The sequence below is a fragment of the Balaenoptera physalus genome (assembly GCF_965194825.1).
Source record: "Balaenoptera physalus genome assembly, chromosome: 1".
Taxonomy (NCBI): Eukaryota; Metazoa; Chordata; class Mammalia; order Artiodactyla; family Balaenopteridae; genus Balaenoptera; species Balaenoptera physalus.
In genome coordinates this window covers 78440228-78576147 of record NC_138882.1, presented here as the reverse complement: position 1 = coordinate 78576147, position 135920 = coordinate 78440228, and the positions used below count along the sequence as shown (strand labels likewise).

The 135920-nt window shown below is 47.1% G+C and overlaps 12 protein-coding genes across 38 annotated transcripts in view; 7 read left to right on the top strand and 5 right to left on the bottom strand.

The window, feature by feature from the left end:
* UFC1 (ubiquitin-fold modifier conjugating enzyme 1) overlaps positions 1–18318 on the top strand; it is a 19004-nt gene extending 686 nt beyond the window's left edge. Inside the window, exons 1-7 of one of the 5 annotated variants that reach the window (XM_082413903.1) lie at positions 14508–14676; positions 14834–14956; positions 16585–16652; positions 16890–16953; positions 17252–17328; positions 17581–17671; positions 17874–18318. In XM_082413903.1, coding sequence (XP_082270029.1) covers positions 14834–14956; positions 16585–16652; positions 16890–16953; positions 17252–17328; positions 17581–17671; positions 17874–17954 — 504 coding nt within the window. In that variant the 5' untranslated portion in view covers positions 14508–14676 and the 3' untranslated portion in view covers positions 17955–18318. Of the gene's footprint in view, positions 1–14373; positions 14677–14827; positions 14957–16584; positions 16653–16889; positions 16954–17251; positions 17329–17580; positions 17672–17873 lie in introns of those variants that run through there. The other 4 variants (XM_082413902.1, XM_082413906.1, XM_082413904.1 and 1 more) reach the window with 4 other exon arrangements.
* Positions 18319–18418: 100 nt separating this feature from the next.
* On the top strand, positions 18419–25831 carry USP21 (ubiquitin specific peptidase 21). 8 transcript variants are annotated; one of them, XM_082470021.1, is made up of 13 exons: positions 18419–19134; positions 19958–20317; positions 21368–21427; positions 21586–21706; positions 21930–22041; positions 22221–22376; positions 22883–22947; positions 23204–23307; positions 23490–23576; positions 23863–23941; positions 24172–24279; positions 24386–24500; positions 24741–25831. In XM_082470021.1, exons 2-13 carry the CDS (start codon positions 19979–19981, stop codon positions 24829–24831), a joined length of 1437 nt encoding a protein of 478 aa, XP_082326147.1. In that variant the 5' UTR covers positions 18419–19134; positions 19958–19978; the 3' UTR covers positions 24832–25831. The 8 variants fall into 8 exon arrangements, 6 of the variants coding, with proteins under 6 accessions (XP_082326147.1, XP_082326142.1, XP_082326144.1 ...); XM_082470016.1 differs by having other exon boundaries at positions 19958–20578; XM_082470018.1 differs by having other exon boundaries at positions 18419–19627; positions 19958–20578.
* Positions 25832–25909: 78 nt separating this feature from the next.
* Positions 25910–29731, top strand: PPOX (protoporphyrinogen oxidase). 6 transcript variants are annotated; one of them, XM_082472405.1, is made up of 13 exons: positions 25910–26179; positions 26352–26446; positions 26599–26733; positions 26867–26982; positions 27165–27297; positions 27601–27745; positions 27855–28045; positions 28474–28534; positions 28718–28836; positions 28914–29024; positions 29124–29273; positions 29387–29429; positions 29513–29731. In XM_082472405.1, the coding sequence occupies exons 2-13, from the start codon at positions 26360–26362 to the stop codon at positions 29653–29655; spliced, it is 1434 nt and encodes a 477-aa protein (XP_082328531.1). In that variant the 5' UTR covers positions 25910–26179; positions 26352–26359; the 3' UTR covers positions 29656–29731. The 6 variants fall into 6 exon arrangements, with proteins under 6 accessions (XP_082328531.1, XP_082328532.1, XP_082328533.1 ...); XM_082472406.1 differs by having other exon boundaries at positions 29105–29273; XM_082472407.1 differs by lacking the exon at positions 27165–27297 and having other exon boundaries at positions 27588–27745.
* A 93-nt stretch (positions 29732–29824) lies between these two features.
* On the bottom strand, positions 29825–36308 carry B4GALT3 (beta-1,4-galactosyltransferase 3). Of its 2 annotated transcripts, XM_082475265.1 has the most exons (8): positions 36189–36308; positions 35218–35363; positions 34192–34466; positions 33427–33662; positions 32287–32477; positions 32056–32178; positions 30730–30834; positions 29825–30595 (listed from the first exon to the last, which is right to left on the bottom strand). In XM_082475265.1, exons 3-8 carry the CDS (start codon positions 34451–34453, stop codon positions 30322–30324), a joined length of 1191 nt encoding a protein of 396 aa, XP_082331391.1. In that variant the 5' UTR covers positions 34454–34466; positions 35218–35363; positions 36189–36308; the 3' UTR covers positions 29825–30321. The 2 variants fall into 2 exon arrangements, with proteins under 2 accessions (XP_082331391.1, XP_082331392.1); XM_082475266.1 differs by lacking the exons at positions 35218–35363; positions 36189–36308 and having other exon boundaries at positions 34192–34489.
* A 7253-nt stretch (positions 36309–43561) lies between these two features.
* Positions 43562–54192, bottom strand: ADAMTS4 (ADAM metallopeptidase with thrombospondin type 1 motif 4). The gene is made up of 9 exons (XM_082467029.1): positions 50683–54192; positions 49252–49575; positions 48868–49000; positions 48137–48307; positions 47123–47409; positions 46829–47015; positions 46400–46575; positions 45259–45434; positions 43562–44762 (listed from the first exon to the last, which is right to left on the bottom strand). Exons 1-9 carry the CDS (start codon positions 51304–51306, stop codon positions 44336–44338), a joined length of 2505 nt encoding a protein of 834 aa, XP_082323155.1. The 5' UTR covers positions 51307–54192; the 3' UTR covers positions 43562–44335.
* Positions 54193–55405: 1213 nt separating this feature from the next.
* NDUFS2 (NADH:ubiquinone oxidoreductase core subunit S2) lies at positions 55406–64250 on the top strand. Of its 3 annotated transcripts, none has more exons than XM_082472846.1 (14): positions 55406–55542; positions 56347–56453; positions 58838–59028; positions 60552–60672; positions 60854–60966; positions 61222–61296; positions 61465–61542; positions 61685–61770; positions 61975–62094; positions 62804–62933; positions 63213–63308; positions 63488–63571; positions 63715–63772; positions 63973–64250. In XM_082472846.1, exons 1-14 carry the CDS (start codon positions 55451–55453, stop codon positions 64008–64010), a joined length of 1389 nt encoding a protein of 462 aa, XP_082328972.1. In that variant the 5' UTR covers positions 55406–55450; the 3' UTR covers positions 64011–64250. The 3 variants fall into 3 exon arrangements, with proteins under 3 accessions (XP_082328972.1, XP_082328971.1, XP_082328973.1); XM_082472845.1 differs by having other exon boundaries at positions 55413–55542; positions 56326–56453; XM_082472847.1 differs by lacking the exon at positions 63715–63772 and having other exon boundaries at positions 55413–55542; positions 56326–56453.
* A 117-nt stretch (positions 64251–64367) lies between these two features.
* Positions 64368–68379, top strand: FCER1G (Fc epsilon receptor Ig). 2 transcript variants are annotated; one of them, XM_082415296.1, is made up of 5 exons: positions 64368–65244; positions 67111–67202; positions 67363–67398; positions 67840–67860; positions 68015–68379. In XM_082415296.1, exons 1-5 carry the CDS (start codon positions 65196–65198, stop codon positions 68075–68077), a joined length of 261 nt encoding a protein of 86 aa, XP_082271422.1. In that variant the 5' UTR covers positions 64368–65195; the 3' UTR covers positions 68078–68379. The 2 variants fall into 2 exon arrangements, with proteins under 2 accessions (XP_082271422.1, XP_082271423.1); XM_082415297.1 differs by lacking the exon at positions 67363–67398.
* Positions 68380–70639: 2260 nt separating this feature from the next.
* APOA2 (apolipoprotein A2) lies at positions 70640–72003 on the bottom strand. Its single transcript, XM_082415207.1, has 4 exons — positions 71920–72003; positions 71689–71764; positions 71250–71382; positions 70640–70874 (listed from the first exon to the last, which is right to left on the bottom strand). Exons 2-4 carry the CDS (start codon positions 71738–71740, stop codon positions 70748–70750), a joined length of 312 nt encoding a protein of 103 aa, XP_082271333.1. The 5' UTR covers positions 71741–71764; positions 71920–72003; the 3' UTR covers positions 70640–70747.
* A 1720-nt stretch (positions 72004–73723) lies between these two features.
* On the top strand, positions 73724–78424 carry TOMM40L (translocase of outer mitochondrial membrane 40 like). 7 transcript variants are annotated; one of them, XM_082410333.1, is made up of 10 exons: positions 73726–73941; positions 74162–74412; positions 74704–74771; positions 75073–75165; positions 75445–75546; positions 75694–75799; positions 75989–76111; positions 76225–76301; positions 76494–76596; positions 76736–78424. In XM_082410333.1, the coding sequence occupies exons 2-10, from the start codon at positions 74298–74300 to the stop codon at positions 76873–76875; spliced, it is 927 nt and encodes a 308-aa protein (XP_082266459.1). In that variant the 5' UTR covers positions 73726–73941; positions 74162–74297; the 3' UTR covers positions 76876–78424. The 7 variants fall into 7 exon arrangements, with proteins under 7 accessions (XP_082266462.1, XP_082266458.1, XP_082266459.1 ...); XM_082410331.1 differs by having other exon boundaries at positions 73727–73931; XM_082410332.1 differs by lacking the exon at positions 76494–76596 and having other exon boundaries at positions 73725–73941.
* NR1I3 (nuclear receptor subfamily 1 group I member 3) lies at positions 77601–84275 on the bottom strand (the record flags this gene model as incomplete). The annotated part of the gene is given in 14 exon segments (XM_082448740.1): positions 77601–77645; positions 77647–77731; positions 78592–78891; positions 78894–78931; positions 78933–79009; positions 79105–79196; positions 79198–79255; positions 79440–79583; positions 79586–79616; positions 79840–79895; positions 79898–79924; positions 79927–79969; positions 79973–80004; positions 81497–84275. Coding segments are annotated over 14 exon segments (1341 nt in total). The 5' UTR covers positions 81810–84275.
* A 15860-nt stretch (positions 84276–100135) lies between these two features.
* On the top strand, positions 100136–123500 carry PCP4L1 (Purkinje cell protein 4 like 1). The gene is made up of 3 exons (XM_082415654.1): positions 100136–100383; positions 121722–121776; positions 122382–123500. Exons 1-3 carry the CDS (start codon positions 100375–100377, stop codon positions 122522–122524), a joined length of 207 nt encoding a protein of 68 aa, XP_082271780.1. The 5' UTR covers positions 100136–100374; the 3' UTR covers positions 122525–123500.
* Positions 123501–133529: 10029 nt separating this feature from the next.
* The window catches only part of MPZ (myelin protein zero), a 5115-nt gene continuing 2724 nt past the window's right edge, over positions 133530–135920 (bottom strand). Inside the window, 5 exon segments of the mRNA XM_082475457.1 lie at positions 133530–134692; positions 134696–134794; positions 134896–134956; positions 135114–135249; positions 135492–135705. Of these exon segments, the coding sequence (XP_082331583.1) occupies positions 134501–134692; positions 134696–134794; positions 134896–134956; positions 135114–135249; positions 135492–135705 (702 nt within the window). The 3' untranslated portion in view covers positions 133530–134500.

Sequence of the window (135920 nt, the reverse complement as noted above, 5' to 3'; positions counted from 1 at the left end):
CTAAGATGGCTTAGAAAGAGGAATTTGAGATGACATGAGGGAAGAGAGAGGAAAAGAGGACATTGAGAAGGAAAGGAAAGAAGAAACCAGGAGAGAAGTATCAAGGAAACTGGTCAGTGTCAAACATAACAGATCAGGTAAGATGTGGGCTAAAATGTGTCCATTGGATTTTGCAACAAGTCGTTTAGTAATTTTGGAGAAAGCTGTTTCAGAGATACAGTGGGGGTAGAAACAACATTGAGGTAAATTGAGTGACTGGAAAGGCACAGTGTGTAAAGACAATTTCTTCACGGTGTTGACGGTAGAAAGAGGCTAGCAGTAGGGTATAGCATAAGGGAGAATTACAAAGAAAGGGAAGGAGTTTTAGATATCTGTGGGACAGCCAGATGGAGATGTCCAAATGGCAGTTGAAGGTACAAATCTAACACATGGGAGAAAATTATATTAAATGGAAAAAAACCAAGTGCAGAAGAATACTTACATATTTGCACAAGTGTTAAAAAATTAACTATGAAGAGTGGGCCTGGGAGGGATGAAACTTATGCTTTTTTATTTTAGATTCATCTTTACTGTTTGTTTTACTGTGTACATAACATATATTACTTTTATAGAAAGCTGCTTTTTAAAAACTCCAATGATGTATAGGCCAGAATTTCGGGATCATGAACATGTCAGTGGTAGTTGAAGCCATAGATTTGGATAAGCTCCCCAGAGAACAGCAGGGGCTAAGAAGAGTGCCTTGGTGAATTCTAACATTTAAGGCCCAAGTAGGAGAGCCCTTGGAGAATCTTTGAAAAGGAACAAGCAGTGAGGAAGAAAAACACTGGATCCTAATTGTCACAGAATCAGAAGGAAGAGAGTGTTTCAAGAGGATGGAAGTTATTAAAAGTGTCAGATGGTCCCAGAAAGGCAGCTAACAAGAAAGGTTAAAAGCTAGCTCCAGACTCAGGTTTCCTGGGAACTTGGCATAAAGGTCAAATCCAGATCTTGAACCATCACCAAATATCACGTGGAATTCAACCCCCATGCTGTTCCATCCTTATATGTCATGGTTGCCAGTCCCAGTCTTTCAGTGGGTCTTGAAGTCAACACCAGCCAGTTCTGGCAGCACTAGTATTTCCACAGTCAAGAATGCTTCCTCTCCCATTCTTTACTATGGCCCTTAAGCTGCCAGCAAGAAAAACTTGTGTTGCCAGAAATGGTAAAGTTAAGGAATTGAAAGTAGGAGTAGGGACTTCCCTGGTCGTCCAGTGGTAAAGAATCTGCCTTCCAATGCAGGGGACAGGGGCTCGATCCCTGGTCGGGGAACTAAGATTCCCACATGCTGCGGGGCAGCTAAGCTTGCACGCCTCAACTAGAGAGCCCGCATGCTGCAAACTACAGAGCCCATGCGCTCTGGAGCCTGCGCGCCACAACTACAAAGAGAGAAAATGTGCATGCCACAACTAGAGAAGCCCGCGCGCACTGCAACGAAAGATCCCATATGCCGCAACGAAGACCTGACACAGCCAAAAAATAAAAACTAATAAAATTAATTAATTAATTTTTAAAAAAAAAGAAAGTAGGAGTATAAGTTGGAGTTGAGAAGGTCAAAAACTAGCTAGTGATCACGTGGATTTTCCTGAAACCACCCAGATAGGAAGAGTTGGTACAGAGAGGTTATTTAATAGGCACTGGAGTTCTCAGTAAGCATGAAGGATAAAGGGTACTAGAGCCAAATGGCATAAGCTTTAAAGAAGGAAGAGTTTTTACAAGAGGATGAGAGCACAATCATCTGAAAGTAGCAGTGGATTGCAAAGAGAAGGATGATACCCTGCCACCCTTTCCTACAGGAGTGGAAGAATGAACAACCTCTACTTTACACAGTTGAAGGGAAGAGATATCCATTAGAAAAAGCCAAAAATGTCTACCCCCACTTCACCACCACCCCATACTGGAACTCTGTTCTTTTGTAAACAGCCTCCCCTATATTCTCATTTTCTTCACAGATTACTCCCTAACTTTTTCTAGTGGACGAGTCATCAGGACAGAGGTAGCTAGCTGTGATATATGGAAGGGGGATTTACCCCACCCACATAAGCCCACAAAAGAGGCGGACACAGGCACTACTTCTTAAAATAGAATCATGTTCTCTCCCTACCCATATCCGGAAGTGGTTTGATACCTAGCAATCTTGACATCATGGTAGTAATTCCTTTCCATGAGCCCATCTCCTAAACTTAACCCAGCCCCATTTAGAGGATTAGAGAGGAGAGTCCATGCTGAGGACTGCCTTCTCTAATAGTATGGTGTCCTATCTGCTCATTGCAGCCTCTGGAGAAAAGATAGATTGCCTTCTTCTTCACTCAGAATGGAAAGCTAAAGGAAGGACTGGGATTTTTCTTCATTAGGCCTTCAAAGTAATTCCTCTTCCTCTATAGGACTCGAAGGACCTAATCCTTTTCCCTGGGGCCAAACGTTAACTAAATTTTACAAATTCCAGACATTGGAACAGTTGCCGGGCCAGCTGTTCCTAAGTTAGTGCATTCATGACTGCATTTGTAGGAAAGTTTTCTGTTTGGGGGTCCCCGGAAATTCACTCTTAAAACATGAAGCCTTTGGGAATTCCCTGGCAGTCCAGTGGTTAGGACTCCGTGCTTCCACTGCAGGGGGCACAGGTTTGATCCGTGGTCAGGGAACTAAGATCCCACATGCCACGCTGCGTGGCCAAAACAAAAGACAGACAAACAAAAAACATGAAGCCTTGAGATATAATAGGTGCTGAAGAGATCATAATGCCAATAAAGAGAGCTGAGCAGATTTCCTGAGGTGAAATGGGGTAAATACTAACTAAACCAAGGAGACGGGCACTCTCACGCCCAGCACTGAGAAAAAATATTTCAAACACTACGATTTTTTGTTAGTTGTAGCTAAGCAGCCGTTCCCCTGTGGCTTAAACTGTACATCATCTCTGCAGTTAAAGCAAAAACTTCACTTCTTGTCTGGTGTTCTTTTTCCACCCTCTCCTTACTTCAACTAAAAACTCGAGAAAACTCTCTCAGAAGATTGAGAACCCTATGTAGGATTCTCCTGTTCCTCCGCCTTTCACGTCCCTTCCTTTATATCAGTTCCTGTCTCTTCCTTGGAGCCCCAGCTGAGATAACATCCCTCCAGCTTTCAAAGACGGGCCCCTCCAACTGGACCCTCAATCCCATTCTTTTCTGCTTCTCAATACACTCTATTCCCACAGTTATCTCTTCCTTCACTAGAATCATTAAACTGACATCCTTCAGCTACCTTTCACATGCTCCCGTTTCCAGTATGTCCTGCACTTAATTCTCAATTCATTCTAATTTTCAGTGGTTAGAAACACCTTTTTTTTTTTCTTCTGTATTTAGAAAAATCTCTTTGTAACTTCCATTTATTGGTCCTATTTTTTTTCCCCCCTCTGGATCAACGCATCAGAGCTAAATGTCAGCCCTTCAGATAGCTACTATGTCCCTACTAAATATTTTTTTCCCAGTCAATGGTACTACCAATTCAAATTATAGTAGATCTCTTATCTTTTTTAATCTGAATACTCTATTGAGGCTGCTTGTCCCAGTCTATGCTGTTCCCCAGCTCTGCCAGAATTAAAATCTTTTTTTTTTTTTTTTTTTTTTAAACTTTGGGTTTATTTATTTTATTATTTATGGCTGTGTTGGGTCTTTGTTTCTGTGCGAGGGCTTTCTCCAGTTGCGGCAAGCGGGGGCCACTTTTCATCGCGGTGCGCGGGCCTCTCACTATCGCGGCCTCTTCTTGTTGCGGAGCACAAGCTCCAGACGCACAGGCTCAGTAGTTGTGGCTCACGGGCCCAGCTGCTCCGCGGCATGTGGGATCTTCCCAGACCAGGGCTCGAACCCGTGTGCCCTGCATTGGCAGGCAGATTCTCAACCACTGCGCCACCAGGGAAGCCCCAGAATTAAAATCTTTTTAAACCAGACATCCCTTAAAGAATTCTATACCCTGTTAGCAACCTATTGTCACAAGTATCCTCTTGACTCTTCCAGGCCCACTCTGATCCCTATGTCCCTGCCTGGGCTTTCCTCTTGAACTTTATCCTACAATGACTTGCTGACCTGACAGTTCTCTCTAGGTGTTGGTTTCCCATTAACTCCAAGCTGCTCTAGCTACTCATTTTCACCCAAGCATCGTACTTGCTCCTAATTTCAGTTGTACTTCAAACCTTGCTGTAAGCCCTTAGCTAGAATTCCAGTGTCTGCTGGCTCCTTAATAGAAGAGTAGGGACCACAATCAGTCACTGAATCCTAATGATCTGCTGTCCAAAATTCTCCTTAACCTTTTCCCTTCATTTGCCAGCTCTGACCCTCACTAATATGACTTTGGGCAAGTTCCTTCTCTGAGCTTGTTTTCTGATCTGTAAAAAGGGCAAATATAAAATAACATCCATGTCATAGGTCCCTGTTTTAATGATTATATTAAATAATATATGTGCAGTGTCAACACAGGGCCTAGCTCATTGTAAGCAGCGGATAAATGTTACCTAATATTTATATATAACAATTTTCACCAGGTTTCAGAAATTCAGGAGAGGTTCTTTGTTAATGCTCTCTGCTGCCCCCATGGGGATGATTTTTCCAAGTCATTGGTTATCCCACAGGCAGGCCATGACAAAAAACAGCCTTGTCTTACCAACCCCACCAGCTAATTAGAGAATTAATTCTCTTTGGTTGGTTGTTCAGTCAAATAAAAATGATTCTATATTCTAGCAAATTCACTGTCTTTTTCAAAGAACATATCAGGAAACTGTTACGTTTTCCTGAAGTCAAGATATACTGTCTCTATGATGTTCTAGTCTGTTAATCTAGTAACACTGACAAGGAAAGTCATTCAGTCATTTACTTAATAAATATACGTTAGGCATTTACTAATATCAAGTACTGTGATAGGCATATAGGATAGGATACACAGTGGTGAACAAAACAGACATGGTCCATGTCTTCATGGAGTTTACAGTTTACATGGGTAGACTGACACTAAGGAAAGAAAATAGCAAATATATCATTTTAAATTGAGATAGGTGCTATGAAGGAAAAGAACAGAATGCTGTGACAGAAAAATGAATGATCAGGGAAAGCTCTCTTTGAGGCGGTGACATGGAAGCTGAGACCCAAAGGACCCAAAGGAACCAGCCTTCTTGCAGAAAAGGGAGGAATATCGCAGGCTGAGAGGATACCTGCTAAAGGCCCAAAGACAAGGAAGAGCCAACACCTTGGGAGACTGAATCACATCGCCATGACCACTGTAGGCATCTGGGGGTCGCTGCTTCCTTTTCTATTCATAAAATACTCTTTAATAACTTCTACAGTTTTACTAAGAATCAATAATCTTAGTTTTTTAGTTTCCAGAATTCACCATCTAGAATTTCCCTCTTTGAAGATGTGGACATTTGCTATATTGTGTGTTCCTCAGATGACCTAGACAGAAAACAATTTCACTTACAAATATTTCTGATTTCTAGAATACCATGTGTCCAGGCCCTGAACTCATTTAAAATGCTAAGAATCCTGTTACCATTTTGACTAATCATTAATGAAGTTATAACTAACAAAAAGACTTTTCCTAACTCATTTTACCTCATTTCTTAATGTTTTCTTCCAAGTTTTAGCTATTTATAAACATTTTATATAGCTAAAATAATAATGTAATTATCATTATTGCAGATGATAGCTTATTTACATAGATATAATCATGAGAATCAACTTTAAAATTATTACATATAATAGAATTTAGTAAAGTGGTGGTTGGGAGGGGAAGTGACATGCAGAAATAAATATCCCTTATATATAAACAATAAGTTAAAGGTATAATCAAAAAAAGACCAAATAGGGCTTCCCTGATGGCGCAGTGGTTGGGAATCCGCCCGCCAATGCAGGGGACACGGGTTCAAGCCTTGGTCCGGGAGGATCCCACGTGCCGCGGAGCAGCTGGGCCCGTGCGCCACAACTGCTGAGCCTGTGCTCTGGAGCCCACGAGCCACAACTGCTGAGCCCACGCGCCACAACTACTGAAGCCTGTGCGCCTGGAGCGTGTGCTCCGCAGCAGGGGAGGCCACCGCAATGAGAAGCCTGTGCACCGCAACGAAGAGTAGCCCCCACTCGCCGCAACTGGAGAAAGCCCACGTGCAGCAAGGAAGACCCGACGCAGCCAATACATACATACATACATATATACATAAATAAATAAAATTTTAAAAATATATATTAAAAAAAAAAAGACCCAATAGTGACAAGTCAGATAAAATGCCTAGGAATAATTAACAAGAATGGGCAAGATCTGTATGAATGAAAAAAAAAATTTTTCCCCATGCCACATGGCTTGCAGGATCTTAGTTCCCTGACCAGGGATTGAACCTGTGCCCTTGGCAGTGAAAGCACAGAGCTCTAACCACTAGACCGCCAGGGAATTCCCAGTATGAATGAAATTTTAAAATGCTACCCATGGGCTTCCCTGGTGGTGCAGTGGTTAAGAATCCGCCTGCCAATGCAGGGGACATGGGTTCGAGCCCTGGGCCAGGAAGATCCCACATGCCATGGAGCAACTAAGCCCGTGCGCCACAACTACTGAGACTGTGTTCTAGAGCCCGCGAGCCACAACTACTGAAGCCCACGTGCCTAGAGCCCCCATGCTCTGCAACAAAAGAAGCCACCACAATGAGAAGCCTGCGCACCGCAACGAAGAGTAGCCCACGCTCTCAGCCACTAGAGAAAGCCCAGGCGCAGCAACGAAGACCCAATGCAGCAAAACTAAATAAATAAATGTATAAATAAATAAAATAAAACGCTACCCACATAAAAGAGAACTTGATCAAATGGAAAATAATATCATGTTCCTGGATAGACCCAAATATGTGAGGAAATTTTGTATTGATAAAGGTGTCACCTTAGATCAGTGGAAAGATTATACATACCCTTTAAAATTACTTCCACATGCATTAATAGCCGATCGTAATTAACATAAAATACTAGAAACTATCTAAAACGTAACGGTACAGGGACTTCCCTGGTGGTGCAGTGGTTAAGAATCCGCCTGCCCATGCAGGGGACATGGGTTCAAGCCCTGGTCCGGGAAGATCCCAAATGCCATGGAGCAACAAAGCCCGTGCGCCACAACTACTGAGCCCACGTGCCACAACTACTGAAGCCCGCGCACCTAGAGCACGTGCTCCACAACAAGAGAAGCCACCACAATGAGAAGCCTGCACACCACAACGAAGAGTAGCCCCTGCTCGCCACAACTAGAGAAAGCCCACACGCAGCAACGGAGACCCAATGCAGCCAAAAATTAATTAATTAATTAATTTTAAAAATTTTATTAAAAAAATAAAACATAATGGTTCAAAAACGTTGAAAGTAAAAGAATTGGAAAAGATATACTGTGCAAATATAAACCAAAAGGAAATTATATAATAACAGATACAGTAGACTTGAAAGCAAAAGCGTTACTAGAAATAAACAAGGGCACTTCATATGAACAAGTCCAATTTACCAGGAAGTTTTAAATTTGTATGCACTTAACTTCAAATTATATAGAGCAACAGAGCTACAAGGAAAAAAATACACAAATTCACTATCATAATAGGAGATTTAACATATGGCTGTCATCCATTGATAGAGGATACCTCTTTCAGAACCAGTAGACACCCCCCCAAAAAAAATTAGTAAGTATATAAAAAACTTAAATAACGTGAGCAGCAAATTTGATTCAACAAGCAGATACATAGTCACTGTACTCCAAAACTTTAAATTACAAATTATTTTCAAGCACACTTGGAACATTTTTAAAACTGACCATATTGTGCTATAAGGCAAATTTTAACAAATTTCAAAGTATTAAAATTATACAAAGTGTGTTTCTTGACTTGTAGTTAAGCTACAGATCAGTAACAAAAAAGTAACTAGAAGTTATGAAATACACTACTTCTAAGTAACCACCCAAAAAATCACAACTGGTGTTAGAAAATAATTTGAACTGAATGATAATAAAAATATTACATACCAAAACTTAGATGTGACTAAAGCTGTGCTTACAGGAAAATGTATAGTCTTAAGTGCACATATTAGGAAAAAAGAAAAGCTGAAAGTTCATAAACTTTGCATCCATTTCAAGAACCTATATAACACAAAGCAACTATACTCCAGTAAAAATTAATTTAAAAAAAAGAACCTATATAACAGTAAATTAAACCCAAAGAAAGTAGAAGAAAGAAAATGTTCACATAGAGATGTCTGGAAGGATGTATACTTAAAATGAGAGCAGTTTTTGTCTCTTGGGGTAGGATTTTGAATTAATTTTATTTTTCCATATTGCTTAAATAAGCTGGAACAAACAAAGCCATTTTCATTTTAAGAGAAAAAGTACTAGAGGAAAACATGGGATAATTTTTTTAAAAATAATATAGACTGTTGTGGTGACTCAACACCAGAAGTTATAAGCAAAAAAGACTGGTAGACTTGACCTCATGTATGAAAAATTTCCACATGGTTAAAAATACTATGAACAAAAGCAAAGACAGATGACAAACTGGGAAAAATATTTACAACTCATCACAAATGGCTAATCTCTTTAATACATATATTTTTAAAACTCATACAAATCAGTAAGAAAAAATGAATGACAATTACAAAGGAGCAAAGGATATAAGAATTTACAGAAAAGGAAATACAAACGGATCCTAAACCTATGAAAAGATATTCAGCCTTACTCATAATAAGAGAAATGGACATTAAAATTGTCTTGAGATTCCATTTCAATCATGAAATTGGCAAAAACAACTCTGTTGTTAACACTGATTTTTTTGGGGGGGGGGGCGCGGTGGGGAAATTTGTCATTTCATATATTGCTAATAGTAATACAAATTGGTTTAATCTTTCTAGAGGCAAATTGGCAATATTTAACAAAATTTAAAATACAAATCTTTTGAGGCAACAGTTCCATATCTAAGTATTTATTACATATGTACAAAATGATGAGTAGGCAAGGCTATTAACTGCAACACTGTTCGTAATAGCAAAAGACAACCTAAATAAACATCCTGAGGGTCTTGTTGAATAAATTATGGTAGATCCATACAATGGGATGCATCTACAAAAGAAGAAAGAGGGGGAGGGGGGAAGAATGAGGTAGTTTTGTATGTATTAATATAGAACAGCCTCCAAGATATATTATTCAGTGAAAAAAGCAATGTGCAGAAATGTAAATAGTATGCTATGATTTTTTTTTAATAATATATATATATATTTTTTAAAGACATTCACGTTCTTTTATTTATTTATTTATTTATTTATGACTGTGTTGAGTCTTCGTTTCTGTGCGAGGGCTTTCTCTAGTTGCGGCAAGTGGGGACCACTCTTCATCGCGGTGCGCGGGCCTCTCACCATCGCGGCCTCTCTTGTTGCGGAGCACAGGCTCCAGACGCGCAGGCTCAGTAATTGTGGCTCACGGGCCCAGTTGCTCCGTGGCATGTGGGATCTTCCCAGACCAGGGCTCGAACCCGTGTTCCCTGCATTGGCAGGCAGATTCTCAACCACTGCGCCACCAGGGAAGCCCTATGCTATGATTTTTATAAAATGTTTTAAAAGAATGTGTATGTGTGTACATATTGGTAAGTGCATAGAGTATATCTGGAAGGATATACAAAAAACTAGCTGGAGGGGAGAGGCCCCTGGGGAAGGGAACTAAATAGCCAAGGAAAGGGATAAGAGGGAGACAACGTTTCACTCTATATCCTTTTGTATCTTTTTAATTTTGAGCAGGTGTATGTATTACCTATTCAAAAGTAAATATTTTAAAACCACGTCTAGGGCTTCCCTTGTGGCGCAGTGGTTAAGAATCCACCTGCCAATGCAGGGGACATGGGTTCAAGCCCTGGTCCGGGAAGATCCCACATGCCTCGGAGCCACTAAGCCCGTGCACCACAACTACTAAGCCTGCACTCTAGAGCCCGTGAGCCACAACTACTGAAGCCCATGCGCCTAGAGCCTGTGCTCCGCAACAAGAGAAGCCACTGCAGTGAGAAGCTCACTGCAACGAAGAGTAGCCCTCACTCGCCACAACTAGAGAAAGCCTACGCGCATCAATGAAGACCCAATGCAGCCAAAAATAAAAATAAAATAAAATAAATTTATTTTTTTTAAAAAAACACATCTATGTACAATTTTGTGTTCTGATTTTACACTTATTTTATAAATATTTCTCTATAGCATATTCCATATAGTTAATATAACATTAACAGTTTCTAGGAGCTTTCTTCCCTCTTCTGTTATAAATAATGATCTAGATATTTTGTGTCATTAATATAATACTATTTTCCCTCATGCCTTCCTGCCTTACACATGTTCTTCTTTCTGCTTAGAATGCCATATTTACCCTGCTCTCTCCTTGCCCACACATTCAGCGTGCTCATCCTAAGAGTTCAGTTCAAATACTAACAGCCTTACCTGATTCTCTCAGGAATACTTACTCAGACAGTACTTTGTATACCTCCAGAATAGAGATTTTTGATTTTATGGTAATTGACTGCTTATTAGTTTTTCCTCCCCAAAGAATACATCTTTTCATCTTTGTTAACCAAATCCTCTGACACTCCCAGCCCTTGCCGAGATCTCACTAGCTAGTAGATTGCAGTTAAAGTCCATAGTTGTAAAATCTCTAGGGATGATACCAACACCTCAGAAGGTCCTGTGCACACATCAGCCCATTCCAGGGAGGGGGTTTGTTATCTCATTTATGTTCCTGCAGCTCTACTGTTTGTTCCTGCAGTCTCTCTTTGTGTTTTCAGAAACACTGGTTCATTACTGATAGCCGTCTTCCCTTTTAGGGCCATGAATAGCCCCTGCCACCACCTCTGTCCCCTCAGATCACTGGTGCTAATTTCACATTGGTCTGGAAATGGTAGAAAGCTGGTTAAGGATGTGATTTCTAGAGCCAGATTGTGCTTGGGCTTGAATTCCAATTCTAACATTTAGCGGCTGTGTGATATAGGGCTTTCTTTCATTGAACCTGACTGTTCCTCAGTTTCCTCAAATGTAAATGAGGCTAATGAAAGTAACTATCTTAAGGTTGTTGCCAGAATTAAAGGATCTAATTTTTAAAAACGTTTAGGACAGTGCCTAGCATACGGTAAGCATTGTATAAATGTTCGTTTTTATCATTCTCTTTACCAAGTTCTCTAAGTGTGAAACTAATTCCCCACAGCATAACAGAGATCAGGTTACAGTTTACAAGAATTCTTTGCTGAAGTCTCCAGAATAATTAAAGGCAATAACAAAGGAGAAAATTTTACAAAAGTGGCCACCCATCTACACTGATCCTCTATAGCAGCAGTCCCCAACCTTTTTGGCACCAGGGACTAGTTTCATGGAAGACGATTTTTCTACGGACCGGTTGGGGTTGGGGGGGGGGGTTCAGGCGGTAATGCGAGCGATGGGGAGCGGCAGATGAAGCTTTGCTCACTCTCTGCTCACCTCCTGCTGTGCGGCCCGGTTCCTAACAGTCTGCGGACCGGCACCGGTCCACGGCCCCAGGGAGTTGGGCACCCCTGCTCTATAGAGTGGTTCCCTCCCTGTAGTAGAACTAGAATTTCCCTCACCATTCTGAGTAATGTTCCAGAATATCAGAGTCCAGACTATCCCCTTAAAGACCAGAAGGAGGAAAAATTTTAATTCCTTTCCTAATCCAAGGTTTATTTCCCTAATACAATATTTATTTTTCCTTTTGTCCCAGGAGCTACCTTTCTCCATGATGACTGACAATGGGATTTTCAACTACTTTCAGAGGCTTCCTCATGTACTCAACAGTACTATCCCATCAAAACCGTGGTCTGATATTAGTGTATTTCCCAGAATTGAGTTTTCCAATCAATTCTGTCAGGTTCCTTTTTATAGCTGTTTTAGGACAATTTCCATGAGGGCAAGGACTCTGCCTGCCTTGTGCACTACTGTATTTCCAATGCCTGAATGTAGTAAGAACTCCATAAACACATGAACTGTGTATGAATGAGCACTTCCTTTGAAAAAAGATGAAGCTCAGGCCTACACACTCTTCTTTCAGTCTTCTCAACCTTAGCTTCTGACCTCTTGTGAGAATTACTTAAAGCAAGAATCAGCTAAATTGATCATTTAAAAAGAAACTTCTCTAAAATAAATACACTCTCCAGAGATGCAACTATGCTTACAATAGAGACAGCCTTCATGCAGTATGAACTCTGCTTTACAAAGTGGTCTAATAAGGTGAGTTTCAAAAAAAAAAAAGGTAAGATGCAGATTTAAGGCGACAGCTTGTCTGATGCTCACCTAACTCATCAAGATATTCCTTTATTTTAAAAATATTGATTGAGCACTTACTTTGTGCCAGGCATTACAGTATTATTGTATGAACAAGACTGACACACAGTCTCTACTGTGAGCTTACAGTCTTTCAAGACAATTAAACAATAAAGTGTGATGTGTTGTTACCATAGGGGAAGTATTCTAAGGCTAGAGGTCTTCTGCCTGCACTTGAACAAGAGCAGCTCTGCACTGATCATTTTTATACTTTGAGATTCCAAGTGAGATTTTATGTTGTTGTTGGTAACCTGGCTCCAGTATTACAAAAAGTTTGAAAATTACTGCCATATATATATACACATATATATATAAGTTTATTTATTTGTGACTGCATTGGGTCTTTGTTGCTGTGTGTGGGCTTTCTCTAGCTGAGGCGAGCGGAGGCTACTCTTCGTTGCAGTGCTTGGGCATCTCATTGCAGTGGCTTCTCTTGTTGCGGAGCACGGGCTCTAGGCACGTAGGCTTCAGTAGTTGTGGCACGCGGGCTCAGTAGTTGTGGCTCACAGGCTCTAGAGCGCAGGCTCAGTAGTTGTGGTGCATGGGCTCAGTAGCTGTGGCTCACGGGCTTAGTTGCTCCGCGGCATGTGGGTTCTTCCCGGACCAGGGCTTGAACCCGTGTCCCCTGCATTGGCAGGCAGATTCTTAACCACTGAGCCACGAGGGAAGCCCTGCCCTATATTTAATGTGAATTTCATCCTGAAAATCTATTATGTGAATGAATGAAGAGACACTGCATATATAGCTAAAATCACCCTATAAGCATTACTATCCTCCTTTCATAGGTGAGAAAATGCAGTTCACAGAGTAACTCTCCAAAGTCTTTCCCCCTCCCCCCAGTTTTATTGAGGAATAGTTGACAAATCTAATTGTATAAAGTGATGGTTTGATATACATCTACATATAAATCATATACATGTGATAGTTTTATATATATATATAGGAATGATTACCAAGATCAATATCCACATCCATCACTTCACATAGTTTACACATGTGTGGTTAAGAATGCTTAAGATCTACTCTCAGCAACTTTCAAACATACGATACCATTTTATTAATTATAGTCACCATGCTGTACATTAAATCCTCAGAATTTATTCTTTTTATAACTGAGAGTTCATATCCTTTGACCTACGTTTCCCCATTTCTCTCTCCCCCGTCTCTAAAGTCTTATGACAATTAAATTGCAAGCCTCATTCCAAATCTCTGCACTCTACCACACCACAGAGCCTACACCCTAAACGGAATAAATCTTTATTTCTCTAGGAGAAAGAACTTCAGTGAGGTATTACAAGCTTGCCTTACCCTTATCCAATATCCAATATTTCAAAGAAAGAAATATATAGCATGCAAATAAAAGACAAAAACCACATCATCATCTCAGTGAATAAAGAAAAAGCATTTGGGAAAAAAAATCCATATCCATTCATGATAAAAACCTTCAACACTAGGAAGAGAAGGGAACTTCCTTAACTTGATAAAGGGCATCCACGAAAAGCCTACAGGTAACATCATACTTAAGGAAGAGACAATGCTTTCCCCCCTAAAATCAGAACAAGACAAGGTTGTCTGCTCTCAACACTGTACTGGAGGTTTCAGCCATTAGAAATTAAAGTTGTAGATAGACTATAGAATTTGATGATTAATGGGATTTGATCCAAAATTACTGCCATGGGTTGGAACGATTAACACTGCAAACAAGATATGTAAGTTAAGGCCAAAAATAACGTGCTTAGGTTTAAAAACCAACTGGAAGATACAAATTTTGCAAAAGGATTACTGGGTACCTACTGTGTGCCTTGCACTAGAGATAAGAGACATGATTCCTTCCTAGATGAGTTCATTCCAGACCCAAAAATGCCTAGGCTACACTAAAGCAAGTCTTCCCGTGACCTCTAAACTCCTTTGGCATTTATTAAGAATTTTCTAATTCAATTGTGTTAACTGTTCAGGGTTGAGACTGTATATACTTTGATTCTCCACGGTTCCCAATAATTCTCAGGAGTTTACTACCCTCCTAATGGATCACTGCATTGGCCCCCCGCTATCTCAGCTGAACTACAAGGAAGTTAAGTTTATTCGAAGCCGAAACATGTGAATCGCGCGTTTTAGGATGACAGCGCCGGGAACAGCGCCTAGAACTGCCTGAAATTCTAACAACTCTTCAAGTGTCCGGAAGCGTTTTCTGAGATTACGTCTCTGAGCATGAGCGGAAGTCACCCTTTGAGCAATCTGCGGTTTAATTATATTCAGGACAGAGCCATCCGTTTCCATTCTTTTCTTCTCGTTGCACCCATAAGCAAGTGATCAGGTGACAAATTTCTCTTCGTTACTATAAAATAAAGATCGTATTCAAAGAAGTTTCAAGGCAGCCCAACTCCCCATCGTCCAGTAGTAAAGATGGAGGCGCCCTGAATGTAAACTACAGGTAATACCACTTCCGTGTTTCTCTTGCGCCCTAGTCCAAGATGGCGGATGAGGCCACCCGGCGTGTCGTGTCTGAGATCCCGGTGCTGAAGACCAATGCCGGACCTCGAGATCGGGAGTTGTGGGTGCAGAGACTCAAGGAGGAATATCAGTCTCTTATCCGGGTCAGTTGTGCTTCTACTGCCAACCGCGTCGCAAAGGGGTTGCGGGTAATCGGGTGTCCTTAGGAATAGGCTCCGTGTGGAAGCCGCTTCCGGTTTTAAAGTTTACGAATTCATAGATATTGGACGACTGCGGGGCTGGGGGACTTAGGGAGGCGCGGTGGGGAGGAGGTGCCTCCTTAGAGACTCAGGTTAGGAGCCACGGTGGGGCCAGACTTTATGACTGAAAGCAGCAGTTATTTGGGGGATATGCCGCCCCGGAGGATGACATGTCCTTCTGGCCCCAGGCGATTGCTCTCCTGGATGTAGGCGAGGTGGTCAAAAGGAATTCCTGGAACCCTAAGTCCCGGTCCGCGTCTCTCCGCTCCCTCTTTCACTTGTCCTGAGGGAGGAGTACACGTTAGAGCTAAAAATTCAAGTAGATATTAGTTGCAGAGAGACAAGGAGCTGAGCTCAGGGTTAGGAACGAGCCATCTTCTGAGCTAATCTCCCTTCTGTGGAAGGAGAAGAAAATTTGACTTTCTTGCGGTGGTCTCTGTTTCAAAGGCTAGCAGCTTTCCTGATGCATGTATTCATTCACTAAAAAAACATTTATTGTATACCAAGTACCTGGGAAGGGCATCCAAAGCCGAATAAAGTTGAGCCTACGGAGGTGGACAGAAACATATCATGATAATACATTATGTGGAGAAACAGGGAGAAGGAGTCTGAGAAATTGCTAAGATGTTTTGAAGCAGGAGGTGAGATACCGAAATCCAGCTTGGGTCTGGTCAGGGAAGGCTTCCTAGAAGAGGCAATGCTTGAGCTGAGGCTTAAAGGGTGAACATAAGTTAGCCTGATTAAACATGAAGGTAAGAGAATAACATTCAAGGCAAAAGGAACAGCATGAGCAGTCATAGAAGCTAGAAACACCATGACATATATGAAGAAACACAAGTAGATCACAGTTGTTAGAGCATCAAAGTGTGGCAGTGAGTGGTAGATAAGGCTTGACAAATAGATTTGAGCACTTGAATTTTATCTTGGAGGCATTGGGATACCTTTAAAGGATGTTAAGTGGAGGGGTAACACGATGAGATTTGGGTTTAGATCAATCACTGGCAGTAGAGAGGAAAATAGAATTGACAGGGGTAAGATTGAAGTTAGGAGGCTGTCATTAATCCAGGCAAAAGAAAGATGATGATCTAAACTTGGGAGTTATGGTGAAGATAGAGAGGAGAGGTAGATTTAAAGAATATTCAGAAGGTAAAATCAGCAGGACATTGTAAAAGATTGGTTTGTAGAGTAAAGGCGAAGGAGGGTCAAGGATGATTCCCAGGTTTTTGGCTTGGGTGACTGAATGCTAATGCTGCCAACTGAGATTGGTGAAGTGGAGAAACAAGTCTGAAGGACTAGAGGGAAACTTGGACTGCCAAGTTTGAGATACCTGTGGAATGAAGGTAGAAATTTCAATACACAGTTGGATAATGGAGTTGAAGCTTTGAGAAAAGCTCTAGATTAAAGATAAAGATTTAAAAGTCATCAGCATATGGGTGCTTAAGAGAGGAAGTAATCACACACTTTTCTTTTGAGGGAAGCGGGACTGCCCTTGACCTCAACACCCCCCTCAAAACCTCATTCTCTACTTTTAGTACGTGGAGAACAACAAGAATGCAGACAATGATTGGTTCCGACTGGAGTCCAACAAGGAAGGGACTCGGTAGGCAGACCCTCTTGGGAGGTGTGAGGGTGGGGATGTCACATAGCTTGTGCATTTTGGTGTCCCAGAGCCCACTGCCAGGCCTTTCCTGCCCCTTTCTGGTCTCCACTCCCACAACTCCAGAGTTCCCCAATTCCCAACCCACGAGTCTCCCAGGCTGGTCACCTAAGCCAAGAAGATGTCATCTGAGTATGAGAAGAATGGGGAAATTGCACTGAGGTTTGGTCTATGTTACAGGTGGTTTGGAAAATGCTGGTACATCCATGACCTCCTCAAATATGAGTTTGACATCGAGTTTGACGTGAGTATGATGGAGTGGGAATTATGGAGGTTAGTAGAACAGGAGGGATTAGGTGATTGTTAACAAGCTAACCTTTCTTGGAGGGACCAAAGATAACTCTTTAAATGGGAGGGAAAAGCTGAGGTTTGAAACAAGCATAGGTTATAGTTACTCATCTCCATGTCCAGAATCCTGGTGTGTGACTGCTGCTTGATGAGTTTATAGAACATTTCAGTTCAACCAAGAAATGTGTATATCTGATTAGACTAGTTCCTTTCTACTCTGATTCTGTTTTATTAAAGCTTTATAATTCTTCCAGATTCCTATCACATATCCCACTACTGCTCCAGAAATCGCAGTCCCTGAACTGGATGGAAAAACAGCAAAGATGTACAGGTAGGACTGAATAGCAGATGGGAAAAGGTCAAAGAAGGCCTTGGAGAAGAACTCTCTGAGGCAGGAGTTTTCCCAGAGTCTGCAGGCCTACAGAGACTCCAGGTCTCCCTCTGCCAAGCCTGGGCAAAGCACTTAGCTGACCTTGTTCTCAGTTCTGATCACCAGTAGTCTTCCTGTGCTCTCAAGAGCCTGCTGTGCTTTATGGTATACCTTGAATGTCAACACCTTCTGATCATCTTGTCCCTCTCATAGGGGTGGCAAAGTATGCCTGACTGATCACTTTAAGCCTTTGTGGGCCAGGAATGTGCCTAAGTTTGGACTAGCTCATCTCATGGCTCTGGGGGTAAGTTTGGAGTATTTGGTATATAAGGGGAGAAGGGGTTAGGTCCTGAGCGGTATAAGAAAAGTAACTGAGAGTAAACAAGGAATAACAGTGTTTTCCTTTGGGCGTGTTCTCCTAGAATATCTCTAGGAAGGAGCTTCTGATGGAATAAGAGGCATTGATTGGGTGGTAGTAATCTCACAGGGTCTCCCTTGTATTGCAGCTGGGTCCATGGCTGGCAGTGGAAATCCCCGATCTGATTCAGAAGGGAGTGATTCAGCATAAAGAGAAATGCAGCCAATGAAGGATCAATCCACTGAGGCAGGACAGAGGGATCTTCGATAGGCTACGTTCCTGTTTTCCTGTGCATCATTCTTTTTACTCATCTAACCACTTCCCTCCACACCCCTTCACCCATAATTGTTACTAAGTATCAATAGTTGCAGCGGACACTGCTGAAAAAAACAACGGTATTGCTACTGAATTTCTAAGTTGGGCTACACAGGAAGGAGAAAGACTAGGGCCTTGAAAAACCAAAAGGCAATTTATATCCCTTGTCCATGTGGAGCAGTGTGAGGTCCTGGAGGGATATGGGGTGACTGAAAGTGGGTACATAGTCTTTTTGGTTTCTGGAGATAACTCATCAATAAAAGCTGCTTCCTCCTGTGGCTTGTGGTTCTCATTGGTGGCTGTTAATAGAGGGTGAGCAGGCTTAGGGTCAGCAGGCTAAGATCCAAGGCACATGTACAACTATACTAGTTCGGGTGGGAAGGGGAAATGGAGGATGCTCTGGTCTGGAGCTGGGGAATGAAAGGAAATCCTGACTGCTCTCCCTGCTGCTGAGATCTGCTTTTGTCCTTTAGCAGGGAGCCTACTGCTTTGGCCTGCAAGATGCTTGACGACTGGTTTTGCAGGGCCAGTATGCCCTGCCCTCCAGGGATCTTCCCAACCCTATGTGGATACTTCACTGGTCTGTGGGCTGGACCCAGGCCCTGCATTCGCACCCCTGCTCCCTGGGAAGGATCCGTGCTGCAAGCCGGGGGGCTATACTACGATTGTCAGATCTATATCCTTTAGAGCCACGGGGTGGGGCGATGGGACTCTACTTTAGGGACTTGCTTTGGAGCGATGGTTTAAAGACAATTCTTGCCAAAGCTGGGAACTGGCGGTCCTAAAGTTGGCTGTGTTTCCATGGTGTCGGCGGCGGAGCCGAGGGGGCGGGTTCACGCAAGCGCCGAGGAAGACGGTGGGTGGAGTCTGAGTGTGGGTGCGCAGGCGCCCTGAAAGACAGTGAAGCCGGCGGCCGGTGGCCGGGCGGGACCAACAAAGATGGCGGCGGCCCCTGCGGTGGGAGAGATCTGGGCACTAGCTGCGGCTAAAGCTGCAGCCGGGCCCGCAGGGGCGCTGCACGAGGGTAGTAGGGGGTGGCCCTGAGCTGGGGCCTGGCCCCGGCTGGCCTCCCCCGCCGCCTCACCCGGGGACAGGTACGGTCCGGGGCGTTATGGCGTGGGGGTGCCGAGGGAAGACTGTTCCAGACCCGAGAGATCGCCCACCCCAAAGGCAGAGACGCTGGGGGCCCGGCAGGCCTGCGAGAACTGGGCTGGAGGGACCAGCATCCATGGATCGTGTAGAATATGCCGCTGGACCCCGTAGCCAATCAGCAGCCTCGGCCTTTCTGCCCTCGAGGGGGGCGGACCCGGTTGAAACCTCCTGTGGTGGGAGATGTGCAGAGATTAGGGGTCAGGGAGTTAGTTCGTCCTCCCTCCCCGCCACAGCCCCTGAGCCCCGACACCACTTTGGAGCTCAGAGGTGGGGGAGGGAGTGATTCGCAAGTAACCTTTTTAGTGTGCTTCATTTGCAGCCAGGAGGGGCAGGGGTTTGAGAATGGAATGCTGTCCTTGGGGCTGTTATACTTGCATCCACACAGCTATTTGACCAGAGGTCCCAAGTGACCCAGAGCACATCCCACTTGACTAGGCAGGTATGGGGGAACCTTCATGAGCACCTAGATTATAAAGACAGCCAAGATAGGAACTATCTATCATTGGCTCTCCAGTAAAGCAGTATTCTGTAGGAAGGGCGTGAGGAATGTAGAAAGAGTTAAAGCCCTGCCTGCTATCATTCATTCATTCATTTACTCAATGGCTACTAAGTGTTTACTTTGTACCAAACACTATACTAGGCACTGGGGATACAATGATTGATATGATAGACATGGTTCCTGCCCTCCATGCATGTAGCTAGTATGGCAGCCTAGGTTCCCACCTCCCTCCATATCCAAACGCTGATCGTCTCTTCTCCTCCCAGGTCCAGCCTGTGGTGTCCACAATGCCCCAGGCTTCTGAGCACCGCCTGGGACGGACCCGAGAGCCACCTCTTAATGTCCAGCACCGAGTGGGATCCAAGCTACCATTTGCTCCCAGGGCCCGGAGCAAGGAGCGCCGAAACCCAGCCCCTGGGCCGAACCCTATGTTACGACCTCTGCCTCCTAGGCCAGCTCCCCCTGAGGAACGGCTCAAGAAACTGGAGCTGGGACGGGGACGGACCTCAGGCCCTCGTCCCAGAGGCCCGCTTCGGGCAGATCATGGAGTTCCCCTGCCTGGCTCACCACCCCCAACTGTGGCTCTGCCTCTCCCATCAAGGACCAACCTAGCCCGTTCCAAGTCTGTGAGCAGTGGGGACTTGCGTCCAATGGGGATTGCCTTGGGAGGGCACCGCGGCACTGGAGAGCTAGGGGCTGCACTGAGCCGCTTGGCTCTCCGGCCTGAGCCACCCACTTTGAGACGTAGCACCTCTCTCCGCCGCCTTGGGGGCTTTCCTGGGCCACCCACCTTGCTCAGCATACGGACAGAGCCCCCTACTTCCCATGGCTCCTTCCACGTGATATCTGCCCGGCCCTCTGAACCTTTCTACTCCAATGACAAGATGGTGAGGACTTGCCAGCACACGCCTTCCATGCCCATGTTCCTCCATGACTCCAGCTTTCTTGCCATCATATGGCTTTCCTTTCCCCTTTTTGCCAAGTTCCTCTTTCACCCCTTCATTTCAGTGGTTTGGACTTACCTCTCCCTTATTTAAGTATCCTTAAGCCTCATAGACCCTTTCCAGGGTTGTCTGTGACTGCCCAGAATGGTGTGCCATTTCAGTCCCCAAGGAATAAACCATTTGGAATTCTTTGGGTCCCCAGGCCCTTACCTTCCCTTGCTGTACCTTCTCTCCTAGGATGCTGCCTAGGCCTAATTAATCTCTGGAGCTGAAGAGGGGCGGGCTCAGAACATCTGAGCTCATGTGGTTGCCCATTTCCCGAGCTAAGTGAGCTAGGCTGATTGCAGTTGGAGCCGTCAGGAGAGGGTGCAGGAAGGGGCCACGGGTGCAGGAGGGGGCCTTGGGGGTAGCAAGGTGGGGGTGGGGAGCAGCTGGGCAACCATGCCAGTGCTTGGGGAATTGCCCCAGGAGCTGCATCGCCGGCTAGCTGGGCAGAGGAGTAAGTGGGGAACAGGTGGGACAGCCATGGCTGAGTCCGTGGTACACTCAGCTGTGATAGGCTTACTGCTCATGGCCATTGAGGTAGGGAGACCCTAATACCCAGTGACGGAAAAAGTGTAGAGTTTGGGGGTGAAGGATGGGGTGGGGAAGGCAGTGGGCAGCATGCTGTCGAAAGGTTAAAGTGCCAGGTGGGATATATGGGAACGTGCTGACTGTACTGTGACCTTCCAGGCTCATCACACACTGCTTCTGGGCTCTGGTCATGTTGGCCTCCGAAACCTGGGGAACACGGTGAGAGCCATTCTCCTGTCTTTCCTAACAGGAATGTGAACTGGTGTTGGGGGCAGGCATGGGGAGGGAAACTTGGGGAAGGACAGCACTGCGGTTCTCCTAAGGCTTCCTAGGCACTGGTCTGGGGAGGTAATGGCACTGTCTTTACTGCTCCCCAGTGCTTCCTGAATGCTGTGCTACAGTGTTTGAGCAGCACTCGGCCTCTTCGGGACTTCTGTCTGCGAAGGGACTTCCGGCAAGAGGTGCCCGGAGGGGGCCGAGCCCAAGAGCTCACTGAAGGTGGGGCAACAACTCCTGCTCCCTTCTTTCAAGTCCTCTTTTCCCCAGACCCTTGTAGGTCCATCTGCCAGTGCCAGTGGCCCCAACCCTGAGAGCTGGCAGTTGTATCTGTTTTTCCCAGTGCCTGATTTCCTAGAGGTTGTTTTCCACCCTCTAAGCCTCCTCTTGCTTCCCTCTTCTACTCATTAACCGTTGTTTCCCTTCCCCACTCCCACCCTAATAGCCTTTGCAGATGTGATTGGTGCCCTGTGGCACCCTGACTCCTGCGAAGCTGTGAATCCTACTCGATTCCGAGCTGTCTTCCAGAAATACGTTCCTTCCTTCTCTGGATACAGGTGGGAGAGCTGGAGGGTATGGGATTTCTCTCTGGCCTTGTCTGGGGGTAGGGCCAAGCAGCATCATTCTGAGCCTTGAGACACTCTTCATCCAGGAAGTGGGGACAGATGTCTGGGCAGGGGTTAGTGACTGTGGACTAGGCAGGGGTCAGTTGCCCATGTTCTTTGTCTGACTGCAGCCAGCAGGATGCCCAAGAGTTTCTGAAGCTCCTCATGGAGCGGCTACACCTCGAAATCAACCGACGAGGCCGCCGGGCTCCGCCAGTCCTGGCCAATAGTCCAGCTCCCTCCCAACCCTGCCGTGGAGGGGCTCTGCTAGAAGAACCTGAGTTAAGGTAAGGTTGCCCCCCTCCTTCTTCTCCGCAGTAGTTTATCAGCAGCATTCATCCTTCACAGAAGTGAGCTAGTCAAGATTGAGGATGTAGGGTCCAAGGAAGTGCTTAGCTCAGAAAATGGTTTGAGAAGCAGTGCAGAAGTAGGAAGAAGGCAGGAGGAGGAGGGAGGCTGAGGGGCACAGATGGAGGCAGAAGATAGTGCTATGGCCGTCACTGTATTGACAGAGGAGGGGATAATTAATTTACAAGGTACCTAAGGGGTCTGAAGCCAGGTGGAGGAAGATGGCATGTTCTTCCCTTGTCAACATTGCTTTCTTTTCCTCTCACCTTGGATTTCCCCGGAAAGTCCTCTGAAGCGTTACTCCTTCGTCTCTTTCTTGAAATTTAGAGAAGGAGCCGGGGTATGGGTGGGGTACAGGGCTCTGTGGATCATTTCAGTGGTGTCGGGGGTGCCCAGTGTTCCTGCTGTCTCATGGGTGTTCCCCACTTCCCTTGATCTGTCCTAGCGACGACGACCGAGCCAACCTAATGTGGAAGCGGTACCTGGAGCGAGAGGACAGCAAGATTGTGGGTATGGAACGAGACAAAGTGATGGGGAAAGTTAGTGTGCAGGGGGTGCGGGCTTGGCAGAAAAAAATCCATCCTCTCCAGGGGTGTGGGAGTAAGGCTAGATGACGAAAATGTGGAGAAGTTGTGAGGGGTTTGTGAGGCGTGTCGGTGGTGGGAAAGGAAGGGTCAGGCAAACGGGTGGGAAGAGATGGGAATCCAAGAAAGCATCTCAGGCATCCCACAATGACTGTTTCTCCTGCCCCTTTGCTTCTATCTAGACCTGTTTGTGGGCCAGTTGAAAAGTTGTCTCAAGTGCCAGGCCTGTGGGTATCGCTCCACGACCTTCGAGGTTTTTTGTGACCTGTCCCTGCCCATCCCCAAGGTGGGATTCCAGAAGATTCCAGGGGTGGATGGGACATGGGTTCTGTGACCCAACCCTACCCACCCCCAGTGTGGGAGGGAACCCTGTGGGTCTCTGGAGCAGAAATGAAGCTTGGATTAATTGAGAAGAGTTGGAAAAGGAAATTCAGAACATGCTGACCCTTCACTCCCCTTTCCCCCCAGAAAGGATTTGCCGGGGGCAAGGTGTCTCTGCGGGATTGTTTCAGCCTTTTCACCAAGGAAGAAGAGCTAGAATCGGAGAATGCCCCAGTATGTGTGGGTTCACAAGGGATATAGTATGGGTGGGAGACCTGGGGGGGCTCCATATGGGTAAAAGGGGTTGCATGATGCCTTAGTATGAAGAATAACACTTATATGTCTGGGTTTGTGTAGGAGTTTCAGATATGTCCTGGGATTCCCAGGGCAAAGGGCAGTGGCCCAGAGGATACAGAAGTAATAGGGAGCATAGTAAATTTGTCTGTGAGTCAGGGTGTCAGAAAAGCCAACTGAGGTGAGGAGCACGTTAACCTTATAATATTATTTGACATTTACTCAGGTGTGTGACCAATGTCGGCAGAAAACACGAAGTACCAAAAAGTTGACAGTACAAAGATTCCCCCGAATCCTCGTGCTCCGTATCCTAATGTTCAAATTCTTATTTCTCCCATTCATTCTTTTTCCTCATTCCTCATGTTTGCAGAGGCTGGACATTTGGGAATTCAGTTTTCCTTAGGAAAAGCCTGCCACTCCACCTTTCCCTACCAAGCTCCCCATGTGTGTTCAGGGAGGGGAGTGGACAACATTCAATTCCTCAGCCCCCCTCAGAGGCACTCTGCCTCCCAAATTCTCCTTAACCAGAGCTTAGATCTTAATCGATTTTCCGCCTCCCGAGGCTCCATCAAGAAAAGTTCAGTAGGTGTAGACTTCCCGCTGCAGCGACTGAGCCTAGGGGACTTTGCCAGTGACAAAGCCGGTGAGTCTTGTAGGGAAGGTCCTGAGGAGCTCCCATGAAGGGGAGGGAGAGAGTGGGAGTGGGGCACAGCTCTGACTATAGATTTTGGTCATCTCTAACCCCGAAGGAAGCCCCGTATATCAGCTGTATGCCCTTTGCAACCACTCGGGCAGTGTCCACTATGGCCACTACACAGCCCTGTGCCGGTGCCAGACTGGTTGGCATGTCTACAATGACTCTCGGTGAGAATAGCCTCCTGTTCAACTCCTGCCCCATTCCCGCTGCAGCCCTGATACCCTTCCCTAATACGAAGCCCCAGGAGAGCACAGTGCCTGGTAAAAGGTGGGCGGTGGGTGGGTGTGTGTGTGGGTATGGGGGCGTCTTTCCTGATCACTACCGGGATGCTGTGAGGTTGATCGTGTGGGGAGGGGGGGAATATGCAGGAATGATCACACCTCCTTCCCCATGTCCCTTCTTCCTAGTGTCTCCCCTGTCAGTGAAAACCAGGTGGCATCCAGTGAGGGCTACGTGCTGTTCTACCAACTGATGCAGGAGCCACCCCGGTGCCTGTGACATCCCCTTTAAGCCCTGGCACCTGTGAAACCCTTTCAACACCCTCAAGCCCCCAGGCTCCCCATTTACCTCAGAGACGTCTATTTTTGTGTCTTTTTAATCGGGGAGGGGGGAGGGGGTGGTTTTACCTCCCATTATTTTTTTTATTAAAAAATATCCTTCCACCTGGAGGCTCCCGTCTCCCAGCCCCATGTACAGAGCTCCCCAGGCCCCTGCCCGTGTACAGCCCCCAGACCCTCTACAGTCTTTTTTTTTGTAAATAAATTTATTAAGAAAAAATGATGTCCTTATTTGTATTTGTGCTTAAGGGGGGGGGGGTGGAGATACAGAACTAGGCCGAATTGGAGTCTTCCTGGGACTCAGTTCCCTCTCTGAACAGATGGGGGCGCGCTCAAAGCCGTGGGGGTGGGAGTGGGGATAGAGGTGCCGGACCAGGACACATTGATGCCAAGGTTTGACCACGCAGTGATGGTTTACATTGGGAGGAAAAGGGAAGGCGAGCTTGAGACTCGTGAAGCTGTAGGGAAGCCTGGAGCTAGAGTGCAGGCACTGGGTAGACGGGTTTTGCCGGCGTAGGGGGCTGCCCCCTCGAGAGCGAGGTGCCCAAGGACCCCTGTTGATAAACACGGTACGTTGCCGGGCCGCCCTAACTCCCGTAGGTCCAGGCTGTTGCTAACATCAAGGAGCTGTTTATGGAGCCACCTCCCCACGGACCAGCCTCCAGTGTCCCTATCTACTCTCCCTATAACCAAAGCTCATGAGGCCCTCCCTCCAGGGTTCTCAGCCTTGCTGGGCCTGGGAAGCTCGAGCTGGGGAATGCTAACCAGCACGCAGCTCTCGCCGCTCCAGCCTTGAGGGGAAGTCAGTGATGGATATAGCTGCTCTCTCCAACCTGGCATCGAACCGGTTAACTAACCTCCAGCTCCACAGAGCAGCCTTCTACAGGGGCCAACCCTACGCCTTTGCGGGAGGAGGAGCCGCTGCCGGTTCAGTGTTTTCATTGGTGAGTGTGATCGGGGCCTTCCAGGACCCACCAATCCAGGAGCAGGAAGGTAAGGTCAGGCGTGTGCCGCGAGAATAGAGTGGACGGAGAGTCGGAGAGACCGAAAAACTGGGGTGGGGGGGTGGTGGAGGCAGCGGACTGAAACTCTAGGCCTAGTGGGGGCGGGCGGGAGGGAAAGCGCTTCAGAAGACAGGCGGCAGGTCGGAGCCCAGAGCCCTGCGCTAGCAGATAGCGTGGGTGTGGCCCTTATCCACCTCCCAGCCCCCGCACCCGGGACGCCGGCGGCGTGATGTGTTGAGACCTCTGTCTCCTCCTTTCCCCTCATTTTTCTCGTTCCTCTCGTGGGTGAGTCCTAGGCCCTGGGCGGGGACCTCACAGTTCCACCACCCCATCCGCGGGCTCTGCCTTAGTTTCCCCTAAAGCAGCGAATGGCCGGGGGTGGAACGCGGAACCCGCAGGTCTTCTGGAGAGCAGGGTGCTTCTGGTCAGCCTGTCCGTATCGCCTCCACACCCGCAGGCTTCACCATGGGCCGGACCGTGGTCGTGCTGGGCGGAGGGATCAGCGGCTTGGCCGCTAGTTACCACCTGAGCCGGGCCCCTTGTCCCCCCAAGGTGAGTGCCCCCCGCTCCGTGCCAGAGGGAGCCTCCTTTAATACTCTCCCATTTCCAGCAAGAGGGAATGCGCCGCCCCATTCCCCTCCTGACCCTTTACGCCGCGGCCGCGGCCGCGGCTATAGGCTGCAGTGTCTCCCTCTTGTCCCCAGGTGGTCTTGGTGGAGGGCAGCGAGCGCCTGGGAGGCTGGATCCGCTCGGTACGAGGCCCAGATGGTGCTGTCTTTGAACTTGGACCTCGAGGAATTCGGCCGGCGGGAGTCCTGGGAGCCCGGACCCTGCTCATGGTGAGGGGCTTGTGGAATGCCTAGGAGAGGTTGTGGAGGGACCTTCACAAGAGAATAAAGTGAAGGGGAGCAAGTAGATTTGGTGGTCAGTCCTTTCCTTAGTTTATGCTCTTTCTGAGGACGTGTGGAGCAGGTTTCCGAGCTTGGCTTGGACTCAGAAGTGTTGCCTGTCCGGGGAGACCATGCAGCTGCCCAGAACAGGTTCCTGTATGTAGGTGGCGCCCTGCACGCCCTGCCCTCTGGCATCAGGTAATGCTACCACCTCCTTACTGCCATTCTTCTCCTATGCCTCCATCCTCACATCCCTTCCATTTCCTCATCTTCCAGTTTGTCAGCCCTCCCAGCAAAAGGGGCCAAATGAATGGAAATTACTCCCTGGAGCTGGGGGGTTAAATCAGAGCTCCCTCTTCACTGTGCCTTCCTCCATGCAGGGGGCTACTCCGCCCTTCACCTCCCTTCTCCAAACCTCTGTTTTGGGCTGGGCTGAAGGAGTTGACTACGCCCCGGGGCAAAGACCCTGATGAGACTGTGCACAGTTTCGCCGAGCGCCGCCTTGGTCCTGAGGTAACACCGCCCAGAAGCCCCCAAATCCTGTCCCTCCTAAACCAGCTGCAGATCCCCGTACTCGCACCTCCCAGTAGGGCCTCTTCTGTATCATCTAAAATGCCCTCTTCTCTTCATACCCAGTAGCCCCTCAAACTCAGTGTTGGGGGTGAATGCCTTCACTTCCTTTCCATCCTTCTGTAATAGTGAGACTGCTTTCCAACCAAACCCCACCCCACCTCACCCCTATTCTCTGCCAAGCAGGGACAGTGGAAATTAGTGCAGCTTATTCCTTGGCCTCTCAATCCCAGTCTCACCCTTAAGGTGGCGTCTCTAGCCATGGACAGTCTTTGCCGTGGAGTGTTTGCAGGCAACAGCCGTGAGCTCAGCATGAGGTCCTGCTTTCCCAGTCTCTTCCAAGCTGAGCAAACCCATCATTCCATATTACTGGGGCTGCTGCTGGGGGCAGGTGAGGGGGGAGTTGGTTCAAGGGTTGAAGATATTAAGGACTGCCAGAGTGAAGGACTGGAAGCAAGGGGTGCTATTTTAATGATTCTTCTCTGCTTCCTCCTCTGCAGGGCAGGGCCCACAGCCAGACTCAGCACTTATTCGCCAGGCTCGGGCTGAGCGCTGGAGCCAGTGGTCACTCCGTGGAGGGCTGGAGACATTGCCTCAGGCCCTTAACACCCACCTGACTAGTAGGGGTGTCAGTGTTCTCAGAGGCCAGCCAGTCTGTGGGCTCAGCCTCCAAGCAGAAGGGTGCTGGAAGGTAGGAGAGCCCCCTGGAGTGTAATAAACCTGTCTGTTAGAGTTTCCAACTTTGTCTAAATGCTTTAGCCGGCAGGACTGGAGTTTCTCCTTGTTCTGCTGTCCTAGAAGCTATTTAAATATGGGCTACTCCACATTCCTAGGCCTTATTTGGGGACCTTCCTCCAAGACCTGTTTGATCCAAACCTGTGGATAGAATATATATAAGTGACTCCCAGCTAGGGGAAAGAACCACTGAGCTCCACTAAACATTTCAGAGTGGCCCACTGGCTTTTGTCTGGCTCACTTCCTGGAGTAATGGGGGGATGATTTTTGTGCTGACGACTTAGTCTCTTCATCCTGAGTCAGCACCCAGTCTCTCTCCTGCCTGGGAAACTAAGGCAAAATTCCCATGATCTCTGTGTCTTTTAAATGTTTTCTTCCTCTCAGGTGTCTCTAGGCGACAGCAACCTGGAGGCTGACCACATTATTAGTGCCATTCCAGCTTCAGGTAATGTGGTAGTCACCCTCTCCTCCTCCAACCAGGTTGAGGCAACGTAGCTTCTTTCTGGGCCAACAGGAGCATGCCATGCCCCTGAACTGGTCAACCCTATGGGAGTCTAATCCCAAGGAGGGTTGGTAAAATTGTAGTGTGAATGCCTCCTGAGGCAGGCCTCTGCCTGCTCTCCTCCAGTGCTCAGCAAGCTGCTCCCTGCCGAGGCTGCACCTCTGGCTCGTGCTCTGAGTACCATCACTGCTGTGTCTGTGGCTGTGGTGAATCTACAGTACCGAGGAGCTCGTCTGCCTGTCCAGGTGTGACACAGAAGAAGGGGAGACGTGGGCTCAACTGGAACTCTTCCCTCCTGACCCAGTCTCTTCCTTTTCTCCAGGGATTTGGACATCTGGTGCCATCCTCAGAAGACCCAGGCATCCTGGGAATCGTGTATGACTCAGTTGCTTTCCCTGAGCAGGATGGGAGCCCCCCTGGCCTCAGAGTGACTGTGAGAGAAGGCAGCTTTGCTTAGTGGGGGTTTCCCAAGGGCTCCTCTGTGCCCCAGTGTAGTAAGGCCAGGCTGGTCAGTGCCGTATTCCCTCCTTAGGTGATGTTGGGAGGTTCCTGGTTACAGACATTAGAAGCCAGGGGCAGTGTCTTATCTCAGGAGCTGTTCCAAAAGGAGGCAGAGAAAGCAGCTGCCACTCAGTTAGGACTGAAGGAGCCACCAAGTCACTGCTTGGTCCATCTACACAAGGTAAACACTCCTCAGCTACCCACTGGAGGCAGGGACTGGTACATTTGTCATTGTCTACCCAGGCCTGGGACATCAGTAATAATCTTTCCCTGTATCCCCTCTTCTCTCCCCAGAACTGTATCCCCCAGTATACTTTAGGCCACTGGCAAAAATTGGGTAAGTTGGGAAAGCAGCTGGGCTGAGAAGAGCCATGAAAATAGAGCCCTAGCTGTAACATTCCTTTTATCTTTTCCTCCCAGAGTCAGCTACCCAATTCCTGGCTGCTCAGAAGCTGCCTTTGACTCTGGCCGGAGCCTCGTACGAGGGGGTTGCTGTCAATGATTGTATAGAGAGTGGGCGCCAGGCAGCAGCCCGTGTCCTGGGCACAGAACCTAACAGTTGATCCTCAAACCCCACTTCTTCCTGCCTCTGCTGACAGGGACTCTCTCACCCATGAAAATAAAAGTTGCTGGAGCTTGGCTTGGTCTGGCTGTTCTGTCTCCTGTGGGCGTGGGTGGGGTGGGTGAGCAAAGGTAGTAGGTAAAGGGTGCTTAGGATACAGAAAGCAGGAGCAGAGGCAAGACAAAGTCCTTTATTAGAAAATATATCAAAATCCCAGCCCCCTGAGCAAGGTCCAGAAGAGGGAGCTACTCCAACACTGGCAGAAAGTACCCTGGGAGGGGCTTCCTTCAAACACACTTCCTGGGAACCATAAATAGAATAAATATTCACAGAGGTCCCGGGAAAAGTCAGATCACTCTTCTCTCCATGGAAGAGGAAGGGATTTGGGGTCCAGCCCTGCTCTTACCCCGTGGGCAGGGGACACCTAGGAGTCATCACAGAAAATCATGACATCAAGGATTCACAGTCATAAGCCCTGGCTGGTGACCCTAGAAAGAGGGACCCCCCAGGGCTAGAGGAGCCCAGCTCCGGTCCAGCAGTGAGGAGAGGCCCCTGCCCCCAGCACGGCAGTAGAGTTCATTTCCCCCACATCCCCTCTAAGAGCAGTGAGGAGCTGAGGGTGGGGAGAATACAACTCTTCGGATTCAGTTTCATGATTAAGGAGGAGTCAGTGTGAACCATGGGGAGCTGTGTGGTTGGCAGCAGGCAGAGGGTCGGGCCCGGCTGGGGGCCGGCGCTGCAGCATCTCCTGACGGAAGGCCTGGGAGGAACCAGGTGGGTAACGGGGACCAGAGGGAGTCTGAGGACCCCGAGGGTCAGTTCCAATGTCTGCTGTGATGTTGGTATAGAGAGGGCCCAGCTCTCGAGCCAGCAATCGGTATGTCAGTGAGTTCATCCCATCTTGAGTCCAGGAATTCCGGGTTCGGACCAGGAGGTCAAATCTGAGGATTAGAGATTGGAGACTTAAGACCTGGAAAGGAACAGCCAGGAATCTAGGAACCTTCAGGAACTGCCTGGCTAGGGTGCAGAATCTTGAGGATCCAGTAATAATTCCCAGGCGGCCCTCCCATCCTACCTGTGGGGATTTTCCTCGTTGCCCTTATCTCCTCGGTGCTTCACCATCTTATAGTGTCCCACAGATGTGGGGGGCCGAGAGATCTTCATCCCAGCCAGGCGTACCCTATGGGAAAAGTGAGGGCAACGTGGAGGGTCCAGAGCGGAAGAAAGCCGCTGACAGGTGAGCAAGAAGAGCTAAGGCTAGCAAGGACGGAATTGCACGTTTCTTTACACAAAGAACAGCTATTACTAACTAGGCAAAAAAAGTGCCAAGTACTGGAAGGGGAGAGAAAGTCAAACAGAAAGAAGGAAATGGCTGAAGAGAATGTAAAAGCTTGGATGTATCCAGATCCTCAGGGCCTACTGCCAGGCACCCTGGGGGCTTTAAACAATTGGCAGAGGTAGATTTGCACCTCCCACCTTTGTTTCCTAAACGGCTCCCAGGAGCTGCCCCTGCAGTCTGGAAAGGACCGGGAGAGGAGCCATTTTCTCAAAAAGGGAGGACAAGACTGGGAGTCACAGACCCAAGCTCAGCAGTTCTTATTTAGATGAGTAGCTGAGCTGCCTCAGCTCTGCCACACCCCCTACCCCCCACCCACATTAAGAAAAGAGTGGAACCAAGTCATCAGGACCTGGAAAGAAACAAACTCCCACTCTGACACACAGAAGCAAGAAGTGAAGATAGCCTGGGAAGGTACTGAAAGAATACATACATTTAGAAATTGCTGGGTGCTTTACACACATACAGAAGACAAGAATTCATAGAGATGTCATCCCAGAGGACAAAGGGGGAGGAGAAGCAATGGGTCCAGCATATCAAGCCCAAATTGTCAAATGACAGATAGGAAATTGGGTCAGCTGAGGCTGAAGGTCAAAATGTTTCACATGCTAAAAATAAGTTGGCATCATGCCAATGGCACAGGCTTTTTAAAAAAAAAAAAAAAAAAAAAAAAAAAGTGGTTCTGGGCTATGTGGAGCTGAGCCTCTCCTCTCCCAGCCCTGAAAGGAAGTGTGGTTTGGATGCAACCCTAGCAGAGGCAGGACTAAACTGTCTCTAGGCCCCTTTCCAGCTCTGGAATCCCGTGATACTATAGCCTACTGATCTTATCTTCTCTCCCAGGAACAGTACTAACCAGATCTAAGAGACTGAAGGATAACAGAATGGGGAGCAGCATGCAAAGCCTGACCTGGGTAGACCGGACTGAAAAGACTAAGGGAGAGGAATGGGCACAGTGCAGGACCAGGGAGCTAAAAGTTAGTGGTAAAGGGCTATGGCTAGGGGTGGTCTCAGAGGACAGTGATCCAGGCTGGGGTCAGGGAGGGAGGTGGTGGCAGGAAGTCTGACCTGGTAGCAATGTCATCATCCTCACCACCCCAGCCCCAGTATTCATTGGGGAAGCCATTCATCTTCAGATACTGGTCAGGAGTGAGCGCCGAGACCCCTCCAAAGTACTGGGGGTACGGGAGGCTGGGGAGAGAAAGATCCTTGGATTCCACAAGTCTTCTGGGGGGCCATCCCTCCTTCTTCCACCGGGTGGTGGAATTCCTGCTTCCAGTACCCTCTCATGCCCTCTACCTGTATCCAAACTTGTTCATGGCAACAGCAACATGCCGGGGTCCTCGGTGGTCGCACACATACAGATTGTGGTCATTCTCTGGCAAGAGGTCCACATCATGCAAGAACAAGCAGTCCCATTCTTCATCACGCAGGGCCTCCCGCACCCCAACATTCAGCAGCTTTGCCCTGTTAAATGTTCCATTTCCAGCCTGGAAGATAATGGCGGAGGACCAAACTAGGTCTATAGGTAGCATGGAGAAGAAGCATAAAAGTGAAAAGAGGGAAATCAAAATGGGATATGGGACAAGGAAAATGAAGAGAAAGACAACTTCTTTGTTTTCTCATTCAAGAAAAAATTTTTTGAGCATCAGTATGTGCCTGACACTTACATGCTGCTATTTAGCATTTAATCCCGACAACAAACAAACCATGTGGAACAGGTGGTATATTAGTTATCACTCTTTGCCTCATTTTAGCAGGTTGGGTATCTTGCTCAAGGTCACATATGGAACAAGTGGCAGAACCCAGAATTTTAGCCCAAATCTATCCACTTCCAAATTCAAGAACGGAAAAATCATGGAAGATTATAGGACAGTGGGAATATCCTTAAGGAGAAGTATGGGACTAACACGTTGGCAGAGCAGTGCCAGCTGCTGCTTTCTTTTTATATATATATGTGTGTGTGTGTGTGTATATATATATATTTTTTTTTTTGGGGGGGGCTGCATTAGGTCTTTGTTGCTGCATGCAGGCTTTCTCTAGTTGCGACGAGCGGGGGCTACTCTTTGTTGCGGTGGCTTCTCTTGTTGCGGAGCACGGGCTCTAGGCGCGCAGGCTCAGTAGTTGTGGCTCATGGGCTCTAGAGTGCAGGCTCAGTAGTTGTGGCACACGGGCTTAGCTGCTCTGTGGCATGTGGGATCTTCCCGGACAGGGCTCGAACCTGTGTCCCCTGCACTGGCAGGCGGATTCTTAACCACTGCGCCACCAGGGAAGCCCCCTGCTTTCTCACATTCAACAGTCTGACCCTCTTTTTTTTTTTTTTTTTTGTCTGACCCTCTTAAAATTATTTCAGGGATCCATTATATGAGAGTGGAGTGGAATTTGTTTGAGGCTTCCTTATAAGAAAGAAAATCAGAGGGGTATGGGAATTGGGGGTACCTGGTGGATGACATAGATGCCATAAGCAAGCTGCTGGCGCTGCAGGAACGGGTGCAGGTGGTAGAGCAGCAGGCGCAGGTGGTGCTCCCGGGCGCGATGGGGCACAATGATGGCTGTTCGGGACCGGGGCTCACACCCTGCAGGGCGGTACCGGCCCCCCGGTTCCACCCGGGGATTCCTCTCCACAATCTCTGCCAGTGACGGCACTGGGCTAAAGGACACGGACACGGGACCCACTGTTGGGAGGGAATGGCAAGGTCAGGGATTAGAAGGGCAAGAAGAACTGTCCCTGGCAGTCTGATTCTGGGGCTCAGCTCCCCCAAGGGCTTGCTCAGAAATCTCACAAAACCTCGAGTTCCCCATCACTGGGACAGCTTTGCAAAGTCTGGAAGGTGAAGGCTCCTTACCTAGCCTACCTTCTTATTTAAGGGTTCCATAACTCTCCCCTGCCTCACAAGGTTAGAAGCTTACAGTTAGGGGATGGAGAGAACAGATGGACTTCCAACTAACTCACTACACTAGGAGTGGTCTACAAAAGAAGCAAGTCCTAGCCCGAGGCAAGAAGAGCCCATAAATGGGTTGTGGCTCAACCCAAGAGCCCAGTCGAAACTCCAAATAGAGTCCATTCTATCTCAACCTCAGCCTCCCTTCCAGTTACGTGACCCTCCTGTTCTAAGACCCACTCCTGCCATCCTATGCCTGTCCAAGGCTCCCTGTCCCCACACCTTGGCCTTGCCTTCACTTCTGCCTTCCTTCTGCACTCACCTAAGAGAGGAGATCGTTCTGGACAGTAGGGCAGACCTTGAGGAGCTGGGGGGCCCCCTGGGGCAACAGGGGCCCCAGGCAGGTGACTGAGGTTACTGTAGACATCATGGGGATGAGAGTAGTCAAATGTCGGCTCCTGCTCTCGCCCAAATAGAGCGCTGAGGCTTCGGAAGCCCCCCAGTGACAGGTACATCATGACAGCCAGCTGGGAGCCCACAAGCAGGGCCAGAGTGCAGGGTCGCTCCAGCAGCCTCCGCAGCATCCTGGGGTGTAGTCTGGAGAGGGAGAGAGGAGAGTGCTGGGGCAGGCAGGAAGAGAGCAAGCCAGCAGAAAGAGATCATTGGGCAGGGATGAAGGTGGTGCCAGGGGTAAAGAGGAAAAGAACAAAGTCACAGAAGGGAGCACACAGATGTATGGAAAGAAATAGAATGCTACCACTGGCGCAGTGGTTAAGAATCCGCCGGCCAATGCAGGGGACACGGGTTCGATTCCTGGTCCGGGAAGATCCCACATGCCACGGAGCAACTAAGCCTGTGTGCCACAACTACTGAGCCTGTGCTCTAGAGCCCGTGAGCCACAACTACTGAGCCCGTGTGCCGCAACTACTGAAGCCCACGCGCCTAGAGCCCGTGCTCCACAATGAGCGAAGCCACTGCAATGAGAAGCCCGCCCGTGCACTGCAACGAAGAGTAGCCCCCGCTCGCCGCAACTAGAGAAAGCCCGCGTGCAGCAACGAAGACACAACACAGCCAAAAATAAATGATAAATAAAATAAAAATTTAAAAAAACCAAAAAAACAAGAAAACGTTACCTTTAAAAAAAAAAAAAAAGAATGCTACCACTAGCAGACCTACCACCTGTCACTTCCAGCCCAAGTTTCACTCTCCTCCACCCCTCCCTCAAACTACTCCTATCACCTACTATCAGTCCCCAAGAATGCTTACATCATTCATGTCCCAAGGCCATTGCAGAGCATTCTCTGGAGAACCTCCCTTCCAATTTTAGAGGGGGTAGAGATAGACTCACCTAGGTTCAAGCTGTCTTCTTCAGGATCATGGGGACTCCACGGGGTCCCGGGGGAGCAGAGATGTGAGGCATTATAAAAAATTGGAAATGTCACAGAGGACAGAGAAAGGCTCCATCCAGCACTCCAACAGCAATCTTAGGACCGGCTGAAACAGAAGTGGTCAAGGATAGCCAGCCACCCACAGAGGGGCAGAGACGAGGATCAGGGTGAAGCCGGTTTCCCAGCTGGGGAAGGGAGGGAAAGTGGTTGGAGAGAAAAGGGGTGGAGCAGCAGATGCTAGGTCCCTGGCCTCTCCCCCATAACCCTCTAGTGTGTCAGATTTACTCAGTACTTAACCATCCTCCACCCCAGCAGGACCAACCTGTTTGGAGAGTGGGGACTGGGAAGCTATTGGAGATCTTACTTTCGCCAGGGGGGAAGGCAGTCTTGACAGGACTGTGGAGTGGCCTCAAGAGAACCCAGGGAGGCGGAGGAAACTGGCTCCTTTCCGTTCTTCACGTTTCTGGGAGCTAGCGCCGCAGGTGCAGGGAGCGTGACCACCTGGGAGCTGCATGCAAACAACCTCGGAGCGCGGCGGGGAATAGGATGGGGGTAGCATCCCCTACCTTTTTCTACCTTTCCCCGGTCCTATCGGAGGTGGGGATCAGGGGTTATTGGTGAAATGAGATAGGGAGAGGGAGGGTGGGGCAGAACCTGTCAGAGGTACCTGGGCTAGCTCACCTAGAGGGGCGTGGTCAGCGCCCTGCAGGGGGTTACAGCCCAGTTCTTTCGGAGCACCCTCACCCACCCCAATCTCCTCCTCCGTTTGCTCTACCTTGCGATGTGAGCCCACCGGCCTCTGTCCACACTTGCACTTAAGTCCCCCTCCCTGCTCAAGGCTGTCTCCAGCCTTTACCCAAAACTTCTCACCTTCCCAATTTCCCGAACCTTTCTCCCGTGCCTCTCACCCCACCAGCCCCAGACCACACACCTGACCTTCTGCAGCCAGTCGTCACCATCACCCAGACAGCCGGACAGGAACCGCTGCCGCCATCTTGGAAGCGGGAGCTGCGGGGGCGGGGCCTCGCGTCACGGGGCGGGGCCTCGGGTGGAGCCGCCCTGGCCCCGCGAAGCGCAGGGTCTGAGCACCGCGCGGCCTGTGGGGCACGGGTGAAGCTACCGCGCAGGCTGCTCGGGGCTCGATCCCTCGGGAGAAGGCGCGGGGGCTCATCCCCACCGGACCGACTTCCAGCGGGATTCCACCCCCCACCCCTCACCCCTCACCCCCCACCCCTCACACCTGTGAAAACAGCAAGTCAAACCGGGACCTTTCTCGGGGCCAAGACGTACTGAGAGGCCGGTGCGTCGGAAGACCTCACTCTCGCCCCAAGTTGACCTGAGCCCCTTTCCGAGTGTGTCAGTGGCGCCCCCTTTAACCTAGTGCCACTTATTATCAAAATTATTTCTTGCTCAGGGTACATCGTTGCAGACTGCTCTGGCACATTTTTGTATCCCCAAGGTATCCCGCAGGCCTTGAAATAGAAACGGTTAATAAGACAAGGAAACGTTGAGTGTGGAGGGAAGGGCAGCGTCCGCTTTAATGGAAAAATGTGTTTCCCCAGATGTAAGAGTAAGATGGACGCTTCATTGATATGCAATATGTTTTATCTTGTGGCTTCTACTACCCCCTTAGCATACTGGGCTCCTTACAAGCAGATCATCACACTGAGGAAACTTAAATAACTCGCAGTGTCTGCCTCAAAAAGCTCATTTTCTTTTGTGAGGGGTCGGGGTGGGGATGGAGGGGGGCAGAGTAGTTGTACACAATATAGTGTGATAAATATGATAGCCTAAAAATTGCACCTCATTCACAAGTTGAAGTTTGGGAAAGGTTTCACAGAAGTGATGGCTAATGGGAAACCTGAAGGACTTGTCTATAGCATGTCCTTCTGTTTTATAAGATTCCGTCTCCATGGAGCTATTTTACAATTCTGTGTAGGTTAACTGATCCACATGCAAATTCTGTCCTGTCTGAGAGCCTTTCAATTAACCCCCTACTCCCCTCCCCGCCCCCCCCCCCCGCATTGTGGGAAAAACAAAACAAAACAAAACAATTTTGCCTCTCATTTTCATATTTCTGTATTTCTGTTCTGTAAATGTCTGTTCTTTAGATTTTTTTGTTTTTTTTAACTAGTTATAACATCTGCTGGTTTCCTTATGAGTTAAATAAATCTTTAACAGGTGTTCATTTTTATACGTGTATTGACAAAAACTCTCTCCTTGACCAAATTTTAGACAGGCTCCCCTGAGCCCTCTTTTCTAATAGACCTCATCCTTGGGCCTGTAGCCGTTTTTAGCAAGAATCCTGCTATGTCAGTTTAGCAAGAATCCCCTCACCCTTAATTTCTGATCACCCTGGCCTGCCTTTAGCAAGAATTCTAAGTTGGTTGAGCAAGAGTCTCCCTACTCTTGATGTAATTTTCCATCTACTGACTCATTCTGCTTATTGGCTATAACTATCCACCTGTCCTTAACTGTATTCAGAGTTGAACCCAATCTCTCTCTGATTAGGATAGCCTTGTCACCTATTGCAGTAGTCCTGAATAAAGTCTTTCTTACCATTTTAACAAGTATCAGAATAATTTTTTCTTTAACAGTGTGAGAGTCATAATTTTACCCTTTTCTGAAAATTATCTTTTAACCGATGAATAGTGTTCTAGACACAGGAAACCATAGTGCAAAAGTCTGGAAATGAGGAAGAAATTAGGGAGTTGGGGAAATTAAAAAAATGGATCAATAGGCTAAACGATAGAGTCAGGGGAATGGTGAAAGAGGAAACTGAAGAGGTAAATAGGTGCCAGATAATGAAAGACTCCATAAACCGCATTAGAAGAGATTGAGTTTTATCCTGTGGGCAAGAAGAAAGCCTTAAAGTGCTCTAAACAGAGAGTGCTATGATCAGAAGTAGGAATTTTACTCCGGTGGAAATGTGGAGCATTACTGGAGTGGTCAAGACTGGAAGCAGGGACCTATTAAGGAGGTTACCACAGCAATCCAGGAGTGAGATGAAACTCATGCAAAACAAGGTAATATCAGTGGGACTGGAAGGAAGAGGACACCTTTGAGAACTTTTAGGAGGCAAATAGGACTTGGTGATTGGCTGGATGTGTCAAGTCAGGGAGTTAGAAGACTCCAAGAGGACTCCCGGATATCTTTTTTTAAATTAATTAATTATTGATTGATTGATTGATTAATTTGGCTGTGCCTGGTCTTAGTTGTGGCATGTGGGATCTAGTTCCCTGACCAGGGATAGAACCTGGGCCCCCTGAATTGCGACCGCAGAGTCTTAACCATTGGACCACCAGGGAGGTCTCGACTCCCAGATTTCTAATGTGGACCACTGGGTGGATGATGGTGACATTTAATGAGAAACAAAACTTAGAAGAGGCACATTTGGGGGAAACAGTGGAGATGACAAGTTAAACTTTGGAACTCATGAGTTTGAGGTGCCTATGGAGGCTCAGAATTAGATAATACTTGATTTGAATACAACAGCAGCTTTGAAACCCACTGGCTGTGTGATGTTCAGCAATACACTCTCTGGGTTTCATCCACACAGTGAACCCATCTTAAGTGGTTTTGTGATAATTAGTGAGAATTATGGAAAAGGGCCAGCAGACAGCAGATATTCAATACATCTGATTTTGAGCACCAAGTAAGAGCCAAGTAAAAGCCCTCATTTTTTTTTAAAAGATCTCACTGTGTAGTGGAAAAGACAGACATACAGAAAATTGAAATGTAGTTCTTCTAGAGGGCACTTCCTCAGCCTCTGCTCGTCCACGGTGTCCTACTCTTGTAAAACTGACCTTCACCTTCTTATCCCTCTTATCTACCATCTTCTGATAACTCCTCTACATTCATTTGCAAGCTTCCCTGTTTTCAAGAACCTTCATCTCTACTCCTTTTCACCCTGGCCACATCCTGGGCTTAGTCATCCCCTAGAATTGCTAGTTTCTGAAACCTTAAATTCTTATATGCTGGTTTCCACCACAACATCCTATCTTTCTGTATTCTGAATAAATCCTGGGGCCCCTAGAGGCCCGGTCATGACACACAACATAACAGAAGAAACCCAGTCTAGTAATAAAAAAACTAATTTAACATAATTTAAATCTCTACTTAGTTTCTCAAGGAAACATCAGAGGCACGGGGGAGGGGAGAGTGAAGCAGGAGCACATTTTAATACACAGCTCAATGTCTTTAAAATCCTCTCTCCTCCACTTAACATTTTCTACCGAGATGGTAGCTTCTCCCCAAAACTACGCCTTCCAACTCGACTCAGTTGCTTACAGAATTATCCACCAGCTTCAAGTCTGTTCACTTTACTTTGATTTTGCATAACAGAGCAGAGCCTGGGAGCTGACCTACCAAGCAGAAGTTCTTTTTTCTTCCACCACTACCCTACTCTCCAAAAGCCCTTATAGCTTACTTCTAGAAGGGGAGGCAGGCACCTCCTCCAGGAACACTTCCTTGACCCCATATTCTATGCCCCTCTTCTATCATGGCACCTATCACACAGGTCTGGAATCTTTGTCTTACCTGACTGTCTTAGCCACCAGACTATGAACTCTCTGAGGACAGAGACCATGTCTTCCTTTTTATTATCCCCTGAAAGTAACCTAGAACTTTTGGCACAAATTCTACAAACTAGCCCATTTTAGATCTGACCTAGAAAGTTCCTTGGTATACTTATTTTCTCATGCTAATGCAGGAGTGGGAAGGGAACAGGGAATGGAAGAGATTTGAGGGGAAGAGAATCAGCATGTATTCACACTTACTAGAAGCCACACACAGGGTCAAGCATTTACATCATTATATTCTTAAGTTCTGACGACCTCTCCATAACGCAGGTGGTAATATACCCATTTTACAGATAAAGAAACTGAGGCTCACAGAGATCAAGTAATTTAAGATCATGCCATTACATCTTGGCTCTTGCAAAGCTTAGATTCAGTCTGACTCCAAAAATCTGTGCCCTTTCCAGACACTGTGAGAGAATGATTTGATTCTAGTTTATAACATAATGGCTTATTTATTGAACAAATAAGTGGGGTGAACAATTCATTCTCACTGGGGAATTAGGTCAATTAATATATTTTCTCTGACCCATTTTCAGGCCCCAGTTCTCACATTTTCAGCTTCTCAATGCTTATTTGCATCTACATTATCAAGAGAATGTGCTAATGTATCTCTATGGAGTTGGACATGTGTATGTCAATGTGTGTCACTGTTTGTGTATTTGTTTATTACTGGGTTTGTAGGGCCTGTTATTGGTTGCCCAAAGATTGTGAGGGATGCCTTCAATCTATACTTCCTGCCCTCCCTTTCCTTCCTAAAGCTACTTAAGTTCTCTGGGCCTGTCCCCATATAAGGTCCTATCTAAGGAAGTTGTTCAGTATTGTTGTCCCCCGCCTCCCCTCATCTGCCTCTTTCTGAGCATTTTTAGAACTGGTGGTTTCCCACAGCTGTCAGCTGGTTACTCTTGCTGCCAATGATTTTAGCTTGCCCCCAGCGACAGTCAATGGGTAAGGTGTTCAACTGGTTCAGAAGCATCCTCTGAGCCAATAAAATGTTACCACATTAAGTTCTACTTTCTTCCCCTTTCCTCCCCCACAAGTCCTGACCAATGGGATGCTGGTTTTGTCAATTACTATCAATCTGGTATTTTAGAAAACAAAACACGGTAATACCGTATGGAGATTATAAAGAAGTGGAGCCAGAGATGGAGTAGAAATGTAACCGAGTAGTTGCTCCCACGGCACCCCTCAGGAATGCTGGCTCTCCCACCCCCACCACACAAACAGGGGTTGGACAAATGCCCAGATTTCCTCCGCTCTAATCACTGAAGTCGAGAATCTCAGGGACAGAAAGAACTTAAAGAAACTGGCCCAACTCACAGTTATTGCTTCGACCTCTTCCCCCACCTTGAACACACAGGCACACTTGCCATCCCATAAAATAGTTGTCCATCTCTCCTTGAACTTCTGCAGGGACGGGGCTCTCTCAGCAGTCACCTAGTCTTCTTCCTCCAGCTCATCACCATTCTTTTTCCCTTAAGGACCAGATACTTGAACTGTCTCCATGCCTTCTTCCTTCCTGTTATTCCTGTTTCTCCTCCTGCTTGTACACCCACACCCCAGCTCAGGCCCATGAAGGCAATAAGTGGGCCGACTGAGGAGTCAGAGCTCATCTTGGCTCTTTGAGGGAGGTATGCCCTCCCCACATCCATAGCAAGAACTTGTTCACTCCTGACATCAGGATATTAAGCAGTCTACAGCCTGGGTCTGGGAAGGGTGGTATGGGTGAGAACATTCCAGGAAGGGGTGAGGCCTTGCTAGGGATTTAGGGCCAGGATACCCATCAATTCTCTTTGAGGAGCAGCTCTCTCTTCTCTTCTCTTTCACTGTATGCCTCCCCGCCCCACCCCCCCCCCACCCAATCACACAGGTAGCCTCTAAACTCAGTAACTTCCCAGGAAAAACTGCTTCATGGCAGTCAGAAGCCTACTCAGTGAGTAAAGGGCTTTCTCTTAAAATAATGGATAGAAGTGATTTATTACCGTCGGCACTAAAGAAACGTAAGAAGGGCTATCATGATTACCTGTTCCTCAAGGTCCAGCCCAAGACTCCCCCTCCTTAACCCTCATAGCCCATTAAGCCCAGGCATCAATCTCTGTACAGGTCAATTTGCCCTTATCGTACAGTTCCTTGTACCATCCAATGTTTCTCTTTGTGGAGGTATAGTACAGAACCTTCCCCCAGACGGCAGTGAGCATCTTTATTTGTGTATTGTTTGCGTTTGTACTTTACATCTACTTAGCACAGAACTCTGCTTATTGTACCATCAGCTCATAGTATTAAGGTCTGCCTATAAACATGTTATTGGTGGTCCAATTTTGCTAATCAGATTAAATAGTTGAAGATCGCTCTGGCCTTGTCCCACTCTCCTGTTTCTCCCTCCTCTAGCCTGGTTGGTAGGAGGACAGGAGGAAGGGCCTGGGCCCAAGCACAGCAGTGGGGGCCATGCATACGGAAGAAAAGAAGCCGAGCAGAGTAGGGGGCTGCCCTGTTCCCAGTGCTGCCAAGGGAGTAAGTGCCATGCTCGGTGGTACAAAGTCCAGGGCACTGTGTAAGGCGCTACCTCGTACAGAACTTGAGCAGCGAAGCCCAGCCCCAGTGAGCAGATGCACACAACTGCTACACTCTCCATGGCTTGCCTTAATCCCCTAGTCCCAGCACTATATCCCGAGCAGTACTGGGCGGCCCAGCTAAGAGCTACTACGGCAGAGTGAAGCACCCCTAGTTCCCCCGTTTCCCCCTCTTCCACTCCCTCCTCAGGGTCTTCTTTACCTATAGTTCCTCCCTCACCTCCACATTCAGCCCTTCTCCGATCCCTAGCAGTCCTGCTACTACCAGGCAAGACTCTATAAATTCTTGCAGGGTCCACCTGCCACCCTTTCCCAACCCTGTTCCCTTAAGCAAAGTCACCTGCTCAGAAGGAAAAGTAGAACTGATTTCCGCCACCACTGAACACCTGGCTCCCCCTCACCTCAGCTCCCTCTCCATGCCTTTTTTTTTGCCCTCCTGACTATCCCCTACTCCTCTTATTAAATTCCATTCTAACATCACATCTTCAAAGAAGTCTGCTGGGTTTACACTGGTTGATTCTGGGGACCCTGTACCAGTCACTCAGTAGTCATAAGGATAACCTCTCACATGGGTGCAGCATTCACTATGTTCTCACATGGGTACAGCCTTCACTATTTTGAAAATATTGTAACATTTGTTCAGAACAACCCTGTGGGAACAGGTATTTTTTAGCCCCATTACACACATGAGCAACCTAAGGCTCAACATCCGTGACTTACCCACCACTACCAGCTAGGAAGACGCTGAACCCCAACTTAGATTCAGACCCATGGGCTCCCGCTCCAGTGCTCGTCCTATAACAGCTCCCCCCAACCCCCTCAACTAGCACTCTCATTACTAAGCGCTTGTTTGTTTTGACGGTAGTCGTTCTAGTTATCGTTCACATTCGTGTTCTTGTCAATTGTGCTTGTAGCCAAGTGTTTATTACGCCTCCATGTGGTTGGGATCCTCCAGAGATCAGGGACAGAACTGTCCTTTCTCTGACAGTCCTTCAGGATCCAGGCTAGGGCTCTGCCAACCAAAGGGATTGGGCCTGGGGACAAGGGCAGGCACCACTCATGCAGATCTTTGCCACCTTCAAATGCACTGCAGACTCCATGGACAGTGGAGCCGAGGACGGTAAGGTGGTGATAATAATGACTGACAGCAGCTGACATTTGTTGAGCACTTACCAAGTGCTAGGCATTATGCTAGTTCTTTATTTACATTAATCCTTATAACAAATTTCCAAGGGAGGTATTATTATTGTCAAATGAGGAAACTAGTGTTCAGAGATGTGGAGCCAGGGTGCAACCCACATCTGTCTGACTCCAAAAGGAGCACATAAATAGCAGAATTCAATTTATATTTAAAAATATGATAATCCCTTACTCCCTGAAGGCCTAGCCTACCCTTGACTCTTCCTTTCCCAGAAAATAAAATTCAGGGAGAGGAAAGCTGGGCAGGAGGAACCTCATACACACACGCACACACACACACACACATCTTCTCTCTCACACACACACACAGATCACTTACGCCTATCACCACCACCCTGGATTTCCTAGACAGGGTGAGGGCTATGAGGGCAGGGGGTCAGTTTCCCCAGGACCCTGGCCCTCATCCCCTTCCCTGGTGCTAAATAAAAGTGAATAAATACTAAATAAATACAACCGGGGTCTACCCTGCCTTCCCCCTCCCTCCTGTGACCAGCAGGGCAGAGGGGGCAGTTTAGATAGGGGACTATCTCCCAGCCCCTTCCATCCACCAGCCATCCAGGGCAGGAAACCCGGGCAGGGCCAGCCTGCTCGGTAGGGCAGAGAGGAGGGGCGGGCTCACCTCACAGCCCCTCCCCCACTGTGTCTCGGTGCGAGACAGCTGCCGAGCCCCCTCATTCTCCCAGCCAAGTCCGAGGCCCCGGTGCCCAGAAAGGGCAGCCGGGACGGTGAGGTTATTTCCTGCCTGCCCAGGAGCGCCGCCGGAGGATCTCCAGAATCTGGGCCTTGCGGTGCAGCCAGTCCTGGGGAGGGGGGCGTGGCGTTGAAGGGGCTGGCCAGGGCACGAAGAAGCTGTAGCGGAGGCGTACGTTCTCGGGGTTGCCAGCCACCAGGACCTGCAGCGTTAAGGGCTGAGCCAGGGGCCCGTGGCCGGACAGTGTCTCCGAGGCTGCAGTGGCCCCGCTGTAGCGCAAGCTGACTGCCCCGGGCAGGACCACGTCTGTGGCGGAGGGTATCAGCGTGTATTCACCATTGAGGGCATAGGAGCCATCGGGAAGCTTCAGGGCCAGGTAGAGGCTCCGGACACCAGGGGTACCCTGCTGCCGGACCAGGATGTGGGTGGCCCCTGCGGGGATGGTGACCACATTGTTGTATCCGTACCTGTGTGCAAGGAGTAGAGGAGAACTCAGCATCTTCCTGAATCCTCTCAGCCTTTCTGAGCTGTGTTTGTATGATTGTATGTGTGTAGAAGGTTGTCTCCCCAGACCTACGTGAGCTGTCCAGCCTAGATCTGAGCTACATGCAAATGTGCCCTCCTTCCTCTTCTCTCCGGGCCTTTACACCTGCTGCCCCCTTACTGAGGTGCCCATCTAAGCCCCGCCTCCTTGGTGCCTGTCCAATTCCTATTCTTTCTCCAGAAGGGAGGTCACCTCCTGGGAAGCCTTCCCTGATGCCCACAAGTGCCCTCACAGCAGCCCAGGCTGACACCTTTGAGCAGGTGGGACACTGCGCTGTAACTGCGTACTCGTCTGTCTCCCCTACTAGACTGTACGTCAGCTCTTTGAGAGGAGAAGCAGTGTTGAATTCACCTCTGTATCCCCAGGGGCCCAGAACAGTGTCCCGGAAGGTGGGAGGAGGAAATAAATAGGGAATGAACCTGAATTTTCTGAAGGAGCCAGACTGCTTGCTGCAGCTAGAACCATTCCCACCGCACACCATGCACTTGTCAAATTTCTTTTTGGAGCCAATGACGCGGTCACAGCCGGCATGGATGCAGCGGCCCTGGACACAGACTGAGGAGCTGTCTGGGGAACAGGGCGTCCCATCTACCACCTGAGGAGAAGAGAGGGAGTGATGAAAGGGTCTTCCTTAGTCAAAACGGGCTGGTAAATCGAACAAGACCCATATCCCATCAGGGAGGGGATGCCAGAAAAGTTGGGTGAGAGAGGGGATGCCAGAAAAGTTGCGTGAGGGAGAGAATGTGGATGGAGTGTGGAGGGAACCCCAGCCACTGTAAGGGATGATAATCATAAAAGCCACCATTTTCAGAGCACTCACTATGAATTAGGCACTGTGCTAAGTGCTATATAAATCTCACAACCACTATTTGAGGTTTGTAGAGATGGAACACTGAGGTTTAGAAAGATTAGGAGCTTGCCCAAAGGTTACACAGCTGGCAAGCAGAGAAGCCAACAGGGGAATTGCTGGTCTGAGTCGCAACACCAAGCCCTAAATCTTGGTGGTACCGTCGCAGCTGGACACTAGAGGGCAGTCAACCTGCAGGCATTCTCCCCAGAACAGAGGTGAAGGATGCAAAACTGCTAGGCTTGTTCTTCCTTCTTCAGCCTCAACCCAGGGCCCTATCACAGAGAGGGGGTGCAGGGACATCGCTGTCTCCAGGAGGCCTGTCCAGTGAGGGACTGGCCATCCATGAGCTCAATGAGGCCACCACTGTAATTTGCCAGAGGAGCCCATGGGAAGGGGGCAGAGAAGTGCCCAAAAGTCCACACACTTCCATTCTCACAAAATGGAGCACTGGAAGATGGGAGAGAGAGAGGGAAAGAAACCAAGGGAAATGGGATAGGCTAGAGCTGCCTGATTGGCAACTTATCCAGAGTCCAGGGCTAGTTTTCTAAATACCCACGGACAGAGAAGTCTGAGTGGACCCCTGGGCTGGCCGGGCATGGCTATGGGAACGCCAGCAATAGTGCTGTTTGGGATCTCTGCCATCAGAAAGTAGAGGGCGGCTTGGGCAGTGTGTGAGCTTAGACAGGGCCCTGGGGCATCCTGGTCCTCACCCGTGGCTCCAGCACATAGTAGTAACCCAGTGCCCGGGCCTGGCAGGTGAGTTTGCACTGGTCCCGGGGCGCCACACCTGTGTAGCGAGGAACCCAGTCCATGGGTCCTGGGAAATTCTTGAAGAGGTCAGTGCGGTGGTTGTAGGCAGCACACTGCTCTTCACGGAAGGTCAGTGCTGTAGGGTTAAAATGGACAGTCAGAGCCCCTCTCTCCTCACGCCGCCCCACCAGCCCCTCCACCTAGCCTCTCAGACCTCCAGACAGCATGGCAGCTCTCTCCCCCACAGACTACCTGTCACTTTCCTGAAGGGTAAAGTCACTCCCCTCAACAGCAGGGACAGTCAACACCTTCTTGGTCCCTGAACTCAAGGGACAGCCCTTTCTGTCCTACCAATCCCTCCCAAGGCTCCAATCCCTCCCACTCCTCACCTGAGCCAGTTGGGCAGTCCTGGGTATTGCAGGAACGAAAGCGGGTATGGCGGCCCTCACAGTACTTGCCACCATTCCGGGGGATGGGCCGTGTGCAGTCCCGGGAAGAGAACTGGACACCACCTCCACAGCTCCGAGAGCAGTCACCCCATGATCCCCAGGGGCCCCAGCCACCAGCCTGTGGGATCTGCAGAAGGACAGAACGGAAGAGTGGGATAAATACACTCTCTTGGGCTCAGGGCTACCCCCTACTCCCCCAGGCCCTCTGCCCCTCCCCTGCCCTTGGGATCTCACATTGAAGTCCTGGAGCTGGTCCACGTGGAGGCAGCGGCCACCCATACAGGCCTGTGCAGGCCCACAGGGGGTACCATCAGCCCAGGGTGAATGCTTGGTCTGGCACATGGAGTGGCCATTGAGATGGCCAGAGCACCAGAGGGCAGCACAGGGCGGTGGCAGCTGCGGACAATGGCGTGAGTCAGGCCCAAAGGTCAGCTGGCACTGGCGGTCAGCATCATAGTCCTTGCCGGGGAAAGTCACAGGCAGATGCAGGGGAGCCTCTGGCTTGTCTAAGAGACAGTGCCCTGGGAAAAGAGGCAGGGGTTGAAGTCACCAGTAGGTTGAAGGGGTGCCAGCCTTGGGCTCCCCAGGGCCTGATAGATCCTAAAACCCAAATTCTAGGACTGGAAGAAGCTTTAAATAGCAGCTAAATTTATTCAATGCTTATTATGTGATGAACATTGGCTAAATGCTTGACCAACAGTATCGTGTTTAATCATGGCCAAAGCCTATGAGGTAGTTACCGTTATTATGCATATTTTACAGATCAGCTACACAGAAGTGAGGTGACTTACAGTCACACATCTACACACATCTAAAGAATAGGATCAGGATAGGAACTCAAAGCACTAGATCTTCCTACCTGTTCTAACCAGCTACAGAATTCTTGAGTCTGCTTCTCATCAACAGCCCTGCCCAGTCATAGTCATACTGCTAGGCATGCACACCTCAAGTGACAAGGCAGTCACCTCCTTTCACAACTAGCCCCTTCCAGTGTTGGATAGTTGTGGCCCTTAGAAGGTCAGTTCTAATTCTGTTGAGCCAAAACTTGCCTCTTGTAGCTGTGCTATTTATTCTGAGAGGAAGTGGGAGCCACACAAAGGCAGCAGCATTTCTCACCCCATCCCACACTGCAGAGGAGGCACATTGGAAGGAGTCAATTTGGCCCATGTGAAATGCAGCAGAAGAGAAAGTACAGTGGGGGGCAGGAACTGGGTCCTGCACAGGGAAAGGGGAGTGCCATCTGCTTACCATAGCCATTGTCCAGGAAGTCAGTGATGAAGCGGGCACTGCAGGGGGACCAGGGCTCCTCGGGATCCACGTGAGCCATCACAGGAGCCATGACATGGCGGGAGGTACTCCCAGGCCCATTCAGACCAACACATGGCTTTGAGTTGTCATGGAGCATGTTGAAGACATGGCCTGTGGGAGCAGAGGCCCTGTTAGGGTCCAAGGGTCTCATCCCTGTGCCCTCAGGGGGTTGCAGGCCCATCATAAGCCTGGGTGCAGCTACGGATGGTCAGATCCATTCCCCATCCCAACTTGCCCCTCAGTCTCTTTCTGGTGCTCCAAGGGCTTCTCAATATGTAGCCCCCCTTGCTCTGTCTCCCCTCTCCCCATGATACACTCAGGACCCCTCCCTACCCACTTTTCCTTATAGCCAACATTCCCAACCCTGATTCCATCCACTCTATCACTGACTCTTGTGAATGATCTCTCTCAGTACTGTGCCACCTCCCCTCCAAACACACACACACAGTTCACAGTAGATTCCTACACACTATCTCATTTAATAGAAAAATCTAAATGTTTGTCTACATCCGGAGCAGAGAAGGGTAACGGCCCTGGACCTAGGCCTGGGGAAAAGGAAGAAACACCTTGTGACCTGCATTTGTACCCCGGTGAGCTCACTGTCCCCTCACCTCACCCCTGATGGCTCTCTCACTCATCACAGGTGCCCCATGACCCCACCCCCACCTTACCCAGTTCATGAGCAGCAGTGAAGGCTGATTGGAGCCCATCATCCTCCACGATAGCACAGCTCCGAGCTGGGTCACACACAGTGCCCACATCAGCCATGCCTAGAGTGTCACAAGTAGAGACCCCACACAGGTCCTGTGGAGAGGGAGATCAGAGACAACACATGAGGAACCAAGACACCAGCGTCCATGGAGCTGAGATCCAGATTAGTGGAGAACTGGGCACTGCGTATCCAGCACCGTCAGGGCCCAGATAGCACTGGCAGTGTGGCTGGGGCCAGGCACCAGGTGGAACAACTCCAGGGGCACCATTTACATCACAGTCTGTGCAGTGGTGCTTCTTGGAGTTGCGCAGTGCATGGCCTGAGGTGCTGATTGGGGCCTCACCTGACGCGTAAACAGAATGGCTGTGTCAAAGTGGTCAGGGTCCGAGTCCTCGGGGGTGTTGAGTCCTCGCTGCCAGGCACAGAAGCTGCGCAGGGTCTGGGCGGCACTGGGCCCTACTTGGGGCCCTTCCTCACCTGGCCCCAGAATCACTAGCCGAGTCACCACCAAGCTGACAGGGTTGCGGATGCTTGGGTGCTTGAAGGCCTTGGCCGCTGCTGCCATGACCGTCAGCAGGTAGCGCTTTAGCCCACCACCGTGAAACGCCGCCATCTTGTCATCTGCCACCACCAGGGTCTCCACAAATCTACTCAGTGAAGCAAAGCGCTGGAGAGGAAAAAAGGGGAGGAGGATCTTGAAATAGCCTCCCAGACCCATGGATCCCTTCCCCCCTCCCTTACTTCCTGGGTCTGGAACTCAGCAGAGGCAGCTGGGCCACATACATCCCACGGGATTCCTGATGGGTCTTGGTGGGGCCTCCCCCCCAACTCCAAATCCCAGGGCTTTTGTGGTAACGCTGAGAAATCATCTGCTGGTTCTGAGAAGGGGAGGGGATGGGGATGCCACGTCCCAGGGCTATGTGGGCCCAAGAGGTGAAAAGCAGCTGGGACTGCCTCTGGGAGGGACTTTGGGGTCCCCCAGGCCTGAGTGTGTCTGGGGCTGCAGGACTGGGGCTAGAGGGCTGGGCTGCAACGTGTCTGCCCTGTGTGGTTGGAGGAACAATTCAGTCAGCAGCTAGGGCCAGGGCCAGATCTCAGCGTGGCGGGTGTGGAGGGAGCGTCTGGTCTGGATTAAAGCTAGAGAGGGAGGGAGGAAGGAAGGGAAGAAGGGGGGAGACTGGGAGTGGGAGGGAGGAAAGGACGGAGCCTCGGGCAGCCTTGCAGTCAGTCCGCAATGTGGGAAGGGGACAGACCAGAAGGGGGTTCAGGATGCCTTTCCTCCCCAGTCCACTCCTGCCCTAGTTTGCAGTTTGCCAGAACAATTTTGAAGACAGCATCAGAAGCCAGAGGCCAATCTCTTGGTCCTCAAACCTCACTCCTTTAGCTGGTGGTGAAAATCAAATTTGAGGCCCAGAAAAGAGTCAAGGCCAAGGGGCTATCAGGAGGGCCTCATTGTTGGGGACGGTGCCAGTAGGATGCCATGGCCAGGCAGGGTCGGGGTGGGGAGGGAGAGCGGTCATTCCCAGCATAGAGTCTCTGACCCACCTCTGGGAACCCCCTTGGGATCAGCGGTCTGGCTAGGAGAAGGGTTGGGGCAGGGAAAAGCCAGAGTCTTCCCAGGAAAGGAGGCCAGTGGAAAGAGAAAAGGCAGGCAGAAGGGAGGGAAGCAGCAGACTGGCCAGAAGTGGAAGTGGGTGGAGAGAAGGTGAATAGGGGTCAGTAGGACAGACATGGCAGGAGGACACTGCAGGACACAGACTCCAGGGCTGCCTACCTTGGCTCTTCGTGGGCTGGAACTGGGGTTCCCGGGAGGAGCCTGGACGTTGCAAATGGGGCCCTGGCCGCTGGCAGGACTCTTCCGGCGTAGGATGTGAGCCCCAGGCCCACCAGCAGAGTTAGGGGTGCCTCCTTCCAGGGGCTGGATGTGGAGTTCGGTCCCTCGATACTGCAGCACCCCTAACAGAGCTCCCCCATCCCAGTGCAGAGATGCCACCGACTCCGGATCTCCGTTGATGGTGCCAGTGAGGTAGGTGCCCGGCTCTGCCCCGCCCAGGAGCTCAGGCGCCCGGCCCAGGTATTGCACCGTCAGCCCCTCCACCCGCACGCCGGGGTCCTGCTCCAGCTCTAGTAGCAGCATCTCCCCAAAGGCCGGCAAGCGGTACAACAGCCTGGCAGGGGTGCCCAAACCAGGCAGGACGCTGTCGTTGAGCTTCTCTGGAAACACGATCTCCTCCTCCCGGGGGAGGGGGCTGGCCGGCCAGGCTGAGGGCAGAAGGGAGGCCAGCAGCAGCAGAAGCGGCCCGGAGACGGGCACGGTGGGGAGCAGCAGGCGGGGTTGGATTCCCCACAGGCAGCACTCCGCCAAGCCCCTCCCGGGATGCGAGTCCGTCTGGGACATGGCACTGGTGCTGAAGCTGGGAGGGACTGAGGCCGTCTGGGCACCAAGTCCTCCCCGCCCTGGCTTTGGAAAGCTCCTCTCTGCAGCCTGGGCGCTCGGACCCCTGCCAGGGTCAGAGGCAGAATTTTCAGAGGGTCTGGGGACCTTCAGAGGAGATGGAGAAAACTTGGCCCTTAGGCTTAGGAGAGGTGCCTAGTGGTCTGGTTCCTCCAAACTCTCCTCCCACACCCTCCTCTCCTGGATCTTTGTTTCTCCCTGCCTGTGTCTTCTGCAGCTTCTCTGGCCTCTCCCTTTGCACTCCCTCAGACTCTGTCTGGCTTCGCTTCTGTGCCTGTCCTCTCTCTGCCTCCTTCCGCCGTGCCTTTGTTTCTGTCTTTCTCCTCCTCTCTCTCCCGTGTCTATGTGTCTGTGGGTCTCCCTGTGAGTTCTTCCCAGCCTTTCTCCGCGCCAGCTCTTTTAAGCATCCTGAGTCACTACGATTGGCTGAGCTATAAGCCATTCAGCCAGGAGCTCTGGTGGTAGGACTCAGATGGGTGTTTCATTGCTTCCCAAAAATCTAGTTTTTGTTTTCCTTTAAAAAAAAAATGGGACTTGCCCAGGGGAGGGGAATCTCTAGCAGCCGGATGGATCATAGGCACTGGGCCAGCTGATGACATAGCCTTTTCCCAAACCCCACAGTCGGCTCTCAGCTGTCTCTTTCCCTTTTTGGTGGGACAGAGCCCCAGGAGGGGTAGGAAGTCAGAGAAAGGCCCTGGAAAACACGCGAAGAAAGGACCATGGTCCCAGGAGAATTCTAGCTCCCACTGTCTAACCTGGCACATCCTCCCTTTTCTCAGGGATCCCTCATGATGCCCCTAGAGGCTGGTTTCCAGGGCCGAGGGAACTGAGTGAGCTGCCAGGGAAAGAGGGTGGGGAACAGGTAAGGAAGCATCAAGAGGGCAGAACAAAGAAAGGAGGTGGCTTGACACTGCTCAGGATGGGACCAAGCAGCTGGAGAGAGTACAGGAGGCAGGGAGAAGGGGCAGGCAAGGAGACGGTGATCAGGCAGTGTACTGTCCAAAGGTAGGATATGAGTCTGCTTAGAATGGGCACATGAAGCCGGCAGAGGACAAGGCAGGAGGGGTTAACGACTCTTTCTTTTATAGAAGGAAGATCTAGGGTGGCACCTCCTCTTCCCTAACGTCTCTTCTCTCCCTCAGGATCCCCTTTCCTGAATTACTATTCCCCGCCCCCTCAGAAGCCCAGACAGCCATTCTGCCTCCAGCCTCCATTCCCCCCAGAGCTCCCCCTCCCCACTTCCTGACTCCCCATTTCCCTGGCCCGGCTCCCAGTAGCTTCCCCCAGGCTCTTGGCCCTGCTCCTACCCACTCCCAACTGCCCTAAACCCTCCCCCAGCCTCAAGTCAGCCAGCCCCCAGCACAGGAAAGACATGCTTTCTCAGGAACCCAGAAGTACCCTATGCCAATCCATCAGAGGGAATCCCCACCTGGTTCCCCTTTTCGGCCCCACCTTGTCCTAAGAACCCAGTGGTTCCTGGAATGTCTAGTAATCTTTTATTTCTCATTCCCCATGGGACAGGGAGAGGGTGGTTGCAGCATTGTGTGTACAGGAAAATTAGGGAACTGAGAGAAACAGGAACCCAGTGCCTGGGATGGAGAGAGTGCTTGGGGAGGAAGAGGTAATGTTAGGGAAAGGAAGCAAAATGATTCCCTTGGTTTGGGACTGGAGAGAACTCAGCAAAGAAGTCTTGGGGGTGGATTCTCAAGACAAGGAAGGAAAGGGTTCAGAAGTAGGGGCAATTTCTGCTCCCCCCATGCTATGGCCACTCCTTTCCCCAGGATATCCCCAGGAAGGAGAGTACAGTCAGCACTTTCCTTTCCCAGAGGCAGACCACCTGCCCCTGCCCCCATTCCTCTATTCACTCTCTGCCTAGTCACCTCCTGTCCTCCACATCCCATCCGCCAGAATACTTCCTTTTCCACTCCCTTCCTGCTCAGGTTGCTAATACCTGCCCTGGTGACCATCACTTCCTGTATCACCCACCCCCTTCTGACTGCAGGACCCACCACATGCCCTGACCCTGGTCCTAAGTGGAGGGGGTTGGTGCTGCAGGAGTCAGACAAAGGATGGGAGACCAGAGGGGGCAGGGGCAAGAGGAGCTATCACCAGAGGACTCTTACTGCCCCTTTTCACCCGCATCTGAGATGAGGACAAAGGGGGCGAGTAAGCAGTGAGAGACAAAAGGCCTTAGAGTAACAGCAGCAGTGTGTGTGGGGAGTGCTGGCAGCAGGGAGAAGGCACAAAAGATTCCGTGTCCTAGGCAGCCCCCCAGGATCCCTCACCCTAGTTCCAGCTCAAGTTGCCCCTAGGGCCAAGCAGCCCGGAGTCTATCCTGACTTCTCCTAGGCTGGATTAGGGCAAATAAATGCAGTCCCCACATCGTCCTCCCTCACTATCACCACATTCACTGTGTTTCAGCTATACCGGGAGAGAAGCCCCAGGGAGACTGTGGGGAATGAGGGGGGCAGGGACGCACAGCCTCTGTCTGGCTCTGTGAGGGCTGCCGAGCCCACCCAGGTCCCAGTCAGTTCCCACAGCCAGGGATATGGCCTCGCCCTTTGGTACAGTTCCCATTAGGTCAACTCCCAGGCTAGAAGTCTGGCTTTCCCCTCTTTCTTTGTAGCTAAGAATTCCCTGTCTCTGCCACTCTCCTGGTCTGTCTGCCCCACCCTGCTGTCCTGCTGGTGGGCTGTGGCCCAGGCACCCTGTCTGAAGGAGATCTGGGGAAGGCCTCTTTCCAGGCCCCAAGTGGGAGGGATGTGCAAAGTTAACGGGTGGCCCAGCTGGAGCTGGGCTTGGAGGCAGAGAGAACAGGAACTAGCTCCAAGCCTGGAACTCCTCTTTGTCTCTTCCACACAGGATTAGGATCAGACTCCTGCTGGTACTGCATTTCTATGCCGTTGGCCAGTACAGAGGCCAGGTCAGAAAGATATGAGGTAGGACTTCCCTGGTGGCACAGTGGTTAAGAATCCGCCTGCCAGTGCAGGGGACATGGGTTCGAGCCCTGGTCTGGGAAGATCCCACATGCCGCGGAGCAACTAAGCCCATGCACCACAACTACTGAGCCTGAGCTCTAGAGCCCGCGAGCCACAGCTACTGAGCCCGCGTGCCACAACTACTGAAGCTACACCTAGAGCCCGTGCTCCGCAACAACAGAAGTCATCACAGTGAGAAGCCCCCGCTCTCTGAAACTAGAGAAAGCCCGCGTGCAGCAATGAAGACCCAGTGCAGTTAAAAATAAATAAATAAATTTATTAAAAAAAAAAGAAAAAGAAAGATATGAGGTAAAAGAGACTGACCCAGGATGGAAGTGGGGTGCGAGGCATCGCTAAGGGCACTTCTTGGGTCTGTAATTCTGTGGGTTCTGGAAGCCTGGCAGATATCAGGGTCACCCATAGGGGACCTCCTCTCCTCATGAGGTGGCTCCTACACACCCCAGCAGCCCGTTCCAATGCTGGTGGCCTTCGCATCCTACTCTTTTTTCATTTTACTTTGGCAGGAGCTCTCAGACCCGCCCAGCCCCACTTGGGCCCCTTCTCCCTAACCCATTTAGGCCGTCTGGAAATTAGCTAGCTCTCCCGGCTCCGAATCTTTTGGATTCGGGGATAAAGAGGTAATTTTGGATTCTGGGGTAGCAAAGCCCGGGGCTACCCCAGAAGGGCAGGGCTCAGACACAACCAGAGAGCAGGGCTACAGCAGCGGTGCAGCTCAGGCGAGGAGTGGGGAAGGGCCCCCATGTGAGTGTCCGCCTGGCTCCGGGCGGCAGGGCACTTTCTAAGGCGCGCAGGCAGCTCGGCAATGGTGCGCGAGGGGCGCCGCTGCCCGCAGCAGGAACTGCAACTTTCTCCTGCTCAGCCTTAGAAGAGCCCACCAGGAGCGGTGGGAAGCACGGACCCCAGCCTCCGGTATTTAAGCGAAAGTGAAGCCCGGGTGCAGAACCCGGATGTTGTCAGGTTCGCGCTCGGCGACCCCGCCAGCTTCCAAGAGGGCGGCTGCGTGGTGCCAATAGGCGAGAAGCCCACAAGGAGGCGCGCAAGAGGCACTTCCGCCCGGTTCTCCTTCCCGCAGTCTGTGGCGGGGCAAGATGGCGACGCTCAGGGCTCTATGCGGCCTCCGGGGCGTCGCGGCCCTGGTGCGGCCCGGGGCTGGGGCCCGACTGCCGATTCAGCCCACCAGGTGAGACCAAGGGCAGCCCTCGATGCGCTCTCCCCAGGGCTAGGGTTTCTCGAGTCCGGGGACTCCACGGGCCCTGTGACCCCCTTTGAAAGAATGACCCAGGCCCGTGACCCCTCGCCCAGGCCTGCTCTATCGAGTTCCAGGATCCAGTGGTGCCTGCCTTGGCCGAGGGAGGAAAGAGGGTTTGAGCTCGATCTGCCGGAGGTGAAATCAGTTGGAGGGAGACTCTGCGCCTTAGTGTTAGTGATAATGTCACCCTCCGTTTATGTCCTGCTGCTTTTCCCAAACCCCTTCACGGGTGGGGCGCGACTGGTGAAAAGTCTCCTTAGACGCTGTGGAAGAAGAGGAGAGCAACCCCGATAGACTTAAAGGAGGAACATAAACCAAGAATCCCCGGGTTGGCCCCAGTGCATTGTTCTGGCCATACTTGAGCAGAGCCAAGGAGCCAGCATGCCCCACCCCCCTTTCTTTTTTTACTCTTGGGTTGACCTTGAATAAACACCTTTCTTGAGTTCATATTCACCAGGATGGGAATATGAATATGACCAGAATTTAAAGGAGCTGGGATCCCCAGCTTTGCATGCGTACGGGTGATAGGTGAAGTGATTTCAGGAATAAGTTGTTAGTAAGGATGGAACCTCTAGAATTCCAGTTTGTTCTGCCAGAGCGACACAACTCTGTGTCAGTGACTTGGCATTGAAGAATCCAAGACACCCTTCCCTGGGCCCACCTGAAAGTGAATGGGAACAGAGGAACCAAGCACTGTTCAGGCCCTTTGTCTAGGATGTGTCATTACCTCCCCAGAGGTGCTCGGCAATGGCAGCCAGATGTGGAATGGGCAGAGCAGTTTGGGGGCGCTGTCATGTACCCCACCAAGGAAACAGCCCACTGGAAGCCTCCACCTTGGAATGGTGAGTGCCCAGTGCCACTGTCCCAACCCACACCCCTCCATGCCCCAAGCTGATTTCTGAGTGCTCTTGAGCTTTCCGTGTGAGGCAAATTTTAGCCGCCAACTCTTTTTGCATCTTTAACCTTGCAACTCGACAAACGTGATAATAGTGATAATAGGAGGTATTTGTCAAGTAGAATATTCCAAGAGAAAAGAAAGAGAAGGTCCCAGCCAACGCTCGAAGATCCCTACCAAATTTATATCTTTAGCTTCAGCTTTTTCCAGAGGTTCAGTATATTTCCATCTCCCTCTCTTGACAAGGTGGTTTTTCCCACTGGCACCCAAATGAAACCTTTCTGAATACGAAACATTTTTACCCCCATCAAAACTAGCTCTTCCTTGTGATTTTTAATTTTGATCAGTGACTCCCTCATTCTCCTAATCCCTCAGGATTGAAACTTTTTAGTCACCTTTGGCTCTTTTTTCTCTCTTGCCCTCCATGTCTATGTCCAATAACATGCAGATTCTTTAATAATGTTTCACATCTGGTCATTTCTCCTTTTGTTGTTTCGATTTATTTTGTATTAGATCTTGATTATTTCAGAAGTTTCTTTGATGGGTTCTTGCCACTGATGTAGTCTCCCTCCAGCTATCCTATACAGTGTCTGTGGCTTTATCTTCCCCAAACATCATTTTAGCATGTCATTCATTCTTTTGCTCGAAAATCTTTAAAGGAACTTCTAGTTACCTTTCAAAAATTTAACAGTAACAATAGCTGAGTGCTTACTGTGTGCTGAGTGTTTTTGTATGCATTATTTCACTTAGTTGTTACAACAACCCTATGAGAGTGATACTAATATTATCCCAATTTTGAGGAAATAATGGTGTAGAGAGATTAAAAAGTGGTCGAGGACACAGGTGGATTTGTACGTGGGTCTGTCTGACTCCAAAGCCCATGGTGAAGAATTTTGGTTGCATAGGTGGACTCTGGTTTCAGATCTCAACTCTCCATTTACCAGTGAATAAAGTACCTACTTCATAGCGTTACTGTAAGGATTAAATGAGATACAGGTAACATAAACCACATAATATAGTGACTGGCTCATGCTAAGTCCTCCCTAAGTGTTATTAATAATACTGATAATTGGGGCTTCCCTGGTGGTGCAGTGGTTAAGAATCTGCCTGCCAATGCAGGGGACACGGGTTCAAGCCCTGATCCGGGAAGATCCCACATGCTGTGGAGCAACTAAGCCCATGCGCCACAACTACTGAGCCTGTGAGCCACAACTGCTGAAGCCCCTACGCCTAGAGTCCGTGCTCCGCAACAAGAGAAACCACTGCAGTGAGAAGCCCATGCACCGCAACGAAGTGTAGCCCCTGCTCACCACAACTAGAGAAAGCCCGTGTGTACCAGTGAAGACCCAATGCAGCCAAAAATAAATAAATAAATAAATTAAAAATAAATAAATAAGTAAAAAATACTGATAATTGAACCACTACCCCCTACCCCCTACTGCCTGCCAACACTTAATCTTCTGTCTCTTGGCAGACAAGAGTTGCATAGATATTTACTTTCTTGTTTCTAAGATTTGACATGTGTTCATTCCATAGCATGGGATGCCTCTTCTCTCTGCCTATCTGAATCATTCCCTGTGTTTAAGAACCAACTCATATCCTGCCTCCATGAGATCTTCACAGTGTTCTTTCCTTTCTTTAAATACTTAACGACTAAGCAACTTACTTGGCAACTTGTAAATTTGACCTGTGTTACTAGTTTCTCACATATACTTATTTCCCAAATTAAATTGTAAGCCTCTTGAGGGTAAAAACTGTCAATTAGTACTAGTAAGAATTAAGTATACATTTCCCAATTAGTTGGCCATTCAGCAGATACATCTGGAGAGCAGTGTATCTTCGTGGTTAAGAGTGTGGAGTCTGGAGCTGACCAGGCTGAGTTAAATCCTGACTCTGCCACTTACTAACTCCGACAATTCATTTAATCTTTCTGGCCTCAATTTCTCCAATGAGATGAGGATAATGATAGTATCAACTACTTATATGGTTGTTGAAATAATTAAATTAATTAAAATAAGTAAAGTGCTTAGAGTAGTGCCTGGCACATATTAAGGACTGTATAAGTGTTATCTATCATTATTATTTTTTTTTTGAAGGTATCCTGAGAGACACGGAAAGAGTGAGGCTCATGGTCCCTCTCGTCAGAAAGTTTAGATCTCCCTTCCCTTTTTCCCATCTAATGGTCTTCTTCCTGGTTATGATAAAGGTTAGGAAGTCAGCAGGGTATGGAATGGTGAGATGGAAAGTCTCCAGGGAGATGCTAACTCCTTGCTGTCTTTTGGGGGTTCTCAAAGGAATTACCATTTGGCTCAACTATTTCCCACTTCTCAGATGTGGACCCTCCAAAGGACACGTTGGTGTCGAACCTGACCCTGAACTTTGGGCCCCAGCACCCAGCAGCCCATGGAGTCCTGCGGCTAGTGATGGAATTGAGTGGGGAGATGGTGCGCAAGTGCGACCCTCACATCGGGCTGCTGCACCGAGGCACCGAGAAGCTCATTGAATACAAGACCTATCTGCAGGTGTGGGGGGTGAACGGGGACCTGTTGACAGGACCTGGGGATGCTTTAACCTGGGTCTTTGCCAGTTCGCTGCCCCAAAACCCCAGGGGAGGAGGGTGTTGAGAGGAGTAACCCGTTGAGGTTATTAGGATGGTTTTGGTTGGGAGGATGGAGGGGTGTGGCAGGGGATGCTTGACTTGGATCATGTGGACTTGGTTTATCAAACAGAAATACTTTGGACCTGGAGCTACACTCCTAGCTCTTCTCGGGACTTTTGGCTGACCCCTTTATCCTTACTCTAGTGCCTCAGTTTCCCTGCTCTAATGTCATACTAGTACGTCAAAGCTGGTGTCCTTGGGGTCAGGGAAAGAGGAGAGAGACGTCAGCTCCCCAGGTTTAACAGCTGATTCTTGTATCTTCCAGCATTCTAAGTTTGTTTTCGAAATACTCAGTGAGTCAGAGTGACCGGGAGGGAGTTTGTAACAGAGTTTGCTGTTTTTAGGAGAACTCTGTGACCCAAATAATGAGGGTCAGATTTGAAGAAATTGGATCTGGGATAGGAATCTGAAGTTTTTTTCTTACTGTCATGAAGAAAGCTCTTGATAACAGAGGACGATGGGGTTAGGATTTAGAACCAGCTGACTAGAATGTGATTCCCCCAAAGAGTCCAGGCAATGATGGTTTCTGGTCCCAGAGTCCATGGAGTTAACCCCTGTAGCTTTATCCCACGTCACAGTGACATCAGGGCAAGAACTGGCTGTTCCAAGGCAAGGCGTCTTAGCTCCGCCTCCTTCCTGGAAGCTGAAGCTGGTTCAGCGTACAGCTGGGACTTAGCTTTCTTGGTATTCTGGGGAAGAACCATTTCTACCTGACTCTTCCTCCAGAAACAAATCCCATTCTTCTTGATGTTCTTAATTTTCTCCTGAGATTACCTTTCTCCTGCAGTATCTCAGAGAGGCGTTCTTCTTTGACAGAGGCGTCACTTGGCCCAGAAGACTTGGTTGGCAGTGGTGTGCTGGAGCTAACTCATACTGGCTCACAAGAACAGACTGTTAAATTTTCAAGAATTTTGTGAGCCAGTTGTTAAACACAGCTGTTATTAAAAATCACATTATACTAGTTTGCGATTTAATATATTAAAAATCAAGGTAAGAAGTATCAAAATCCATGCCTTCATTATTTCACTACATTTTTCTACGCTGTGCTCTTTAGGTATTTACTTCCATTGTATCTGTATAGTGGAAATACTGTGTAATGGTGTGCTACTCGGCCCAGCGCTGTCTGTGGTCAGTTACATAATGTTGGTAGTTTAAAGTGGGACTTCGTAGGCGTATTTTCACCATGGAAATTGGCAAACATGACAAATTGCGGTCCCCCCACCTTCACCCCTTCAGTGTGTTTCATCCTGCCTTCCTGAGGCTCCTGAGGTTGGGAAGGTTTATGTAGCACTGACCTCTGATGCCCACTGAGAGCAGTGCTTCTAGCAGCCAGACTGAGGGTTCCTTGGCCTGTTAGATGTGATCCCGATTCCTCCCTCTTCCCAGGCCCTTCCGTACTTTGACCGGCTAGACTATGTGTCCATGATGTGTAACGAACAGGCCTATTCACTGGCTGTGGAGAAGTTGCTCAACATCCAGCCTCCTCCTCGGGCACAGTGGATCCGAGGTACGCCCCATCCCCTTCTTCCTGTGGCCCACTGAGAGTACAGCATAGTGCCTCTGCCCCCCAGCTTAGGAGCGCCGAACCGGAGCTTAGTATGCAGACCCCAGGCTCTGCCCAGAACTGCTCTGTCAGCCTGGATCCTTGGCTCCTATATCCTTCCCTTCTTGTCTTCACCTCTCTACAGTGCTGTTTGGAGAAATCACTCGGCTTTTGAACCACATCATGGCTGTGACCACACATGCCCTGGACATTGGGGCCATGACCCCTTTTTTCTGGATGTTTGAAGAAAGGGAGAAGGTATGAGAAGGAGGAAAGAATAGGACAAGGGAAGGAGGTGCCAGAGGTAGAGAAGGTATGAAGGACACGAGAGTAAAAGGAGAAAGAACATTTAGGGGGAGAAGGTATATTTAACCTGGGTTATATTCTTGAGGAGCTCTGTGTCATGAGGGGTTGGTTGGGCACCAGCAGGCTGGGGGCGGGGGAGTAGACCATCATGGTGTTTGACTTAGGGGCCCAGGACTTTGTCACTAATTCCCAGTGTGTCCTATCAAGATGTTTGAGTTCTACGAGCGAGTGTCTGGGGCTCGGATGCATGCTGCTTATGTCCGGCCAGGAGGTGTGCACCAGGTGAGCAGGCTCCCCTGCCTCTCTTAATGTCCAGTCCTTGCTTGTATCCTCTGTGGCCACTGGAGGGCAGCCCTGGCTGATGGAAGCGCTAACCCTGTATCCCTGAGGCAGAGCTGGCTTTCCTTAGTGGAGACTGCACTCACTATCGATTCTCCATTTGTCTTCTAGGACCTACCCCTTGGGCTTATGGATGACATTTATGAGTTTTCTAAGAACTTCTCTCTTCGCATTGATGAGCTGGAGGAGGTAAGATAGGAGTCAGTGGGAAAAATCCCTCTTTTGCCCCAAGAGGATCTGTGGGATTTTAATCCTCAGTTGTAAAGAAATAACAGAGGTATTTGAAGAGTGTCATGAAGAGTGTTCACACACCAGCTCTCTTGCTCAACAGATGCTGACCAACAATAGGATCTGGCAAAATCGGACAGTCGACATTGGGGTTGTACCAGCAGAAGACGCCCTTAACTATGGTTTTAGGTGTGAGGAATAAGACTTCTCTCCTTAGGGGCGGGTGGGTTCCAGCTTAATCTCTTGGCTTCAGGTGTGGCGCCTTCCTTGCCATGCTGTCTTTGTATCCCATGCCCAGAGCATGCGGGAGGGAGAGGGGAGACTAAGGAAGAGAGCATGCCTCTTTTCTTGGTTTGTGGAAAGTGACCCTTGGTCCCGTTATACTCTCTACAGCGGGGTAATGCTCCGGGGCTCGGGCATCCAGTGGGACCTGCGGAAGACCCAGCCCTATGATGTTTATGACCAGGTGGAGTTTGATGTTCCTATTGGCTCTCGAGGGGACTGCTATGATAGGTGAGGCCCAGATCCCTTCTTAGCGCATTGTCCAGCTAGTTTCCCCTATCTAACTTTTCTCTTGACTACTTTCTTCTTTCTCATACTTTCCAGTATCTATTGGAGCTCTTGTGTATGTTAAACTAGGTTGCTTTTCAAAGCACTTGCACCTATGGGACATTTTATTTTACCCTTACATTCTTCTTATGTCTTAGATGGAACTAGTTTTGGCTGCATCTTATAGCTGAGAAAGCTGAAGCAGAAAAGTTAGAGATTAGCCTGGGATATTATTCTGTTAGTAGTGCTCGAGACAAGAATCCTCCTGATCCAGTGCTCTTTCCACTAGATTCTAAGCTTCAAATTCCATTCCTCTTTACTGACGCCAAGAAAAATTTGCTACTGTTTTCTTTTTGAGTCACTTTGACTCTCACCTGTTCTATACTCCAAAAAATGTTTAAGAGGGTAATTAAAGAGGGAAACACTACAGGACATGGTCTGAGAAAACTAGGAGAGGATTTGGTCTGAGAAAACTAGGAGAGGGCCCAGTACTCTAATCAGAAGACTGTAGGTTTTATATGGGTGGCCAGGCCAAGCAGAGATGCTGTACTAGGAGAAAAGAATGAGGAAAGTTACCTAGCACTCTTCAGTTTGGCCAAGGGCATCTTCCCAGCCTCACATCTGATCCTCTGGCTGCTCTTCTCTTGCTCCGAGTCTGTCTCATCTACTTCAGGTACCTGTGTCGGGTGGAGGAGATGCGCCAGTCCCTTCGAATCATTTTACAGTGTCTGAACAAGATGCCTCCCGGGGAGATCAAGGTTGATGATGCCAAAGTGTCTCCACCAAAACGAGCAGAGATGAAGGTTAACTACAGGGGGAGGGAAAAGGGGGAAAGGGGGCAGCAGCTGGGGAGGAGTACCTTTGGATTAAATCCTACTTTTCAGTTTTCCTTTTTCAAATAATTCACTGTATAAGATTCTTAACCTCCCGTAGCCTCCTCTCTTTTTCTGTAACTTCTCTGCTCATTGACTTACATGTGGGATTTTAGACTCCCTGGGGGTAGAGATTATTTTCTGTGTGTGGGTACACCTGCCATACAGTTTGGATCTGGCTTGTTGATGCTCCGTTTTTCCTCTCTCCAGACTTCTATGGAGTCACTGATTCATCACTTTAAGTTGTATACTGAGGGCTACCAAGTTCCTCCAGGGGCCACATACACTGCCATCGAGGCTCCTAAGGTGAGGCAAGAAGGGGAAGGAAAGGACAGTATGTGGAGTGGGTGACTGGAGATGGATGTTCAGTTAAATGCTTGTTCATCAGTGAGAGAGAGGACGTGAGGGTGAATAGAGAGGTTTTTGTTGGCAGAGGAAAGGGTTCTTCCTGTTAATGGAGGCAGCCAACCTTCTTCCTTGGACAGGGAGAGTTTGGGGTGTACCTGGTGTCTGATGGCAGCAGCCGCCCTTATCGATGCAAGATCAAGGCTCCTGGTTTTGCCCACCTGGTAAGAACCAACCCCAAAGAGTCTAACGCTAATACATGAATCCAGTAATTAATGACCTTGGTTGAGATTTTTATGAACTTTCACTCCACCTCCTTCTACCCTGCTTATCTTGCCTAACACTATTGCTGTCTTAATCTCTGCAGGCTGGTTTGGACAAGATGTCTAAGGGACACATGTTGGCGGACGTCGTTGCCATCATAGGTACAAGGCCTGTTGTGTAGTAGAGGTGTTCTAGGCAAGGGAGTTTGAGACTCTGATTGGGGACAGAAACTGAACACTTCCTGTTCAACATAGACGATGGGCATAGACTCAAATCCTCAAATCCTCAGTTTCCTGAGCACAGTAATGAGTTCTAGATTCTTGGTAACATCACTTTTTTTCTCCTCCCCCTGACCTCCTAGGTACCCAAGATATTGTGTTTGGAGAAGTAGATCGGTGAGCACGGGAACAGCATTGGACCTCCCTGCCTACCTGCTTCTTCTGCGGAGCCTGTCCATCGTTGGGAATGGGACTCTGTGTGTGTGTGTGTGTGTGTGTGTGTGTGTGTGTGTGTGTGTGTGTGTGTGTGTGTGTGTGTGTGTGTACACGTACATGAATGCTTAGCTGTCAGGCTTTCTGTGCATGTACTGGAAAAGGAGAAATTGTAATAAATTAGCCGCCTTCTGGCCCCAAGCCCAAACTTCTGGTATGTCTTTCTCAGTATCTTACTGTCTTTCACTTTTTTTTTTTTTGGCTGTGTTGGGTCTTCGTTTCTGTGCGAGGGCTTTCTCTAGTTGCGGCAAGCGGGGGCCACTCTTCATCGCGGTGTGGGGGCCACTCTTCATCGCGGTGCGCGGGCCTCTCACTATTGCGGCCTCTCTTGTTGCAGAGCACAGGCTCCAGACGCGCAGGCTCAGTAGTTGTGGCTCATGGGCCCAGTTGCTCTGCGGCATGACCAGGAGCTCCAGACCAGGGCTCGAACCCGTGTCCTCTGCATTGGCAGGCAGATTCTCAACCACTGCGCCACCAGGGAAGTTCCTGTCTTTCACTTTGATGGGAAACTTACGAGTGTTAACCCTCTACTTCTCTGTTAGACTCTGTCCTTAGCAGTTTTTCCTGTTCATCTCCGCCCCTTTTGTGACTCTTGTCCTTTCCACTTCTCCATTGCCCATTTCCTCTTTTTCCCTTACTTCCTCCCTGCCGAAACCTTGCTGCCCACACTAATTGGTAAACTCCTCAAATCAAGACTGGGTACAAAGTTCCAGGTGGGAGAGAAAGGGGCTATCATGGGGTCTTAGGGAATTTTGAGGGGCAAGTTATCAGAGCTCTGTCTCTGAACAGGGCTAGAGTGAGATGGCGGGTTTAGATAGCCTTTCCCAAGCATGGGTGTTGCCTCTTTCCATGGTAGCAGGGGCTTGGTCACTGAAGGACGGAGGCATAGGAGACCAGATCTTGTAGCTCCCTTAGTTGGCCCTTCCGGGAGCCGCCCGGTCTCTAGTGCAGGAAGGGGAAGGGGCCAGAGCTCAGAGGAAGGCGTGGCAGGAAGGGGACAACTCTGTGGTCAGGGAGCCGCTCGCAGAGCACAGCTGCACAGTGCCATCGGGGCGTCTGATCCCAGCTCACGGCCCCTCAGCCCCTGCCCAAGATGTTTCCAGCGGTGGTCTTGCTCTTACTCCTTTTGGTTGAACAAGCAGGTAAGAGGCTCTGCTGAGGGACAGTGAGCTGGGCTCCAAGGTGGGAATCAAGGGCGTGTGTCTGAGGGCTGAGGCAGGGACAGGCAGAGGAAGGCTGGCACTGGGAGGATGGGCACAGAGACCCTGAGGCTGGTCCTGTCCAGTCTCTGTCAGGGCGCAGGAATTGTAGTTCCCTCCTTTCTTGTCCCCTTCTTACTTTTTCAGGACTGATACACACGTAAGTCTTCAGTTTGGCAGAGGAGGGGAGTGGATGTATGACATGAAAAGCTGGTCTGGGGAAAAATTCCGTTTCCCATGATCAGCATTTTCTGTGGGGTGCCTTTGGTCTTATCCATTGGGAGCTGGATCTCTAGCTGGTTAAATAATATTTATAAAGCCCCCTTTAGGAAGGCAGGGGCCTGTCCTTGTGTTTAGGAGTGAGGCAGAGATAGTCAAATACGTGATTGCGGCTTCTGTGGGTCATCACTAAGGCACAGTTGATGTGAGGGTGGGCAGCGTGCAATGCCCAGTTCCAGAGAGCTGAGCGTCAGCTGAGAAATGCAGGCAGAAATGGGAAGTCCTCTGCATCTCTGAGGCTCCAGGCGTTCTCTAAACTCTCCTCGCTCTGCTTGGATTGTCTGTGTTTTGAAGAGGGATAGTTACAGCTGGGGTTCGGGGAGGAAGAGGTTAGTGAAACTTCAGGGAAAGTGGGGAAATTAAAAGAGATGGACCGGGATGGAGTTCCACCAGCCCAGCTGTGAAGATGGAGGGAAGGACTAAGTGAGCGGCCAGTCTGCTGCCATGGGATGAGGGAGCAGGGGCACTGAGGCATAAAAGAGAGGGCACAAACTTGGAAAGCAGAAAGCCTGAATTTGAATTCCAGCTCTGGCACTTAACGCTATGACCCTAAATGAATTACCTAAGCTTTTCTGAGCCTTGGTTTCGTCATCTACAAAATGGCGATGATGTTTCCCTCACGGGGTAGTTTTGAGATTTATGTAATAACCGTCTGTGAAAGAGCGTCACAGAATAAAACGTACTTCACCCGTATGTCACATGCCCATGAGCTCTTCTGATAGGGGTCAGAGCAGATAGAGGCTGGAGCTCAGACTTTATTTGATTTTTTTCCTTGCATGAAACTTCCTCTCTCAGTGGCCCAGAGTGAGTAACAGGGCAGAGTACCCGGAGCCGGAATCCGTACAGCTTGTGGTCATTCCCTTGAGCCTGGGCTAACACACTCGCTCAGCCTTATGTGCAGAGCCATCGGTATCTATAAGGCCAAGGAAAGCAGGCACCTTGTTTTTACATATTTAAGTGTCTTAGTTGCGGGGGGGACAGAAAGCGATGTGGCTGAGGCTAGATGACCCATAATAGAGTGATTGCCTTCCCTCCTTTCCTCAGCTCACACTCTTCCTGTCCAGCCCTTAGCCACAGGTCACAGGACTTAGCAGAGACACCCCTGTGGTTTCTTTGCTGAAATTTGTCACTGCCTCCACCCACTTTACCCCCCCTGGGCTGAGGTTTTGTTCTTGGCTCAGTGAACTCAAATGGGTCCCTTGAGGGCTATGGAGTGCTCAGTGGTATCTGAGGAACCCACAGTGCTAAAAAGAGAGGGTTGGGGGCTGAGGGGGAAGCTCTCATCTCTCAGAACCTATAAGTTCCATCACAGCAGAACTGTTCACACTTCCTGTCCTACCCCTACCCTAGGGTGAGGAAGAAGAGGGAGAGGTGAGAGAAATAGGAATCTAGAGAGGAAGATGAAGTTTATTCCCTGGGATGGTGCCCCTCCAAGCCCCGTCCTACCTCCCAGAGCCCTTTCTTTCTCTCCTCTGAGCACCAGATCTTTCCTGCTGCCCCTGACCCCATGGGTACCCTCTGTCCCCTCAGCGGGCCTGGGAGAGCCTCAGCTCTGCTATATCCTGGATGCGATCCTGTTTCTATATGGTATTATCCTCACCCTGCTCTACTGTCGACTCAAGGTAAGGCTGGGCAGAGTGGGGTGAGGGCTGGAAGGAGAAGTGGGAGGGTGGTGGCAGCATGGCTCCAAAGAGAGGGAATAAAAGGGGCTCCCCTACAGCGTTTGGAGGTGGGGTTGGGCCACTAACTTCACCTGTACTAATGGCCTTTCCCCTACTCCAGCTGCAGGTGCGAAAGGCAGCTACAGCCAGCCTTGAGGTATGGACCCTTCCTCAACTGGGTATCAACAATTTTTCAGTCTCTCAGCCCTTCTGGGGCCTTAGCCTTGGGATCTGAGATCTCTGGGGAGCATGGGACTCAGGTGCTGATCTGTATAAGCTTCAGAGGTCCCCCTCCTACCTCATCCTACCCACCCTGCCACCTAGCCAAATCACAAGTAAAATATTCAACAGGTGACGAGGAAGAGTCAAGTGTAGAGTGACAAGGAGTACATGAGAGAGTTGTATGTTGTGTGTATATGTGTGTTGGTAGCCATATGGGAAAATGTGCATTCATGCCCCAGAGTATCCATGGGAGTGCCCTCTAGCCCAAGGGGGCCAGCCACCCCTGGCCACATACCTCCCTGGGTGGGGAAGAAGATGCTGAGGGGCCCTGGAGGAGATGTGGGTTTCTAATGCCTTGCCCCTTTTACCTCTGCAGAAATCAGATGGCATTTACACGGTGAGTGAACCTGCCTCCCAACCCCAGTCCCAAGAAGTCAGCAGAAGAGGGTGGGCTTTTGAGTGAACTTTGGAAGGGGTAGGGCCTCTGGGGGTGGGTAGGAGGCTCTGTGATGGGCTCAAGCTCCTGACTATCCTCTGACTTCCACCTCCAGGGCCTGAGCACCCGGAACCAGGAGACTTATGAGACCCTGAAGCATGAGAAACCGCCACAATAACTTTAGAACAGATGCCCTTGGTCACTTCCTTCTTCCACTCTCCTCCCAGCCCTCGTAGCTGGCATCACATATGCCTCCCCGCCGTGAATGCCAGCTGACCCTATCCCTGTAACGACGCTATGCCCCCCATTAATAGACACCAGTGGTTCCTCCTCCCTGTCAAAGGCCTCAGATGCTCTTCATTAATGTTTATATTCTAGTCTCACCTCTTTATGCCACCCTTCTCCTCTTCCCCATCCCCAACTCCCACTAAACGATGGGAAGGGAAGGGACTAACATCAATAAAGCTACCCCAGACTGGACTCTATTCATTCATTCATTTAACATACATTTACTCAGCCTCTACTAGCCTAGGCTGGATACTGAAGATATCACAAGGCAAATTTAGTTCCTGACCTTCCATAACTCATAGTCTAATAGACCAGAGCTGTTCTGCTTGATTGAGGGATGAATGCTGACTGTGACTGGGGGGAAGGATGAGACCCTTGACCCCCAGGCTCTCTAGCAGGGTGCTGGAGCAGGGCGTAATGTGTTGGGAGTCTAGGCACATTCAGAGACATTTGAACCCAAGAAGTGACTTCCGCACCCAGCTTGGCCCTCTGTGTCTGACAACTGAAACAAGGTTGGGTTGCGGAGAAGCCTGGCTGTCCAACCCCAAATAGTCACCGGTCCAGATCAGAGTGGGCTTCAGGGAGCAGTGTGAGCACATTTCGCAATATACGTGCATATGGGCATTAGCATAGCTGAAAAGCCAAACATGCAGAAGGGATGGTGTGACAAAAGCTTGTGTGATGCTCCCAATGGAAGGTTTTATGGGAACAGTGTTTTCAGTGGATTCTGGGGCAAGAGGGACCTGAGGGAGCCAGGTCTGGGTTGGAGGAGGGTAAGGCAAAGGGGAACAAGTCAGGTCCAGATGGGAGGCCAGTTCCTCCAACCACATGGGTGAGTGGTGAAGAAAACCCTCTTCTCAGTGCCTGTCCTGTTTCTAGGCAGGATTCCCTGGTAGTATCTGAATCCCATCTGATGCTGTCAGTTCTACCTCTGATCCAGCAGCCCTGTCCAAATGGGTCCAGAGTCTCCAGGCTTACCCCTAGCAACCCCCTATGCTGGGCAATACTTTGTACTGCATGGTGACTTACACTTTTCAATGTGTTTTCCATCCTGTCGTACCATTTGATCCACTCATTAACACTGTGAGGAAATTCAGGCTCTTTGAAGTTAATTAACCTGTCCAATGTCATCTTGCAAGTGACGGACAGATCTCTGTCCCTGCACGTTTCGCCACATGAGGAAAAAAAAAATAGATACTGAGAAAGAAAGGGGAAGAAAGTAATCATGAGTGGTAAGGGTCTTAAAGCCCAGACTGAAGAGGTTGATCAGTATACAGAAGAGCAGGGGAGGGATAGATTGGGAGTTTGGGATTGACATGTACACACTGCTATAGTTAAAATAGATAACCAACAAGGACCTACTGTATAGCACAGGGAACTCTGTTCAATACTCTGTAATAACCTAAATGGACAAAGAATTTGAAATAGAAGAGATACATGTATATGTATAACTGAATCACTCTGCTGTACACCTGAAACACAACATTGTTAATCAACAAAACTCCAATATAAAATAAAAATTAAAAATATATATATATATATACAGAAGAAATTGGAGCTATCTCTGGTGTCTGGGGAAAAGGTGATTTCAGATGAGATATGAGGAATGAGTTGGGGTAGAGAAGTAACTATTTTAAATATAAAGTGAAGTAAACTTTTATTGGAAAATGCCCATTTTCCCATTTTGGGATTGTGAGTCTCCTGCATCAGTCCAGCCTGACCTCCATTCCATTTTGATTTAATCCAGGTGTCACAGCTACCAAAATTTCTCAAGTCCCACATGTCCATCAAGTTGGAGACCTGTTAGGCCTTTAACTGGCTACCACGTCTACTAGCTCCAGGCTCTAAGATGGCTACCAGAACTTGGGCCAGTTCCATGAATAGCACCCAGATAACAGTGGGGGAGAGGCTTGGAATGGGTGTTCCCAGACAGGGGGTCTAGGTGAGAGGTTTCAAATGGAAGGATTAGAGCACCTTCAGGGAGAGGAGTCTTTTATTGTAGGGTGGGGGGAAGCACAGTGTTCCCCTGGCTCAGAAGGGAAGGGAGGGGCCTTGGGTGACACCTTTGAGCTCATTTTTGGGAAGCTTTCTCCTCTTCATAGTATGATAGAGGAAATTCTGAAGGGTGATCTCATTTCCCGTGACCTCCAGGAGTCTAGGGATTCAGCTCATGAAACTTTCATGCCTTTCAAGGTACCATGTCCACAGCAAAGTCTCTTTAGTTTCTCCTGCAGGGCCATTCCCAGGCCTGTAGAAAAATTCCTGGGGTTTGGAGAAGAGTCATAGGCACCCTTACCCTGTCATTTCCATCACTGGTCTCTTCAACCCTTCCTCCACCCCTTCACACCAAAACCCCTCTCCTGTTAGAAGCAGATTTCTCTTTGTTCTCCCTCCTCCTCCTCCTCCACTACCCCTACTTTTCCCAGTCCCCAAAACATACCAGGCTCACAACTTGATTCCTTCAATATTTATTGTAGAAAACAAGGAGTAGGTAGGAAGAGGAGCTCTAGGCCTGGCCAGTGGGTGTTCCAGGGGCCAGCTGGGGATGGAAGACAACAGTCTAGACAATGCACTTGGCAACAGGTTGTGTTTTGAGGTCCATAACACTGCTCAAGAAGTTAACCAGATCAGTTCCAGCCTTCTTGACCAGGGGCGTCAGCTGCTCCTGTGCCTTCTCAAAGTAGGCCCTGGATATGTGAGGGATTAGAAGTCAGGATGAGGGACTGGTAGGGGCCTTCCTGGTGGTGGGAGGTGAGACCCAAGTCCCCAAACTCTAGTGCCTGGTCTATCCTGGCACGGCAAAGCTCCTAGAAGGAGAGGCAAGCCCTCCGCTGGGCAGAGGAACAGACCATAGAGATAGAAATTCAAAGCCCAGTGTCTGCTACCCCTATCTGTCCAAGAGGTCCATGGGATCTGTGGGGTGATGAAGGAATTTTCTCTACAATTTAAACCTCATCCTCCCTAACCCCCACCCCTTACCTCAGTCTTCTGTAGGACCTCCCAGCTTCCCCTCTTTCTCTCTATAGCCCCCTGGTCCATGAACCCCCTTTGTTGAGACTTACTTGGCCTGGATTTGAAGCTCTGAGCCCTTGGCCTTCTCCAGCAGGTCCTTGCCATAGTCGGTCACAATCTGGAAGTACTGAGAGACCAGGTTCTGCAGATTCAGCTCCTCTGCCTGTCTCCGAACCAAAGCCCCTGCACATACACAGAAACACACACACACACACACACACACACACACACACACACACACACATCCTCAGCTGAGTCCCCAACAATAAGTCCCACATCTCTGCCAGTATTCAGCCTCAGCTCTCAGCTCTCTCCCCGAACAGGTATCCAGCTCCAGGTCTTTGGATGCTCTTTCTGGGCTTTAGAGAGGGAATGATTTTTCTTTTAAGCTCTCTGGTTGCCAGACCTGGGCATAGGAGAACAGACAGATGGGCAGCTAGGACCCAAGCACCTTTTCCTCCTTGGGACCCCTCTTCATACCGCACCCACCTTCAAGGCTACAGATGGTAAGGAGAAGCACGGTCATTGCAAGCAGCTTCATGGTGTTAATGGAAGGGAAAGTGGCCTGCGAACAGGTAGGGGCAAGGAAGGTCACTGAAGCGAATGGGCTTCAGCCCCTCCCCAGAGACCCCTACCTACATGTCCACGCCAACCTGGTTCCCTCCTTTTCTACAGATAAATCTTTGGATGCTGCCCACGTCTCTTACTCCCTTACTTTACCTAGTCAGCGTTGCTGTCCTTGCCGTCTGTGCCTGGCCTGGCTAGGGAGGCAGGGGTTATATATCTGTATGCTTCCCCACCCCCCTATCAGGTGACAAGTACTTTGGAGGAGTCCAGTGGGGCAGGGGCTATCCTGGAATAAACAAGTTAGAGATATGGGGGGAGGAGAGGACAGCACGTAGGGGACTCATGGTGATGGGGTAAGAGGCAGGGGGTGCAGGCCTTAATGGATGCCAAAGGGGTATACTTTAGGCCTATTCAAGATCCATTCCTTTGGGGCCTGGGCCCAGTAGTCCTTGGATTTGAATTCTTCAGGAAGCAGGATTCCTAGGGTTCTTTTCCCCTGGAAAGCTCTGACATATCAAGCCCTTAGCCCTTGGTATCTTTGTCCCATTATGGGTATATTTCATCTCCCAACCCCATCCCCTGTCACTGCAACTTGGCAGAGAGGTATTGGGGAAAGGACATAAAATCAGAGACAGGGGTGAGGGGAATGCAGGTTAGGACAATAAGGGTTAGGGTCAGAGGCCGGGTGTCATTGACTCTGTACCTTTTTGAGTTAATGTGTAATGAATGAGATGGGAGAGAAAACACTAGAGCCCAGAATGACCTTCCTGAGTGCTGATCAGTGAGCACAGCCCACCCCCAATAAAACAAATTCAGAAAGCAGCCGCTGCCCTCCCCCTGCATTGGAGTGCTCTGGCAGGAAAAGAGGTGAATGAGAGGCTTCTACCAAGGATAAAGGCTGAAGGTCTCTGGGCATTTGATCACCTTACCAGTTCTAGGCAATGGTCAGCCAATATGAGTCAGCAGGAGCCACAGCATCCCTCTGACAAAGGCCCTGACCCTTGTCCCAGCCCAGACTGTGAGGGAAGGCAGAGGTGCATTCCCCAGGCCCAAGGTATTTGGGTGAAATCAGCTAAATAGATACCAGAAGTATTTGTATCTTTCATCCTTTTGCCCTCAAAGTATACGTAGAGCATTCCTGAGAGATGGGAGTGGTGATGTGAGAGCTAGTGGGGAGGCGACAATAGCCTAAGAAATCTTATTCTATCTTCAACTATTCCCCTGTGGAGCACTTAGTTCTTGAAGGGCACTCCACTGACTTGTCTGTAGCTTTGGAGTGGAGCGCACTGAGGGCAGGAGTCCACATTCCTCGATTTTATTTGCCAACTCTGCCTAAGGAAGCAGGGAAGGAAGGATTAACTTCGGGGGTCAATTGTTTCAGGGAATAGTTCTGCTAGAATTAAGGCTGCAGCCCCTGCTCCTCTACCTCAACTTCTCACACCCATTCCCATTCTACCAGGAGGACAAGAGCGCCAAATTTGAGAGGTGCAGACCTCCAGGAGGGAAGTGTAGGTCCATTTTCCTACGGAGAGCTGTACCTGTGCGTCGAACTCATTTGGAGGTGTACTGTGTTCTGTTCAGGACTGTGAGGAGGAGTCCCCAGGGCCTGGGAGGGTGCGGGGCGCCTAGGGGCGTTCCGAAGCAGTGTTCGAAAGAAGTTTTCACAGTAGTTCCCTCCGCCACCCTTCACAAAACGTGTCTCCAGGCTATGTGGTGGAGGGAACTTCAGTGGCTCAAGCTCCAAGATGCTCCCTCTAGTGTCTTGCACGCTCAAAGGTTTTTCCCGACCTTGGAAAGGCAGGGCGATCTAAGGCCATCGACTTGAGGAGGTCTAAGCAGCTACCAACAAGTCCCGTCTGTCTCTGCAGTGCGGGGGTTGGAGCTCTCTGGATGAGAGGTCTGTCACTCCTTTGCGTCCTCCTCTCCCACTGGCCCATGCTCAGCAGCCAGGCAGCTTTTTTTTTTTTTTTTTTTTTTTTAATCGATTGGGCGGAGCCCAATCAAGGGAGGGTTGGGTCTCTGAAATCTTTTTTTCGCCCGGTTCCAAGATGGTGTTCATGACTACGCTGGGAATGCAACGTGAAGCCGCAGTTCTGCCATCATTCAAGATGGCTGCCCCCATCAAGATGACCGGGGTGTGCCTGGGGGAAAGGGGCAGCATGATGGTATGAGACGGTAAGGGTTATTGCTCCATTGCAAGCCTCGCCTTGAGGCATAGGAATGAAGAGCAGAAAGGCTAGGAAGCTGGGTGAGGTCTGTGGTGGAGGCTAGGATTAGAGAGTGGGGGAGGGTACAGGGGTGACAGGTGGGGGTGAGGGATTAAAGATGGGATGGGAGTGTGGCTTGGGTTCAAGCTCCCCACCGGTGCCCTCTCCCCCCACTTTTCCTGTTCCAGGTCTAGCGTCGGGCCATGTGGAAGTTTCAGGGACTGGGGAGCCGGATAATGGGGCGTGGGGCCCGTGCGGGGTAGAGGGAGCAAAAGCGTCCTTTCCCAGGCGAACCCCGGCCCCTCCCCTGACCTCTGAACTGAAATGGGGAACACGTTGGGCCTGGCACCGATGGGGGCTTTGCCCCGCCGGAGCCCCCGTCGAGAGGAACCTCTCCCCAACCCTGGGAGCTTCGATGAGCTGCACCGGCTGTGCAAAGGTGAGAACTTGGCATCTGGGTGTCTCAAGTTGAAGGGGCAGAGAAGGGGAGGGTCTTGAATGGTGGGTGTCCAGTGATGGGAGCAGAAAGGGGGAGATCACAGCTGGGGCGTGCAGCCTCAGGGAGGATCAGGTGCTCAGTGGAGCGGAGCACTTCCTGTTACAGGACTTGAAAGGAGGTCAATTCCTCCAAAGCACTTTCTATGGGATTGAAAGGGGAGACTACTTCATGGGGTAGGGGTTCCTTGTCTGTGCTTATTCCTTCCCTTCCCCTCCCCTCCACCCGCTTCAGATGTATTCCCAGCACAGATGGAGGGAGTGAAGCTCGTTGTCAACAAGGTTCTGAGCAGCCATTTCCAGGTGCTCCCACTTTTCTGGCCCTTCCTTTCAATTCCTCCCTGCCTGTCTCTGGATCCTCTTCTCCTTTCCTTTGTACTCCAGCCTTAGCCAGGCTATGTGGGACAAAAGAGAGAGAATATGGGGGCTCTCTTTACTTCCTTTGCCTGTGGGACTTGTTGCTTTTAATCTGGTGACCCTCTGTATATGTTGGAATGTTTGGGTTTCTTAAAAGACCTGCTGGATGGGGACAAAATGAAGGATGGGATGGGGGATTGAAATAGAGCAGAAATGCTCTCTCCTCCATTAACTTCTCTTTCCTCAGGTGGCTCACACTGTGCACATGAGTGCTCTGGGCTTGCCGGGCTATCACCTCCATGCGGCCTATGCAGGGGACTGGCAACTTAGCCCAACTGAGGTGAGGGCTCCACACACCTGGGTTATCTCCCTAAAAGCCCAGCTAGGACCCAGGTGTAGGGGAGGAGGAAATGTGTGTGTTATGGGGAAGAATGGGCAGGGCACCTCCTCCGGGTTTCTGCTGAATGGGAGAGGGTGGGGAAACATTTCTGTGATGAGCTGGGAGTTTGTCCTTGTGGCTCCACTAGGGGGCGCCGGGTACCGTTAAAGAAATCCTACATTTGGATTTAGGCTGAGTGGTGCCACCCAGCTCAGTCTTAGTCTGGACACTCTTCAACAGGTGTTCCCCACTGTGGTCGGGGATATGGATAGCAGTGGCAGCCTCAACGCCCAGGTCCTGCTCCTCTTGGCAGAGCGGCTCCGAGCCAAGGCTGTCTTCCAGGTGACCCATGGTTCCTGCCTTCATCTACTGAAGCATTTCCTCTTTCTCCCTCATGAGTGTCCTGCTCTGGGGGCTCAGGGGGAGGAGCAGAGGCAACAGTGATCATAAATAGGGAGGGAGATTTTACTTTTCCCTCTCCCTACCCAGACGCAGCAGGCCAAGTTCCTGACGTGGCAGTTTGATGGCGAGTATCGAGGAGATGACTACACAGCCACTCTGACCCTAGGAAATCCTGACCTGATTGGGGAATCGGGTGAGGAGTTGGTACAGGGTTCTTTTTGTCTTGGCTGCCCACTTGCTAATGCTGGCTATGCCTCTTCATTGTCTGTACAGTTCAGGGATTAGAAAAGAAACTTTCTGGGGCAGGCTGGGGTGGGGGGCTGCTGGGGGTGAGGTAGAGGGCCTGTCTGTATGAGTGACTCCATGTCTCCCCACCCCACAGTGATCATGGTCGCTCATTTCCTGCAGAGCCTCACTCATCGGCTGGTGTTGGGAGGAGAGCTAGTTTATCACCGGCGGCCAGGAGAAGAGGGGGCCATTTTGACACTGGCTGGGAAGTACTCGGGTATGGGGTGAGGAGGAATAGTGACAGGGAGGGAAATTCTGGACTTGGCTGGGGTCCTGGCCTGTGTGCTAGTACAGTAACACTCCTTTTCACTTGTACTTTGCTTTTGACAGCTGTACACTGGGTAGCTACCTTGAACGTGGGATCAGGTGGGGCCCATGCAAGTTATTACCACAAGGCAAATGAACAGGTGAGTCTACTGATCCCATCCCCCGCCCCAACAAACCCCTCCCAACCTCCACAGGCCCTGCTGACCCACTATTCTTCCTACCCTCGCTACATATACGTTTCACGCGCACCTTCATTCTGCTGATGCCCTGTCAGGACTCCTCTAGTCTTCACTGAGAAAGATCCCTCTCCCATCCTTGCCCGTGGTTCTCAGGTTCAGGTTGGAGTGGAGTTTGAGGCAAATACGAGGCTACAAGACACAACTTTCTCCTTTGGTTACCACCTGACTCTGCCCCAGGCCAACATGGTATTTAGAGGTGAGGGTTATTCAGATGACATTCGGAGGTGCTGAGGGATTGGGGTGGGGGACAGCGGGAGGGAAGCCCCACCTTACTCTGCTGGCCCCTTTCTCCGAGCCCTGTTAGATAACCTAGTGTATATTCTCTTCCCCAACAGGCTTGGTGGATAGTAACTGGTGTGTGGGTGCTGTGCTGGAGAAGAAGATGCCCCCCCTGCCCGTCACCCTCGCCCTTGGAGCCTTCCTTAATCACTGGCGCAACAGATTCCACTGTGGCTTCAGCATCACTGTGGGCTGAGGTTGTCCCAGAGCCAGCCCCCATAACAGCTGGAACCTCTGAGTCAGGTGCCCTGGGGCCAGGAACTAGGCCCCTCTCAAGAGCCCACCTTGCTGGGTGACCTCTAGGTCCCAGGAGCAGAGTGGGGACAATACATGCCCTCCTCCAAACTGGAGCTGCCACAGAGGCAGCTGCTGAGGCAGTGGTTTGAGGCTCCCACCTCTGCCATCAGCCCCAGTTTCATCTTCCCATACTCTTATGGCTCTGGACTAACGGAGAAGGATTAAGGGGTCTGGCTGGGTGCATTTTCTCCCCTCACTCCCACCTCCTTCATTCCCTTATGGATTAAAGCTCCTAGCCTCTTCCTCTTCAGCGCAGAAAAATCTGCATGGGATTAGCTCCCCATCCTGTTTTCCATCCCAGAGTTTCCCAAGGCTGGGAAAGAAGGGCTGAAGGGCTAAATCTTTGACCTCAGAAAGTGGGGCCCACCTATTCCCAGACGGAGCTTCTTTACCTCTTAGCCCTGAGGCTTCCTCCTTCCCCATCTTCTGTGCTTCCAGAGAACCACTTTGTCCCCATGGCCACCCCTCATTCTCCCCATTACTGCATGAAGAGGCAGATATTGCTTTAATCTTTCATTGCAACCAGTGAGCTCCCTGTTTACTGGCTCCAGCCTCTGGTCCGAGCATTTTCCCCTTTCCAGTCCAGCGTGTCCAGGTGGGCTGGGGAAGGAGGTGAACTGGGCCTCAGCTGCAGGTCTCCTGGAGCAGTGGCACCATGGTGGACAGTCCCCTGGATGTTCGCGATTTGGTACCAATATGCATTGTTAATGCTTCGGAGCTCAGCCAACGGGCCCAGCAGCTTCGCATATAGGAACCTTTGGGGTCACCAGGGAAGGATGAGAGAGATAGGCAGCTGAGAGTATTGTCCTGAGGCCCTGACCCCCTAAACTGCCTCTCTGTGAAGCTAGGTCTGAACACTAGGGAAAATATGCTCTGATGTGACAAATGTATCAGAAGTTCCAAAGGTCCCCAGTGGGGCCTCTATCTGACACTGACTTCTCTCACCATGCCATTTTTCTTGAACCCAGAGCTCAGAGGGCCAAGTGTGAAGAAAGCCCCAGACTTTGCCAGATACTCAGCTGTGTGGAATCTGAGGATCTGGCCTTCTAGAGCAGGTTCTAGAAGGTGGGTGTGTTCTATGATATAAAGCAACCCTCTCCTGGCCAAACTGGCACATGGAGGAATAAGCAAAACAGAAGTGGAGTGTACTTCAGAGCCTGGTTAGATCATGGACTGTTGAACCAGGGACTGGCGTTGGCCATGAAACTGAACGACCATAACTTCAAGGGGAATGAAAAATTAAAGGAATTGGACCAGTGGAGAGGAGGGGAAGGGCCAAGGAAAGAGAGTGAACAAGGTTCTTGAAAGGCTGTTTTAGTCTGGAGGAGTTGGATTGGTGAGGTGATGGATGTCATCAATCTCAGGAATGCTATTATACCAAGCCTGTGAGCTACTACTTTGCATCTCTCCTGAATAAAAAAATCTGGAAAAAGTGAGATGAAACAGCAGGAGCAATTTGAATGCCGGAACTCTATGAGATGGGAGGGAAGGACTAGACCCCCAGGGGCCCTGGTTTCCCAAAGGAAAGGACAGTAAAAGCACTCATCCTGAGTTCAGTATCTCCCTAACTCCTTCCCACCCTGGCGCAGCCTCCACGCGCCCAGTCCCACTGTACTGGTCCCAGGGATTTTGCTGCTGGCCTTTGATATAGCTCTGCAGAGTCAGCGCTATCTCCTCTTGCAACTGATCAGTCCCCTCTCTCTGGGTTATCCCAGGCTGGTCTGTAAGATAGGGAGTGGGGAAGGACAAGGTGGGAGGTTGCGGGTGGCCTGCATGGTGCCCTGGGGAGCCAAGACTGGGATAGACCCATTCCACAGGTTTGAAGACTAAAAGGCCTGGATGGATGGATTCAGGGAGCTGGGAGTTTGGGCAGAGGTGGTGGAACAAAAGCTTCTGGGCTTTGAGGGATGCTTCCCAGGAGAGAAGAGGGCCATGGCATCCATGAACACATACTCCAGGCTCCTGGAGCTGCAGTCGGTGCAGTGTCCTATGGAAGCCGAAGAGAACTCCAAAAAACTCTTCCTGGAACCCCACTGTGGGAGATACCAGGCTTAGGAGCCTTCAGGTCACCTCGCCACATACCATACCGAAGGGATGCATGCCCTCTACTGTTCTAGCACCATCTCACCATGCACTGCATCTTCTACTGTGTAGCTAAGAGGCCTGCAGAGGAAGTTTTGTGTTTGGAGACAGAAAGTGGTATTGAGTGCAATGTGACATTTCTACAGCTGCTTCCGTGAGAAGGGAGATCTGGTCCTCCATGGGCCAGAGCAGGAAACCTGCTGTTTAGACTCTAGCCTGAACTTCGGAGAGGGAGAGGAACTCCCAGTTCTGATTGAGACACTTAAAAAAGCTGGGAATTCAAGACCTGGTACTTGAAAAGGCTGAGTGATGGGTTAGTTTCGTTAGTGACCTTTTTTTTTGGTGGAGGGTGGGGGTGGTGAGGGTGGGATTATAATTTACTGGAGTGTTTTCTTCCTGAAAGGTAAGGGGAGGTCACAAACGAAAGGGGCAGATCCTTGGTGAGCCTGATGATTTGCTGTACCATGAAAGCGTTGATGTCTGCGAAATGCGTGAGCAGAGGCAGTACAGGGAACTGGGTGGGCGGTGCTGGTGATGGATGAACAGATGAGCTGGAGGCTGCAGAGATCAGAGCCTGGGTGAGAGGCCCCGGTCCTAGGGAGCTCTTTTAGGCCTCTCCAGCTTTATCTTGGAAGGGTTCCGGGCTAAGGAGTCTGCCTCGGCTGGGGTTCTGGAGAAGTCCTGCTCTCTGTTGGTGCGTGGCACACAGCCCCCTCCCTCAGATCAGCCTCCTTGGGCACCCTTTTGGTCACATTTCAGCTTGAATCCTGTAAATGCTCACCCTGAACTGCACAAACTGGTCAAACGTGGTGCCCATGTGGCGAGTTTGGGCCCCGGCAGTGTCTGGACTAGCTCTCTCTCCTCCTCAGCTGCATCGACGCTTGCTGTGCCCGTCGCCGGGCCTGTCTTGCTCACCGCAACGCCCGGGCTTCTGCCCATGGGATCACTGTGCCCGGGGAAGGGATGTGACAAAGCTATTGAGACCAGCAGAGAGCACCTTTCTCTGTCAGCCCCTGGTCTGGGGCCCTCGGACACTCTGCGTAATGAAGGACGCAGGGGAGGGAGGAGGGTTCTTTTTTTTTTTTTTAATTAATTAATTAATTTTTTTGGGCTATATTGGGTCTTTGTTTCTGTGCGAGGGCTTTCTCTAGTTGCGGCAAGCGGGGGCCCCTCTTCATCGCGGTGCGCGGGCCTCTCACTGTTGCGGCCTCTCTCGTTGCGGAGCACAGGCTCCAGACACACAGGCTCAGTAGTTGTGGCTCCCGGGCCTAGTTGCTCCGCGGCATGTGGGATCTTCCCAGACCAGGGCTCGAACCCATGTCCCCTGCATTGGCAGGCAGATTCTCAACCACTGCACCACGAGGGAAGCCCTGGAGGAGAGTTCTTGAGGCCTCCTTGGGCTTGGCTGACGTCCCAGGGGCTCCAGGTGGTAGGGAGTTCCTGTACACTTTCCCCGACCTGTGAGTCACTGCAGCAGAAAACAATGCACTGTGGGAAGGAAAAAAAGGATAGACAATAAAGTGGGAACAGTATAAGGAGATGTTTGGCTTCTGGGGGAGCACTGAAGAGGGGGGGCTCGTGATACCAAAAACAGCACCTTATGTTTGCATAGCTTTATAATTTCAAAGCTTCTGAGGTTAAGTCTCACTGAATGAAACAATCCTGTGGGTGGAGAGGGCAGGTGTTATTATCCATATTTTTCAGAAACAGACTGACATTCCAGTGACAGGTCCAAGGTCACAAAATCCTTATGTGATGTAGACTGAATTCAAGATTTTTTGACTTCTACAGTTTCCTTTCCACTGCTCCATATTGAAAAGCAGTGTGACGTCATGGAGAAAGCAAGGGTCTGGTGAATACTGACTCTACAACTTTTCAGCTGAGTGGACTTGGACAAGTTGATTTCTGTTACTTTAAGTTGATTACAAGTTACATTATCTTTTGGGGGCAGAGCCTTATTACCTGGCACAGAGAAAAAACATTAAATAATTCAACAATTATCAAGTACCTACTAAGTGACAGGCACTATATTTGAGAGATGGAAGAGTAAAAGCAAGCCATATAAATATCTAGGGGAAGAGCATTCCAGGTAGAGGCAATGGCAAGTGCAAGTATAAGAAGTTACAACAGTCTTGAGAATAGTGTGCTTGGTGTGTTTGAGAACGGCATTGATGTCAGCATGGCTGGGATGGGTTGAGCAAGGGGAAGAGTAGGAAGTAAAATCTGAGAGGTGGTATGGAGGAGCTGGACCATGAGATCATGGACCATAAGAGAGAGGAGGAGCCCTTGGAGTTTTTGAGCAGAATAGTGACATTGTCTGACTTGTTTCAGAAAGCTTACTCTTCCTGCCCTGTGGAGAACACGCTGTGGGAACAAGGGCAAAGCATAGTCAGTGGAGGGACATAGTGGATTCTCGGGATGTTAGGGGGCCAACTCACTGTCCTTCTTCATGCCAGCATCTAGGCATTTCTGCAACCTGCAGGCTGGGCAGTGGCGCCTCTGGGCCTTGTTGACCTTCCAGCTTCCAGCAAAGGGGCACGTGAGACCGGTGCTTTTGCTGACTGTTCGCCTGAGAGGACAGAGACATTGTGAGGGTTGGGGATGGCAGCGAGCAGGTAGGTATGTGAGGGGCTGAAATGAAATGGTCAAAAAGAAACTATGGTGGGAATTCCCTGGCAGTCCAGTGGCTATGAAACAGGAGGGAAGGGGGCAGGGCACAACCTTTGAAAGAATGACATAGCCCAAGGACATGACATAAACTGATTAGAATCAAATGGGTCCAAGATGGCAGACAAGTCGAGTTCCACTAGACCTTGAGCCTCAGTATACGCTCACTGTAACACATCTGCAAGCTAAATGACACACCCACAGGTGCCATAACAGTTCCAAGGCTGACCATAAGGATCAAAAAGCGGGTGGTGGCCTAATTCCTGGAAATCCCCACCCCTTCCTGAAATAGCTGGAATACTCCTCCCACTTATTAGCCTATGAAACTACCCACCCCTATAAAAACTGACAACCCCATACCCTGGTGCCTTTCTCGCCTTCTGAGATGGCCCACACTCTGTCTGTGGAGTGTGCTTCTCTCTAAATAAATCAACTTCTTACCTATCGCTTTGTCTCTCACTGAATTCTTTCTGCGATGAGACATCAAGAACCTGAGCTTCATTAAGTCCTGAAACCAGGTATGTGATCTCAGCTGGAAGACCGTGGGTTTTGGCCGGGTTCGAGTCCTGGCTGAGAGGGTTCAAGTCCAAATCTGAGTTTTGGCCGGGTTCGAGGCCCAGACAAGTGGGTTCAAGTCCCAATCGGTCTAGGCTGGGTTCGAGTCCCAATCTGAGGTGCACGGTTTCAGTTAGGACTATGTGCTTTCACTGCCGAGGGCCTGGGGTTCAATCCCTGGTTGGGGAACTAAGATCCCGCAAGCCAAGTGGCCAAAAAAAAAAAAAAAAAAAAAAAAAAATCTGTGGTGACAGGGGCTACTCTGAGCTGTGCCCAGAGGTCCCTAGGGGTAGAGAGGTTACAACACATCTCAAGCATTTCCATGGGGGCACAGAATCAGTCAGGAAGGCCTAGTTGATGCTGTACTAGTTTGGTGCTTTGCAGGTAGTGAGTACCCTTGACTAAGGGGTTGTGTCCATAGGACAAGCACTCAGCCTTCCCTCTGTTATTTTGCCTCATGTTTATACAAGTGATGAGGTTGGCAATTTGTAGCGTGCTAGCCACAGTGTAGTTAGGCTTCAGGATGCAGGAGTGATGTAACTGGACAAGCTTGGGCATGTGCCAGGGCTTAAAGGCTGCCTGGCAGGCAGTTTGGGAGGGCGTTTCTTTTGGGGAGGAGGTTCTCACCTGAAGGAACCCTTGCAGTCCTCAAAAGGCAGGGCATGGAAGTGACAGCGTGTGGCTCAGTGCCTGCACACCACACAATTCCTTGGCTCATCTTCCTCACTGGCCCTGGCTTCAGGTGTTGCAATGGCTGTCACAGGCCCCTGAATGTCAGAGGGGTTATCAGTAAGCTCTGGACCACCCTTGACCTTCTTCCCCTCCTGCAGAGCCTCTTCCCAAACCTGCCCTCGGCCTGACCCCCTGCATTGTCTGCACTTTATTGCTTTTAGTCTCTGGACCCCAAAAGTTTTCCTACCTGCTTCTCTTCCCACTCTGACCCTGCTTTCCCCTTGAGCTCAAGAGCTGCTAGTGTTTAGAGTTAGGGATTACGGCCCTCAGTATCTGGAAAACGAGGATAGAAACTGCTCCTTATCAGATACATGTAGATTTTCCCTATTGCTGAGCAGAGAGGGAGAGAGAGCGAGCTTTTTCACATGCAGTATGTCAACAGTAAAAGAATAGGCATAACAATTGTACAAAGCTCCCAAAAGGAAAGTTCTTCAAAAGAGACTGGGGTCTAATTAAGGGCTTATGTAAAGAGCTAGAAGAGGTCCCACTTCCCAACAAGGGAGGGCTGAGAATTAAATCAGAATGGCCTCTAAAACGTTAGATATATGGGATTGATCTGGGGGCTCTTGCACCAGCGCTGGCATCATGGGAGTGTGCCCTGTGCAGTCACACAGTCTCTGTGCTCAGAGGGATCTTGGGCTTGGTTTAATGCTCTGATGTTGCCGCTGTCTTGAAATTCTTTTTTTTTTTTAAATACATTTATTTATTTATCTATTTTTGGCTGTGTTGGGTCTTCGTTGCTGTGCATGGGCTTTCTGTAGTCGTGGTACGCGGACTTCTCATTGCTGTGGCTTCTCTTGTTGCAGAGCATGGGCTCTACGCGTGCGGGCTTCAGCCCGTTGTGGTACTTGGGGTAAGTAGTTGTGGCACACGGGCTTAGTTGCTCCGCGGCATGTGGGATCTTCCCGGACCAGGGCTCGAACCCGTGTTCCCTGCATTGGCAGGTGGATTATTAACTACTGTGCCACCAGGGAGGTCCTGTCTTGAAATTCTTGATGATGTTTGAACAAGGAGCTCTGCATTTTCATTTTTCAGTGGGCCCTGCAAATTATGTACCTGGTTTGTATGGAGCCAAGATGAAGGACATCTAATTAATAAGCTTAAGAATCAGAAGTAGGAGCCTTCACTGGGGTTGTCTAGTGCTCCATAGACACTGAAGAATATTTTTGCAAGTGTAGAAAGTGTGTATGTGTCCAGATGGCCAAGAGGCAGTTGAAAATATGCTCAACATCGCTAATTATTAGAGAAATGCAAATCAAAACTGCCATGACAGAAGAACGGATAAGTGACCTGGAAGACAGAATGGTGGAATTCACTGCTGCGGAACAGACTAAAGAAAAAAGAATGAAAAGAAATGAAGACAGCCTAAGAGACCTCTGGGACAACATTAAACGCAACAACATTCGCATTATAGGGGTCCCAGAAGGAGAAGAGAGAGAGAAAGGACCAGAGAAAATATTTGAAGAGATTATAGTCGAAAACTTCCCTAACATGGGAAAGGAAATAGCCACCCAAGTCCAGGAAGCGCAGAGAGTCCCATACAGAATAAACCCAAGGAGAAACACGCTGAGACACATAGTAATCAAAGTGGCAAAAATTAAAGACAAAGAAAAATTACTGAAAGCAGCAAGGGAAAAACGACAAATAACATACAAGGGAACTCCCATAAGGTTAACAGCTGATTTCTCAGCAGAAACTCTGCAAGCCAGAAGGGAGTGGCATGATATACTTAAAGTGATGAAAGGGAAGAACCTACAACCAAGATTACTCTACCCGGCAAGGATCTCATTTAGATTTGATGGAGAAATCAAAAGCTTTACAGACAGGGCTTCCCTGGTGGCGCAGTGGTTGAGAATCTGCCTGCCAATGCAGGGGTCACGGGTTCGAGACCTGGTCTGGGAAGATCCCACATGCCGCGGGGCAGCTAGGCCCTTGAGCCACAATTACTGAGCCTGCGCGTCTGGAGCCTGTGCTCCGCAACGGGAGAGGCCGCGATAATGAGAGGCCCGTGCACCGCGATGAAGAGTGGCCCCCACTTGCCACAACTGGAGAAAGCCCTCGCACAGAAATGAAGACCCAACACAGCCAAAAATAAATATAAATTAATAAAAAAAAAAAAAAAAAAAAAAAAAAAGCTTTACAGACAAGCAAAAGCTAAGAGAATTCAGCACCACCAAACCAGCTCTACAACAAATGCTAAAGGAACTTCTCTAAGTGGGAAACACAAGAGAAGAAAAGCACCTACAAAAACAAACCCAAAACAATTAAGAAAATGGTCATAGGAACATATATATCGATAATTACCTTAAACGTGAATGGATTAAACGCCCCAACCAAAAGACATAGACTGGCGGAATGGATACAAAAACAGGACCCATATATATGCTGTCTACAAGAGACCCACTTTAGACCTAGGGACACATACAGACTGAAAGTTAGGGGATGGAAAAAGATATTCCATGCAAATGGAAAGCAAAAGAAAGCTGGAGTAGCTATACTCATATCAGATAAAATAGACTTTAAAATAAAGAATGTTACAAGAGACAAGGAAGGACACTACATAATGATCCAGGGATCAATCCAAGAAGAAGATATAACAATTATAAATATATATGCACCCAACATAAGAGCACCTCAATACATAAGGCAACTGCTAACAGCTATAAAAGAGGAAATCGACAGTAACACACTAATAGTGTGGGACTTTAACACTTCACTTACACCAATGGACAGATCATCCAAAATGAAAATAAATAAGGAAACAGAAGCTTTAAATGACACAATAGACCAGATAGATTTAATTGATATATATAGGACATTCCATCCAAAAACAGCAGATTACACGTTCTTCTCAAGTGCGCACGGAACATTCTCCAGGATAGATCACATCTTGGGTCACAAATCAAGCCTCAGTAAATTTAAGAAAATTGAAATCATACCAAGCATCTTTTCTGACCACAACGCTATGAGATTAGAAATGAATTACAGGGAAAAAAACGTAAAAAAGACAAACACATGGAGGCTAAACAATACGTTACTAAAAAACCAAGAGATTACTGAAGAAATCAAAGAGGAAATAAAAAAATACCTAGAGACAAATGACAATGAAAACACGACGACCCAAAACCTATGGGATGCAGCAAAAGCGGTTCTAAGAGGGAAGTTTATAGCTATACAAGCCTACCTAAAGAAACAAGAAAAATCTCAAGTAAACAATCTAACCTTACACCTAAAGAAACTAGAGAAAGAAGAACAAACAAAACTCAAAGTTAGCAGAAGGAAAGAAATCACAAAGATCAGAGCAGAAATAAATGAAATAGAAACAAAGAAAACAATAGCAAAGATCAATAAAACTAAAAGTTGGTTCTTTGAGAAGATAAACAAAATTGATAAGCCATTAGCCAGACTCATCAAGAAAAAGAGGGAGAGGACTCAAATCAATAAAATCAGAAATGAAAAAGGAGAAGTTACAACAGACACCGCAGAAATACAAAACATCCTAAGAGACTACTATAAGCAACTTTATGCCAATAAAATGGACAACCTGGAAGAAATGGACAAATTCTTAGAAAGGTATAACCTTCCAAGACTGAATCAGGAAGAAACAGAAAATATGAACAGACCAATCACAAGTAATGAAATTGAAACTGTGATTAAAAATCTTCCAACAAACAAAAGTCCAGGACCAGATGGCTTCACAGGTGAATTCTATCAAACATTTAGAGAAGAGCTAACACCCATCCTTCTCAAACTCTTCCAAAAACTTGCAGAGGAAGGAAGACTCCCAAACTCATTCTATGAGGCCACCATCACCCTGATACCAAAACCAGACAAAGACACTACAAAAAAAGAAAATTACAGACCAATATCACTGATGAATATAGATGCAAAAATCCTCAACAAAATACTAGCAAACAGAATCCAACAACACATTAAAAGGATCATACACCACGATCAAGTGGGATTTATCCCAGGGATGCAAGGATTCTTCAATATACGCAAATCAATCAATGTGATACACCATATTAACAAACTGAAGATGAAAAACCATATGATCATCTCAATAGATGCAGAAAAAGCTTTTGACAAAATTCAACACCCATTTCTGATAAAAACTCTCCAGAAAGTGGGCATAGAGGGAACCTACCTCAACATAATAAAGGCCATATATGACAAACCCACAGCAAACATCATTCTCAATGGTGAAAAACTGAAAGCATTTCCTCTAAGATCAGGAACGAGACAAGGATGTCCACTCTCACCACTATTATTCAACATAGTTCTGGAAGTCCTAGCCACGGCAATCAGAGAAGAAAAAGAAATAAAAGGAATACAAATTGGAAAAGAGGAAGTAAAACTGTCACTGTTTGTGGATGACATGATACTATACATAGAGAATCCTAAAACTGCCACCAGAAAACTGCTAGAGCTAATTAATGAATATGGTAAAGTTGCAGGATACAAAATTAATGCACAGAAATCTCTTGCATTCCTATACACTAATGATGAAAAATCTGAAAGAGAAATTATGGAAACACTCCCATTTACCATTGCAACAAAAAGAATAAAATACCTAGGAATAAACCTACCTAGGGAGACAAAAGACCTGTATGCAGAAAACTATAAGACACTGATGAAAGAAATTAAAGATGATACCAACAGATGGAGAGATATACCATGTTCTTGGATTGGAAGAATCAACATTGTGAAAATGAGTATACTACCCAAAGCAATCTACAGATTCAATGCAATCCCTATCAAATTACCAATGGCATTTTTTACAGAGCTAGAACAAATCATCTTAAAATTTGTATGGAGACACAAAAGACCCCGAATAGCCAAAGCAGTCTTGAGGCAAAAAAATGGAGCTGGAGGAATCAGACTCCCTGACTTCAGACTATACTACAAAGCTACAGTAATCAAGACAATATGGTACTGGCACAAAAACAGAAACATAGATCAATGGAACAAGATAGAAAGCCCAGAAATTAACCCACGCACCTATGGTCAATTAATCTATGACAAAGGAGGCAAAGATATACAATGGAGAAAAGACAGTCTCTTCAATAAGTGGTGCTGGGAAAACTGGACAGCTACATGTAAAAGAATGAAATTAGAATACTCCCTAACACCATACACAAAAATAAACTCAAAATGGATTAGAGGCCTAAATATAAGACTGGACACTATAAAACTCTTAGAGGAAAACATAGGAAGAACACTCTTTGACATAAATCACAGCAAGATCTTTTTTGATCCACCTCCTAGAGTAATGGAAATAAGAACAAAAATAAACAAGTGGGACCTAATGAAACTTCAAAGCTTTTGCACAGCAAAGGAAACCATAAACAAGACGAAAAGACAACCCTCAGAATGGGAGAAAATATTTGCAAATGAATCAACGGACAAAGGATTAATCTCCAAAATATATAAACAGCTCATTCAGCTCAATATCAAAGAAACAAACACCCCAATCCAAAAATGGGCAGAAGACCTAAATAGACATTTCTCCCAAGAAGACATACAGACGGCCATGAAGCACATGAAAAGCTGCTCAACATCACTAATTATTAGAGAAATGCAAATCAAAACTACAATGAGGTATCACCTCACTCCTGTTAGGATGGGCATCATCAGAAAATCTACAAACAACAAATGCTGGAGAGGGTGTGGAGAAAAGGGAACCCTCTTGCACTGTTGGTGGGAATGTAACTTGATACAGCCACTATGGAGAACAATATGGAGGTTCCTTAAAAAACTAAAAATAGAATTACCATATGAGCCAGCAATCCCACTACTGGGCATATACCCAGAGAAAACCGTAATTCAAAAAGACACATGCACCCGAATGTTCATTGCAACACTATTTACAATAGCCAGGTCATGGAAGCAACCTAAATGCCCATCGACAGACGAATGGATAAAGAAGATGTGGTACATATATACAATGGAATATTACTCAGCCATAAAAAGGAACGAAATTGAGTCATTTGTTGAGACGTGGATGGATCTAGAGCCTGTCATACAGAGTGAAGTAAGTCAGAAAGAGAAAAACAAATATCGTATATTAATGCATGTATGTTGAACCTAGAAAAATGGTACAGATGAGACAGTTTGCAGGGCAGAAGTTGAGACACAGATGTAGAGAATGGACATATGGGCACCAAGGGGGGAAAACTGCGGTGGGGTGGGGATGGTGGTGTGCTGAATTGGGCGATTGGGATTGACATGTATACACTGATATGTATAAAATTGATGCCTAATAAGAACCTGCAGTATAAAAAAACAAACAAAACAACTAAAAAAAAAAAAAAAAAAAAAAAAAACTGCCATGAGATATCACCTCACACCAGTCAGAATGGCCATCATCAAAAAGTCTACAAACAATAAATGATGGAGAGGGTGTGGAGAAAAGGGAACCCTACTACACTGTTGGTGGGAATGTAAATTTGTGCAGCCACTATGGAGAACAGTATGGAGGTTCCTTTAAAAAACTAAAACTAGGGCTTCCCTGGTGGCGCAGTGGTTGAGAATCCGCCTGCCAATGCAGGGGACACGGGTTCGAGCCCTGGTCTGGGAAGATCCCACATGCCGCGGAGCAACTGGGCCCGTGAGCCACAATTACTGAGCCTGTGCATCTGGAGCCTGTGCTCCGCAACAAGAGAGGCCGCAATAGTGAGAGACCCGCGCACCGCGATGAAGAGTGGCCCCCACTTGCCACAACTAGAAGAAAGCCCTCGCACAGAAACGAAGACCCAACACAGCCATAAATAAATTAATTAATTAATTTAAAAAACAAAACAAAACAAAACAAAAAAAACTAAAACTAGAGCTACGGTATGATCCAGCAATCCAACTCCTAGGCATATATCTGGTGAAAACCATAGTTTGGAATGATACATGCACCCCAGTATTTATTGCAGCGCTGTTTACCATAGCCAAGGCGTGGAAGCAACCTAAATGTCCATCGACAGACGAATGGATAAAAATGTGGTACATATATACAATGGAATATTACTCAGCCATTAAAAAGAATGAAATAATGCCATTTGCAGCAACATGGATGGACCTGGAGATTATCATACTGAGTGAAGTAAGTCAGACAGAGAAAGACAAATATGATATTGCTTCCATATGGAATCCAAAAAAATGATGCAAATGAACTTATTTACAAAACAGAAACAGACTCACAGACATAGAAAACAAACTTATGGTTACCAAAGGGGAAAGATGAGAGGGAAGGATAAATCGGGAGTTTGGGATTGACAGGTACACTCTACTATATTTAAAATAAATAACCAACAAGGACCTACTATATAGCACAGGGAACTCTGCTCAGTATTCTGTAATAAGCTAAATGGGAAAAGAATTTGAAAAAGAATTGATATATGTATATGTATAACTGAATCACTTTGCTGTACACCTGAAACCAACACAACATTGTAAATCAACTATAGTCCAACATAAAATAAAAATTTAAAAAAATTAAAAAGATGGGAATTTCTAAAAGAAAAAGTGGGTATGTGTGTATACACATACACATGCACTCTCTCTCCCAACCTTTATGAACAGAAAAAGTAATTTCAAAAGCTATTTGGATGTTTTGGGGATGGGTAACATGTTGGATACATCTATGTTGGATAAATCCGATCCCACACACACTGGAATAAGGTCCAAATCTCAGTCTTTCACTTTGAAAGGTCTTTCTCACTGTACATCTCCCTGGGTGTTTGCTGTTTCTGCACTAATATAGTAGTCTTCTCCCACTAGGATACAGCATTTTTTTCTTTTTTCTTTTGGCATATCGTCTGCTTCTTCAGTTAAGGGTTAAATTATAATTAATGATACTCTAACAGTGAGTTAAAAGCCCAAGTGGAGTCTAGAGCCATAAAAATACACTTAGAGAGACAGAGACAGAGAGAAGAGATTGGGTTAAAAAGAGCCTTGTTTAGGTCCCCTTCATCTCAAGTAGGTGCAACATCCAACTATGTACAACTTACTGCATTTTGAAGTAAGCTGAGCTCCAGAGAACACAGGTGCTTGGATCTGGTCCTTGGGAGTCGGTGAGCATATTTATGCATATGCATCTGTTGGTATCTTTGCTTGAGTGAGACTCTGTGAGAATTCATACTAACTCATTCAATCAACAAATACTGACCGAGAACCTACTATGTATTAGACACTAAGGATAAAAAAGATGAATAAGATGCTCTCCTGCCCTCATGGAGTTTAAAGATGCTAGTGGAGAGACAGACCTTTAAATAGATATAAAGAAATATAATCGGGAACTGCCCTGGTGGTCCAGTGGTTAAGACTCAGCACTTCCACTGCAGGGGTTGCAGGTTCGATCCCTGGTTGGTGAACTAAGATTCAGCATGCTGGGCGGCACGGCCGAAAAAAAGAAAGAAAAGAAATATAATCCTATCACTGATGACGCTATGCACAGAGCATTCTGAGACTACAGAAGAAGGGCACCTAATCCTGCTTTGGCAAAGAGGTGTTGAGGAGGAGGCAGGAAAGTCTTCCTGGAGGAGTGACAGCTGAGTTGATTTTTAAAGGATAAGGAGGAGTTAGCCAGATACAAATGAAAGGTAGTTCAGGTAGAGGGTACAACCTGAGAAGTTCAAGAAGCCAGATACAAAAAAGTAAATATGGTAGAACCATGAACAGGTCTTTCTTGCTGGAGCATAACATTTCAGGTTGGAGTGGGAAGAGAAAAGTCTAGAGAGATGGGGTATGAGGCTGAGATGTAGGCAGGGCCGGTTCATGGGAGACCTCATGTGCCAGAGAAAGCAACTTAAGTCCATCAGGAAGCTTTTAAAGGGTAAGATGGGAAATGACATGGTCAGATCTATTCTAGATATCCAACTACTGGCTGTTTGGAAGATAGATTTGAGGGGGCAGGACTGGAGGCAAAGAAACCAGTTAGAAACTCTTGCCATAAAGTAGGTGAGGGATTAAGCCTGATCTAGGATAGTGGTAGGATATAGTGGAGGAGAGGGTTTTGAAAAATACATGGGAGGTGAAATAATTGGAGCTTGGTGATTACTAGAATGTCTAGGTTGAGAAAGAGGAAGAGTTAAAGATGACTCCAGGTTCCTAGCATGGGTGATTGAGTGGATGGTGGTACCACCAACTGGGAGAGAGACTACAGGAGGAGTATAGGGCCCTCCCTACTTGGGCCCCTATTCTTTTCCACAGTTGCAGATTTACTCTAGCAATAAGTTATTAAGTACCCACTCTGTGGTGAGGCACTATGGAAAGGGATAAAAGAGAGGGTTCCTATTATCAAGGAATTTACTGACTGATTATGGAGATTGCATAAGTAAATGGAACTCCTAGATCTTACAAGGAAATATAAAATCAAACTCTGAATTGTGTGGTAAAGATCATGTATCATATTATAGGTATTAATTGCTTCACTAATTTGTTCTTATTATGAGCAGCATACTGTGTAAGAATCCTTACCAGTGTTAACCCTAAAACATAAGAAATATCACCACTTTACAGATGAGAAAACTGAGGCCAGAGAGTTTAAATAACTTGTACAAGGATTACTATACCCAATAGTTTATTAGATGACTTCACCTGGATGTCACATAGGCATCTCAAATTCAGTATGTCTACAGTGAAGCTTTATGATCCCTAAAGCACAAGCAACATAATAAAAAAATAAGTGGTACTGCATCAAACTAAAAAGCTTCTGCATAGCAAAAGAAATGATCAACAAAATGAAAAGGCCACTTACAGAATGGGAGAAAATATTTGCAATCCACACATCTGTTAAGGGGTTAATATCCAAAATAAATAAGGAACTCATACAACTCAATAGCAAAAAACCCAAATAATCCAATTTTAAAATGGGCAAAGGACCTGAATAGACATTTTTCCAAAGGAGATATTCAGATGGCCAACAGGTACATGAAACGTGCTCAACATGGCTAATATTTATGGAAATGCAAATCAAAACCACAATGAGATATCACCTCACACCTGTTAGAATGACAATCATCAAAAAGACAAGAAATGTAAAAATTGTGAATCACTATGTTGTACATCTGAAACTTATGTAATACTGTTCATCAACTGTACCTCAATAAACAAACACACACACGAAAAAAGAAAAGAAATAACGGGCTTCCCTGGTGGCGCAGTGGTTGAGAATCTGCCTGCCAATACAGGGCACACGGGTTCGAGCCCTGGTCTGGGAGGATCCCACATGCCGCGGAGCAGCTGGGCCCGTGAGCCACAACTACTGAGCCTGCACGTCTGGAGCCTGTGCTCCGCAACAAGAGAGGCCAAGATAGTGAGAGGCCAGCACACCGTGATGAAGAGTGGCCCCCGCTTGCCGCAACTAGAGAAAGCCCTCGCACAGAAACGAAGACCCAACACAGCTAAAAATAAATAATAAATAAATAATAATAAATAAAAAATTTAAAAAAAAAAGAAAAAAAATAACAATTGTTGGTGAGGATGTGGAGAAAAGGAAAACTGTGTGCACTGTTGGTGGGAATGTAAATTGGTACAGTCACTGTGGAAAAGAATATGGAAGTTCCTCAAAAAATTAAAAATAGAACAACCATATGATCCAGTAATTCCGCTTCTGGGTATCTACCTGAAGGAAACAAAATCACTGTCCCAAAGGGATATCTGTATCTCCATGGTCTTTGCAGCATTATTTATAATAGCCAAGACATGGAAACAACCTAAGTGACCATCAATAGATAAATGGATAAAGAAGATGTGAGATATATATATATATATATATATATATATATATATATATACATAAATAATATATAATATCTATTTAATGTATGATATATATTTAATTCAGCCATAAAAAAGAAGGAAACGCTACCATTTGTGACAACATGGATGCACCTTGAGGGAATTATGCTAAGGGAATAAGAGAAAGACAAATACTGTATGATCTCACTTATATGTGCAATCTAAAAAAAAACCAAAGGCAGGGACTTCCCTGGTGGTCCAGTGGTTAAGACTCCGCGCTTCCACTGCAGGGGGCACCCGTTTGAACCCTGGGGGAACTAAGATCCCGCATACCACACAGGGCAGCCAAGAAAAAAAAAAACCTCAAACTCATAGAAATAAAGATCAGATTAAATCAGATTGGTGGTTGGCAGAGGTGGGGGGAGAGGTGAAGCTGGTCGAAAGGCACAAACTCCTAGTTATAATGTAAATAAATTCTGAGGTTGTAGTACACAACATGATGACTATAGTTAACAATACTATATTGTATATTTGAAGGTTGCTAAGAGAGCAGATCTTAAAAGTTCTCATTACAAGGAAAAAAATTGTAGCTGTGAGGTGAATCATTTGACAATATATACATATCAAGTCATTATGATGTACACCTTAAACTTACGCAATGTTACATGTCAATCGTACCTCAATAAAACTGGAAAAAATAAAAACAAAGTGGAAATCATTGTCACCTCCCCACAAACTAATTTCTCCTACACAACCTAACTTGGTGACTATCCCAACATGAGGAAGTATTGGGTTGGCCAAAAATTTCGTTTGGGTTGTCCTGTAAGATGTTATGGAAAAACCCGAATGAACTTTTTGGCCAAGCCAATAGAAAGCACGTGCGGCTTGGAGTCATACAGACTTAAGTTCAAATTTTGACTCCAGCTCTTGCTAGCTGAATTACTTTTTTTTTTTTTTTTTTTTGGTTCCTTTCCTAATTATTTGAAGTCACTGAGACCCAGCTCCACGGGAGTCAGGTATCATCAGGCTGGGCCGTTCCCAGACCAGGGAAGGGAGGCTGACTTCCTTTTCCTAGCTCAGTACTGAATTAGGGAGAAGTTCAGGCTAGAGGAGAGGTGCTCTGGCCCGGGGCTGCCCCTTCACCTGGGGCTCAGGGGTTGCCCTGAGCCTTCTTTTTTGTTGTTGTTGTTTCCTGACCAGGGATTGAACCTGGGCCCTGGGCAGTGAAAGTGCAGAGACCTAAACGCTGGACTGCCAGGGAATTCCCTGGCCCTGAGCTTTCTTGTTCTTGGAGAAGTCCACCTTGCAGTTCTTTGAGACGGGGTCGTCTTAGGAACACACCTCTCTGACCTTGCTCTTCTTATGTACAGAAATGCTCCCCCGGCTTCATGGTCTCTCCCACTGAGCGGACTGAGGCTGGGAGATGTGCTGCAGGATGCCCCTGGCATCCACGATGAACAGGCTTTCAGGGTTAACTGATGTCCTTACCCTCTTCCAACATACCTGTCCTAGGCCAGGCTCTGAAAAACAACTGTGTGGGTTGTAGCCTGGTAGGTTAAACTCTCGGAACTTTGGTTTTCTTATCTGGAAGAAAAGGGTTTAATGATACCCACTAGCTGGGTTTGTTGTGAAGATTAAATAAAGTGATATATGTAAACTTCCTTACACAGTGCTTGGAACATGGAAAGAAGTCAATACATATTCATTCTCTTACCCTCTTCCTTTCCTTCTTTTCCACTGCTACCCTCTCCCTGATGTCAAGCCAGAAGCCGGGGAGTCACCTAGCCCCTTTTCTCTCCCTCCCTAAAAAGGATCAGATGCCATGCCCTGTCTTTCCTGTCTCCTGGCCTTTACATACCCACTACCTCTTAGCTGAGTTCAGGCCCTCATCATTTTCCACTTATCACTGCAAGTAGTGGAATTAAATTATTAAATTAAATTATTCTCCCTAAGACCAGCTTCATCTATTTCCAACCCATCCCCCATGCTGTTGCTATTTCTAAAATGCAAATTTGATCATGTCTCTCCCCTGCTTAAAATTCTTCATTTGCTTCTCATCACCTTTGGGATAAAATCCAATCTCTTTGTCATGCCACACAAAGTGCTTTGTGATCTGGCCCCTATTTATCACTCTGCCTTCATTTATCCCACTTCCCTCCCCTGACCTAACACATCATACTTTGTGCTTAAGCACTTAGAGTTCCCTGAACAAGCTATGCTCACACACCTCTGAACATCTGCCCTTATTATTCAGCCTGATTGCAATTGCCCCACACACCCCACTTCCAAACCACCACACATCCCCCCACCAGGTCCTCTTGATCCTTTTGGCCCTTTGTGCCTGAGTACAGCAGATCACCTCTGGGAGCCTGTGGGTTAGAGCTACACATCTGCTCACACATTTGTCACAGCACTTATCACATTGCAGAGCAACTGTCCCTTTCTGACTGTCAATCAACTGTGAGTTGAAGTCAAGAGCTGCATCTTTTATTTTTGGATACTTAGGGTCTTGTGTACTCCAAGCACAGATAATAAATGTTTACAAAGTGAATAAATGGGCTGGGATATGAATTAAGGTCTGATCCCAAACTCATGTTCATTCTATGTGGCATCATGTTATTATTTGTGAATGCATTCATTCATTAAACAAATACTTAATGGGTATCTATTTTTCCAGGCATTTTTTAGTAAGGTACATTCCATGTCATCTGGGTACATTTCCTGTTTCCCTTTTAGCTGCTGTCTTTCATAGCTGATTATCTTTTGCTGTTCTGAGTTTCTGACAGGATACTCATTAGTCTTTTAGTCTGATTCCTGACTCCTTTCTGACTTCTGAACAATTGCTGCCTGCTGTTCTTACCTGCCACGTTTGCAGTTGACATGTGGTCAACCTCACTCAGGTGTCCACTGAGCCAAATTGCCGGTCTGGGCCTGCTTTATCCTATTTGGCCTCCCAAGTTTTGGCACAAACACTTCTTTGAATAGGAAGGGTTCAGGCTACCTCCTTTCCTTTGTACCTTGTATTCTGGTTTTGATCTTCTTTAAATTCACCAAAGATCTCCGGTGACCTGTTGAATTCAATGGGCTTTCTCTCATGTTTCTCCCAATCGACCTCCCTATTGCTTTGACTCCCTGACAACCACATTATCTTCTTTGAAATGCCTTTTCTCCCTAGCCTCTATGATGTTATGTGTTCCTGATTCTCAACATGTACTTCTAATAGCTCTTTTTTCTTTCTCCTCTATTGGATTCTCATTTTTCCTAAGGCTACGGGTTATGGAAAACTATGGGTTTTTCTCTAAGGCTCAATTTCAACCTCCTCACCTTTCTTCTTCTGTGTTCTTCCCTCATAGTTCATCTAGTCACAAGGTTCTGGTAAAATGTAAAAATAGCTCACATTTTAGCATCACAGTTTACAGAGTGCCTTTACATACCTGATTTCATTTATCCTCATTCTAGTATGTGAATGTCTTCACAAATTAACTCCAGTTCCATGCATGGGATCTTGCTATTCTTAGTAGTTCCTTATGATGCCTGTTCAGATTATTATTCTCATTCTATTCCTTTTTCTGGACTCTCACTGCACTTGCCCAGACTTCCACCACAGCACCCATAATAATATTGCACCTTCGCGTTCACATGACCGTCTCTCCCCTTCTAGACTGTAGGTTCTATGTCATGTGGGTCTTCTTTTCCCAACACCTAGCAATAAGTCCTGGCCATAATGTGTGTTTAATAGCCAGTGAATAATTGAATAACTCCCAATTTTCTGGTCCCCATTCCAAGAGTCACTTTGAATCCTCTCCTAAATCTTGTTATTGATTCCTTATGCTTATGTTTCTTGATGTTGTCCCTTTTCTTCTGTTACTGTCACTATAGTCACCCAGACTGTAGCACTTTGTATTATTATGACATCCCCATCTTTTTCTCCCTGCTCTTGGTCTTTCTCTTGTCAAATCAGTCCCATGTTTTCCTTGCAAGAATAATCTAAAAATGCCATTTGTACAAGGGTAAGGTTTAAATTCCTTATTCTGACATTCAGGGCCCTCACACATCTCCTGCCACTTCCCTATCATAAACCTCAGTCTTCTTTCATCACTTTTTTCTTGTTATCACCCAGATGTCAGATCAACACCTTTTCCTCCTTCCCCCATTTCTTCTAGCATTTGTCTAAATTTTACCCTTCCTTTATCCAACCCAAATCCCACTTTCTCCAGGAAGCTTTCGACTCTTTCAGTCCTAGACAATGTCTTTCTTCTTAGACCTATACTATTTACTGTTGTACAACTTACTGTTGTAGCATACTTGGGCATTTAATCATCTATGGCAGGGATCGGCAGTTTATGGCCTGTAAGCCAAATCTGGCCTGCTGCCTGTTTTTGCACAGTCTGTGAGCTAAGAATGGTTTTTACATTAAAAATGTAAAAGAAGAAAAAGAATATTTCACAGCATATGAAAATTATATGAAATTCACATGTTAGTGTCCACAAATAAAGTTTTATTAGAATATAGCCACACCTATTTTGTTTAGACATTGTCTATGACTGCTTTCAAGCTATAATGGGAGGCTCAAGTAGTTTAACTATAGGGCCTACAAAGCCTAAAATATTTACTCTCTGGCTGTTACAGAAAAAGCTTGCTAACCTCTGATCTAGGATCTTGAATTCTCTGTATAATCTTTGCATCGCTGTTCAAGAACTTTGGAGAGGTCTGCTTCACTGAAGACAATCTTTTCAAGGCTAATTAGCTGTTCCTTAGACAGGTGGGGGAAGCCAGAGAGTAGGCTGCATAGAGTAAGTAGGAGCTAGCCTACTTAGAATTTAGTAACTTAGGCAACCAGATTCCCATTGGAAAGTGAGAGTCAGAAGATCCCAGGTAGATGGGGGAAAATATGTGATCTTTTTTCCATCTTCTCTGTTTCCGAAGTAGCAGAGAAAATGTAAACACACAGAGGGTCTAGCTAGAGAAAGGGTATTTGAGGTCTTATCTGAATCTGGTTGTTGAGAAGGGATCAGTGGTTGCTGGCTGAGAGAAGCTCAGCTATTAATGACTCAGTTATTACAGGCCATGAAAGAAACTATCAAAAGGGTGTAACAGCTAAAGCTGAAAGTGTTTGGCTTTGGCTGACTGAAGCTGTAAGTAGGCTAAAAGGTTTTACAATGCCTAGAAGTATCACAGGCAAGAGCATTTAAAGGATTTCTTTAAAGTAGAAATGAAAGCCAGATATTTAGGAATAGCAGTTGAAGTTATCAGAAAGTTCCTGACTTTTACCTAGGTGTTCTATTTCTTTTCATCTTGCTCTAATCATATTTTTTTCTTAAAACTTATACAACATAGTGATTATTTAGTAAAGTTCCATCTTATTGAAAAATAATCTATATAGATTGGACTGTGGGCTTCATCTTTCACATCTGCTCCCTACATCTGGGCAGAATCCACTTGCTAGTTTTGGTACTCAAACATATACCACCAAATGGGTTCCTACCTGAATTGCAGGAAGAAAAAACCTAGACTCTAGGAGATAGGACTTGCATATTGAAGTCTATTTTAATGGCAACAATAGGTGCAAGGTCATAATGTGTGTGTGTGTGTGTGTGTGTGTGTGTGTCTCTCTCTCTCACTCTTTTTTTAATAGCTTCGCCACCACAGTGGAGGGCACGTTGTCAGAATGAGACTGAATGAGTAAACAGTCGTAAATTAACTTTTGGGGGGCGCTCGTTACCTATTCAAGTAGACGCTAGGGGACCATTATTTTGTTGGAGAAGGGTTTTTCGCATTATGTGGGAGGTAGAATTGATGAATCCTAAAATGTCTTTCAACTCCTTAGATCTATGATCTTCCAAATCAAACAGGCACTTCAAATTTTCCCTGTTCTTTGGCACAGAATACCGTCCCCTTGCATCTGTCTGTCTCTCTTTTGCTCTCTCTGTCCCTCTCTGTCTCTATCTCTCCCTCTCCTTCCCTTCCTCCTTTCTGCCCTTCTCTTATTCAGACTGCCATCCTATTACTAAATCTTAATCTGTAACATCTCTTGGCTTTTACCCTTTCATTCAGTTTCCTGCTTCACATGTACCCTCTTGATCTCCTTCCAGCTCTTCTTTCTTCACTTTCTCAAACTCACACACTCCTTCCCTCCCTCTCTCTCTCCTTCCTTCATGTACTACTCCTTCCTCTCCTTCCTTCTTTGCTCCCCCTGCTTCATTTTCCATCTTCTCATCCCCCGACGGTCTCCCCCTCCTTCCCGCTCTCTGTCTTACCCTAGTTTGGAAATGCAGCCGACCTCTGAGCCTGCCACCATTGGATGCCAGGGGCTGTCACTCTGCGGCAGGAAGAGCTCCTATTGGTCGGGCTGGAGGCTGGTAAGGAGCTGACTATAAAAGGTGGGGCCGACGGAGGCTCGCGGAGCGGCTCTGACAGGACAGGGTCGGAAGGGGACTCCTGGCAGGGAGCTGAGCGCCCGGAGCTGGGGTGCGGGCACTGGAGCAGCGGCTCTCCGCACTAACTCTCCTCGCCTCGTCAGCGGGGCCCCTGCCTCAGAGCCCGGCAACTCGCGGCCGTCGCCCGTGCAGCCCGAGTGCCCCTTGTGTCCCCTGCACGTGTCGCGCCCCGCACGCCCCGTCTGGCCGCCGCGATGAGCGAGGTGAGAGGCGCTGCCCGGCCCCGCCGCTGCGGACTATGGCTGCGGCGCGGGGAGGCCGCGGCTCGGGGTCCCAGGGCTTCGAGGGAGGGTGCTGCAGCCCAGAGCCGCTGAGAATCCTCCCGGGACTCCCCCTGCCTCTCTGGGAAAGCTCCCACCTTGGAGTGCTGGGGAGCGATCGGAAGAGGGAGGGTTTAAGTTCCCTGACTGTCGGTGGAGATTTTGGAGGACTGGAATCGACTGTAGAATGGGAGGGCTGAGGTCTCAGGTCGTAAGTTTTATCCTCAGGATACTGCCCACTGCATAGGTCTTACTGCTCCGAGGTTACTCGGGCTTCCCTTCACTCCCCTGACTTCTGAGAAAAACATTAGCTTCTGTCTTCCCTCTCCTAGGGCTGTATTGCTTTTACACTCCTTATGTAGCATTCAATGGAGAACTCCAGCCCTCGCCCCCTGCGGTGGCCACTTCGCCCCTTTTAGGAAGGTGGCATCCTACCCTCCACTCATTCAATCAAGAACCAACCGTTGGAGGGACCATTCTGATATTCAGAAGCCTTGTAGTGGGGGCCTGTCTGGCTGCTGGGGAGATGTCCCCTTCAAGATTAGACCTCCTTCTGCAGCGCTTGTTACACCCTGAGTCTCCACAGGGTCCGTGGTCATCCGAGCCAGACCCAGTCCATTAACTGTGATTTCCTCTATTCAGAGAACACCGTCCATCCGTGGGGGTCAAAGCAGAGACTGGGAAAGACCTCTCCCATTGTTTGACTGCATTTGTAGGCATCCAGAGACAAGGATCTTCCTTTCTAAGTGAAGTCAGTATGGGCAGTGACATCACGGGCTTGCTCTCTGCAACCCCTTTCCTAGTACCCAGGATCTTGTGTTAAATCCAACATCTCAGCTATATGCCAGATCCCAGCTCTACTGCTTACTAGCTATGTGGCCTTAGGCAAGTTTACTAAACCTTCCTCTGCTTCAGTGTTTTATCTGCAAAATGGGGGTAATACTGGTTGTTCTAATGATTAAATGAGATAATATATGCCAAGTACTGAGAACAGTACCTGGCAGAGAGTAGGCACTCAATGTATGTTAGCTATTGTTATTATCTCCCTCTCTCTTTTAAAATTTTTTTTAGAGTATTTCAGTAAACTAGCATGAGAAGTCTCAAGGATACAAGGTTAGTGAAGGGGTAGGACCCTGTAGCCGAGGTCTCAGTTTAGATCTTCATCTTTAGTAGGAGCTCTGCTGGCTCCTACCAAAAGCTCTCGTCCAGGGAGCCAATTAGTGCCAACTACTATGTTTTGGTTGCCATGTCCACTAAGTTTATCCTGGAAAATTCAGCTACTCTGGGGGCTGCAGATGAACTAAAGTGGTTTCCTGTCCCTCAGATAGTTGTGACTGTGACCACAGCAGCCTTTCAGAAAGAAAGAAAAGGAAAAAAAGATTCAATCTTCTTTCCTTTTGCTTCTTTCAGCCCTAATATGAGAAGAGAGGTTTTCTTTGCCCTCTTTTCACTGAGGTCTAGAGTTCAACGCCCCCCTAGTGTTTCTAAATCTGAAATTTGCAATTCAAGCCATCCCCTGGAGGTTTGTGATCTGAAGTCTATGCCAACATGAAGATGTGTGGTTAGCCTGTGCTTTTTAGGGGAAGTGCACAGCCCCTCTGTGGGATACACTACAGGGGCTGAGATTTAGGGTGATATTTGGTGGAGTGACAAAGCTATCACAAAGCTGTGTCAAGAAAAATAATTTGGTGTTTGAGGGCAAAGTCAAGTCTTGACTTAGCAGCTGTACTTGACTAGCCTCAATCAGGAACTCAGTAGAATGATGAGAGTGGGATCCTTGGATGGGAAGTAACTGACAGCATCTGCAGGGCTGCCTGCCTCCCAGGCTGTCAGAGTGAACTGGTCCTAACTAGCATATTAGCCGTAGAAGCTGCCTCCTAATACAGAGCTGAGCCTGGCTTCAGGGATGAGTATTTATAAAATCCAGAAGCAGCCACCTGGGCTTACACAGAGATCAGCTGTCTCTGAACCAGATCCCCAAAGGGCCTCTGCTTCCCTAGAGGCCAAGATCCAGCCTGTTTTCTTCCTCTTGTAAAAGCTATGAAGAAACGTGGAAGTGTTGCCCGGAGCTCTGAAGCTCTAGGGAGACTCCAAACTTTTTTATTTCTCTCAGCCCAGCCCCAGGGGTCTTCTCTTTCAGGCTGGAGCCCTAGCCCAGGAAAGCCCTGTGCACTCTGAATCTTATGTAAGCTTCACCTCCCCCACCTGCTTATTTTCTTGCTTCAGTGAAACTGCATGAAATGAGAGAATTTGGGATCTCTTTAAGAGATTCCCATTTCAAATGAAGAACAAAAATTGGGGAGGGGGTCTCCAGACCTAGAGGAAAAGTGTAGGGTCCTGGTGACGCTGCTGGGGAGGGTCTCTGGTTATTCTTTCCCTTCCTGGCTCTTTGCTGTCACTCAGTACTGCAGCAGAGCATTTCCCTGTGAGTGTGTGTGTTCGTGTGCAGGGGAGCTGCAGGGGCTCATCTCCAGCTCGTCTGCATTCACAGCTGCAGGCAGGACTTGATTGCTGTGAATCACAGTCTATCTCTTATAGTTTAATAACTTTTTGCTAGTTTCGGTAAAGAATGGGGATGGGAGATGCATTCAGTCCCTGAGGGCTCTTTCCTATAATCCCTTGTCATATGGTGTAGCTGGTGGCTTAAAGCACACTTGCAAGTTCTTCTGTGATCCTGTTGCACTTCTCAACTGTAAAAAGCCCAGCTGGAGGCATCCCTTGGTCCAGCAGTCATTCTGCTGAAATGGGGGTTATGGATGACTGGTAACTAGTTCCATGGTGTCTGCCCCATAGTGTCTGTCCCCAGGCTGGCAGGGGATGGAGCAAGGGACAGATCAGTTAGAAACCTCACTAGAACCAGTACTCCCTCCTTTATTATTCTGCTTGCTGTCCTCTTAGGTAATAGGAATGGGATATCACACTTTGGGGATCACATTCTCCTTCCTGTGCATATCTGCCTGAATCTACAACCTTCTCCACAATGGAAGTTTGGTCAGGGTGACATCATTCTGTTATGTCTTCTGTGAACCATTTGTTAGGGAACCTGGTAGGGACTTGGAGGAAATCCAAGTTTCTCTCTTTCTCTCTCATTGGTATTTTATTATGATGATGATTATATTGGACATATAAAACAGAAGAGCTTGATATTGGAAAGCCTTCCACCTCTAGAAATATCTGTCTTCTGAAGTAAGAGAAACCAGAATTTGGTTCTAGAACTTGCTTATCCCTTTCTTAGTCACCAGTTCAGGTTGTTGGCTTTAGCTGCATGAGCAGGAGACTCTGGCTGATAAAAGTGGATGACTTTGTCATCCTGTGACCTGGGAATATAGACGAGTCTTCTTCCAAAGCTGCAGCTGTGATCAGTAACACCTTAGAATGTCAAGTCTCTATAGGGTCAGGCACCGTAAGTATTGTGGCTGGAGTCCGAATATGCAAACCTGATGTGTCTTTCATGTCTGTCCATGGAGAGTCTTAAGTGATGACAGTGATGGAGATAGGGCTGCAAAGGCAGAGGAGGAAGTAGGATCAGGTCAATCAAGACAAGTCACTACCTTGTCTTTTCAAGGTAGTGGTTCTATGAGTGTTTCCCCCTGTTTTCCTTCTGTTTTTCTATAGTTCCAAATTGTCTTTCATGAGTCTATGTTATCATGGAAAAAATAAGCTTAGTTTTGCAAAAATCCTTCTATCTAGAAGAAATACAGGTATTTTTTTTTTACCAAGAAAATCTCAAATAATATATCAAAACATTTTAGCGATATAATTTCAGATTTGTCAAGGAACCCTAAAGATCGGCTGGTCCAATCTTCTCATTTTACAGATGAGGAAACTGAGGCCCAAACCTTATCTAAGTTTACACAGTATTAGAACCAACACTGGGGCATGGAACTGCTGCCTTCTTATCCCCAAAGAACTTTCCCTAAGACTCTTTTAACATGTGACTCCAGTGATAGAATGATTTAATTTACATGCAACTTTGAAGGAATATATTACAAATACTTTCTATAGGAGATCTAAGCAGTGTGATTTAATAAATCCTGAGCAAGAGCATAGAGAGAGAGGAGAGACCAACATAGGATGATATGTATCAAAGGGGTAAATTTTGGTAGAATACTAGACAGGGTAAGCACTATTCTTCCTATGCAAGACGACTAGTCACCTTAAAAGTGGGTGCAATGAATGTGCTGAAGTGGAGTAGGTAAGTTAATAGGAGTGTAGGAAGGGGGAAGTCTGGAGGTCCTCTTTTCATGCATTCTTAGTTTCTGGTGTCCATCACTGATTTCCATAACTGTAAAGCATCAAGGACCAGAAAGAGAGGTTTTCTTTCAGAAAAGAAAGGAATGAGCAATTCTCTTAACTCTAAAGTATTTGACTTGGAGGATCCAGCTTAGAAAACAGGTATCTAAGTAAAATTGCTGTACCTGATAATCAGACAGGCGCTGAACATTTACTCCTCCTTCATTTGGCCTCTTGACTTCCAAAGAGAGTACAAAGGCTTTGGGAGGAGAAATCTAGAAGAGGGAAGGAAGAACACATTAGGCTGGCAAAGTAAGTGATGAATACTAAGTGCATGATTTTCTAAATCCGTACTCCAGACCTACTTCTCAAAGTGGCTTGACTTGCCCCAGAATTATTTTACCTGTAAGAGTAAGCCAAATCAGAAGCAGATCCCAAACCACCTTTTCTAGGAAATCTGCATCCCTGCAGGTGCCTAGACCTTATCACATTCTCCTCCCTGAAGCCTGATTATTGTTTAATTCCAGGCTGACGCCAGAAGGCAGGCCCACCTAGGTTTCCCAACCCCCCATCCAGGGAAAAGAGGTGCCATTTACCGTTCTGTTGTCCTTGGTGCTGCCTCCCTCCCACACAAAGCCCTCCAGCTGAGTGTTTGCTTTGTAGGCTGTGGTGGGATTAATACGTTTATTTTGGGACAATAACGCCATGAGTGGGATGCACACTGAAGATTACAGTAATAAATGATGCTTTGGCACTACTCTCTCTCCCCCACCCCCTACCCTCAGTATGAGGTGAAGGCACAGTTCCAAGCTGTGTGCAGAGCACCACAAATAACTACTCATTAAATTGTGGCAGCCCATGCTGGGGGGAAACGGGCGGGGGCTGTTGACTCACCGCATCCCATGAGCTGGCATAGCCAAAGAATTCTGCCTGACTCCAGTGAGGGGTACTGCTATTTCAGGAAACAGGGGTGGGATGGCTGAGGGGGGAAGGACAGACCAGGGGGCTTGGGAGCTCGGACTGCTTAGGTTCTATTCTTGTCTCTAAGGTATCTGGGTTATATTCCATGCATTAGGAAACATTAGGAAAAGAATGTGTGTCTGTAGAACCTGGAGTAAGGATTCCTAGTTCTTTTTCTATTATTATCTTGAGGGTGACCTTGAGCAAGTCTTTCTGAAGCTGTTTGAGGACTGCAGCTGGTTGCTGCACTGAAAGAATTGAAACAGTTCCAACAGTGCTCCAAAAACAGCAGTCCAGGGTCTTTCAGGGGCACCAGGGGATCCCAAAGGCCTCTCTAAGGATATTTAGCAGTGAACTTCATTTATCATTGGGGGAGAACATGTCAGCAGGGATAAAAGGGTCCCTGGGGGACTGAAGCCTCTTTGTCACTACTTGAAAGCAAACGCACTAACGCCTTTCTCCCTTCACTTTCTGCATCTCTAAAGCAAGCAGGGAGCTTACAAGGCCTAGGATTTATTTCAATACTAAGGCAAGAAAGGGGTCTTTGGGGCTCATATTTAGGATTTTTAGGATTCAGGCCCTTTTTAGATTTCCCTGCCCTGGACTATAGGACAGTATTCTGAGTCCTTGTGCCTATTCATCTGAGCTAAGTGATTCTAACAGTACTATAATGTGTATATGACGTGTTTTCATTTGCCCAGCATCCAAGCTATATCATGCAAAAGCACAGTATATGTGATCCAGATACAGTGAGGTGCTCCTTTGTTCCTGTCTGTTGCTGCTGCTAACAACCTGTGATACCTCTTTAAAGACCCCAGTGGGATGAGGAGTATGGGGAAATCTGGGTAGTTTACCTTTCCCATGGTTAGTTCTAAATTGCTGCTTGGAACAGAGGGGGTGACGCTATCTTGCCTCTTCGCCTGACAATGGTTGCTGTGGCAACACCATTAAAGATGAAAGAGACAAAGAAAGGAAGAAATGCAGCCTAAGAAGGGGGCAGGGCGAGTAGGACCTAGAGTTATAGGGTACCTATTCCCCAATAGTGACAGCTATAGGGAAAAAGCACCTAAGTCGCTACCACTTTGACTATTTTCAGGTGCTTTGCCAATACTAACAAACTATCCTTCTGAGGCAAGGAATGGATTTACAGAGTCATCTTTCTGATACAAAGGATTGATTGAGGAGATATGGTCTATTTGCTCCTGAGCACTAATCATCTTCTCCCTGTGGCCTACCAAAAAAAAAAAAAAAAAAAAATAGGGTGTGTTTGTGTCTAAGGGTTCTTTGCAATGAAACATGAACACTAATGGAGGTGCTGTATTGGAGGTCCCCTCTGGTACACCTCTGACCTGGGAGTAGTTCCAGGAGGCTCCAGGGTTACAGACGTGGGCAGCTGCTATACAGAATACAATTTCTGCCCAAGCAGACTATTGTTGGGCCCTTTACCAAAGGTTTAGAGCTACTGTCAGCATTTTTGGGGACAGACATTGAGAATACAGGGAGATTGTGATTTCCAGGGTTGGTTTAGGGTAGAAAGAGAACAGTTATGAAACTCCTTTGGTAGCAGAATAAGCCTCAAGGGCCCTTAGAGCCATCCCAGGTATTCCCTTCCTCCTTCAGTCTCACTTAGTGAAGATATACTCTGTGGCGGCTCTACTCTTTGATTCCAGACCTTGAGCCAGGCAACAACCCAGTAACTTGACCTATTCTTATATTCAATCCAGAGTTACATTACTTCAAATAATAACTATTTATTTTGATATATGCTAGGTATTTTGCATACCTTTCTTCTAAGTCTTTTCACCTTTTAGGATAGATAGGTTTTCTCTTCTGCAGATGAGATGTCTGAGCACAGCAAGGCTAACTGATTTACCCAGTGTCACACAGCTAGTAATGGGAGAGCTGGGATAGTCAATGCAGATCCAGGATATGAACTCGGATCTGTCTAACTCTACCTAATATGACATATTGCTTCCACCAGGAATTTGAGGCTTGAGAAAATTTTAATTCACATAAACAAATATCTACTGAACACCTACTATGTGCAAGACATAGGTTGCAGTTACTACAAGTGATGCACAAATAAATGGACCGTGCTTTCAAGGAAATGGACTCTGGTGGGGTGGTGAAGTTGGGGAAGGGGAGGTAAGACAAATACACAGTAACTATAATACAGGTAACATGAAATACACTCCTAGAGAAGATCTTCCCCTTCATCCTCAGCTGTTTTTCAGGCACATCTACTGATGTGAGGAAAAGCAATGACCTGGCTTCACAATCTCTGAACCAGCTACAGAATGAGGCCCTCAGCTATCTGAAAACAAATTAGACTTCAGAAATCGTGGTGAGGTGGCAAATAAAGCAGAGTAGGAGCTCCCTTCATTTGTTCAACATATACTGAGTTTATATCGTGCTAGATCCTGGGACTACAGGAGTGAGTAAGATAGACACTGCCCTTACCCTCATAGCAAGTTCCTCATAGGAACTCGCACAGAAATGGAGGAGACAGACATTAAATATCTAATCAATAAATTATTATTTAATTACATTAGTAACAAGTCCTACTAAGGAGAAATACCAGGTGCTGTGAAAACTTATGAGGGTCCTAGCCTAGTCTGGGGAGCTAAGAAGGGCTTCCTGGAAGAAGGAACCCTTAAGGAGAACTCTGAAGGATAAATAGGAATTAACTAGGTAAAAGGGGAGCAAAGGTAAGGGAACCATGTGCCAAGATCCTGAGGTGAGAAGGAACAGAGATGAGGTTACCGAGGTAATCAGAGGCTGCATAATGTAAGGCCTTTTAGACTGTGTTAAGAATTTTCTTCTAAAAAAAAAGAATTTTCTTCTTTATCCTAAGAGCATCAGTAACCTCTTGGGCTATTACCGTGGTCCGCATAAGAAACAACTGTGTTAGGATGGTGGAAGTGGATGGATTAAGAGATATTTGGGAGATGAACTTAATAGGACTTAATATTGAATTGGATATGCAATGTGAAGGAAAGAAAGGTGTCAAGAACAATTTCTAGGTTTGTGGCTCGTACAACTGGATGAAATGGGGAGCACTTGCAGAGGACTAGGTTGGGTAGGTAGGATTATGAATTTAGTTTGAGACACAAAGAGTTTGGAGTTTCCATAGAACATCCAAGTGGAGATGTTTTAAACCTCAGAGGAGATTTCTGGGATAGAGGTATGCAGTCTGCCCTCTGCATCCACGGGTTCCACCAACAGCGGATCGAATTTCTGAATCTGAGGATGCAAAACCCATGGGTACTGGAGGGCAGACTGTACTGTGCCATTTTATGTAAGGGACTTGAGCATCTGTGGATTTTGGTATCCCTGGGGATCCTAAAACCAATCCCTCTTGGATACCAAGGGAAAGCTGTACATTTGAGCCGTCAATGGCATTCTGTGCTGTTCAATATGGTAGCCACTAACCACATGTAGCTATTTAGCTTATTAGTTATTAATAAATTATTAACTTATTAAATAAATTTATAAATTTTATTCCTCAGTTGCACTAGCCACATTTCAAAATGCTCAATAGCCCCATGTGCCTAGGGGATGCCATATATTGGACAGCACAGATATAAAACATTTTCATCATTGCAAAAAGTTCTTTTGCAGGGGTCTGCAAACTTTTTCTGTAATGGGCCGGGTAGCAAGTATTTTTGGCTTTGTGGGCCCTGTGGCCTCTGTTGCAATTACTCAACTGTGCTATTGTGGTGCAAAAGCAGCCACAGACAATATGCAAACAATGGGCATGGCTGTGTTCCAGTAAAACTTAATTTAGGAAAACAGGCCGTAGACCAGATTTGTCAGTGAGCAATAGATTGCTGACCACTGTTCTATTGGATGGTGCTGTATAAATGATAACTGAAGTCATAGGTGCAGATAAGATCATCTAGGAAAAGAGAACAGAAGGGAGCCTAGCCCTAAACCTCGAGAGCCCCCAGTACTTAAATGTTGACAGAAGTGTCCAGAAAGATAGGAGAAAAACCAGGAAAAACTGTGATGTCCCAGGAGCCAAGGAAAGAATATGTGTCAAGAAAGGTGAAATGATTAACAGTATTGAATGCTTCAAGAGGTCAAGCCAAGTGGAGCTGAAACTTTTGCATTTGATTTCTTATCATAGAGCACATTGGTTTTCTAAAGAGGCATTTCAGTGGAGTAGGAGTAGAAGCTAGGTTGAAGTGGGTTGGAGAGTGTGTGGGAGGTGAGGAAATGGAGACAGTAAGTGTTCTGAGAAGTCCAGCTATGAAAAGAAGAAAGACGTGAGAGACCCTGGCTCCCACCCCTTCCCCAGTCACCTGTCTACTCTACCTTTCTAACTGCTCCTTCTCAGTCTTTGCTAGCTTCTTGACCTCTCAACCTTTTTTCCCCTTAAAAAAATAACTTATTATTTAATAACTTATGTTACTTGTATAACTTAGTAAGTTAATAAGGTATAACTTACATGCAGTAAAATGTACTTTTATCTGGATATAGTTCTGTGAATTTTGACAAACATATACATCATGTAACTGCCACCACAATCAAGATATACAGCAGTTCCATCATCCCCAAATTCCCCCATTTTCCTTTATAGTCACCCCTTCCATGACCTCAGCCCTTAGCAGCCACTGATCTGTCTGCTGTACCTATAGTTTTGCCTTTACAAGAAATATCATATCATTGGAATCATACAGTATACATGTAACCTTTCAGGTCTGGCTTCTTTGCTTAGCATAATGCCTTTGAAGTTCATCCATGTTGTTGTATGTATCAGTAGTTCATTCCTTCTTTAATTGTTGAGTAGTATTACATTTTATGGATATATTACGATTTGTTTACCCATTCCTCAGTTGAGGGACATTTGGCTGTTTCCAGTTTTTGGTGATTACAGGTAAAGCCGTTATGAACATTCACTTACAAGTTTACGTGTAGACGTACGTTTTAATTTCATTTGAGTAAATACCTAGGAGTAGGATTGCTGGGTTGTATGAAAAATGTACACTTAAGAAACTTCCACACTAGCTGTTCCATCTTACATTCCCACCAGCAATGTCTGAGAGTTCCAGATACTCTGTATCTTTGCCAGCACATCGTATAGTCATTAAAAAAAAACCAACAAAAACACGTGTGTGCATGCATGCGTGCATGCGCGCGCGCACATACACACAACCCCCTCAAAACAACAACACAAAAAACATTCTAATAGGTGTATAATGATATCTAATTGTGGTTTTAATTCAAATTTCCCAAATGACTAATGATATATATATGTTCATGTGCTTATTTGCCATCCATCTATCTTCTTTGGTGAAGTGTCCAAATATCTTGCTCCTTTTTACAAATTGTATTCATACTATTGAGATTTGAAAGTTCTTTATTTATACTGGATACAAGTCCTTTATCAGATTTGTGATTTGCAAATATTTTCTTCCAGTCTGTAGTTTGTCTCTTCATTGTCTTAGGAGTGTCTTTCAAAGAGCAGTTTTTAATTTTGATGAAGTCCAATTTATAATTGTTTTCTTTTATGGATTGTGCTTTTGGTGTATCAAAGAAATCTTTGCCTACCCCAGGGTTGCAAAGATATTTTTCCCCTGTATTTTCTTCTAGAAGTTTTATAGTTTTAGGTTTTATATCCATTTCAAGTTAATTTTTGTATAGGGTGCAAGATATAGATTGAGGTTTTTTTGCACATGGCTATCCAATTGTTCCAGCACTATTTTGAAAGGACAACCCTAACATTTTATTTATTTATTTATTTTTATAGATCTTTATTGGACTATAATTGCTTCACAACACTGTGTTAGTTTCTGTTGTACAACAAAGTGAATCAGCCATATGCATACATATATCCCCACATCCCCTCCCTCTTGAGCCTCCCTCCCACCCTCCCTATCCCACCCCTCTAGGTTGGTGCAAAGCACTGAGCTGATGTCCCTGTGCTATGCTACTGCTTCCCACTAGCTATCTATTTTATATTTGGTAGTGTATATACATTGATGCTACTCTCACTTCGCCCCAGCTTCCCCCTCCCCCTCCCCCCAGCTTCCCCCTCCCCCTCTCCCCATGTCCTCAAGTCCATTCCCTATGTCTACGTCTTTATTCCTGCCCTGCCACTAGGTTCATCAGTACCACTTTTTTTTTTTTTAGATTCCATAATATATGCATTAACATACGGTATTTGTTTTTGTCTTTCTGACTTACTTCAGTCTGTATGACAGACTCTAGGTCCATCCACCTCACTACAAATAACTCAATTTCATTTCTTTTTATGGCTGAGTAATCTTCCATTTTATATATGTGCCACATCTGTATCCATTCATCTGTCAATGGACATTTAGGTTGCTTCCATGTTCTGGCTATTGTAAATAGTGCTGCAATGAACATTGTGGTACATGTCTCTTTTTGAATTATGGTTTTCTCAGGGTACATGCCCAGTAGTGAGATTGCTGGGTCGTATGGTAGTTCTATTTTTAGTTTTTAAGGAACCTCCATACTGTTTTCCATAGTGATTGTATCAATGTATATTCCCACCAATAGTGCAGGAGGGTTCCCTTTTCACCACACCCTTTCCAGCATTTACTGTTTGTAGATTTTTTTGATAATGGCCATTCTGACAGGTGTGAGGTGATACCTCATTGTAGTTTTGATTTCCATTTCTCTAGTAGTTAGTGAGGTTGAGCATCTTTTCATGTGCCTCTTGGCCATCTGTATGTCTACTTTGGTGAAATGTCTATTTAGGTCTTCCACCCATTTGTTAATTGGATTGTTTGTTTTTTTGATATTGAGCTCCATGAGCTGTTTGTATATTTTGGAGATTAATCCTTTGTCCGTTGTTTCATTTGCAAATATTTTCTCCCATTCTGAGGGTTGTCTTTTTGTCTTATTTATGGTTTCCTTTGCTGTGCAAAAGATTTTAAGTTTAATTAGAACCCATTTGTTTATTTCTGTTTTTATTTTCATTACTCTAGGAGGTGGGTCAAAAAAGATCTTGCTGTGGTTTACTTCAAAGAGTGTTCTTCCTATGTTTTCCTCTAAGAGTTTTATAGTGTCTGATCTTACATTTAGGTCTTTAATCCATTTGGAGTTTATTTTTGTGTATGGTGTTAGGGAGTGTTCTAATATCATTCTTTTACATGTAGCTGTCCAGTTTTCCCAGCACCGCTTATTGAAAAGGCTGTCTTTTCTCCATTGTATGTTCTTGCCTCTTTTGTCATAAATTAGGTGACCATATGCACGTGGGTCTATCTCTCGGCTTTCTATCCTGTACCATTGATCTATATTTCTGTTTTTGTACCAGTACCATACTGTCTTGATTACCGTAGCTTTGTAGTATAGTTTGAAGTTGGGGAGCCTGATTCCTCCAGCTCCATTTTTCTTTCTCAAGATTGCTTTGACTATTCGGGGGTTTTTGTGTGTCCATACGAATTGTAAAATTTTTTGTTCTAATTCTGTGAAGAATGCCATTGGTAGTTTGATAGGGATTGCGTTGAATCTGTAGATTGCTTTGGGTAGTATAGTCATTTTCACAATATTGATTCTTCCAGTTCAAGAACATGGTATATTTCTCCATCTGTTCACCCTAAACTTTTAATACTGGGGTTCCTCAAGGCGTGGTCCTAGACCCACTTCTTTTCATTCTAGTTGTGGTTGAAGAAGGAATTCAGATTGAGGAAGACTTTTTTTTTTTTTTTTTTTGGTTTTAAAAAAAGGAAGAGGTTTTATTTATAAGCAAGTCAAGAGAATTGATTGTGAAGATTCCTGAGGAGGAGAAAAGGAGAATGGGATCTAAATCTCAAATGGAAGGACGAGACATCATCTGAATGCTGATAAATGCCCTGGAAGGAGGTATGGGGTCAGGAAAGGGAGGATATTGCTGTGTCATTTCCCTCTCTGCAGTCTCTCAAAGTCTGAAGACAAAAGACCCCTAAGCCAGCAGACCTCTCCTTTTCCTCCTTCCACACTGGAAGGGAGAGTCCACAACTTTGAACTGCAGAGGAAACAAAAGTATACTCATGGGGAATTGGCAGCTACTGCCAAGATGATGGAATGGAACATTGGAGCACATCAGGCCCAGAGGTGAGGAGAAAAGGAACACAGGAAGGTAGGCAGGGAAAGAAACTAGGGCCCTCTAGGGAAAGGCAAGAGTTGATGGGCCTCATAGTTGCTAATTACATGTTGAGAAGTAAGAAACATTTAGTCCTGTGTAGGCAGTGAGGCTGAACTGAACCAAGCTTCAACTCACTAGAAACTTGGAATAACAGGCTTAAATGTAAGCAAGAGAGTCATTTGAAATGGAAACCAATAGGATGATCCTTCACATGGAATTCTCAGACTCTGAAAGGCTAGCATCTGGCCCTGGGAGTGAAGAACACACACACAGGCTATGGCTAACCCCCAGGGGTCAGCCCGGTATGTGTCAGGAGGCCCACTGGACAAACGTCAAGATGAAAGCCAGAATCAGCATGGCTAGCTCAACTAGCAGAGCAGGAATCTGAGTCAGTAGGCAAGGTCTGGGATCAGGTTCTCAAATTACAAGTAAGCTTTCCCCATATTGGGAGGACAGGACCCTCTAGAGTGTATATCAAGAAAGTGTTGGGGACTATGGATTGAGAGACTGGTCCTTGAATACAGCTGCCTAACTGTGGGAATGGAAGGAAATCATGATCTCTAGGACTTTCCTTCTTACCTAGGGATTGCTCTGCTGTGTGGGAGAACTTGTCTATTTAAATCAGTTTCACACTGGACATCCGTCTCATGTGGTATGTATGTACCACATGCATACACATGCTTACGCCTGTGGCTGGAGACTGGGATACAGCATAGCATAATGTTCAAGAGGGTGAACTCTGGAGTCAGACCACCTTGGTTCAAATCCTGGCTTTGTTACTTCTTAGCTGTATGACCTTAGGCAAGTTAATTAACCTCTTCTGGCCCTTAGTTTTCTTATCTGTAAAGTGAGACTAGTAACAATACCTATCTAATAGGGCTGTTGTAAGAATTCAACGTGTTAAAGTACTTAGAAAAGTGACTGGCACAAAGTAAGTATTATATCAATATATATGATTATTAATAAGATGAGGTGGGGTGGCATTCTAAAGTCCTTGATTTCTTCCAGTTCCCCTAGATGGGTCCCATAAGGAAAAGGAAGGATTTGCTAAACCATTTCCCTGTTGTTATTTCTGGTCAGAAGAGCTCAGTATTGAAAGAAGTAGAAGAGCACCTGAGAGTTTCCAGTAATCCATACCTGGCTAGAATGAGAGGCTGAGAGAGAGCGGCTGAGAAACGCTCACCTGTCACAGCTCTTGTGGGTGAGCACTGATCCTCTGGAGTTGTGAGTTTTTGTAAGAGACACTCTTAGAGCACATGTGGTTTCTGGTTCATACAGAGTGGACCTCCGTGCCTCCTAGGTTTAGAAATATGGTTAATCTGATGGCTGTCAGATGAATGCACCAGAGGACCTTGATTCATCTAAAATTGCTGAGTTTCTGGAAGATACACAGGAGGGTTGGGGCAGAGACCAGGGACCAGTAAAGGGCTGAGTATGACGTAGAGGGTGGGAGCTAACAACCTGTGACCTAACTGCCCCCACCTCCCACCTCCCACCTCAGCAAATCACTAACCACTAAATCCAGAAATCCATAGTGTTCAGAGTAGCTATTTGAGAACTGGCTGGAGAGGGTACAGGGAGGAGGGGCAGGTTGAAGCCCCAGCGTATTACTTTTTAGCAGAAGGTGTGAGAGAGATTTCAAGGGGCATTGTGAGTAAAGGGGTTTTCTTCTCCTTTACAGAACCCTTTTCTAGTCTCCCTAGTGACCTCTCCTAAATTTAAGCCAAATGGAGCTGAGAACCCCTGGGTGGCTAGACAGCAGCTGAGCCATGGCTCCATTCCAGGGTCAGTAATCTCAGGAGAGACTCAAGAAGGTGACAGCTGGCAGGGCGGAGGGAAAGGGGTGGCGTGTGAGGTTCAGTCCTGACAAATATTCCTGCTTCGAGGATTCTCAAGGTTAGCTGATATGAGAAGGAATGTAGAGGAAGGGACAGCTACTCCAGGGGAGATGCTTAGAACTGGGGTCCAGATTTTCCTCCAAAGGGGAGGGATGAAAGAAAAGAATTGGTGGATTAAGGGAACAGGCTTAGAGAGAGAGAGAGGGATAATGGTTAAAGCAAGGATCAGATTCAGGGATTTGCTGGCAATAAAGAAAGTAGGATTTGAAGTCAGAGATCATGGGACTGTAGAACTTGCCTCTTGACCTGAGACCCTCTTGTCTGGACTATTGACTGTTATCCTATTACTAAACACCCCATCTATCTCATGCTTTTGCAGTGTGGACAGACCTCTTGTGATGACAGCGTGCCAGTGTGGAAAGTGTCACCTAGCTAACTACTGGGTCATTACGTTGATCATGTGCCAAAAAAAAAAAAAAAAAAATATATATATATATATATATATATATATATTCTGACTACAGGAAGATCATGGGAAAAGAAAGAGTAATGAGTGGCCAGTCTCCCAAGAGTCTCAGGAGCAACCCTTCCTTCCTCTCATGGAAACTTTTTTTTTTTTTTTGGTGAAAGGGGGACTAGCAGGAATTCCGTAGGGTTTGGGGAACACCCTTGTGCATGTTCTTTCAGATTTTTAAATAAAAATGTACATATACATAGATAAGCAATCAATATATTTTACAAAAATTGGACCATATCAACTTTTCTTTTTAAATTTAATTGTTTTTGGCTGCGCTGAGTCTTCATTGCTGCGCGTGGGCTTTCTCTAGTTGTGGTGAGCAGGGGCTACTCTTCATTGTGGTGTGCAGGCTTCTCATTGCGGTGGCTTCCCTTGTTGTGGAGCACGGGCTCTAGGGCGTGTGGGCTTCAGTAGTTGTGGCTTGCAGACTCTAGAGCATAGGCTGAGTAGTTGTGGCGCATGGGCTTAGTTGCTCCGTGGCATGTGGGATCTTCCCGGACCAGGGATAGAACCCATGTCCCCTGTATTGGCGGGCGTATTCCTAACCACTGTGCCACCAGGGAAGTCCCTGGACCATATCAACTTTTAAAAACATTAGAGCAGGGCTTCTCTGGTGGCGCACTGATTAAGAATCTGCCTGCCAATGCAAGGGACACAGGTTCGAGCCCTGGCCCAGGAAGATCCCACATGCCACGGAGCAACTAAGCCCGTGCGCCACAACTACTGAGCTTGCACTCTAGAGCCTGCAAGCCACAACTACTGAGCCCATGTGCCACAACTACCGAAGCCTGTGCGCCTAGAGCCCATGCTCCGCAACAAGAGAAGCCACGACAATGAGAAGCCCATGCACCGCAACGAAGAGTAGCCCCCGCTCACCGCAACTAGAGAAAGCCCGCGCACAGCAACGAAGACCCAACACGCCAAAAAATAAATTTGTAAAAAACAAAACAAAACAAAAAAACATTAGAGCAGAAATTAACAGAACATTGTAAATCAACTATACTACAATAAAATTTTTAAAAATAATAAAAAAAAAATAAATAGTTATTTTATAACTGTCTGCTCTCTCCAGTACTTTGCAAGATGCTAGGAATACACAAATAAGTCACAAGACTTGAAAAGGCGGTATAAATGTGACCAATATATCCTTTGAAAATCACACATGATCAGTAAAGCCGTCTTTGGCCCAAATTTTAACATCCAAAAAGATGGGATTGTCCATCTACCTAACAATTTTTAAATTTGTAATTTATTTTAAAAGACACTTCCCTATCAAACATAGCACTGCATCAGCGTTTTTTATCTTTATTTATTTATTTATTTATTTTTGGCTGCGTTGGGTCTTTCGTTGCTGCACATGGGCTTTCTCTTGTTGCGGCGAGCAGGGGCTACCCTTCGTTGCGGTGCGCGGGCTTCTCATTGCAGTGACTTCTCTCATTGCGGAGCATGGGCTGTAGGTGTGCGGGCTTCAACAGTTGTGGCACATGGGCTCAGTAGTTGTGGCTCGCGGACTGTAGAGCACAGGCTCAGTAGTTGTGGTTCAGGGGCTTAGTTGCTCTGTGGCATGTGAGATCTTCCCGGACCAGGGCTCAAGCCCGTGTCCCCTGCCTTGGCAGGTGGATTCTTAACCACTGTGCCACCAGGGAAGTCCCAGCGTTTTTTATTTGAATAATTTTTATTTTACTTTCAATTATTATTTTCTTCTTATTTCCCCCTAACTTTCTGTTAGAAAAATTTATTAGAGTTGAAAGAGTTGTTCAATGCACATCCATATCTTTTCCAGCTAGATTCAGTAACTGTTAATATATTAGCATATTTGTGTCAGCATGTGACGGTATTCGATCTTGTGGACATAGCACAGTGGCTAAGAGTGTGGAGTTGGTCTGCCTGGGTCCCAGAGCCAGTTCCACTGTTTTCTAGTAGTGTGGCTTGAACTTGGGCAAGATCTTTAACATCTCTAAGCCTGTTTCCTCAACTATAAAATAGGATAACATCTCAGAGATTTCAGAGGATTAAATGGGATAGGGTTTGGCACATAATAAATGCTCAGGAAGTATTATTTGGGTACTTGTCTTATCTCCTCACTCAGCCTGGAAGATAGGGATAATACCTTGACTGGTTTTACTTTGTTTTTTAAAAGTTTTTGGCTGCGTTGGGTCTTCGTTGCTGTGCGCGGGCTTTCTTTAGTTGCGGCGATCAGGGGCTACTCTTTGTTGCAGTGCTCGGGCTTCTCATTGTGGTGGCTTCTCTTGTTGCGGAACATGGGCTCTAGGCGTGCGGGCTTCAGTAGTTGTGGCACGTGGGCTCAGCAGTTGTGGTGAGCGGGCTTAGTTGCCCCATGGCATGTGGGATCTTAGTTCCCTAACCAGGGATCAAACCAGCGTCCCCTGCATTACAAGCCGGATTCTTAACCACTGGACCACCAGGGAAGTCCCTTACCTGCAGAATTTGACACAATTAATCACTCTCGTCTCCTTGAAATAGTTTCTTCATATGGCTTCTAAAGTACTATAATCTCTTGACTTTTCTCCTGGCTTCTTCTCAACTTTTCTTTTTCTTTTTTTTCTTTTTTTAAACATCTTTATTGAAGTATAATTGCTTTACAATGGTGTGTTAGTTTCTGCTTTATAACAAAGTGAATCAGTTATACATATACGTATGTTCCCATATCTCTTCCCTCTTGCATCTCCCTCCCTCCCACCCTCCCTATCCCACCCCTCTAGGTGGTCACAAAGCACCGAGCTGATCTCCCTGTGCTATGTGGCTGCTTCCCACTAGCTATCTGTTTTACATTTGGTAGTGTATATATGTCCATGCCACTCTCTCACCCTGTCACATCTCACCCCTCCCCCTCCCCATATCCTCAAGTCCATTCTCTAGTAGGTCTGTGTCTTTATTCCCGTCTTGCCACTAGGTTCTTCATGGCCTTTTTTTTTTTTTTTCCTTAGATTCCATATATATGTGTTAGCATACTGTATTTGTTTTTGTCTTTCTGACTTACTTCAGTCTGTATGACAGACTCTAGGTCCATCCACCTCACTACAAATAACTCAATTTCGTTTCTTTTTATGGCTGAGTAATATTCCATTGTATATATGTGCCACATCTTCTTTATCCATTCCTCTCTTGATGGACACTTAGGTTGCTTCCATGTCCTGGCTATTGTAAATAGAGCTGCTATGAACATTTTGGTACATGACTCTTTTTGAATTATGGTTTTCTCAGGGTATATGCCCAGTAGTGGGATTGCTGGGTCGTATGGTAGTTCTATTTTTAGTTTTTTTTTTTTTTTTAAATAAATTTATTTATTTATTTATTTATTTATGGCTGTGTTGGGTCTTCGTTTCTGTGCGAGGGCTTTCTCTAGTTGCGGCGAGCGGGGGCCACTCTTCATCGCGATGCGCGGGCCTCTCACTATTGCGGCCTCTCTTGTTGTGGAGCACAGGCTCCAGACGCGCAGGCTCAGTAATTGTGGCTCACGGGCCCAGTTGCTCCGCAGCATGTGGGATCTTCCCAGACCAGGGCTCGAACCCGTGTCCCCTGCATTGGCAGGCGGATTCTCAACCACTGCACCACCAGGGAAGCCCCTATTTTTAGTTTTTTAAGGAACCTCCATACTGTTCTCCATAGTGGCTGTATCAATTTACTTTCCCACCAACAGTGCAAGCTCTTCTCAACTTTTCTTATTGATTTTTCCACATTTCTACAACCTCTAATCACCGGAATGCCCCAGGATTTGACCCTTTTCTCCTCTTTATCTGAACTCACACCCTTGGTGATCTCACCCAGTCTCATGGCATAAATGCCAACCACATCTTAATAACTCTCTAATTTATATCTGTAGGCAAGAGGCTTCTCTTTAACTCATCTTGAATATCCAACAGCTTATAAAAACATCTCCTCCTGGTAGACAATGGACTTGAGGACCCGGGGGAGGGGGGCAGGGGGGGAAGCTGGGACAAAGTGAGAGAGTAGCACTGACATATATACACACTACCAAATGTAAAATAGCTAGTGGGAAGCAACTGCATATCACAGGGAGATCAGGTGCTTTGTGACCTCCTAGGGGGGTGGGATAGGGAGGGTGGGCAGGAGGCTCAAGAGGGAGGGGATATGGGGATATATGTATACATATAGCTGATTCACTTTGTTATACAGCAGAAGCTAACACAACATTGTAAAGCAATTATACTCCCATAAAGATGTAAAACAAAACAAAACAAAAAAAACTCCTCCTGGATAATTAGGTAGGCAATCTCAAACTTGTCCAAAAACAAGCTTCTGATCCTTTCCCTAATACCTGCTCCTCCTGCTGTCTTCTTCATTTCAGGAAATGGCAATTTCATTTTTTTTCATTTCCTCAGCCCAAAAACTTTGGAGCTATCCTTGAGTTGTCTCACTATGCCACTTAACCAATAGTCGTAGCTTGAAAATACAGTTGACCCTCTGTATCTGAGGGTTCTGCATCTGTGGATTCAACCAACCAAAATTGAAAATACATATTTTTTTAAATTCCAGAAAGTTTCAAAAAGCAAAACTTGAATTTGCTGCAAGCCAGCAACTATTTGCATAGCATTTACATTGTATTGACAACTATTTACATAGCCTTTACATTGTATTAGGTATTATAAGTAATCTAGCTTTTAAAGTATGTGGGAGGATGTGCATAGGTTATATGCAAATACTTGCCAATATACAAATAAATGCCATTTTATGTAAGGTACTTGAGCATCTGTGGATTTTGGTATCCTCGGGAGTCCTGGAACAAATCTCCTGCGGAATCTGAGGGACAATTGTATACCTAGAATCAAACCTCTTCTCACCACCTCCACTGACACCTTTTTGATCCAAGCAACCATTATCTCCTGTCTAGTTTTCTGCAATAATCGCCTAACAGATTTTTCAGCTTCCTCCCTAATGCCCCTTATGTGCAAATTGAAGGTTTCTAATGGCTTCTCATCACCCTTATGATAAAAGTCAAATTCCTTAAAAAGACTCCCAAGGCTTAAGTAGACTCCCAAGGTCTGACAGAGTCTGCCCCCACTCCCAGTTATCTCTGATCTCATCTCCATCTGTGGTTCCTCCCTCCTCCTCCTCTCCACTCCAGCTACGTTGGGCTCATGCTATTCCTCAAACACGCTAGTCACACTTCCACCCCAGGGCCCTTGAAAGCTCTTGCCGACCATCTACAGCCCTTACTCCCTATCTCCTTCAGCTCTTGGCTCAGATGCCACCTTTCAGAGAGGCTTTTCCTGACCACTCTGTATAAAACTGTATTTCTCCATTCCCACCTGGCAGTCACTACCTCCCTTCCCTGTCTTTTCTCTATAGCACTTATCACCACTTAACATAATAATAATTTTGTTTATTCGTTTGTCTATCTATATCCTAGAATGTAAACTCCATGAGGGCAGGGTTTTTTCTGTTTTGTCCTCTACAGTTTCCCTAGCACCAATCAATACTTGTTGAATAAATTTTGATGACTTTTCTCCCTCTCTCTGATCTCGAGACCCACTTCTTCAAAAGACTAAGGGATGTACCTGGTAGTAGGAGGGCTTGAAAATGATGATGGTGAGTCTACGGGGATGGCACCTTAATACTTCTGTGAATAGCTAATATTCTGATTTTTCTTTTCCAGCTTAACACCAAAACATCCCCAGCAACCAACCAGGCAGCTGGCCCAGAGGAAAAGGGTGAGTGGGGGTGGGCTAAGCAGTTTGTAGAGCAGGTAAATATAGGGACATGAAGACAAGTAGGGCTGTAAACCTGGAAGCTCCTAAAGTCAGATGTAACAGGAATAAGAATGTGATAAGTGAAACAAAGCACTAGGTTAGGACTACTATATCTATAAACTTCCTTCCACTTTTTCCTAAGAAGTAAACCTACTAGAATTTACTCTTTAACTTTAGAAACTGGATCTGGAATGCTTGGAAACAGGTACAGTGATAGGAAGAAACTCATCAAATAATCCCAGCCTCTGTCTCAATCAGAACTTTAGGGAAAACAGGGGAAAGTGAGTGTGCTCTGGGACTCTGAACTGTAGGATTTAGGAATAAGTGGTGATAGAAGACATTTGTCATCTTGGTTCAAGAGTTGCAAAGCTCCTGAGTACCTACTATAGCTAATTCTCAGCCCAGGTACCCTGACTCAAGCTTCTGGGAGAGTTATCAGGCATTCCTGGTCCTAGCAAAGATTGGGGGATGTCACAGAGTCCAGTAGAAAGTGGACTTTAACCACTGTATTTGGGGCCTGGGGCAATTCAGGTTTACTCATTAATGAATCTCTCAACTATCTGCAGGGAGAGCTGGCAATACCAAGAAGGCTGAGGAGGAGGAGGAGATTGATATTGATCTGACGGCACCAGAAACAGAGAAGGCTGCCCTTGCTATTCAGGGCAAGTTCCGGCGATTCCAGAAAAAGAAAAAGGATCCCAGTTCCTGAATAACCAGCCTTAACCTTCACCTTGCTCCCTTCCCTCCCCTTCTCCACAGCTCTTACTCCCATGTATCTTTGTCTCTTTGTCCCTCAAGCTTCTCGTTGAGGCAAGTCCAACCCTTATACATTATTTTCTCTGGCCCCTCAAGCCATCGCAGCTGCAGAGGCACAAGGAACACAGGGAAGATGAAGAATTCAACAGGCAGCCACTTGCTTAAGGGTGGAACGTTTTCTCCTTGGGATACAGCTCCTTGATCAGTACCTGCGTCTGACTTATGAGGTTGAAGAGGAAGAGGATTTGAGGTTGAGAGAGGGACCCCTGACAAGGTGGGAGGGAGGGAAAAGCCTTCAGAGTAGGGTGCCCGAGGGTGGGTCATATGCCCTGTTCCACTGGTTACAACATTCGCCCTTCAGGTAGCATTTTTCCCCTTCACATCCTTCTCATCAGGACCTCAACTTCCCTCCTATGAGCTAAGCCACCATGGGAACTGGAGCCTCCCTTTCCCCTGGGCAGACCTAAATCAAGCTGCTCCCATGTTAGTGCATGCTCAGTAGATTAGTTCCAAGGAAGGGAGACTGGGACTGGTAGAGACAAGGAAAAGTTTCCTTCATCGTCTAGTCTAGAACCGTAAGGGGCAGAAGTGGAAGAGGTTCAAGGGGCCACAGGCAGGGAAATGGGAAGATTTGGGAAGGAAATCGCCAATTGATTTGGGAAAAAAAGAAAAATGAAGGAGGAGGAGATCTCTAAGGACACAAGTTACTGCTGGTAAAGGTGTACTATATGAAGGATTCTTGGGGCTTTGTTAACCTGCCTACCTCTAACCCCTCATGCCTAGCCACCCCCAGAGGCCACACAAACCAAGTGACCCTGGTAGTTCCCACCTGCCCCACTGTGGAGTCAGAGCAGAAGTGGAACAGCCACTCTGTGTGATTTTAGCATGTTTAATAATTATGAAAACAATAAACAAAATCCTTAAATGGGGCCATTTGACCTCTACTTCTGTTTTTTCTTGGGAGGAATATGAATATAAGCCTGAGCTGGCCTCAGGGAGGGTGGTAGAGCAACTGCACGGATTACATGGTGGCTCAGGAAACTAACACAGACCGAAGCCCTCTCCTACCTTCCTTCCCTGACCTTGTCCTCACCTTGATTCACCACCCACATTGTCTCTATCTGCTGCTATTTCCACCCCCGGTGCTCCCCTGCAAGGGTGCCCATCTCCTTCCCTTTCCCCTTCCAGCGAGCACATGCTTGGTGGATCTGCCTCTGAAAACAAACCTGATCTTCCCTTCCTCCCTCTCCCCGAATGACCTGTGCTAGCTGTCCCTCCTGCTTTGTCTTCCTCCCACATCCCTCCTCCTCCCCTCCCACTGTTTTCTCAAACTTAGGAGAAGAAGCAGATGACTCTGGGTCAATAGAGAGCAGCACTGTCACGCTGAAGATTTTAAACCATGAATCAGATGGTGGCTTACATTGCTGAGAAATGATTTCTGTACATTGAAGCCAGAAGCCAAATGCTTGAAGGTCGAACAAGGAATGCTTTCTCTCCCCCACTCTCCTCACTTCTTAGTACTGATTTAAGAATACAGAAGCTGGAATCATGCAGCAGCTCTGAGTAGGAAGCAAGGAACAATATCCCTGGAAGCAACCTATATTACAAAGTTTATCCATGCCTGACAAGCCATGGCTATAGACTATCAGGAGGATTAAACAGTAATTCATGGGAAGGCCCTCTTCTCCTGTTGCCAGAGACGAGAAGGAAATTTTACATTTGAAATCTGTTCTGAGGGCAGTATAGTGATGATGGTGGCTTTTAGTCCTGGACTCAGGGGCAAACAAAAGGATAACCTCATTGCCACACCAGGTGTGTGTCCAGTATGTCCTGGTAAAACAGGAGGATTCCCTGTTCTCTAGTTCCGCGGACACAAGATGGGGATTAACTGTACTGCACTTTGGTCTGTCCCTATTCACACTAAAGTAAAACAGATACTTCCTGTTCCTGGTGGTATGAGCTTCTGAGAGCTGGCTGGTGCTAGGGCAATCGTGGCGTTCTCTGTCACCAGCCCTCTCCTATAGACTCTGCTGCTTGGAGGATACCTGCTGATTTGTTTTTTGCCACACTGATCTGGAGCATGATTTTTTTCCCTTCACTACTACTAGCTCCAGGGTACTATGCTTGTCCTCATGCGTTTTTTAAAGAAAGGGCATGGTAGCAAAAACATAGTCTGTTGCCTTGGGAAAGATAGTTTGAACTGGAAAGAAAGGTTTAGGCATCTTTTGCTGGACCAGTGGTAGTTCTCAATAAAAGTTCTGAAAGCTGGTTTCTCTCTGCCCAGGCTGCTTACTTCTACCATAGGGCACTCAAATTGAGCCTTTCCTCTCTGGCATATCTGTAACTCCTCCTTGGGGCCATAGAATTCTGTCTCTCTGCCAGAGACACGATCCTTGAGTACTGATCACTGAGAAATTATTCCTGAGTGCTTTGTTCTGTGGAGCAAAAACCACAAGTCTTTGAGGGATCGGTGAATACTCTTATAATAAGTGGTTTAGCAGAAGACACACGCATTAGAAACAGTCGAGGAAGAAAGCAAATGCAGTTGTCACATCTATATCACTGATAACTCTTTTGGTGCTTTTTCTCTGTGTAGGCGTGGCAGAGCTGGGAGTAGAGTCTCGTCAAAAGTGAAAGAGGTCTGGAGATCTGAGCGGGGAATACTTTGAAATATGTTCCCAAAGCCCAAACTTGGAGGTGAAAGTCTTGGGAGAAATTCAGGCAGCTAAAAGGACAAGGATGCTGCTTCCCTGGACAACCTACTTTCAGGGACTTGGTGTCGTTGCTGGGTAGGGCTCTTGACCTCTCCTTGAACTTGCCCCAATATAGAGCCATCTTTTTCCACTTTGATCTCTTGCATCTTTTACTCTTACACTTAACCCCTGTCCTAATGCCCTTTTTAGGAGCTTCCCTTCCTGTCCACCTCTGCCTCTCTCTGTCTACCCTTGCTGTGTTTTCCCTTATTTCTGGAGTTGTTTTCAGTGGGAATGACTCCTGGCAGCTTCTTTGTCCCTGCTGTACTCATCCCTGAGAACCAGTTCTCACTGGAATCACTCTCCAGTGAGCTGCTGTCTTCCAGTTTCAATCCTCTGCTGTCTGTGCCTCTGAAAACTGAGGGTTTGTGGGTCAGGTGGTTTGTTAAGATGGACGTCACTGGTGCCTACTGTTCTGGTTGTTTGGGTGGTAGCCCTGAGTCCAGATCTGCAAAGGCAGAAACTCACAATCCACGGATGTTCAGAAAGTCAGCCTGTTCCCAAGGCTTCAGGAGAGGCTTCTTCATTCCCTCCTTGACTACTTCCCTCCTCCAGACATTAGGTTAGGGTGGCATTGACAGCCCTCCCTCCTGCTCTCAGGATTCTAGCCTCCCCTTGGTATAACACTACTGCTACTACTAATAGGCCTTTCTTATTCCCTAATCACTTAGATCATCAAGAATGAAGCAAGAGGGCCATCTCCCCTAGATCACTTGAGTATTACCTGCACATAATGTTCTGTTGACATAGGTTTCATCATGTTCATCAAGTTGGGGTAACTCCCTAGCCTTATGTTACCCTCAGGGCATGAATGGTGATGACAGTGGTAATATCTAGATTTGTAAAGTACTCTGTGCCAGACCACGTTCCAAGCACTTTTACATATGTAAACTCATTTAATTCTTACAACCCTATGACATATTATTTCCCTTTTACATATGAAGAAACTGAGGCACAGAGAGATTAAATAACCTTCCCAAAGCAAGTGAATAGGTGAGTTAGTATCAGAGCTCAGGTAGTCTGCCTCCAGAATCTGTGCTCTTTGTACCAGCTTGATAAGGGACTGGATGACTGAAGAGTAGAGAGCTTCATTGTCGAGGATGTCATTCAGCCTAGTTTAGAGGGCAGAGAGGGCCAAGCTTCCCTTAGCTGAGCCCAGGCATATCTACTTGGTCCCTCATAGCCCACACAAGTAAGACCTAGACCCTCTGTGGTCCCCCATATTTCTAAGGGATCACCAGCTCTGGCTTTACCTGATTGTACTGCTAGACTCTTCCCAGAATTCTGTCAGTGGCTTGACAGCATCCAGCTGCCTCCCCTGGTGCTCCAAGGAATATAGAGGCAGGCTTTCTGGAATTAAAGGTGGTTTGAAACGAAATGGCTAAAGAAATGGGGCACAGAACTTGGCGGGTAGGGCTGATATGCATGCCCAGAAAAGGAAGAAGGGTCAACAGACTCACATTAGGGTATAAAGGTGAAGAGATGTGGGCATCATGAAATGAAACCAAACTCTTCTCTAACTCCTGGGAGGGCTCCAGGTCTCACTTATTCCCCAAGCCAGTTCTCAACAGGAAGATGTACTGCCCTCTAGGGGATGTTTTGGAAGTCCATGGGGGTATTTTTTTGGTTGTCATGATATGTAGGGGGGTGGGGTGGGGATGGGGGAGGGTTTCCTGGTATTGAGCGTTCAGAGGTGAAAGATGCTAACCATACTGCAATGACCAGAATAGTGCTGCACAGAATAAAATTGTCCCACATCCCGCGTGACTGTTAAAAATACCATTGTGTATTAATGTGAAAAACCTGTTATAATCTGAGGGTACCTGGAACCCAACTTCATTTTACATATGAACACAAAGTACTTTTTGCACCATTTTAAACACTGAATTTTCATGTAGATTGAAGGAACTTATAATTTGTTTTGTTCAGAACTTTATCATGAGTTGCTTACCGTTTCAGAAATCCACGTCATCAATGACAATACTGCTTATGGTATTTGAGTCACTGATACCTATGCCCCTATCAGTTTGCATTTGTTGCTGTTGTATTTACAGTGATTCTACGTGTAGGTTCAAGTCTCTGCTATGTTATATGCTTCCAGTGTAGTTATGTCTGAACATTACATATTAAAATACAGACAATTTTATTATAAATTAATCTTTTATTTCACCTTTATAATATGGTTAGAGTATTATATTTACTTTTTGAAATTATGTTTATAGTTTATATTACATATGAATATCATTCCTGGATAGTAAAATGGGCACTGTGTCTGAGGGGTTTGGGAACTGTTGACCTAAGCTTTTGGAAAGTCATGCCCAGCACTAGCCTAAAGATTCAGGAATTCATCTTTCCCCTGCCTCCACCCCTTTTTTCTCTAAAAGAGACCCCCAAACCTTACTGCCAAGCTGTAAGTCTTTACCATGAGCTGGACACTCAGAGAGGGACCACAAGATAAATAGTGGGGACTCAGCTGGAAGCCACACTTAATGCCTAGAAAGGAAAGCCTTTGCAGGAAAAAGGATCATGTCTGTGTTGTGATGATGCCTGAATTGTGAAGCAGACAGTAGTAGATGGAGATCTGACCTGTGGGCAACTTAGGCCCTCCTGCCTGAGTGCGTACTGGGGGAGAGGTTCCCCGCTTGCTTCAACTGAACAGAGGGAAAAAAGGGAGGAAGAGGATGACTAGGAACTAACATGGATGGGGCTTGCACTCTATGCCAAGTACTTAGTGACTTGATTTACATATATTCTCAATTTCTTCTTTTAAGTGCACCATAGGATAGATATCAACTTAACAAAACTCAAGGTTCCACAGTCACGTGATTTGTCCCAGGTCACAGAGAGCTTCAACAGGAATTAAAGCAGGACTGGTTTGATCCGTGTTTTAGGTTGCCAAAAACAGAGGTGAGTTCCTTCTTTAGACCATTCCTAATTTTGGGTTCTTTTAGCATAAGCAAAGAGGGACTTCCCTGGTGGTGCAGTGGTTAAGAATCCACCTGCCAGTGCAGGGGACACGGGTTCGAACCCTTGTCCGGGAAGATCCCACGTGCCGCAGAGCAACTAAGCCCGAGCGCCACAGCTGCTGAGCCTGCGAGCCACAACTACTGAGCCTGCGTGCCACAACTACCGAAGCCCACGCGCCTACAGCCTGTGCTCCGCAACAAGAGAAGCCACCGCAATGAGAAACCCGCGCACCACACTGAGGAGTAGCTCCCGCTCGCCGCAACTAGAGAAAGCCTGCGCGCAGCAATGAAGACCCAACGCAGCCATAAATAAGTAAATAAATTTTAAAAATGCTTTAAACAAACAAACAAAAAAATCTTCTAGATGACTCCAAAGCTGAGTGCCTAATATGTCAACAGCAGAGACCAACACTGAGTCCCTAATATGTACTACTCCCCGGGGGGGACCAGCCAGACACTTGATGTCAAGTTAATTACATTGGATTTCTTTCATCATGGAGGGGGCATAGATTTGTCTTCACTGGAATAGACGTTTTGGACATGAATTTGCCTTCTTTGCTCATAATGCTGCTGCCAGCACCAACACTGGGGGAATTCACAGAATGCCTGTTCATAGTTATGGCATTCCCCATAGCATTATGTCTAATTGAGGAACTTATTTCATAGCAAAGGAAGTTTAGTAATGGGCTTGTGCTCATGGAATTAAGTGGTCTTACCATGTACCCCATCATCTGAAAGCAGAAGCTTATTTGAAACGTGGAATGGTTTACTGAAGATTCACAGCAGCAACTGGGAGAAATACCCTGAAAGAATGAAGTTCTGGCTTACAAAATGCAATATGTGCTTTGAATCAGAGACTATTACATGGTGTTTTCTCCTCCATGGCCAGAATACAAGGGTTCCAGAGTCAAGGGGTAAAAGTGTGGGTGGCTTTTTCACTATTACACCTAATAACCAACTCACAGAAGTTTTGTTTCTCCTGGCAACTTTGAGCTTTACTGGTTTGGAGGACTTAGTCTCCAAAAGGAGAATGCTTCTACCATTAGACACAATGGTTCCACTGAATTAGAAGAGGAGACTGCCACCTGGTCATTTTGGGCTCTATACATCACTGAAACAAGAGGCAAAAAACAAATGATTGCTTGGCTGGCTGGCGTGATTTATCCTGATGACCTAGGGGAAGTTGGGATGCTGCTACACAATGGGAGCAAAGAGAGCTATTTCTGGAACCCAGGAGATTCTCTGGGGCACCACTTAATACTTCCTTGCCTAATAGTAAATGTTAACATAGCAACCAAAAAAAAAAAAAAAAAAAGACAGGACAGATCTTGAGTCAGAAATGGAAGTTTGGATCACTCTACCAGGTAAAGAACGCTGACTATCTGAAGTTCTGGCTGAAGACATAGGAAATATGGAATGAGTAGTTGAAGCAGTTCATAGATATTAATTACGGCTTCTTGACCAATTACAGAAATGAGGACTGTGGTAACTTGGCATATGTTCTGTTTGCTTGTTTTAGATATGTGTTTGTCTAAGTTAACCATTTTATTCATCTCTCCCTTTCTTCTCATTTTTATGTTATTATACTAGTTGTTGGAAGTGAACTCCAGAATTTAATCTTTAGGTAACAAAAAATTCAGTGGAACTCTGGGTTTAAGGAGTAGCTAATATAGCCAGAGATGGACATGATGACTGGTGGCCTGTTTGAGGAACTGTGAAAAGCTCTGTTTTGTAGTCTGACTTTACCTCCCTTCTCCAACTTCACTCCCACACATAAATATTTGTCCAATTTCTTAGACGTTTTAAGGCAGAGCAGCAAATTCATGTTAAGGGTGGTCGGGCAGGTAAGGAAATGAGAGTAGTGAGAATTCAGGCCCTATCTAGAGGAAAAAAACTATATTCAGGTCAAGATGATTGTTGCCCTGTGACGCTCAAATGTAGCCTTAATTTAAATAAACAAACACACTTCGTGAGGGACAAACAAAAGATGTCTTCCTGGTTGTTTCAATCTCTACTTTAAAATTGTCATGCAGTTTTCAAATACATAGGAGAAAAACCATCAGTGTGTTTCAAGGAAGCCAAGAGATAAAGTGTTATCAGAAAGAGGAAGTGGCCGTTAATGTTAAATGCTGCTGAAAGGGTGAGGAGGACTGAAAAATGACCATCAAATTTGGCAAAATGAACATCATTAATGCCCTTGGACAGGAGCAGTTTCAGTAGAGTGATGGGGTCAGTGTGTTGAAGGGAGAATGGGAGGTAGGAGATAGTGCCCTAGACTTGTTCAAGAAGTTTTGCTATAGAGGGAAGCAGAGAAATGGGACAGTAGCTGAAGATGCGAATAAGGGAGATATTAGGTTGTTATGTGTAGGAAGATATTTCATTTGTGTTGTATTTTTCTCCACAATTACCAAGTGTCTTTTGGTTTCATTTATAATATATTCTGCCATTAAAGAGGTTCAAGATTTTATGTACTTCCTTTAAGATTTCTGGACTTCCTGTCTTGTTTAAAGGCCTTTTCCATTTGAGGATTAAATGAATATGCTTATTTCCTTCAGATACTTGTATTTTTTTTTTTTTAATTCATTTATTTATTTATTTTTGGCTGCGTTGGGTCTTCATTACTGCGCCCGGGCTTTCTCTAGTTGCGGTAAGCGGGGGCTACTCCTCATTGCGGTGCGCGGGCCTCTCATTGCGGTGGCTTCTCTTGTTGTGGAGCACGGGCGCCAGGCACAGGGGCTTCAGTAGTTGTGGCACACAGGCTCAGTAGTTGTGGCTCACGGGCCTAGTTGCTCCGCGGCATGTGGGATCTTCCCAGACCAGGGCTCGAACCCGTGTCCCCTGCATTGGCAGGTGGACTCTCAACCACTGCGCCACCAGGGAAGTCCCAAGATACTTGTATTTTATTTCTTAATATTTAGATTTTATTTTTATATATGGCATGAGATAAAGATCTTACCTTGTTTTCTTCTAGACATATGTCAATTGCACCAATACCTTTTGTTAAATAATCCATTAATTTACCACTAAAGTGGAATGTTATTTTTATAATAAAATATGTTCCCACACTTATTTGCATTTCTGGACTCCGTATTCTGGTCTACTGATAAAGACTCTTTAGCTTAGATATTCCAACTTCATTGAGTTGTGACTAAGCCTCCTCTCCCACCCTGAAAAAGCTATGTAGACTCTATTAGCTTTTATTTTCCAATTTTTAAAAATGTGGTAAAATGCAATTAACATAAAATTTACCTCTTAACCATTTTTAAGTGTATAGTTCAGTGGTATTAAGTACATTCATAATGTTTTGCCACATCACCATTATCCATCTCCATAACTCTTCATCTTATAAAACTGAGACTCTATCCCAATTAAACAATAACTGTCCATTCTCCCATTTCCCCAGCGGCTGGCAACCACCATTCTACATTCTGTCTCTATGATTGTGACTAAGTACCTCATATAAGTGGAATCACAGTATTTGTCTTTTTATGCCTGGCTTATTTCACTTAGCATAATGTTCTCAGTTCATTCATGTTGTAGCATATGTTACAATTTTCTTTCTTTTTACAGCTGAATAATACCCCATTGTATGTATAGATATACCACATTTTCTTATCCAGTCATCAATTGTCCAGGGACCTTTGGGTTGCTTCCACATATCAGCTATTGTGAATAATGCTGCTATGAACATGGGTGTACTAATATATTTTCAAGACCCTGCTTTTAATTTTTTTTGGCTATATACCCAGAAATGGAACTGCTGTATCATATGTAATTTTGTATTTAATTTTTTTGAGGAACCTCCATACTTTCCACAGGGGCTGTACCATTTTACGTTCCCAGCAACAGTGCACAAGGGTTCCAACTTCTCCACACCCTTGTCAACACTTTGTTTTGGATAGTAGCTATCTTAATGGGTATGAGGTGGTATCTCATTGTAGTTTTCATTTGTATTTACCTAATGGAATCTATTAGCTTTTATATCAAAATGAATTTGGGTTAATTTTCATTTTAAGAGAAGTGGAAGACAGCCCTTGAAATAAATGGAAGCACTCTGGGTTTTGGCAAAGCTGCTGTTAAAAATCTTATCTTTGGGCTTCCCTGGTGGCGCCGTGGTTGGGAGTCTGCCTGCTAATGCAGGGGACACGGGTTCACGCCCTGGTCTGGGAAGATCCCACATGCCGCGGAGCAACTGGGCCCGTGGGCCACAACTGCTGAGCCTGCGCGTCTGGAGCCTGTGCTCCGCAGCGGGGGAGGCCGCGATAGTGAGAGGCCCGCGCACCGCGATGAAGAGTGGCCCCCGCTTGCCGCAACTACAGGAAGCCCTAGCACAGAAACGAAGACCCAGCATAGTAATCAATCAATCAATAAATAAATCTTAAAAAAAAAAAAATCTTATCTTTAACGTCTTAACAAGGTGAAGAAATGACTTGTGAGAATCTTGGGTTTTTGCTATCAGTAACCACCAAGGGAAAAAGATATATATGTTTTTCCATAATTTTTTAAGGATTCCAGGATATTAATGGTGTATCATTAGCATACCAACAAACCAGCTAATGAGCTAGTAATATTATACCTAAAATACACGAACAAAACAAAGTTGTGTGTGCATGAGTTTGTAGGGGTGAATGAGATTAGTGCTAGTTTGTAAAGTGTAATCCTTTAGGCAAGATTGAAAGGACTCCATCTTTAAAGGACTGATCCTCAATATCTTAGTTGTATATCAATTTATAGTTTACAAAGGTTTCCATACACAGGATGGAATCATGTGATTCTTACAAAAATCCTGGGAATTCAGTAGGGCAGGTATCATTATCTCAGTTGTTTACAAATGCAGAAACAGGCTTACCTAAGCCAAGTGACTAGCCCTGGATCAGCTTGTGAGTGGCTGGGATATTTTAAAAATACAGATCTTGGTGAAGAGGGAATCTGTTATAACCCACGTAAACGCAGAGCCTGACAAACAGTTTAGCATATAGTACAAACTCTGTGTACTATAGTATGAACTCACTGAATATTTGTTGAATGTATGAATGTGTCTTATGAGCCTATTTCAGAGTTCTTTCCACGATACTATGTAACCCCATGCCATGAAATCAAATTCTTAACAACTGAAACCGGTTGGGGAGAAGAAGAAGTTGGGGAGGAGAGGGATTGGGGAAGGTGGGAGGTTGGGGATGGGATAAGGGGCAGGGATTATTCCCAGAAGAATGAGGAAATTGGAGATGGAGGCAGCAGCTTCTGGAAATGTCAGTGTTTATTAAACATTTAAGGAGATTTGGGGGTTTGAGAAGAAATATACAGAATGTAGAAAAATCCTAAGAATCCCCTGTGGCTAGGAGTGCAGCCTCTTCCCTTTCCCCCCTGTTTCCCATTTGTTTTTCCTGCTTTGTCTTTGGTTATTTAAAAGCTATTTCTTAAGGCTCATTTGTCCCCTCCTCAACCCCATCACCTATGAAGATCCTTTGTCTCTCCCTCTCCTTTCCCGTGACCTTGAGTCCCAGAACAGTGCTCCAAAGTGGTCAGGGGGCACCATTCCTGTAGCTGAGGTTTGAGGATCAGGGGCCCCTCTGCTTGGGCTGGCTCTCCGTTAAGGATTTAATGGGGGGTGGGGAATTGCTAAAGCCGCATGACGTCATTGGTACTCAGTCATGGGGGGAGGGCAGAGCATGGGCACAGATCAGATAAACAAACAAACAAACAAACAAGAATGGATTAAAAAATAAAAAATAACTAACAACCTAAATAAAACCTGAAGGAGAGTCTGATCTGGGTGACCTGGGTGTTAGCTGGGAGGGCAGAGTCTGGAGCTGGGCCACCTGACAGAGGGGAGGGAGGGTCAGAGAGAAGAGAGTCAGAGGGACAGGCTAGGTGGTGCAGGGGATGGGAATATCAGGTGGCCTGGAGTTGAAGCAGGGGGTATCAAGGTCCCTTTCTTCTCAGCGCCAGAGGAACGGGCACCAAACACAGAGTCCTTGGGGCAGGTGAAGCGTAGGATGGAGCCCTGGGCTTCCAGAAAGCCAGGGGGTGAAGGTGGGGGAGAATATGAAGTGCCTGGGGAATGAATTTTGGAATGAAACTTACATCTCAAAGGGAAGTGAGGGCAGGGCAGGGCTGGGGAGCTAAGGAGGAAAGCACCTAGACGGGGGATAGAGGAGCCTAGGTTCCCCTTTTCTGGCAGGGCCTTGGTGGGGGGGGGGGGGTGGGTGATCACTTTTCTGAGTCCAGGCCCATCATGTTCTTGAGGGCATTCTTGAGGCTGGTTCTGCTGGGGGACTTGACAGCAGGCCGGAGCTCCGAGCTCTGCTCATCCTTTCGTAGCTCCATCTCTATGACCACCATCTGAGAGCCTTTGGAAGACTCCGCCCCTGACCCCTTACCCCCCGCCTGGCCCGCTAACCGCTATTTCTTATCCTTGCGAGACTCCCCCAACCCTTTAGTCTTCTTCTCACTGGCAGCTTTGGTGCTTCTGCTGTGGTCCAGCATGGCATACAGCACTGGCGTCTGTGGAGAGGAGTGCACGCGTCAGTCACCGGTCTGGTGGGGCTTGACTGTTCCCATCCTGCCCCTGACTGCTGCCCGGAGGCCCCCCAAGTCCCGCTAACCTGCCGGCCGCGCTTCGACGAGTCCTTCACAGACTTGTGCAATTTCCCCTTCTCCATGGCACTGCAGGGAAAGGGGGTGCTATGGATTTGGCCCTGTTGGAGCCCCTCGTAGAGGGGTCAAGGCTTCCTTTTCCCTTTGGCCCTCCCACCCATTGGGTTAGTCTCCGCCCAGATGGGGAGTAGTGGGTTAGGGAAGGGGAGTCGGCTCCGCCCTTTACCTGAGTCTCCTCTGCAGGGCCGCCTGCCTGCGTAGCCAGCAGTACCGAATCAGGTAGAAAAGCAGCAGCAGCAATAGAACACCCCCCAAAACACCCCCGATCACGGCTCCCAGCACCACCCCGTACCTAGTAGGCACTAAAAGGGGAAGGAAAAGAAGTGGGGGAATGAGCAGGGACAAGTATCTTTGGTTCCTAACCCCACACCTATTCCCTACGGTTCGGGTTGTAAGACACCCCAACCAAGGCTGCCTTCTGCCCACTCTCCCAGAGGCTGAGGGGCATTAGCCCCGGCATTTTGCCCCTTCCCCCAGCCTCTCAGGGAGGCCCGATCCCCTCTCTGAACTCCCTCCCATACCCACATCCCATCTCCTCTCACACCTTTTTCAAAGACATAGAGCGTGACCTGAGAGGTCTTGCCCACTATGTCTGGTGGGTTTTTGACGTCACAGGTGAAAGTGCCGTTGTCACTATAGTCCAGGTTGTGTATGACAATGGAGCCATCCTTCCAGAGAGGGTCCCCTACCCACTGAATGCGCTCTTTGAAGGTCCCCACCTCATCGATGTAGGGTTGTCCCTTGGCATAGTGGAAGATCTATGAGGAATGAGGGGAAGCATGTATTTCTAGCCTCAGGGTGAGGAATTCTGGGCTGGTGATGGTAATGCTGGGGAGGGGATTCAGCCCTAGTCAGGGTGACGAAGATTGCCACTTACCTTGCCAAAGATGGGGTTATGGCTCATAAAGGATTTCCCCTTCCTTAGCCCAAGTTCTCTTTTCTGTGGTTCTTTGAAGCACCCTTTCTGTTATGC

Coding starts and splice junctions, on each gene's coding strand:
- PPOX (XM_082472405.1), top strand. CDS start 26,360: ATGGGCCGGACCGTGGTCGTGCTGGGCGGAGGGATCAGCGGCTTGGCC. Junction 28,046..28,473: donor AAGCAGAAGGGTGCTGGAAG/GTAGGAGAGCCC, acceptor TCTTCCTCTCAG/GTGTCTCTAGGCGACAGCAA. Junction 28,837..28,913: donor GAGCTCGTCTGCCTGTCCAG/GTGTGACACAGA, acceptor CCTTTTCTCCAG/GGATTTGGACATCTGGTGCC.
- FCER1G (XM_082415296.1), top strand. CDS start 65,196: ATGTTTCCAGCGGTGGTCTTGCTCTTACTCCTTTTGGTTGAACAAGCA. Junction 67,203..67,362: donor TGCTCTACTGTCGACTCAAG/GTAAGGCTGGGC, acceptor CCCCTACTCCAG/CTGCAGGTGCGAAAGGCAGC. Junction 67,861..68,014: donor AATCAGATGGCATTTACACG/GTGAGTGAACCT, acceptor TTCCACCTCCAG/GGCCTGAGCACCCGGAACCA.
- ADAMTS4 (XM_082467029.1), bottom strand. CDS start 51,306: ATGTCCCAGACGGACTCGCATCCCGGGAGGGGCTTGGCGGAGTGCTGC. Junction 47,410..48,136: donor CTTCCTGGACAATGGCTATG/GTAAGCAGATGG, acceptor CTCTTTTCCCAG/GGCACTGTCTCTTAGACAAG. Junction 44,763..45,258: donor GGCTCCTTCAGAAAATTCAG/GTTCATTCCCTA, acceptor CCTTGCACACAG/GTACGGATACAACAATGTGG.
- PCP4L1 (XM_082415654.1), top strand. Junction 121,777..122,381: donor AGCTGGCCCAGAGGAAAAGG/GTGAGTGGGGGT, acceptor AACTATCTGCAG/GGAGAGCTGGCAATACCAAG.
- TOMM40L (XM_082410333.1), top strand. CDS start 74,298: ATGGGGAACACGTTGGGCCTGGCACCGATGGGGGCTTTGCCCCGCCGG. Junction 74,413..74,703: donor GCTGCACCGGCTGTGCAAAG/GTGAGAACTTGG, acceptor CACCCGCTTCAG/ATGTATTCCCAGCACAGATG. Junction 74,772..75,072: donor TTCTGAGCAGCCATTTCCAG/GTGCTCCCACTT, acceptor CTCTTTCCTCAG/GTGGCTCACACTGTGCACAT.
- USP21 (XM_082470016.1), top strand. CDS start 19,979: ATGCCCCAGGCTTCTGAGCACCGCCTGGGACGGACCCGAGAGCCACCT. Junction 22,042..22,220: donor CCTTCCTTCTCTGGATACAG/GTGGGAGAGCTG, acceptor GTCTGACTGCAG/CCAGCAGGATGCCCAAGAGT. Junction 23,308..23,489: donor TGTCCCTGCCCATCCCCAAG/GTGGGATTCCAG, acceptor CTTTCCCCCCAG/AAAGGATTTGCCGGGGGCAA.
- APOA2 (XM_082415207.1), bottom strand. CDS start 71,740: ATGAAGCTGCTTGCAATGACCGTGCTTCTCCTTACCATCTGTAGCCTT. Junction 71,383..71,688: donor TACCATCTGTAGCCTTGAAG/GTGGGTGCGGTA, acceptor GTGTATGTGCAG/GGGCTTTGGTTCGGAGACAG. Junction 70,875..71,249: donor GAGCTTCAAATCCAGGCCAA/GTAAGTCTCAAC, acceptor TCACATATCCAG/GGCCTACTTTGAGAAGGCAC.
- B4GALT3 (XM_082475265.1), bottom strand. CDS start 34,453: ATGCTGCGGAGGCTGCTGGAGCGACCCTGCACTCTGGCCCTGCTTGTG. Junction 32,478..33,426: donor GCATCTATGTCATCCACCAG/GTACCCCCAATT, acceptor ATTATCTTCCAG/GCTGGAAATGGAACATTTAA. Junction 30,596..30,729: donor AACGAGGAAAATCCCCACAG/GTAGGATGGGAG, acceptor TCTAATCCTCAG/ATTTGACCTCCTGGTCCGAA.
- NDUFS2 (XM_082472845.1), top strand. CDS start 55,451: ATGGCGACGCTCAGGGCTCTATGCGGCCTCCGGGGCGTCGCGGCCCTG. Junction 60,673..60,853: donor TCGGGCACAGTGGATCCGAG/GTACGCCCCATC, acceptor ACCTCTCTACAG/TGCTGTTTGGAGAAATCACT. Junction 61,297..61,464: donor GGCCAGGAGGTGTGCACCAG/GTGAGCAGGCTC, acceptor TTTGTCTTCTAG/GACCTACCCCTTGGGCTTAT.